Source organism: Corylus avellana, chromosome 4 (genome assembly GCF_965113065.1).
Source record: "Corylus avellana chromosome 4, dhCorAvel1.hap1.2, whole genome shotgun sequence".
In the NCBI taxonomy this organism is placed as follows: domain Eukaryota; kingdom Viridiplantae; phylum Streptophyta; class Magnoliopsida; order Fagales; family Betulaceae; genus Corylus; species Corylus avellana.
This window is the reverse complement of record NC_142493.1, coordinates 18,959,836-19,104,014: the sequence shown is the minus strand read 5'-3', so window position 1 is coordinate 19,104,014 and position 144,179 is coordinate 18,959,836. Positions and strand designations below refer to the sequence as shown.

The following is a 144,179-nucleotide window of genomic DNA, read 5'->3' as shown; positions in this document are numbered from 1 at the left end:
TCTTTTGAATCAACAAAGTTATTGATGCCATTACTTCTGATATTCCTTTTACGAAACAAGTTTGAAAAAATGCCTTATTCCTGAAATTCTTGTAAGAATCTAACATGTCTATAGTAGATTTGCTGCTTGTTTGTTTGATGTTTTCTTCCTATATGCTCCCAGAATCACTTGCAATACAAAATTTTCCCCCAAAAACACATTAAAACAAAAAGGGGTAAACTCAAAAAGAAAGGAAAGAAAGAAAAGATACAAAAAAATTTTAAAAAGAACGGAATTATAACTAAAGGATCCTTTACATCCTTCCAGCCAGAACTACAAATTGGCTGATTACAAATTTGGCCACCCAGCATTAGGTCATCGTGCCCATGCCTCCGGAAGGATTTGGCTTAGGTGCTGGAAAAAGAAAAACTACAGGAAATTTCCATTAGTGTTTTTTTACAGCACTGAAGCCAAATCCTCCTTGAAAAGCCACTTCAGAATCATCTTACAACCACATTGTCCAGAAACAAAAAAAAATATCCCAATTTGAGGGACCAAATGAACATCATTAAACCAGGGTTTCAAATGGGTTCGTCACAAATCAGGGTTCAAAGAATACAACAATGGTGGATGGTGGGTTTGTACAAAATCCAATAGACAACTCACCATCAAACTACTTGCCGGCTATGTATGCGTTACACCTTGCCACACCCCTTCAAATCCTCTTCCAGAGGAACAAAACTGGGTATGCTGCATTTTTTTTTAACAGATGCAAACGCGCATTTCTCGAACAAATCCAACATTTGTCCAAAAGAAAACATCGCGAACAAACGATTGCAGTTCTCAGAATAAAACTGAAGTACTCAAAAGTAAAACACCTACGATCACAGAGCTTGTGAAAGAACCACCACCATGGAAATAGAGTGAGAGGCAGCCAGAACTCGTGGAATTTGACGATGGAGCCAGTGATGTACCATTTACGACTGTGCCATTTCTTCCAGCACTACATTCACAAAACAGAGAAAATTCAGTAGGCTACATGGCCATAATATGAAACTTATTTCATAGTGTGGTTAAAATACATGTGGGAACATGCTCATTGGAGATGATATGCATCGATGGCGGATGGAGGGAGGAACAAAAATTGGAAAACCCTCTTTCCCTTCTCTAAAAAAATGAGTATGATCCCAAAAATTTGTACAAGCCAAACACTTTAATATCTTCAAAAAAAAATTAAAAAAAAAAAAAAGGGCCCCTTCACCTTCCATGGCCCTCTTTTAAAAAAATTGAAAACCCTCTGCCTTCTCTACAAATATGAAATACCCCATTTGACTCTCCCAAAAATTCAAACCCCCCCCCCCCCCCCCCCCCCCTCCCCCAAAATTATATTTTGAGTTTTTTCTCCTTCAAAACATGAATAAAATATTTAAACTTTTTTAAAACCAAAAAAAAAAAAAAATTATAATTCAAAAGATTTTTTTTTTTCTTCCCAAAAGACAGAACATGTGAGTCTCTCCATACTTCCCTCACCTCACTTTTCTCCCCTCTTTCCTTTCTTTTTTCCCACAACTTCGAAGCTTTCTCCCAAATCTCCTCCCTCCTCACAACAATATTTGGTCCCCAAGTAAAAATTCTAGACTCCGCCACTGATAAGTATGTTGAGTGATAAACAAAGTGGTCACTAGCACATACAATCATATAGTTAGATACTTCATACCTTCCTGGAAATCTACAAGAACCATGACCTGCAAGAATCGGCAACAAAACGAACATTAGTAATTCTAAGGTGCTACGAAAGGGCCAAAAACAATTTAACCAGAAGAAAAGGCTTCCTTTGATTTATAGCAAGTCAGTAAACTGCATCACACACACACACACACATTCTTTTCAGACTTTCAAGAAAAACAATTAATTTTGTGAGAACAGTTCAATAATCAAGCTACGAAAAATCTTATCAGTTGCTTGTGCCCTTTACACCAAGTAAACCAATATTTTCAACATGCCCTTTGACTGTTTCTTGTTGTGGTTAGCTTTCCTTCTTGTATACACACTCTCTACCAAGTTTATTAGCTCATATAAATGCTCGCAAATTAACCCATCTCCGCAGTAAAAGACATAATAGCAAATATAACCAAGTCATAATTCCATACTTGGATCTGTTGTAGTGACGGTAGCTACCCCTTTAAAATCACAGGTCCCAGAAGATTTAGCCATCTGCTGAAAGTATGCATTGAAAGCATATGTTGAATGTGACACCACATTATCAGGTTCATAACATGGTTGCCCCTGCAACAAAGGCGAGCAGTCCACCTTCCCTGGTCCACAAGCCCAATCCAGTGCTGCCTGTAGCATCTTTGGATCAGAACCACTCTTTGCAACACAGAAGGTTTGGTTTGTGGTGTCATTGGCCAAAACAGTCCCCGCACCAGTCAAGTGCAAGATATAAACCGGCACTCCATTAGCATTGAAAAGCCCCCAGTTCTTTTCAGAGACTGACCCAGGTCTCAAATCCTCATTATAAAGCTCATAAATGTACGTACTAACTGCAATCCCAGGATGCTTAGGTGTCCCTGTGTTGTTAAGCACGTGTTTGATCAAGTTACTGTTGTAAGTGTTAGCATTTTCAAGAGTTGCATCTGGCTCAGATGAGTCACCCTTGGAGGGCCAGCCTGACTCGGTAACTACAATGGGGACATTAGTGACATTCAGATAGGACATTGCAAAATAAGCTGCATCAACAACAGCATCAAAGACATTGGTGTAATGCAGGAGCGTATTAGCATCTACAGCTTCCTTGTTGGGAGGAAGGGGGCGGAATAGCGCATAGTCCAATGGGATCACTCCATTGGATTGCATGTAATCATAATATGGATATACATTAAGCATAAGGTATGATCCTGTAGACTGCAAAAATTTGAGCAAGGGAACCATTACTGGATCCCATGAGCGGTTAAAGAAGGCTTGTGAAGGTGGGAAGGAGTCAAGGATAATGGAAGAAGAGTGTGGAGTGGAGACTTTGATTTGGTGATCAAGATTAGAAGCAACAAGGGCAGAGTTGATGAACTTTAATGCGGAGACTAGGACTGGAGCAGCATTTGGCAGGGCTGTTAAAACTTCAGATCCAACAGCTATCGCTGTAATGTTGGTGGCAGGAACATGGGCTATGACATTGCGAGCAATCCAGTTGGCTGCTGTGGCATTGGACTGACCAATCCCAAGGAGCTGGTCATTTGGAACAGAAACAGTCACCTGAATGCCTGAATTGGCAAGTGCAAGTAGCATGGCTCGATCCGCATCATAGAGCCTAATATGTCGAATATTCTGAGCTTTAAGAAGGGCCACCACCTGAGTTGGGCTTGGCATGTCAGAGAGGTCCGTACCAATATTTACTCCAAGGAAGGCATCTGCAAAATGCAACCCACTGGTGCAGGTTTAGACCCTTACATTGTCCATGGAAAGCAGCATGTCCAATCTTCATAAGAGCATAACAGTATCAACGACAGTAAGACACTTGAAGTATGATACTCGGGCAGCAAACCATAATGAGATGTTACACACACTCTCATTTCCATACTCCCAAATACATAATTCCTGATGTGGCAATGAAAATCGCCAACGTCAAGGAGTATGCATTCAGGAGTATGAAAATGAGAGTGTGTAGCATTTCTCAACCATAATTAATGTGAACAAACAATCTTAGGCACGAGAAAAAGTCGAAGCGCAATAAACATGTATGCATTATGCAGAGAAGAGGAATAATTAACCTAATTATGAAGAAAACTTCTAATATACCAATTGGTCTTCGGATGATATAGACTTGAAACTTTAAGCCACTAACAATAATCAGATATACCAAATGATCTTCACCCATTCACAAACTACATGACCAATCAACAAGCAGATGAGTGCCAACTTTCAAGAGCAAAGATAAATTATATACCAATAGAAGATTTTCGATATTGTTCTACAATCAAACAAAAACTGTCTATAAATAACCCTGGATGACGCATAGTTAATACTTTAAAGCTACTTACAGTCCAATCAGGTTTACGTTTTCCATTTCTACTTTCATTATGTTTCCTACTTGCATTAGAATTCTAGTTCTAGGTTCTATTTCCGTGGACTTCCAGTAGTATAAACAAAGAGGTAGCTTGTTATCTCTTTTAGTACTAGTAGTTCACTTAGTAATAGGAGTTCTATTTGCCTCAGTTGTTTAATTCTAGTAGTGGACATCTTGTAAGGCTATAAAAGCCTGTGACTTGAAGAATAAAGTAATCAGAGAAGTTAATTATCAACTGTAGTAATTGTTTTGGGAGGTTTAGGGTTTCTCAAACTATCCTAATTATCCGTTACGTGTTTGAAAAATTAGGCATGTAACAGGAAACCCAAATGACCATATACCATTCACATAGATTTTAACCAATCAACAAGCAGATTTAGTCTGCTAAGTTTCAACAATAAAGACGATAATATACCAGCCAGTATATGCAAAATATATTAATTTAGATATTAAATTTGCTTTTTGATACATATATCTACCTTATGCAGGACAAATAATTACAAAATACATTGTAAAAGTAGGAGCAAGTAGGGGAAAAGAGAGGAGAAATAAGCTAAAAGAGGGGAAGAGAGAAAGAAAGCTAAAAGGGTGAGCAAAGAGAGAAAGAAGAAGCTATGGGGGAAGACAGAGGGAAGCGAGGGGAAAGAGACGGAGAGAGAATAACCAATTCATCATTTTTTTATTCAATCAAGTCTGCCTTTATTGGAGTACAAAAGACACTTAAATAGACTAATGACTAAACCCTAGGCAGCACCCATTTATTGAATTACATAAATACCTTTGACTCTTGAAAATTAAATAAAACATAAATTAAAAGTAATAGCCCAATCAACTCTTGCCTCGATCCGGATCATTTTCTCCTGATTAGAGACAACTTAATCGAGTTTTGAAATATTGAAATATGGAAAATATATCAAAACACTGTGGGTCCTTTTGTGAGAAATTTTTAAATGTGTGGTGTGTATTAGTATTTGTGGTGTGAGCATTGAGATTTTCTTGTGTGCATCAATGTGTATTGTATTAATGCGTTAGTGATTCAATTAAAGTGGTCTTTATTTTCGGTGCTCCATCTCTTATTCAACATAGTGATGCACAGATGACCAATTTTTCTCAGTAGTTTATTCTCACATAATTTGTATGAGTTGTTTAGTATTGCTCTTTGTAAGGACGCTTTGATGGCAAATAGTGTGCAGTTTTATGATGATATTCTTTATCGGAATATTTATTCTATTGGAAAAGTGTATGATTGGGAGGTGGAGTCAGTCACTTCGTTCTTTAGTCTTTTGTACTCTTCCAGGTTGAGATGAGGTGGCGGGGATAAAAGCTTTTGGATCCCTTCCAAAAGGCGGACTTTCAAGGTTGGATCTTTTTATCATACACATTAACACCCACCCCGGTTCACGGCTGCAATTTCATTTCCTTGGAAAAGCATTTGACAAAAATAAGGCTTCTTCAAGAGTGGCGTTCTTTGTGTGAACAATGGCGCATTAGAGAAAATCTTAACTTTGGATAACCCAAGGGAAAAAGGCACTTCATACTAAGGGATTGGTGCTACATGTGCTAGAAGAGCACGGAGACCATAGACCATCTTCCACTCCACTGCTTTGAGCTTTGTGGGTATTGATTTACTGTCTTTCTGGTTTAGAATGGGTCATGCCCCAAAGAGTAGTGGTGTTGTTGGAACCGAGACAAGGAAATGAAATGCTTAATTAGTCAAACTCGAAAAAAGAGTGCACCTAATTAAAATTTTCAAATTCAAATTAACTTTTATTGAGATTGATTTATTACATCACATTAAGCATCAAGGAGCCAACCTCTAGGCATCTAAATTACAATGGTTTCCACACTAAATACACTGGAAGTATACAAAAGAAACTACCTAGTTAGCAAGGGCAAAACGAACAAGGAAATCACTAAAACTAATTAACAGAGGAGACACATATGCCGCCATCCATAAATAAAAAGTTTCATAGAACAAAGGTGAAATTTCCCCCAATGTCCTCTCTCTGTTCTCAAAGAATCTATCATCCCTTTCCTTCCATACACACCTGAAGAAGTAAGCATGCACCATTTTCCACACGGCAGCACTCCAAGGCCTACTGAAGGACCACCGACAATTAAGTAGATCAACACTTCTACACATAACCCAGGACAACCCAAAACAACAACAAAAATGGCACTCTAAATGGTGGAAGCCACATCACAATGGAGAAGAAGGTAATCCACCGACTCCCCATTCCTCTTGCATATACAACATCTATCCATCACGATGATGTGCCTCCTCCTAAGATTATCAAAGGCGAGGATATTTCCTAAAGCAGCCGACCATACAAAGATTGCTAACCTCAAAGGAGCCTATATCCGCCAAACACTCCTCCAGGGGAAGTGGCTCCCTACAGGAGAAACCAACAAGCAAAAGTAGGATTTGACCTTGAACAAAACTTTCATGGAAGAACCCCACAGCAACTAACCTTCACATCCTCTTCTCACTCTAATTGAATGCAACACCCGGTTAAAAAAAGGCAAAGACATCCACCTCCCAATCTTGCGCTACTCTAGCAAAGCTCACATTCCACTAGTAGGAACCGTCCAGGAACTCCAAAAGCTATTATAGCTATTATGTTTAAATCTCTTTATGTTTGGGTGGCGGCTAACACCAATTCTCGCTTTTTTGTCTCTAGAATTTGGATTTTATGGATTCGTGTTCTTCTACTTTTCCCTAGTTATGGGTCTCTATTGTATATTTCTTGTGTACTTGAATTGGTGCTACATATGCAAGAAGAGTAGGGAGACCATAGACCATCTTTTGCTCCACTGTGAAGTGCTATAAGTTTTGTGGGTATCAATTTACCGTCTCCCTTCCTCTCCCTAAGTTTCCATTAGTGTTTCATCATCAGCAAAGGTAGTTCCTTTTAATGGGGAAGTCAAGCTTGTTGTCAGTTCAAGCCAAGTCTTCTAGGTTTGTGTTTAAGTCAGGGCGCTCCCTTTTACGGGTTCATGAGAGATGTAGGGTTTGTGCAATCTCGTTGATGGCAACTGTGGAAGCTTTGTTTTAGGCGAAGGACTCGATGGGGTTCGCAAAATCTCCTAGAGTGGGAAATACTGCATTCATAGCCCAACAAGGTTCGAATGCCCATGGTAGATTATCAGCAATTGTAGAGGGTGGAGGAGATGGCCGAAGAGGCTTTGTCGTCATCCCAAAAGGGAAAAATGGTAGGGGAAGGAGAGGTTTCATGGTTGAAATGTGAAAGTTGTTGGGATCTAGCACATAAAATGTGTAGAGGAAAGAACAATCCCAGTGATTTTTGCTTCAAGATAAACAAGGCTACATTTAAAATTAAATATACAAGTTCATGATAACTACATTCGAATTCGGCCTCTCCTAGGCATGTAGGGTTATATAACTCTGTTTGAAATTCTTCTTACATGTTGAATGATGAAGAACACGTTCTTGATGTTCTTAATTCAACCTTCAAATCTTCTCTTTATGACTGAATATGACTATGAGTGTGAACTTACAAAACTATTCTCAATTCTAGAGAATAGCTAGAAGCATAAACAAAATTTTTCTCTCTTGAATATTTCTCACAACTCTCTCAATTGTATTTTTCAATTATGCCTTTTGCTTCTATAGGGTCCCCTATTTATAAATTTGGATTTACTTGGAGAGGTGGGAAAAGAGCATTCTAGAATCCAAGTAGAACTAGGATTACTAGCCAATTATCTCCCCATGTGCCTCCTAGGCTAGCTCATGCATAGCCCTTTCCCAGATGCCTAATGCTTGGGCTTGGGTTTTATCCCATTGGCCCAATGCTTTTTTAAATCTTCTTAAACAGGTGTTGGATGTGCAAGAGGAATGAGGAGACGGTGGACCACCTTCTTCTTCATTGTGAGGTGGCCTATGCTTTGTGGTGCGCTTTTTTTGGGCGGTTTGGGTTGTCTTGGGTGATGCAGAGACGGGTTTTTGATTTGCTCGCCTGTTGGTGGACTTCGAGAAGGAGGGGGAGTGCTGCTGTTTGGAAAATGGTGCCTACTTGTTTCTTTTGGTGTCTTTGGAGGAAGAGAAACAATAGGTGTTTTGAGGATGTGAAAGGATCTTTGGAAGACTTATTATCTTATTGTTTCCACACTTTGTATCTTTGGACTGTAGCGTATGTCTTCCCGGTGTCAATTAGTTATGATGACTTCCTTGTTCGCTTTTCACTATCTAGTTAGGTGATCCTATTGTATACTCCCAATGTACTTTGAGGCGCATTTATGCTTTCAATAAATCTGGCTATTACTTATCAAAAAAAAAAAATCTTCTTAAGCCTTTAGGAATTAAATACATGAGCTCACAGCTCTTTTAATTGCTTAACCTTTGGGAATTAAATCTCTGACCCCAATGCTCTTTTAATTCCAAAACCCAATCAACTCCAACTAATAGTAAGCCACATAGGAGTTAAAATCGGCCCATGTTTTATAAAATAAAACAACCTAAATAAATAAATACATAATTGAAGCTCAAAACAAATAGTCAATTTACATCAGCTCAAAGAGAGACCTAAAGAAAAAAAAAAAAAAAAATTAGTTCCAATAGGTCTATGTCATCCATGGCTTGTCACACGACACTATTAATCACAATTGATTCCACTAAACAAATGTGATTACACTCTAATATGTATTTTTGATTTAATCAATTGATCCCCGTGACATACTTATTTATTACATATTACCCCTCCATGAAATCATTATATAGTCGAATCAAAGTTCATACACTGCCACTTTATTCACAAAGTACCTGATTTAATAACATGATTATCACTTTGAACCTTGTGAGACTCCATCTCACCTTGTACATATAAGTTTCAATAAATCTCACCGAAACACTCAAAACTGAGCTTTGGAATAATCATTCTTATTAAATCTAAAACAATGGGAATATTCCTTATCACTTTGTTCCAGACAAAGGAATTTGATTCCTTCTTGAAAATAGTGTTCCCACAATGCTACATGCGCTCACCCATTGCACGGAAATGTTGACCGTAAAAATATTTCACTCATAGATACATCAAAGTGACCTACACTTTACATTTGAGTTCATGATCTTCTCAGAATTTAGAGTAACTGTTATAAGCCATCGTGCACGTAAATCATTATTTAAGATAGTGCTAAAAGAATGATGACTCATGTGGTTTGTTCGATGCATGGCACTACTTCGCTCCTACACCAACATATCAACCCGAAAGCCCACTTACTTCTCCTAATCAAGACAAATCGTTGAGGTTGCCATATTATAGTCTAGATTGATTTCTCAGTTCCATTTACGACTACGAACAATCTTTTATATAAGTTACAAGAGCCTATGACTATGATCTTCTATGTGATAATTCATTTACTCACACCACCACAGTCAAATACAATGTAACTTAGGAACCTTACATATATATAATATGAAAATATTCAAACATATATATCCATGAAAAAACATTAATGTATATGCCCAATGTTCAATAATAATTTAGGGAATAAACAATATCATTCAACCAATTGGAGTTTTGCACACCAGAGTCCCAACAAAAGTTTCTCAAGCACTTTCAATCGTCACACGATGTTGGTCGCAAAGCGAAGATGGTCAAGTCATTACATAATGGTACCCCTCCGACTGGCATGGGTGTTTCCTCATCAATGTTAGAAGTTCAACTAGGTCCATTGGCTTGTCTTACGCAAAGGTTGTGACTGGTTCGGGGTGGGCCATGGCAAACATCTCGAGGAGCAAAGTGGTTCCCAGGACATCAAAATTGAAGGTGTGAATGGTTCAAGGACAAGATACACATGCGAATGGGAAAACGGATTTTCATGTTTTCCCATCAACAAGATCAGGGTGGTAAGTGGCTCAAAGGGTTGACATGGGTGTTTGTCTTCATCTATGCAACATTTGGAGGACGCTAGGATCAATTAGAGGGGAGATCGACCATGGCAATGCTTTGAGCGTTCCTTTTTTCAATTTACTCTTTTTTCTCGTCCTTGATTTATTGAGTGGTTTCTCTTGTATACTCCCTGACTACTTGAGTTGCACCACTTAGCCATGTATTGATCTTCCTTCACTAATAAAGAAAAAGTAATTTTGCACCTCAAAAGCCAAAAGAATTTTACATTAATATTTTAATTTTTAAATATAAAAATTTATTATATTATAATTTTAAAAATAAAAGGTTTCATTTTAGCATTTTGCCATCAACCACAATTTTCATTGAGCCACCTCGACCAACCCCTCCAACATGTTATCTTCCTAAAATGAGAATGACAATACTACCCTTTTTGAGTGAGAACAAGTCTCCAATTCGTATAATACTTGGGATGTTTTGGTCCCACAACATCTTCTAGAATGTAGTACAAATGAGCTGTCACGCAACAAGGTCGATTCGCTTTAAAGAGGGTTGAGGACAGATTGGAGATTTTCGGAAAAAAAGGGAAGATTTTCTACAGATACCCTTTGTTTTGGTCAAGAGAAAGAAACATAGCCATTTATGAGATCCGTGTACTCTCACTGTCTCCCCAACCCCTCCCCCCACGCCCGGCTCAAACACAAATACCCACTCTATTGTCTTCTTCTAATGAACAAATCAATGGCTTTTAATATTAATATCAAATAAAATAAACTAACAAAAATACTTGGTATATTGAAAAACCTCATTCAAACTACAACCTGCAAAGCTCTTTTTTTGTTCAAATCACTCACTAATTATCAATACTTGGACAAAGAATATAGTCACAGGAAAAGCGGAAAGGGGGTATTTTACATCACGAGGATTGAATCAATGTGGCATACAAAAAAAAAAGAAAAAAAAAAAAAACTATTCTACCAAAAGCATTCACAATAATTCGTTGATGATTAAAGACTATGGAACAAAAATGGTATAATATTCAAAAAAGAGGCACACCAACAAAGAATGCAACTCGAAGAAGAAAATGAAGGTTCATTAGCAGGCATTCACTCAACACGGGGAGAGACAAGAAGAAGATCTATGTAAAACAGGATTTGGGAATTAGAGGCAATCGTTTCATATCAAATATAAGTAAATAAAACGAACTAACTATAAGTGAGCAGACATTAATCAGAAACAAGAGCTCAGTTTCAGAAGAGATAAGGCACACCCAGAAGGAACACTAACAAAAAGACAAAGTAAAACATAAAGAGGACAGAAACAACCCCCCCCCCCTAAAAAAAATCCAAGCACTCAGAAGCAAATATAGGAAAAAGGAAGCTCACCTTCATCAGCAGAAACCACAGAGACTGCTAGAAGGAAAAAAAGCAACAGGGTAGCCATCGATACTCTCCAGTGTGGACTCCTCAACCCTCCAAAACCATTCAAACGACTAGAAAGAACAATCCCAAAGAAACCCACAAAAGAGACCTGGTCCCTGGACACAGCCCAAAAAACAAAAAGTATTGGAGAGAGAAGGGAAAGGGTGCTCCTTTTGAGGTATGTGTGAAAGTTGTGGAACCAAGCAGGGATTTTAGCTTAGTTTTAGTTCAGTTTTTAGTTTAGTAGATACTGGAGAGAGAGGGGCTTGAGCTTTTGACGTGGCGAGAGGTTTATCAGCCAGAGATCCGACGGCTGAGATTCAAATGCATGTGCATAGTAATACAGTGAGGAACATCGCAGAATAGAAGTGGTGCGTGGGTCAGGCACTAAACTATGTTTTACGCTGTGAGACAGGTTTTTGTAAGTGAATCCAATGCCGGTCAGAGACCGTAAGAGTCACGATCCACGAGGAGACCAGTGTGGATGACGTGGAAATGCAGCTGGATTCAACGGTCATATTCCGGACATGTTTGTTTTTTTTATTGAGCGTTTGTTTCTGTTTATTTATATGCTTGAGAAGGCTTAGCCCCGCGAGGGGGAAGGTCCAGTATTTACATGTTTTGCTGATTGGATGTCAAGAAAGAGCAAGAAAAAAAATATATGGGAAAAAGAAGAATAAATGAAAATGAATTTGCTACAATTAATGAAGAACACAAATTTCCTTCAAATTTGTTTGGAAGAAAGTTTTTTCAAATTATTTTAATAAGTGATAAGTGTCGTTCAACATTTTTTATTTTCTAAAAAATTAATGTTTGAGTTTCTAAATTAGTGAAATAACAATAAATGACTATTAAAACATTAAAAAAAATATGTGAGAAATGACATTTGGCACTTTTTATAGTAAGTTGAAGAAAATTTCCTTCAAACCAATTTGGAGGAAATTTTTGTTCATTAATGAATGGTTGATGTTTTTAGTTTTTAATTTTTTTTTTAAAAAAAAAAAATATATATATATATATATATATATATATATATATATATATATATAGGAAAAAAAATTAAAAAAGGAAAAAAATCTAATTTATAAGGATATTTTAAAAAATTTATTTATTCCAAATGTTTATATAAAGCAAATTTTTTTTTAAAGAACCAAAAAAAAAAAAACAATTTATGAGAATATTTTTAAAAAATTTTAATTTTTTTTTTTTAGATTTTAAATTTTTTTTTTTTTTACTTTTTGTATTTTTTTTCTAATTTATAAGGATATTTATCTCTTATTGAAGTTTTTTAGGGTTATTTTTGTCTTTTTGCAAACCTTAGGGGGATATTGACACAATTAATAGTTTGAGAAGGACATTGACAATTGGGTAATAATTTGAAGACGTATGTATACTTTCTCCAAATTATTCATTATTGTCAATGTCATCTTTTTGTTGTATTATTTCATTATTATTTTTTTTTAACTCTATTTAAAGATTTTCTTTTTTCTTTTTTCTTTTTTTTTTTTTTTTTTTTTTTTGTTGAATTGGGTTTCTTATTTGGCATTACTAAATAAAACATTTCTCATAAATGACAATATTTCTAATACATTCAGGAAAAGTTCCACTCTAACTGTAGTCCTCACCAAGAGATAAAGTCATGTTTGCCAAACTATGAGCCGCTCCATTACCTATTTTGTTAACATGATTTACCTTCCATTGCAGGCATCTTCTAAGCAGATCTTTTGCATCATTCCACAGTATTCCATAACTCCTCCAACAGTTTTCCTCCTTCCGCGAAGCCTGGATAACCTCCAACGAGTTGCCCTCTAAGATGACCTTCATAAGTCCCATCCGATTGCATAGATATCTTGTTCATTTATGAGTTTCTCTCCTAAATTATCATTTATATTTTGTTTATTCCTAATAACAAATTTATTTAATGATCCTTTTTAAGATTTAATTAATTTTTCTACTCTTATCTTCTTCTTCTCTTTTAAGTTTTTCGTATCCAAATGCATATTTTCTAGTAGATATGTATAATTAAAAATATTTACAAATTAAATCAGCATGATTTATAATAAAACAAATTATATTATGACTAGAATAAAATTAATTTTAAAAATATAATAAAAAAACCTGATTTGTCAAATGAACTATTTATAATAAGATTATCTAACACTTTTAATCTGCACAAGAAAAGACAAATTAATGTAAAAAAAAGAATAATTAATTAATTAATTAATGCAAGTGATTGATTGAGTTTTTGGTAACTAACCTTTTTTTTATTACTAATTAGATATAGAATGGTTTTAAGGACTTGAATAATAAGTTGTTGGAAAATAATGAAATTGAAGAAGAAGAGAAAAATAACAATTTGAATAAGACTTGAATAGAGGGGAAAAAAAATGAGAACTTATAAAGAGGAGTTTATAATTGAATAAAATATTTAGAGACTTTTAATCTTCTTAACATTTAAAGTTTTAAACATTGGACTCTGATCATAAACTCATATTTTTGAACGTTGGGTGTGGACAAAAGCAACCCAGTTATCTATTTACTTGAGATGTTTATCATGTACACTCTAACGGTCTATAAATTGAATATCAATACAACGAATCAATATTTCACCAAATTCAAACTTAATTTATTTTCTTTCACATAAGACTAATTTGCATGTTATTGAATTTACAAAATTTTCATTAATGATTGATTCCCTATGTGTAATACACTGAAAAATCCCTGATTTTAAAAGACCAACGATTTACTTAAATGCAACAAAACATTTTCATAAAACACTCTATCCAAAGGTTTTATAAACCAAAAACTTAAACTCCTTATGAGCAACTCCAATCCCTTGAAGTTTTTCAAACAAACCAAGACTTTTACTCTCTGACCGAATGTTCGCTAGGGGGATCACCCGAACGTTTGCCTTAACCTTAGTACATGTGTTTGCTTGGGGGACCACTACAAGCTTTCGTTGACCAGTCTTTGGGCCATTGGGTAATACCAAAACGTACATCCGAACCCTTTGATCAATTGTGTAATAGTACCTGAATGTTCACCCCCAAAGTACTTGAATATTCGTTGACGCTCTGAAAAGTAATTTTAACCTATTATTCACCTTTTCAAAGAAGAGCACATCCCAACCCCTTATATAAACCTCTCTCTTCAACCTTTAGCCCCTCCTCACACCAAAAAACCCTAACCCTAGAGTGATGAGTAATTTTGAAGGAGAAGGAGGAGGCCTTGGTGGATTTTGCCATCATCAAGGTATTTTCTTGTCAATTCCCATAGTCTTCATGTTGTTCTTATTGTTTTCTTAAGTATTACAAATTTTAAAGATGCCTTGACAAGTTCTTGTACCTATTTTCTTACAAAGACCAATAATGTTTTTAAAGAGCTTTAAACTTGCATTTGATTTCTTAAAGTTTGCATGTTAGCATGTTTTGTTACGTTACATGTGTCCATTAGAAGCCTAGCACTAGATGTACCACACCCTAGAAGCATTGAGCCATATTTAGGCTTTTGGCCGAGAGTTTTTATTCTCTAGTCGAATGTAATACCCCGATAAAACACCAATTTTAAAAGGCAAATAATTTACTACAAGGCAACAAAACATTTTCATAAAACATAGTTTTATAACCCAAGGACCTAAACCCCTTATGATTAGCCCAACTCCTTGAGCTCTTTTAAGCAAAACCCAAGACACCCACTCTCTGACCAAACGTATGCTAGGGACCACCCGAACGTATGCTAGGGACCACCCGAACGTACGCTCTTGACCTAAGTGCGAGCGTACACTAGGGGGACCACGAACATTCGTTGACCACTCTTTGGACCATTAAGTAATACTCAAACGTACGCCTGAAGCCTTTTATCTATTGTGTAATAGTACGTAAACATTCACCCCCATAGTACCCGAACATTCGCTGACAACTCTGAAAAGTAATATTAACCCATTCTCCACCTTTTCATAATAGAGCACACCCTAAGCCCATATATAAACCCTTCCCTTCGACCCTCAGCCCCTCCTCACACCAAGAAACCCTAACCTTAGAGTTATGAGTGATTTTGAAGAGAAGGTGGAAGCCTTGGTGGAGTTTTGCTATTATCAAGTTAATTTTTTGACCATTTCCTTTGCCTTCATGTTATTATTACTGCTTTCTTAGTATTACAAGTTTTAAAGATGCTTTGACAAATTCTTATGCTCATTTTCTTACAAGACCAAGAATGATTTTGAAGAGCTCTAAACTCGTATTTGATCTCTTTAAGTTTGCATATTAACAAGTTTTGTGTATTTCATGTGTCCATTAGAAGCCTATGATGAGATTTACCACACCCTAGAAGCATAAAACCATGTTTGGAGCTTCTGGCCGTGAGTTTCCACTCTCTGGCCGAACATATGCCCATAGGATCGAGCGTTTGACCAGAGAGCAGGACGTACGCCCAGTAACCCAAATATGTGAGCTTAAGGTTTCAACTGCCCCTTTCGTTAGATATAACTTATTGTGTTACTCTGAAAGTTCTCTAATACGGCATATAACGATGTGTCGTATTTCGTTATAGTAGGGATTTGTGATGTCAGAGGACTCAAGCAAGCACACGAGGTAAGTAAACATTTACGACTGTTTTCCTTAAAAACGTGCGATATGTGAACTGACTGAGCACATGTATAATATGAGCATGTTTACATTTTTGTATAACTTGGTAATTATCTTAATAACTGGTTGATAAGATGCATCGTATGACATGGTATATCGGTACGTGCGGTATAATGACCATGGGCTTACTATATAGACTTGACTATATGGTCAAACATGTGTATGAGTGTAATATAAGGGCCTTAGATCTAATGGTTATTTCGTAACTAGCGCAACCTTAATTGGCGGGTCACTACATGATGTCTATCATTAGTAGCGTGGGCTACCCGAGATTGGGCTACTAGTGTTATGAACAGTAACGTACAATGGTTGGAGCACGAACATTGTATTACAGGTTACTCAAGACATCTCCAACCCTGCTTAGAATGGGTAATATCTTGGGTAGACTATAAATGATAGTTATGAACTAATAAAGCATTAGTTTACTACATCAAAACTCTTAAGTGATTGCTGTTGGAAGTACATCCATTTCTTTCAACAAAACAATATTTTTCTGGTGTATTAACAGAGATAACATCTCTTTCAAATCTTTGTCAAATTGCACGTTTATTTCTGCTCAATAATAACAGACTCATGTCATACACAACTTACTAAGTCTATAGACTTACGCAGATATTACATCTTGTAGGAAACCTCTTTTAGGAAGAGGAGAGAGGCGAGGTTGCCACTACGAATTTGTTTAAGACAGAAACTTCATGTCGATACTAGGTTTGATTAGGTTATTATTTAGGAAAATTATTTATAAACTCTTTAGGTCAACGCGCCTTTATTAAAAACTCCATAGGTGTATTTTTTTCGGAAATTGACTCATTTGGTCAATCGAAACTACAATAAACTCCCTACCGTCAAAAATTTTTAATAGCCGTTAGGGCCACTCAAAACTCCCCGTTTTACCTGATTAAAATATTAAATTTTTATTAATTTAATTTAAAAAATTAAATCTTAAAAAAAAAAAAAAATTGAAGGGCGGCCAGAGGTGGCGGTGCCACCCTTGGCCACCCCCCAACCCCTATGGGGTGGCCGTAAGCCACCCCAAGAGTGGTTTGCCCACCCCTGAGGTGGCTTGCGGCCACCCCCAAGGGAGTGGGTGGAGGGGTGGCCACCCCTTTCCACCCATGGGGTGGCCGCGAGCCACCCCAAACCACCCAAGGGGTGGCTCGAGCCACCCCATGGGTTGTTTGGAGTGGCCCGCAGGCCACCCCAAACCACTAAGGGGTGGCCGCAAGCCACCCCAGGGGTGGGCACACCACCCCTGGGGTGGCTTACGGCCCCCCTATAGGGGTTGGGGGGGTGGCCAGGGGTTGGCCACCCTTCAATTTTTTTTTTTTTTTTTTAGATTTAATTTTTTTAAAATTAAATTAATAAAAAATTAATATTTTAATTAGATAAAACAGGGAGTTTTGAGTAGCCCTAACGGCTGTTAAAAAATTTTTACGGTAAGGAGTTTATTGTAGTTTTGATTGACTCAAGGAGTTAATTTCCGAAAAAAAACACCTAAGGAGTTTTTAATAAAGGCGCATTGACCTAAGGAGTTTATATATAATTTCCCTATTATTTATAGTAGTTGCTTCGCGTCTATATTTCGAGGATAATATATATTTCTTTTATGGTTATTAGACTTCTCAGATTTATTTCACCTTCCTATGCATTAAGTTTGATTATGCTTAGATGGGTGGTTCCCCAAATAGCTACTAGTTAGTTATATTGTGGTAATTGTCAGCAACTCTACCAGACTGGTCAAGACCATATTTAGGGGCGTTATGGGCGGTCTCATTCGAACATGCTTTGAACGAGACTTCCAACAAGACACTCTATTCTATGCTCATTCGAATGAAAACATATTGTCACGTTTTCTTCAACATGAAAATCATCTAAACTACGAATTTCATCCTCATCATATTCTGCTTCAAATATCTTAATACACATTATCAACAAAAATAGAACCTCAAACAACTTTTAAAACCCTAAAAATATCATATTTTTCAACAAATACACAATTTTCATATTTCTCATATTTCTCCAATTCACAACACAACAAGTAAAACACCATTACAATCACTTAAACAACACTATAAAAAATTCGACTTTATAAACCTAACACAAAAATCACAAACTTTTACACAACACAAAACCCTAAACGTAAACACCACAATCATCAAACGCCCACTTTAAAATATTATAATAAAACTTTAAAACACAACAATAATCGCATAAAACTTTCATAAAACATTAATGATCATCCTTTAACAAAATCCTTAATCACAAATACTCCAAAAAACTAAACAATCAAATGGAACAATCGGTTAGAACTTTACCTCTTGAAGTTTTCCCCTCTCCAAGCTTGCTCCAAGCCTTCCTCTCTCTCCCAATTGAAGAAAAACAAAGGAAATGATTTTTTTTTTTTTATTGGAAGTGTATGTTCATAGAGCTCTAGCAGCAAATACCCTATAACTCATTCTCTTCCCTATGTTTAGGAAAATTTTCAAAAAAACACAAAAACACACCCACATCAGAATCTCCAAATTTAACCTACACCAAGGAGTAGCTACAGTGTTTTCCAATGCATTGGAAAACACTGTAACCACCCAATGCTTCATTAAATTATAAAAAAAAATCATTATCTCTCCTCTCTCTTTCACGCATCCCCATCTCAACTTTCATTTTCCCTCCATATGAAAATTCTTCAAACAGAAAGAGTCATACCATATGAAAGTTATTCAGACAAAAAATTACGACTCATCTTTAGTCTTCATTTTGCAAGGCGGGAGCAAGAGAGAGGGGTAGAAGATCTCGATTCGTCATCTCATTCATCGTTGACGGTGAGCAATGGCTGGCGCAACAGAGAACCCCCAGAGTATAGGTACGCTCTCTCTCTCTCTCATCACATCTCTCTCTTTCTCTCATCACGTCTCGCTCTTATGAAATTTTTTTCCTTTGATTTTCTGATTTTGTCACTCATGATTATTGAAGGAATACTTAAAAGCACATTTTCCATATTTGCTGTTTGTGAGTTGGGTCTCTCTCTCTCTCTTATATGAAATTTTCTCTCCCTTTGATTTTTGATTCTCTATCTTTGTCACTCATGATAATTGAAGGAATATTTAAAAGAACATTTTTTAGATTTGTTGTTTGTGGGTTGGGTCTCTCTCTCTCTCTCTCACATGAAATTTTGTATCCCTTTGATTATCTGAAGTTATGGGTTAGAAATTTTGAGATTTTGATTTTATAAAGTTAAGGGTTAGAAATTTTGAGATTTTGATTCTCTGATTTTGTTACTATGATTATTGAATGAATACATCCAGATTTATTGTTGTGGGTTGGGGCTTTACTATTTTGAAAGCCCTCATATTTGAATATTAAACCAAGAACTTTTATTTTTTGGGGAAACTTCACTGAAGACCACTAAACTTCTACCCGATTTGATAAACCCCCCATAAACTTCAAAATCTCTCAATTTAGTTCCCTGAACTTTTAATTGCTCTCAATTTGGACCCCTCCGTCAGATTTTAAATGTTACATGACGTTTATACCCCTGACTTTTGTATAAAATTCAAACTTTCAAAACGTTTTTTTATTTAAAAGAAAAAAAAAACAAAAATCAGGGATATTTTAGATTTTTTTTTTGTATTTTTAACTTCAAAAATAGACGGAGGGGTCCAAATTGAGAGCAATTGAAAGTTTAGGAGACTAAATTGAGATATTTTAAAGTTTAGGGAGGGTATTTCAAAACAGGTGGAAGTTCGAGGGTCTTCAGTGAAGTTTCCCTTTTTTTTTTTTTTTTTTTAAGTAAACATAATAGATTGGGTATTTGCTACTCTGGCGGTTTTGGTTGGAGTTTTGATGTTTTAATTCTATGCCATGAAATTGTCTTTATTCAATTTAAACATATTGGTTGTCTTGAGATAGCTCAATTGGCACCTCCCCTTCCTCCATAATCGCAATTTAAGAACACAATATTAATTCATAATTCAGTTTATTCTCCACTTCTCCTTTGTACCCTTTGAAGGGTAATTTGTGATGACAAAATATTGATAGAAAATGGTTAGAAATGTTTTATTTATTTATTTGCAATTTCATGCCAAAGCATTGTGCCATTGTCATTTTTCTTTGTATTCTTGTGGAAAACGTGTCATTTTAATCTTAATTGTCGGGACAAATATGTTTTCACTTGATGAAAAGCATGAAAACATTAGACAATGAATTTACTAGTTAAAAGTGTTTTAGCATGCAATCTTGTAATTCATTTGGTTGTTATCAAATTGATTAACAAAATAATTCATGTGTCAATCTATTCTTTGTTTTCCATGTCACATTTTTGCTTTTTTAGCTTCTTATAATTTGATTTGACGTACGTTGTATTTCGTATGTATTATTTGTTGATGCACAGTTTACAGAGATGGTGACGTGGCACACCTTGTAGGGAGTGTTAAGAACTTCGAGGATACGTTAGGCTACACACACAAAGAAAAATAGGATTAGAGCCCCTGGTGGTGTCTTAGAGGGGAAGCTCCGATGCCTAAGTCAGAATGTGAGGAAGGAGTATATAAACAATCAAAGTTTCTGAGCCAAGATTGCGCTTACCTTTGATTGAAGTTGAGACTTGTATTTATAGGCACGGAGTAGAATTTGTTTCCCTTACGTCTCAGGATTCCTATCCCTCAATATATGCTTTGCAGTTATTTGATAAAGGTAGGAATTTTTAACCACTTCGTGATCTTAGTAACCGAAGATCCCGGGACAAGTGATAAGGTTTTTATTTGAGTTAGATAACCTTTTGAATTTGAATGATTACTTATCCCGTTTATGTAGGGGTAATTTGTATGTTGACAGCTATCTATGCTGTAGAGATCTTTTTTAAATGTGAGATAATGATCATTTGCTTTAGATTGAATATGTGCATATCCTTAGTTGTGAAATGACTAGTTTACCCTCGGCTCTTGACTATTTTCCTCCCATGGAGTTGAGTCTCGGGATCGACGACTGATACCTACCGAGGAGTAGTCTCGGACTCTTGTCCAAAACTTCCTCGATTTTTGAAACCTCCTCGGGTTAAGTTGTTCGAGGCCTTGTCAGATGTGCTGTCTTACTGAGGTCGAGCATGGAGCCCGTTGGGCTTTAAGAGCTGATCCATAACCTAACAGTTACCCCTCAATTTTCTGGTCTGAAAGACTATAAAAATTTTGTGTTTATAAATGGATCGGCCTTCCGAGATCAGACTCTCATTAAGTGAAAATCCGAGTCCTCCGAAGCGGGAAATTTGAATTTTGAATTTCAAATTTTGGCGAAAAATTTCCCTCCAATTTTTTGCCGAGACGGTTGACATGATCGAGGGCACGTCAGCTTTCCACATGTCAGTGCCGGGATAAACATGTTTTCGATTGTCGATTGTCGATTGTCAACTGCCACGCGGGATTTGTAAAGGCGCGCTTTTCTCGCCATACTTATTGCGCACATTTTTCGAGACACCCCTTGGTGCCTCATATTCTTATCTTCATCCGTTTCGGACCTTTCGTTTGGCCTTCTCAAGCTTTATAAAAGCTTTTTCCTCTATTTTTTCACCATTCTCATTCATGCCAAGCTTTCTGCAAACTTTCTTGCTCTGTTTTCTTCTTGGCAAACTCTGGAATTCGGCTATGTTTAGTGAAGAAGGATCAGAATCAGACTGTGGTTTGGGTAAAACCTACCCAGCCTTATGGAGGTCAGATCCGACTCGAGACTGATAAGCTGTTTCAAAGCTTTATTAGAAACTGGGATGGTCTCAGGCTTCCCGGTGTCAAGGTCCACTGTGCGAGCAAGGTCCTTGGCCCAAGACAGAAAGATCTCGAAACCAAGGATAATCCCATCTACCCAAGCATTATCCCGAGTCTATGAAGCAAACTACACCTGCTGCAGATAGTTGGCAAGTCGGGCCTTGGCTTCTTCCAGTGGCAGCTTCTTCTCATCATGCTTGCCTCGGAAGAATCTAAGCCGCTCCTCAGCAACTGTCTGACCCTCGTCAGCCTCCTTGAGTTTAGCCTTTGGCTGGCAGCCTCGGCTTGAGAAACCTTCAGCTGCTCTAGAACTTCTGCATGCTTCTCTTTGAGTTGAAGTAAATCCTCTTTAATGATGGAGTGGTCCTCCAGAAGCTTCGAGTGTTCAGCACGAAGGATCTGCAACTCGGAAGATAAATTCAAGACTCTGGACTTGGCATGTGCAGCCTCAGCTTGGGTCACTGACTGTTGCTGGCCTAGAAGAATAAGCTCTTTATCCTACTGAGCTAGCGTATCCTTCAATTTGGAGTTCTCGGCCTCCGAAGCCGCAAGCCTATTTTGAAGGCTCTTGGATTCTGAGGCCGACTCCTGGCAGAACTTCTTGAAGTAGCAGTATAGAACTATTGAGTTCATGGCACCCTGCGATAAACAAATTTGGTTATAAAAGGACAATGACTTTACAAAATAAAAAGTATGCATGAAGAAGGATACTTACACACAGTTGGTTGAACAACATTGACTTCGCCATACCCTTGGTAGAGATGTCATGCTCGCTCATCAAACTGTCTAGGGGAACCAGTTGTACCAAAGCTTGAAATGGGTTCTCTAGCAATTGACCACCAAATCTAGACAGAGGCTTGCCCACAGTCCAGTCAACGTTCTAAGGCTTCACCAGAGAGTAACTTGAGGAGGCCTCAGACTTAGATGTAGCTTCAGCCTCAGCAGCAGGTGTAAGAGCCCGAGACAAAGCCTTGGCTGCTAGTGCCTGGGCCCGAGACCTCTCCTTGGCAATCGGAGACAAGACTCGAGGTCTTCTCCGTTCTTCCTCTTCCTTACTGTGCACCATATTCTCCTCAAGCTCCATTCCGACTGAGCTGTCCGAGTCCAAAAATTGATATGCATCCTTTAAGAGTTGCTGAATGTTGGGACCAGAGTGCACAAGGGATACCGACTCCATTGGGATGACGGTAGTAGGAGCAGCACCAGAAGGATCCATCGGAGTTGTGGCCAAGGGAGTGGCGGCAATGGGATTATGGGCAAGGATGGCCTCGTAGGCCATTATTGGAGCCACTTCGGGGTAACTATTGGGGTAATTGTTCGGTCATGGATGAGCTCTTAAAGCCCAATGGGTCCCAAGCCTAACCTCAACAAGACAACACACCCAACAAGGCCTCAAATAGCTTAACCCAAGGAGGTTGCGAAAACCGAGGAAGTCTCGGACAATTGTCCGAGACTTCTCCTCGGTAGTTATCGGTCGCTAAACCCGAGACTCAACTCCACAGGAGCAAAATAGTCAAGAGCCGAGGGTAAACCAGTCATTTCACAACTAAGGATATGCACGTATTCAATCTAAAGCAAGCGATCATTATCTTACATTTAAAAAAGCTCTCTACAACATAGATAGCTGTAAACATACAAATTACCCCTACATAAATGGGATAGGTAACCATTCAAATTCAAAAGGTTATCTAACTCAAACAAAAACCTTATTACTTGCCCCGAGATCTTAGGTCACTAAGATCACGAAGTGGTTAAGAATCCTAAACCTTATCAAATAACTGCGAAACATATATTGAGGGATAGGAATCTCGAGATGTGCAGGAAACAAATTCTACTCCATGCCTATAAATACAAGTCTCAACTTCAGTCAAAGGTAAGCGCAATCTTGGCTCATAAACTTTGATTGTTTATACACTCCTTCCTCACATTCTGACTTAGACATCGGAGCTTTTCCGTCGGGACACCACCAGGGGCTTTAATCCTGTTTTTCTTTGTGTGTGTAGCTTGATGTATCCTCGAAGTTCTCAACACCACCTATAAGGCGTGCCACGTCACCATCTCGGAAAACTATGCATCAACATTATTTGTTTTCCAGTTCATATATAATATGCATTTGTAATAGTGTTGTTTGGTAGTATACTCTCATGGATTCACTAGGTGAAAACCAAAGTTTTTGTACGCTCTTACAATCGGGGTTGCAAGACTTTAAGGAGACTCCATCTCAACCTAAAATGAAATCTAGTAATCTACTAAAAAATCAAACTTCTCTATAGAAGAAGACATTCTACTAGTAATGGCTTGGCTCAGTACTAGCAGGAATCCAATTCAAGGGAATGATAAAAAAGGCAACAAATTTTGGAATAGAATTTGGGAGAGCTACCATGAGAGCAAGAATGAAAACACGGTGCAACGTACGGCTCACTCTTTGTCAAATCGGTGGTCATCCGACTTGGCTCAGTGGATTCTTGAGAGGAATTTGAATTTGGAAGAGATTGGTTGTTGGTGCTAATGTCTTGTTCAGAAGTACTAGCACTATCTCTAGAAAATTCAGAAAGGAATTTGTCAATTTTCTCAAGGTTTTCTTGGGAAGTCTTTTGATAAGAAAGTTTTGACAAATCTGGGAGAGAGGTCAGAGAGTTTTCAAATTGCTCGATGATGACCACCGATTTGACAAAGAGTGAGCCGTACGTTGCACCGTGTTTTCATTCTTGCTCTCATTATATATATATATATATATATATATATATATATAATATTAAAATATATTATTTTATATATATATATATGCACCCGGTTCCAGTTCCGGTTCCCCTTGACACCCCTAATTGTTGGAACTTGTTGAAGATGGTGCCGAAATGGAAGCTATTGAAGACAATGTCGAGGAGGAATTCCATTGCTACGAGTTATTCTCCTCGAGTTGTGATACATCTAGAGGAAGACAATGATGATGAAAATGTTATTGTAAACTTGGAAAGCCCTATAGGCAAGCAAGCTGTGAAAGAGAGAGAGAGAGAGAGATAAAGAGTAGAGATTGTGGAGAGAAAGAGATTGTGACGGACGTTTTGACTGAATTAACAGAAGTGAAGAAAATATCGTATGAGGAAAGAAAGAAAAATATTGATATGACAAAGGAAGAGATAATTCGTATTAAGAAACAAAAGCTTGAAATTGAACTTAGGAAAGAGGCAAAAAAGAAAGAAGAAGGGAAAATTATGATGATGGATACAAGTCACTTGTCATCAATTTAGCATGAATATGTTCAATGTCTCCAAATGGACATTATGTAGAAGCGTAGGACTAACTAGTCATTGGACAATTTGCCTACATATTTCTTGGTTAGTGAACTAATCATGATATCTAATTTTATTGTATTTTCTGATTGAAAATTTGGAGCTTTAGTATATTTTGTTGACTCGACTAAATTGCATTATGGTTGAAATTTTGGAGTCTTGAGTATTTGTTTGAGTTGTGTAATGTAAAGTGTAGATATGGATAAACAAAAGTGCTAATGTTTTGTATCTTAAGCTTCTATATGCTTTACCTACTCTCATGTTCATAGGAATCAGCAAGCCTCTGTTGTCACTCTTGAATCAATGTAAAATGTATTGTTGAAATATTAAGACTATTAATAGATATATTATCGATCATAGATTTTTTTTTCCTAGCTGAGTTCCTTTCTTGATAATATGCTTTTGAACCATACATATTTCAATAATGTATTTAGATTTATATTTTGAAAATTTAGAATTCAAAACTAAATTAGATTTGCAGTGTCAGTCCTTGTAGCCATAGATATGTTGTTAATTATAGAAATTTGGATAATAATTTGATCATGAAATTGAGCTTGTGGTTTTGGTTCAGAATTGGAAATCACTGTTGTGATAAATTTTAATTAACTTCTTATTACTAGCCGATAAATACCATGGATATACATTCTCAGCTTGTATAGTTATCATTTCCTTGCATGCTTGATTGCTTGAATACTGAAGTTTTGAAAAATATTTCTTATCATTACTGACTTGCAACTCGTTTCTAGTGTAATGGAGAAAATAAAAGTTTCATAACAAAGAAAAGCTTAGACACAATGTGATCATATCAAATTTAGAGATTACAACTTCTTACGATTGGCTATGAATTTGCATAAATATTCGCTGAGGTCTGATTGGAATTGAGAATGTGTTTCTCAGCCTCTAATACGATGATGATTTTGTATGAAGTTCACAAGTTCAATTGTATGCTCGTGTGACAGGGGTTCAAGTGGAATATCATTTATTTGCTCATAATCAAATTCATCTGCTTTAAGATATAAATCTCACTCATTCTCAGCGATCATGTTATGCAATATTATGCATGTCATCATAATCTCTTTAAGCGTTTATGGTTGGTATAATCGTGCAGGTCCACACACAATTGCAAATCGTGCTTGAAGCACTCCAAATGCCCGTTCTACATCCTTTCTTGTTGACTCTTGAGCTGCAGCAATTTTTTTTTTCTTTATTAATTTCTTGTGGAGCATAAATTGTTTTACGAATGTCAGCCACGAAGGATGTATATCATCGTCGAGATAGTATCTAATTGTATAATCGTGACCATTGACTGAGTAGTTGATTGGAGGAGCACGCCTTTCAGCGAGATTGGAAAATATATCAAACCGTCCTAGCACATTAATATTATTATGAGACCCTGATAACCCAAAAAATGCATGCCATATCCAAAGATCGTTGGACCCCACAACTTCCAAAATAATGGTCGGTTTATGAATATGACTAGAATACATACATTTCCAAGCATTTGGACAATTTTTTCACTTCCAGCGCATGAAATCAATGCTTCCCAGCATCCGTGGAAATCCACGGCTTTCATCAACTGCTAGCAATCTAACAACATTATCTGAATTTGATGACCTCAAGTACTGGACAAAAAAAAATTCAAAACTACTGCTTTAATAAAGTGTAAAAAACTATCCATTGCGGTTCTTTCTCCAATCCACGAGTTTTCATCCATAAAATCTACCGTTACTCCATAAGCGAGCATCCTAATTGCTGCAGTGATCTTTTGTAAGGAAGATAGTTCAAGCCTTCCAACAGCATTTCTTCTTTGGATAAAATACGTGTCATGAGCTATTATTGCGTCATGAATGTGGATAAAAGGTCATGGCGCATACGAAACCTCCTTTGAAATTTTTTTAGAAGATATATTAGCGATTCAGCAAAATAATCGTGAAAGAGGTTTTGTTCACCTTGCAAAGAATTACGCCAAATAGTATTGCGACATTGACCAGAATCATGGTGTGATCTTAATCCTCATTCACTATCCAATCGTTTTTTTATCGTAACAAAAGCTGAAATTATTTCTAACTCATCATCAGAGGAAGAATCATAAACAAAGCTATCGAGTTTAAGAATATGATCCATAAAGGAAAATGGTGTTGAAATAGATAAAAATCAATGAGGCAATGAGTCTTGAAAAAACACAAAATATTTGTGAAATTGGTGAAAATCAGTGAGCAAAGACGCAAGTTTGGAAAAATATAAGCTTTGTAAAAGACACGAAAGTTTTTTTCTTTTTGGAAATGCTGGGCGTTGGGACCGTTGGTAGCTATTAAATAAATGTTGTTCATTTAAGATTGTAAATGTTGGGCGTTGGAACCGATTGCCAGGTATAAAATAAATGTATTCATTAAATATAAATACATACCCGTTGCCAACAATAAAATAAATGTTGAACGATTTTGTTCATAAATTGTGGGTGCTGGCCATTAATACATACTGGCTGCCCACTAAAATAAATGCTGGGTGATTTTGTTCATAAATGGTGGGTGTTGGGCATTAATACATGTTAAATATATTGGAGAGATATATTGAAGAAGAGAGAGAGACGAGAGCGGAAGCATATAATGGACTACATTGTAGCAAGACTATATTATATGAAGGATTATAGAAGTCTCTATTTATAGATATGCTATGAATGATAGGCAAGTAACCTAGTAGATTAAGGAAACCTTAGAATACATAAGAAAGTAAATAACCTTAGAATAATATCTAATATATATATTCTTAACATATCCCCTAAAACTCAAGCTGTAAAGGTAAAAGAAGGGGAAATAAAGATGAATTTGTCGAAAAAGTTACTTGTGTCGAAAGAGTTGATGGAATGACCCCATAAAAGTTATTAGTTTGCAATAGTGGATTCTGCTGCTATGATTGGCATTGACTGGATTGAGCCATGCATTTAAGCTGGAGCTTGATTGACTTGGTGGTAGTTTGACTTGAAATCCATATACTAGTAATGGATTAGCTGGCCTGGTTGGCTGAGTGGAGAGAAAGTGGTCGTATGTGGCCCGAAAGCCTTAGACTGTCTCGCCTGGTTGGCTGAGCTGAGAGAAAAGGGCCGGTTGAAGGGGTAATCATGCCTGAAACCCTTAGACCGTCTCGCATGGTCGGCTGAGCTAATTAGGGTCGGTTGAAGGGGCTAATCATGCTTGAAACTCTTGGACCGTCTTGCTTGGTCGACTGCACTAAGTAGAGAGAAAAATGGCCGGTTGAAGGGTCTAATCACGTCTAAAAACCCGTGGATCATTGAAAGGTCTGACCTGAAAATTCTGAGCTAGTCATGGATCGATGGCCTGGGGAGAGGCAGCAATGACTGGTGATGATAGCGGTTGACAAGACATAAGTGGGCTAGTTGTAATGGGCTTGTTTGGCCTGAACCCTTGGATTGAATGAAATGATCGGTCTGACTCGAGAGTGCCCACCACAAGAAGAATGAACCGAGTTGAACTGCGCCGAAAAGGCTTTGGAACCAAACTAAACAATGCATGAACCAACTTGAATTGGATAAAACAAACACCTTAACTTGGTGAATAATTTCATTTTGTGCCATGTAGAGATTTCAAAAGTAAAAACAAACCACAAATATGAAATCAAGAAGAAAAATTGAATAGGAAACACCTGGTCAACTCTAACAGTGGTCAAAGTCAACGGTCAACCATATGAGAAGTAAAAGAGTCAAACAAGAGGTCAAAGTCAAGCATGACAAGATGATGACGTGGTAGACATGCTGATGTGCCAATGTATGATGAAGTGGCACGACACTGAGTGAAGTGGCAAATGAGGTGTTTACGTAGGACTAGGGCTAACATGTTAGTAGGGCTGAGGTGGCACTCTGTCTGGGTGACACGTGGTTGCAAGAAGGAGTAGAGAGAGTCTAGCACGTGTGATACATATGCTCCATTGGCGGCTGCTCGTTGGCGTGTCACACCCACGCTCAAGATACTTTGACAACACGTTGAGGGGCGTTTAAGGTCCATTGGTGGCATTCTTGACGGATTTGTGACGGCCAGTAGCAGATCTATGGAATGGTCGGGCAACGATGCTGATTGATCGAAAGAGGCAGCGCGTGGCGGAACGGCAACACTTTCGGACGGTACGTGTGAGCACATGGATGATCCGATAAGGCTGATATTGCACAGATCCATCGATCTGGGGCCAAAACACCACTTTTGGTGGTTGTTTGGCTAAAAAGACTCATGGTAGCGGCACGTTTGCCATGTGGAGAATTGGCTGGTGGCGTGTGGAGGAGCGTGTTAACACTATTGGAGGCGGATCTTCCACAGATCAACAGATTTGTACCTCGCAAGCTTAATTCTAGGATTGCTTTCCAGATTGCGCTGTAGTGAAGGCGCGGAAGAGACTGAAGGTGTAGGCAGAGAGCATGATGGCGCTTGGACGATCGGAATAGAAAGATCACAGGAAAACGTCAAGGAAGTTGAAGGCTACAAGAAAGTAGCTATGATACCATGTTAAATATATTGGAGAAATATATTGAAGAAAAGAGAGAAGTGAGAGCGGAAGCATATAATGGACTACATTGTAGCAAGATTATATTATACAGAGGCCCCGATTTATAGAGATGCTATAAGTGATAGGCAAACCTAGTAGACTAAGGAAACCCTATAATACATAATGAAGTAAATAAACATAGAATAATATCTAATATATATTATTAACAATACATATCAATTGCCAGCTAAAATAAATGTTAATAATAAATTAGATATTTATTGTCATTTACTATATAAATGCAATTAAAACGCTAGAGTGCATATTTGTTCTCAATTCATGAGTTAATTTAAGGAATAGGGTAAAATGCACTACCCCCGGAAGTTTGACATCTTTCTCAATTTGAACACCAATGTTTAAAAATTTGCAATGTACCCTAGTAAAGTTTCAAATAGTTGTAATTAAAATCCTCCATTACTCCGTCTGAATAGATGAAAATTCCACCACATAAGACGCACGTGACATTTTTGGTTTTATTCTCCCCAAATTGCCCTTAAATTTTTTTTTAAGAATATATTAAATTTTTTTTTTAAAAAAAAAATGGGGGTGGCTCGAATGGTCTTTTTGGGGGTGGTGAGCCACCCCCTCGGCCGGATGGGGGGTGGCCTAGCTACCCCCAAATGGCCCTAACCACCCTAATTGTTTTCTTTTAATAAATTTATTATTATTATTTTAAAATATATATTTTTATTTTTAATTTTTAATTTTTTTTAGGGGCAATTTGGGGAGAATAACACTAAAAATGTCACATGCGTCTCACGTGGTGGAATTTCTGTCTACTTAGACGACGATGAGTAACGGATAGTTCGAATTAAAAGTTTTTGAAACTTCAAGAGGGTACATTGCAAATTTTTAAACATTAGAGTTCAAATTGAAAAAGAGGTCAAACTTCAAGAAAGTAAAATGCATTTTCCCCAAAGGAATACAATAAATATGTCATCATTATCATAAATGCAATTAATATTAATTGTCATTTACTTGTATTTTTAATGTCAACAATCAAAGAAATATGTAGCCTATTAAGGCTTTGATGTGTAGATATAGACTATATGTCGAACCATCTTAATCTCTGTGTTTATTCTATTTCCTTTCATTATTATTATTCCACTTTTATATTTATCATATACTGTGTTTCTATACATTTCAAAAAGTATTGGGTGACCTCCCATTCAAAAACACCCTAGCTTTTCTCTAGAACGCCACACAGGTAAGGTAAACTCAGGTTTGGGGAGGAGGGATGGCCGTTGGCTGCCTTCCTCCTCCGCTCTCCCCCTCCGCGTGGTGAGCTAACCTATTTACTTGATGCCCTTAGCTCCGTTGCCTCCTCCCTCCCCCTTCTCCACCATGCCATCTTTTTCCACCTCCATCTGTCTCTGTCCCACCTTCTTGCTCTTCGGATCCGTCAGTGTCCATCCCACTTTTTGCACTGAATTTGTCACTCCGGTTGTGGTTTGTTTCTGTTATGTTTTTGTGGCTTTTTTCCCATCCTGATTTTGCCTGTTATTTGCTATTTGCTTCTCGTGGTGTTTGTATTTGTTTATTGTTGTTTTTGCTTGTTTGTCACACTTTGTGGGTGCCGCTCTTGGGGGATTTACTTTCCTGTTTTATTTTCTTGTACGTTTTTTTTTTTCTTCCTGTTTTTTGTTTGTAATAAGGCTCTGTCCTCCCTCTATGATTTTCCCGTTTGCTTTTGGTCTAGACTTTTGGGTTGTGGATGTAAACGTTATCCTGGCTTTCGAGTCATGGAGGATGAGTTTTGGCATGTGGTTCTTTGCTCTCAGGGCCGAGAAATAAGCACTACCAACAAAAAAGATAAGAGTAAAAAAGAGTACTTAATTGGTGTAGTGAAAATAATGGAATTTATTGTGAAGTTTTTGTTTTGTTTTGTTTTAATTTTAATTTTTTTTTTTAATTTTTATTTTATTTTTTTTATAGGAAAGTAAAAAGTAGTTTTATTCTTTAAATTTAAGAAAAATGGTTAGAAAGCTGCTATTAGTACTCTTACGCATGAATTTTAATCTCATTTAAAAGAAATTATGCCTCCTTCAAATGACATATGGCACCAACATGAATTAAACGTCACATCTCACCTAACCTGCACGTGTGATGATCCGAACCCTTGATCTTCACCTACGCCTCTATTAGAGGGATGACACATGTACATGCCATTCTTGTTCAAACGAACACGTGGCATGTTCAAAGAAGATTCTTCAAGATTTAATTTTAATCATTAGTTTTCTTCGGCGTGTGTGCACCGCTAACAGTTGGAGATTCCTTGTAGTTCAAACAAGCTCCAATCTTATTCAAATGAGATGTCTCATATTCAAAAGAGGTGTAATACATTCACAATTTAAACTCAACTTTGGGCCAACTTCTAGACCAAACTTTTTTCTCTCTCTCTAGTTTAAGGCTCCCTCTCTCCTCCACAAACATTTTTTTTTTAAAACTTAAGAGAAAAGTTAGGCCAAAGTTGAGTTTAAGTTGTGCCTTTATCATTTTCCTATTTTAAATTTTAAAGATATAAAGTCTAACATCTTGACGTTCTTTCAATCAAATGCCAATGAGCCCCACTGTGCTCTATCTAATTGATCTTACTTTTATTATTTATCTCTAATTTATAATTTTTTATTATGCAGTTGCTGCAACCACGAGTGCTCTATCTATTTATACTATAATTGATTCTTACTTTTATTATTTATCTCTAATTTATAATTTTTTATTATGTAGTTGCTATAACCACAATTTCACATTTCGTTATTAGGATTGTTTAATTCAGTGCCACTCGATTTTTGAAATCAGTTTGCATTAGAAGCCTTGGTTTTTGCGTGCATGTTTCTCACAATTGATTTTTGAACACAAAATCGAGTTAAGTGAATTGGGTTGGAGTGATAACAAATATTATGTTTGGAAAAAGTATACATACCTTCCCTTAAATTAATAGACAATTTGCAATGCCACCGACTTGCCATGGGACTTAATAAGACCCACAACACGACATTGCAAGTCACAAGACCCATGGCCATTGTGGGTAGGCCTGAGTATTGGTCAAAACGGTCCGGTTTTGGCTTTTATCGGTTATTAACCGATAATTTTTGGTTAAATGGTTTATTAACCGATACCGGACCAATAAGAATTTTAACCAAAATTATTGGTTATAATGGTACACAGTTAAACCAATTAACTGTGGGTTTTATATTGATTTATTTTGTTGGGCCAAAAATGAGTTTTTTTGACTTTTGAGAGCTCAAATACTTTTTGTTGGGTTAAAATAACTTAATAAAAATGAGTTGTTTTAGGGCCCAAATACTTTTTTTTGGGACCTAAATAATTGTTTTTTGGGCTAAAAATTGAAGCGTTTTTATATTGATCCACCACAACTTTTTTTTTTTTTTTTTTTAAAATACATTTTTCCAAAGCAAATTGACTAATTAACATAATGAATGCTAATTAGACTAAAAAAACTAGTTAATAAAAAATGCTTTCACCAAAGGCAAAGAAATCCCATCCAATGCCATCACTAAAAAAAAAAAAATCAAACCTACCCAAACCCAAATTAAGATAAGGTTACATAGGTATATATATAATCCCAAAACTGCGTCGTTTTGACATCCCTACTTAACAGTTTATATCGGTTAAACGGTTAACCGATATGAAATTTCTAATTGGACAGATAAGCATACTGGTATAAAAAATTTAACCGATAAGGATATCGATATATCGATTACGGTTAATATCGATTCGGTCGAAACTAGTATACGGCCGGTAATCGGTAACTGGTTAATCTGCTCACCCTTAATTGTGGGTCTTCACTGCTGTGTTTGGCAATGGAATGGAAAAAAAGGGAGTGAAACGGTACTATAGCAGATTTGATTGATATGAGAGAAAAAAGTAAGAATGTTTTGTATAAAAAAGTGAAAAAATTTGTTTTGTAGTAATTTTTTTATTTGAATAGTAATAAAAAGTGATTGATGTGATGTAAAAAGTAAGAATGTTGATGATGATTTTGAGAAGAATTTTTTGAATTTTTGGGTCTAGTCCGGTTTGGCCCTTTGCCAAACACAGCCCACCAGACCTATGGTTGTGGGTTGCTTCTTTTATTTTTTATGGAAGTTTATAGGAGTATTTATGTCTTTTTCAAAATTTTTGGGGACATTATTTTATTTTTTCCATATGAAAGAGGTACATTGCAATGAAGAACATTACTACAATTAAAAGTTTGAAATCCATTGCAAATTGCATTGTAGTCGGACAAAGTTATGTGTACTTTTCTCGTTAAGTTTTGAGTTTACAGTGTTCACCATTGAAACAGTAATTAAAAAAAAAAAAAAAAAAGAGAGAAAAAAAGGTTGGGTTGAAGGGTATCCAAACAACTCGGAGCCCCGAAGCTCAACCCGATTCTCCCTTGGTCCCCAAATTCAATGCAAACCAGAGTACAGTCTTCTCGTTTCACATTTCTTTTTGTCGCTCTCCCAGCCTCCGAGGCTGAGCCCCGACCCCCTCCATGAGAAAATGGATCAAACCCAAACACAGCGATCAGCTTCGGCTTCATCTTCTCGGGCCTTCCAGTTCCACCCTGCCCGTGTCGCCATTTTCGATCTCTTCAACCTCTACTTAGGAGTAATCACTCTCTCCCATTCTCCCTTGAGCTTTGAGTTCATTTTTTGGTTTTATTTTCAATAATTAAAATGATTTTGTGCGCTATTTTGCAGAGAAGTAGCCGCCAGAAACCCGAAGATTCTGCCCGAGAACCTCCGTAAGTACATATGTATGTATATATGTATATGTATTGAAGGTGTCTCGAAGAGCTGAGTTGCTTATGGCAGTGTTAAATATTTTTATTTTAATGAACTTGTATATAATCCGATGTATATAATTCTGGTGAATGAGAACGTTTTTTCCTTACGGAATCTCTCTGTGATTTTTCTGAGTTGGGAAAAGCCAATTTGTGGTTAGTCGCCTACTGAAGAATATTCGTTTAATGGCGATGCTCTTGATATGAATTGAAACTGGTTACACGAAAGTGTTTTTGCCAGAAGTTCCTAATCAAAATGTTTTTTTCTTATTTCAAGATTTTAAGGTCAGCTATACAAACTTTTGTTTCATTTCAGATGTAGAAGAGCTGAAGGTTATCTGGAAATAACATGTTTAACATGTTTAGATACATAATGCATAGCATAATGGGGGAAAAAAGTTTAAGGCATGCATGTCTCAAAAGACATACCATATGCATAATTGTGGTGTCAGTATATACACTTGACTGTTATTAGGCATCATATGAATCACTAAATTTTAAAGGTGCTAGGATCCTTTGATTAGTTGGTATCTCGTCCACTGTTTTAATCTTTATTGAAATAACCAATCTTCAGGAACAAGACACAGAAGCGTGTGGTTGCGCTAAACAGAGAGCTTCCTCCTCGAAATGAGCAGTTTCTCTTGGATTTTGAGCAACTTCAGAGCCAGTTTTCCGTGCGTTCCAGAATTTAAATTCTCCGTTTAGCATCATCACATGTCTTCTTTCCTTGTTTTTGCTTCCTCTTTTGTTTCAATGAACTTAGTCATGGCATTGTGCTTTATTTGTGTTGATAGTAGTCATATTTTTTCAGGACCAAGATCAATTGCGTGCTGTAACAGAATCTGTTCTTATATCTCTGGTTGTGAACTGTAGTGGTCATGCACCACGGGCTGAATTTCTTCTCTTTGCTTTGCGAAGCTTGTGCAGTATAGGTTACATTAACTGGGATACTCTTTTGCCAGCCCTTCTTTCTTCAGTTTCCTCGGCGGAAATGGCAGTGGGTCAGGGGAGTCAAGCAATGGCAGCTGTCTCTTCTACAAGTTTATCTCAGTCTGGGATGCTGCCACCTTCAAGCTCAATTCCCAATTCTGCTACTTTTCAGTCTTCAAATCCAGCATCTCCTCTACCCTCAGTTCATGGTATTGGGTCCCCTGCTCAATCCGCTATTGAACCCTCATCTTGTGCAACTTTGTCACCAGTCAAATCATCTGATATTTCCTGTACTGGACAGCAACCTACAGCAAGGGTAAATTCATCTATAAGAGATAATGCAATAAGCAGTCTACGTCAGCTGTGTTGCAAGATTATTTTAACTGGTCTTGAATTTAATTTAAAACCAGTGACTCATGCTGAAATTTTCTACCATATGCTGAATTGGTTGGTTAATTGGGATCAAAGGCAACAGGGGATTGATGAATCTGATGGAGCTAAATCTTGGAGACCTGACAAGGCTCTTATTGAATGGCTGCACAGTTGTTTGGATGTGATTTGGCTTTTGGTTGAAGAGGATAAATGCCGAGTACCCTTTTATGAATTGCTGCGCAGTGGCTTGCAGTTTATTGAAAACATACCTGATGACGAAGCCTTATTTACACTTATCTTGGAGATCCATAGGAGGCGAGATATGATGGCTATGCACATGCAAATGTTAGATCAACACCTTCATTGCCCTACATTTGGTACTCATCGGGTTCTTTCTCAGACAACTCCTAGTATTTCAGGTGAAGCAGTAACGAACTTGCGATATTCGCCAATCACATATCCGAGTGTTCTTGGGGAGCCATTGCATGGAGAGGTGATACTTTTCCTAGCTATCATTTTCAGGATATGACAATGCTACATTTCATCTAAATAAAATTGTATACTGTCTTTGGAATAACACATGTTATTGGTGGTATGATTATTGGGATTAATGGCCTTTGTAACAATCTAGTGTAAATTCTTGGGAGTTTTTGTGTGGATGGCGCTCAACTTTGATTACCCACCATCATAACCTCTAATTTAAGGGCCTGCTAGAAATCACAATATTCGTGTTGTTTCAGCATTTCTTTCTTCAAGATAATGACATCATTATCTTGTTGTTATTATTACTTGTAACAATAATTATTATTTCTATTATTTGCTTGGTTCTCTATTTACTGACAAGCATTGACAAGTATAATGGGCTCTTGGTTAAGCAAAGCCTTAGTTGAGTGAAATTTTTGTGATTGGATTAGGTTGGCATTATTTCAAATTAGCATTCCATCGTTCTTCTAGGTTCTCTCTGGTTCCTTGCTAGCTTTCTTTGCGTGGATAGCTTGTAGAGGGCACCTTGCTCCCTGTTATGACAGTTTCTCTGTGAAACTTCGTTTCAAAAGAGAAACAAATTCGAACCCTTCATATGGATTTCACTTTAGTCTGATCTTGGTTTTACATTGCTAATGTTATAATTCTGCCCTTTGCTTCTCTTTCTTTCTTTTTTTTTTTTTTTTTTTTGATAAATAAGTAATTCATTGAAAAGCACAAAGGGGTGCAACCCTAATATATACAAAGAAAGGCCTTGCTAAAGGCGAAAAGAAGAACAAAAAGCCTCAAATTGAGGCATAGTAGAAAACTAAGGCACATCAAAAGCGCCCGCCCAATGGAATGGAGTCATGATAAACAACTTTTTGAGCTCGTCCAACGTCTTTTCTTGATCTTCAAAATATCTTGCATTCTGCTCTCTCCAAATAGTCCACATTAGACACAATGAGGCTATTCTCCACACCTCCTTTACTGAATGATTACCTCTTTGACCTTTCCAATAGGCTAACAAATCCGCCACCCTTCCTTGCATGAACCATGTGACATAAAAAAGAGTAAATAGCACACACCAGAAGGCTTGTGCCACTTCACAATGAAGGAGGGATGATTGATAGACTTGCCACTCCTCTTACACATACAACACCAATCCACCACAATGATTCATCTCTTACGCAAGTTATCCAAAGTTAGAATCTTACTGTGAGTTGCCGTCCACACAAAGAAACTTACTCGCATTGGAACTTTAACTTTCCATATACTCCTACACAGAAAAGATGAAGCCTCCACCATATCCGTCCCCGAATAGGAAAGCAAATAGAGTTGTAGCTCTTTGACAATTCTATTTGCTTCTCTTTCTTCTTCTGGTTAGGTGTATATTTTGTATACTTCCTGAGTACTTGGGTTGTCTCTTTGTATATATATATATATATATATATATATTATATTTTGTTCCACTTGGTCAGATGGCACGAGGTTTGTTCTCCGATTTCTGAGGGTGGCCTAGGGATTCAGAGTCTGCGTCTCTTTAATCAAGCTCTTTTGGGGAAATAGTTGTGGAGATTTGCTAATGAAGAAGAAGCTTGGTAGAGAAGTATCTTGGTGGCAAAGTATGGGGTGTATTGGGGTGGTTGGCGCTCTAAAGTTCCTCGTGGAACGCATGGGGTGGGGTTATGGAAACATATTTGTAGGGGGTGGAGGTCGTTCTAGTGCCACTTTAGATTTGATCTTGGCTTGGGGGTGAAAGTCAAATTTTGGGAGGATATTTGGTATGGCGAGATGTCCCTCAAGGATGCTTTTCCTGGCCTTTTCAATATTGCTAGTAATAAGGATGCTTCCATTGCGGATATCAGGGAGTGTTTAAATGGTATGGTTCACTGGAATGTTACCTTTGCTCGTAGAATTCATGATTGGGAGGAGATGGACTTAGCCTCCCTTTTCTCGCTCTTGTATTTGCTTTCGATGCGTGGGGAAGGGGAGGCAGATGTGGTGGATCTCGTCAAGAAAAGGGAAGTTTGAGGTTCGCTCTTTTTATAGGATGCTTGTCTTTAAAGAGTCTAACCATTTCCCTTGGGAAAGTATTTGGCGCACCAAGGCTCCTTCGAGAGTGGCGCTTTTTGCTTGGTCGGCCGCCCTTGGGAAATCTCTCACCTTGGATAATGTTCAGAAGAGAGGTATTGTTGTGATTAATCGATGTTGTATGTGTGAATCGGATGGGGAGTCGGCGGATCATCTCTTTCTTCATTGTGGGGTTGTGTGCAAGTTGTGGGATGTTATCTTCTCTCGTTTCAAGATGTGTTGGGTTATGCCTAGAAGCGTCAAGGAGATGTTCGCTAGTTGGTAGTCGGGCGGTAAATCCCGTAGTGTCGTGGTGTGGAAGATGGCTCCCCTTTGTCTTTTGTGGTGCCTTTGGAAGGAAAGGAATGCGAGATGCTTCGAGGATTTGTCGAGGAACCTTGAGGACCTTGTTCATTTCTTTTTGTACATGCTTTTCACTTGGACTGCAGGCTGGCTTGCTCCTTTAGTGATCAATTTTCCTGATTTTCTCTTTATGTTCTCTTCTTCTTTCTCCCTAGCTTAGTCACTCTCTTGTATACTTCCTGTGTACTTGGGTTGCGCTTCTCTGCGCTCTTTCAATGCATCATTACTTATCAAAAAAAATTATATTATGTTTTAGTTCATTGAAAACATAATTAATGATTGAGCAGTTTTTTTCACATTGTTTTTATGTGATTGTGTGTGTGTTTCAATATATATTCTCTTGTCCCAAGTATCATGCTCTAGGAAGAGTGAAATTGAGTAAATTTTTTGAAAATAGTAAAAATCTTACCCTTTTTATTTTTTATTTTATTTTATTTATTTATTTTTTAAAGTCTTTCAAAGTTGCCCAGCTTTAGGTGTATTTTTCTTCATTGAACATCGTGCTACTTCAAACCACGACTGTGGATTTGGGACAGATGAAGTATATATATGTAATCCCCACTCCTATTGCATGTATAAGTAAATGTATGTATGTATTTAACGCCCTTATTTTTTGGCATGAGTGTTAGAGCTTCATTTGGATTAGGATCTGCTATGGTTGGTTAAATTAGTTTCTTTTCATTGGTATAGGATCTTGCAATGTCTATTCAGAGGGGTAGTTTGGACTGGGAGAGAGCTTTACGTTGTATAAGGCATGCTCTCCGCAGTACTCCTTCACCAGACTGGTGGAAGCGCGTGCTTCTTGTTGCTCCATCCTATAGGTCTCCTCCTCAAGTGCCTACTCCGGGTGCTGTATTTACTTCTGAAATGATTTGTGAGGCAACAATTGATAGAATTATTGAACTATTGAAGCTTACGAATTCAGGCAATGATCTCTCCTTATTTATCTGTTTATTGAAATGTATTCCTGGATAAAATGCCAGTGTACTTTCCTTAAAAAATATTTTGCTAACTGAGTATGTTATTCTCTTTCTATATTTGAAATGCATTCCTTTGACATTACGTCTATAGATATTTTTTTTTTCTTTTCCTTTTTAATCTTTTTAAGAGTGCTAGTGTTAGTATTTCATAATTTAAATAGAATTTCAGTGATCTAATATACACCTGGGATGTTCAGGGGTATGCAATTGCTCAAGTCATATGAGACTAGTTACATTCAAGCAATGTAAAAAATAACTAGTCATGTTATTCATTATAACCTCTCTTTTGCAAGTGATGTTTTCATATCTTATTTTTATTTTTATTTGCATAATTTTGTTTATTGTGGCTGCTTGTGTGATGACTAATCAGGGGACTATTTCTGGAGTACTATACTTTAGTAGGCTAATATCTGATACAATTTTTTTTAATTGATTTTGGCAGAGATAAATTGCTGGCAGGACTGGCTTGTCTTTTCAGATATCTTCTTTTTTCTTATGAAAAGTGGGTGTATTGACTTTGTTGATTTTGTGGACAAGCTAGTTGCTCGGGTTACGGAGGGTGATCAGCACATTCTTAGGACGAATCACGTAACTTGGTTGCTTGCACAAATTATGAGGGTTGAGCTTGTGATGAATGCTTTGAATTCAGATGCTAGAAAGGTTGTTTCTTAAATGTAAAAATGCATTCCCTTTCTACTGTGCTGTTATTCTTCCCACTTGTGCACTGTCTCAAAATCATTAAAACATAGTTAATTCTTATGTTGTCTTTTCTAAGGTGTTTATTTCAGCTAAACCAATCTTTTGGGGGTTTAGTCCATAATCCACACAAGAAACTTATATGTTTCAGGAATTTTGGTTTCTCAGTTTTTTTTTTTTAAACAATTCTTTTGGTGATTGAGCGCATTAATCGAGTTGAAATCCTGTACCTGAGACATTGTATTTCTGCTGGTAGGTGGAAACCACCAGAAAACTGGTATCATTTCATAGAGAAGATAGAAGCTCTGATCCTAATAATCCTCAAAGTATCCTGCTTGATTTCATAAGCAGTTGTCAGAATTTGCGTATTTGGTCATTGAACACATCAACAAGGGAATATTTGAATAATGAGCAGCTTCAGAAGGGAAAGCAAATCGATGAATGGTGGAGGCAAGTGAGCAAAGGTACATTTTTTTTTTCTTATATGTTTCTTTGATCATGTGGTTACTGCGGGTGATGAAATCAAGAATTGCTGTCCTTAATTGTGCTGTGCATTTATATGTTTAAAATAGGTGCTACTTTGGATAGGTAGGACACTTCCACAGCGGCCACCCAACTCAATTCTTTATAGTTCTAGAAAGAACAAATAAAATACATTCTGATCTTGACATCAAAGTAGTGAGGTTTTAATAAGATGTTTCTTGTTCAGTTTGTCAAATAGTTTCTTGTTCAATTTCTGAAATTCTAATTCCTTCTATTCAATCAAGGAATACGTGTTGGTAACCAAAGAGGGAAGCTTAGAGAGAAAGAGAGAGGGTGGCAGCTTTTGTTTTTTTTTTTTTGTTTTTAGCAATCTCTGTTGCCTTTTTCATAGATCTCTTAGTTCATCAACCGTTTCTTTGAAATCAATGTGTTTTCGTTTGCCTTTGTCATCCTTAACTTCTCCATCAAAGGCTTGCTCTTGTGCAACATCCATAATATCCTCTAAGATTACTTTTTTGGTTGAAAAAGTGGAGCCAATTCTTGATTTGCAATTTCTTGATTGAAATCCTCTATAACAGGAGAACCTCCTGTCATGTTTATTATTGCTTTTATCTCATGGCAGTTGTATTCATAGTTTAAACACCATAATTGAACTTTTTCATGAATCCAATTAATATTGACTTTAATAACCTTCAAATCTACTAAGGGCACAATCCTAAGTACACAAGAAGTATACAAAAGTTAGTTCGCCCTTTCGCTCAACCCTCTCTCCTAAACACTCTACCCTCTCTCGTCTCAACTCTCTTCTTCCCCCTTCTCTCTCCACCCTAGTGGAGGCATGTGAAGGCGCGTCACGCTAGGATTCTGTCGTTTTGTTGGGATTCTGCTGGGTTGCTCGACTCTGCCTGTTTCGAGTTCGCAGGGTGTGTGGCTATGTCTCCAAGCTCTTGGAGGTTGGTCCAGTGAGGTTGTAATGGAATGATGCTTCTCTGTTGAAGCAAAAGCCTTATGCTTTTTGGCGAAGGAAGGGTTTTTCGACTTTTGGTTGGAGGAAAGGAGGAAGGGTTTCGTATGGGTCATTTTTGCGGGTCATCAATGTTTTGCTTGGTTGGTGGATACGGTGGAAGAGGCGGTTCAGTCTCTAGTGAAAGAAGATATTGTCAAGTCATACCGCGAGGATGCAAAGGTGTTGATGGTTTGTGGGGGTGGTAACAAGGCAGGAAGGTTTTTGGAGGTGGCTGTCTACGCTGAGGGTGGATGGAAAGGGATCATCTGGCTCCTAGGAAAAGTTTGGGTCTTCTGTTTATGAGATCCCCACTTCAGTGAGGAATCTGACTAAGGTTGATTTGAGAGCTTCTTCTGGGCATTCCTTCGTGTAAGTGCTACGATCGGCGTCATGTTTCGAGGTGAAATCTGTTGGGTTGAAGCGTCTGTCTTCTCGTCTTCTCGACTTGTTCTCGGTGTTAGCTTGTTTTGAGCCGGAGAACGGTGGAGATGAGCTGCATAAAGCGGTGGATTGCCATGAAATGGAGAAGCCGACTTCTTTGGTCCAACATATTTTGCCGAAGAAGAAGAAAGTTGCTTCTTTAGTGGCAGCTAATTCAATGTTATGAATAAGGCGAATGGCATTCTCATCAATCGTTGGGTGAAGAAGCTTCTAGGGCAATATCGTGTTGAGCTGGACTGGGTCCTAGTCGGGCTGGTCAAAGGCCCTTTCGCTGGGCTGGACTTGAAGCCCAAAGGTAAGTGGAACGGGGTTTGTTTTGATGGGTCATGCGGTATTGGATTTGGATCTAGGTTCGTTTTCAGTTTGGGTTTCGGTTCACAATTTTGGTTCCAGTTCAGAGGCTGGCCCGGATTCAGTTTCTAAACCAATGTCGGTTCCCAGCTCTAAGGACAATCCTCAAGTGGGCATTTTGGTGCTGGAGTCTTCGATGGCTAATGGGTCTGTCCAGATGAGTTTTGCTGAATCCTTCGGCTCGACCCCGTCTTCTTCTATATCTATCTTTGGGCCGGATTCTTTTGTGCCAGATAACTTTGCTGTCTATTCATCAGGGGCTGTAGCTCTGTTCACTTCTGGGGATGTTGGAGAATGGGACTCCCTTAGTCCGGCCAGTGTACAAGCATACTTGAAATATTACTGAAGAGTTAAGGAAGCCAGAGGAACTCCGGTGAAAGATTCTCTTCTTCTTGAGGCGGTGGAGTCTCTCAATGCTCCGTTGGTGCGATATCAATCCATGCGAATTTTTGGGTTTGTTGCATAGATTTCGTCTGAGGCTGCACACGGCTAGGTGTCTGCTTGTTTCGTTGGTCGGAAGAAAACTTCGTCAAAGCAAGTGGTGTAGAGAAAGTTGAGAAAGTCACTTCTTTCGGTGCTGCACAACATTCTACTCCGGCGAGGGGCTTTCTACGGCGGGGGTTTCTTAATCCAAGTCCGACTGTGAAAGGTAGTTCTCCTCCCTTGCCCAAGTTGCCGGTCGCTTTGTCGTCGACTGTGGTTGTTAAGGATGATTGGATGAAAGGAGCTCCCCCTCCCTTGGGTGGCTGCACCTCTGACACCATAATTGCTGAAAAAGGTGAGGACTTCAAGTCGACTAAATTGACCCAATCTCAAAAGTGATCAATAGGCTTCGGTCCGTTTGGCGCGATTGTTGCGTGGGATCAGGGTGGTGAGATTTGGGATGGGGAGGATGGTGGTTCCCTTTTCCCCCTGTATGCTTACCTCCCATACACGTCATTAGATTGATTGATGGATGGTGAAGAGGACGAGGATCCGTCTTTGGTGATCTTGGAGGACATTAAAGAGGATAATCATCGGGTTGTTAAGGTAGCACACCCTAAGTCTAAGGATGAGAGGGACCTGTTAAATTTAAAAAGCTCCATTAACCATGGAGATGCTAGCTCTTCCTCTCGGCGCAGGAAATGAATGGCTCATGTCATGTAGTGTCGTGTTTTCTTTGTGGGTTTTAGGTTTAAGAGCCTTTGGTGGGTTGGGTGGGTTTCTTTTATGGGCTAGCTTTGGTTATCTTGTGTATACTTCTTGTGCACTTAGGGGTGGCTCACGCTTTTTTAATAAAATCTTCTATTACTTATCAAAAAAAAAAAAAAACCTTCAAATCTACTAAGCTAACATCAAAATTCAATGAGATATCAATGTTTTTTTTTTTGATAAGTAATAATGCATTAAGAGCGCAGAGGGGCGCAACCCTAGTACACAGGAAGTATACAAGAGAGCAAATGAGATATCAATGTTGCTTGCCATTGTAATTAAATATACAATTTCATGTTTCCAACAAAAGATAGGATCTTTTGCTTTGATACCAAACTGATCTAGGACAGATTTAGGGACAACCTATGTGTGCTTCTGGCGGAGGGTTAGGAGAATTGTGGTGGGTTTTAGAGTTTTCGAAGAAAGGGTTAGGGTTCAAAGATTGATTTGGGTTGTTGGAAAATTTTGAACAGTAGTTGTGTTCATAAATCTAAGGTTAATTTGGTAGGTTATTTGATTGGAGAGAGAGAGAGAGAGAGAGAGAGAGGCAAATGTGGCTCAATACTAAAATGCTCAATATTCCATTAATCAAAGTCTAAATTATTTGAATATTAAAACACTCAATTTGGCCCCAAGGCTGCCTCTGTTGGGGTAGAAAAAGCCCAGGCTTTTAAAATGAACTTTATGGAATTTCTCCCTGCTTTTAATTCAGAATGGGCTTTGGTTGTTAAAGGTGGGTAGACTTCTTTCCTCCCTTTGGTCTTTTTTTTTTTTGATAAGTAATGATGATATAAAAAAGAGCGCAGAGGGGCGCAACCCATATACACGGGAAGTATAAACAGAGAGCGCCTAGGAGGGAGAGAAATGAGAAAGAAAATCAGAGAAACTAATCACTAAAGGAGCTAGCCAAGCGGCCGTCCAGGAGTAAAGAGTAAAGAAGAAAAAATGAGTCAATTCTTTTTTTTTTTTTTTGATAAGTAATGTAGTATATATCAAAAAAAGCGCAAAGCGCCTCTAAGTACACAATAATGTATACAAAGAAACCCAACCAAACCAAATCAAACCAAACCCAATCCCAGAAAAACCCAATCAAACCAAACACCCAACCAAAAAGGTATACAAGAGACCCAACCAAACCCCAAGACAAGCCCTAGTGCATCTCAGGTGGAACCCTAGTGCACCTCAGGGGGAAATGAAAAAGCATTTTTCGATCCCAAAAATCCCCGCCGACGCTGGCCCTTCACCGGAGAGATGGAGCAATCTAGATTATTGAGCTCCCTCAACCCCTTAACCTTAGAAGCAGAAACTTCAACCTTAGGAGTAGAAACTTCAACCTCAGCAAGCAGGTCCTTGTTCTTATGCAGCTGCTTTGCGACTTTTTCCTTCACCCTCCGGGTATAAAACAGTTGAAACGAGGATATAGAGGAGTAAATGGGAGTACCACTCTCTGTCATGCGAGGAAAAGGACGGCTAAGACTCCTCCCCATCTCAGCTGCCCCATCGAGATGGGAAGTAGTCGAGAGAGAAGTGCATCCCTGCAACGAGAACAAGGAGGTAGTAGCAGGGGAATGAAGACCCAGCTTAGCCACCCCAAAGGTAGGCGAGACAGTATAGCCTACTTGAACCTCCACCGGCATAGAGGGAATCGGAACAGGGTCCTTTCCCTTAGAAGACAAGGAAGAATCCTTCAACACCACCGGAGAGGGAGAGACAGCTCTCGGACCAAAGAACCCACGACGAAACAAACCTTTCGCCGAAGAAGAAGGACGAACATCCAGTTCCTCCTCCCTCGAAAAAGGAACCTCCCTATCCCTGCAAAGAGGGCTCGCCGGAGAGTCCACCTCCCAAGGAACAGAGAAGGCCTCCTTGAGAATAGAAAGACGAGCCGAATCAGAAATCTCCGAAGACACAGTCGCACCTAGGCAGGCTTTAGGCATCGAGGAAAGAGAACCCTCCCAGTCCCTGCGCAACGTGCTCGCCGGTAAATCCTCCACAGAATGGAAAGAAGTAGCCCCCTGAGAGGACCCGTCACCGGCAGACCCATCAATCTCGCCCAAAACTCGCACCGAAGAGAGAGAGAACTCTGCCGGGGAAGACCCATCGCCGGAATCCAAACCGGTAACCTGCAAACTCAAAGAAGACCTAGCCAACGGCTCCAAAACCTCTTTAGAGACCAGAGGAATCCCAGCAGAAACAGAAGGCAATGAAAACGAGACTAAATTATGAATCGAGCCCAGCTCCGAACCCGGAACCGAGTTATGGACTGGATCCGAGTAATCTGGATCCAAGTAATGAACCGGATCCAAATTTTGACCCAAACCCACTTCAGAGACCGACCCGGAATCACAACCCAAAACAGAATTTGATAGGCCCAAAAAACGAACCCTTTTACTCCTGCGTTTGGGCTTCGAGACAACCCCAGCACGGACCCGGTCCAACTTATGTTGGATTTGCCCTAGAAGCCTCAACAACCCACTAATACCGATCTTGCCCTTCTTCTTCTTCCTCAAGCTCACTGACCCAGCCGCCTCCGCCAGAGGATAAGGCAAGCTCTCCAACGCAGAGCAATCAACGGCAGAACGCAACCCCATACCGTCATACTCCGAATCCCAACAAAATGACCCCGGAAGCAAATCGAGAGACCTCGGGTACTCAACTGCTCTCGCCTCGACGCCCGGAGAAGATCGAAGGACATCCACGAAAGACCTCCCGGAGTCAACCCCCAAAGAAGGAACATCCATGAGAAACCCCGCCGAAGATGGAACCCCAAACTCCGCCGTACCATCCAACTTGATCTGTGCCGCCAACAGTTGCCGAAGCTCTCCCGCAAAACGACGCCAGTCCCTCCCAAAGCGTCCCTCCGGAAGCCAAATGACTCCCTTACGACCACCCTCAGCCAACACCGATACCTCCAAGAACCTACCGGCCTTATTACCTCCCCCGTGGACCATCGTGGCCTTATCACCCTCACGGTAAGATTTGGCAATTTCTTCCTTCACCTGAACCTGAATCGTCGCTTCCACCGTTTCCACCAACCACGACGAACACCGAATGCTCGCGAAAATGTACCCCACGAATCCTTTTCTCCTTTCCTCCAGACGAAGGTTAGGACACCCAACCTTTGCCGAAAGGCAGAAGGTTTTAGCTTCAAAAGAGAAGCTGCGTTCCATAACTAGTGCACCGAACCCTAACGCGCAGCACCAGCCGCGCCACCGCTCGCAGAAAGAAGCTTCAAAAATTCAAATTTTGAAATTCATCCGAATCTAGAGAGAGAGAGAGAGACATTCTAGAGAATTTTGGACAAAGTAACGTGTATATTGAGTCAATTCCTCTATGGTCCTAGTGGAATTTTCAAAACATCTAGCATTTCTTTCCTTCCAAATACACCACATAAGACACAGAGGGATCATCTTCCAAACAACCGCGCTTCGAGAACGACCTCCCGACCACCAGCTAGCAAACAAGGCCCTCGCCCGGCAAGGCATGACCCAATGCAACCCAAATCGCTGAAAAATCGTGTGCCAAAGAGCACTTGCAAGCTCACAGTGGAGAAGAAGATGATCGGCTGACTCTCCGGTCTTCTTGCACATACAACACCACTCCACTACCACTATGTTCCTCTTATGCAGCGTATCATGAGTCAAAATTTTGCCTAAGGCCGCAGTCCATCCGAAAAAGCCCACCCGCTGAGGCGCCTTAGTACGCCAGATGCTCTTCCAAGGAAACTCCTCTTGATTAGAAATGGACAAGGCCTTATAGAACGACTTAACCTCGAACTTGCCCTTCTTGGACGGAGACCAGCAAATACGATCTACATTGCCTAGGGAAACCTTGCAAGAATACAACCGATCAAAAAAAGGAGAAACCAAATCCATCTCCTAATCTTGGATTGATCGTACGAAAATGACATTTCACTCAACAACCCCATTCCTCCCAATAAAATTATCCTTCACCCAAGCTTCTTTGTGTCTGGCAATACTGTATAAGGACGGGAAAGCTTGCTTCAAAGAATTGTCCCCACATCAAATATCATGTCAGAATCGGACTTTCGAACCCTCCCCCACCTCAAAATGAATACCTTTGGCAAAGAAATTCCACCCTTTCCAAATATGCTTCCATAGACCCACACCATGAGAGCACAAAACCTCCTTCGTGCACCACCCACCTTCTTGGTCTTCATACTTAGCTTTGATCAACTTACACCAAAGAGCTCCGTTCTCATTTGCGTATCTCCAAAGCCATTTCCCCAAAAGAGCTTGGTTAAACTGATGCAACTTCCGAATGCCAAGACCACCATATCGTAGAGGGCTACAAACTTGGTTCCAACTTACAAGATGCAACTTGGGCTCATCCCCCAATCCTCCCCACAAGAAATCTCTTTGGACTTTCTCAATCCTTTTAGCTACACTTACAGGAATCGGAAACAGAGACAAAAAGTAAGTTGGAAGATTAGCCAAAGTGCTCTTAATGAGGGTTAAGTGACCTCATTTAGAAAGATATATGCTTTTCCAACTTGCCATCTGACGCTCCATCTTTTCGATCACTTCATTCCACATAACCGTATCCTTGTACGATGCCCCAAGAGGGAGGCCCAAATACGTCATAGGCAATTCGGCAACACTACACTCAAGGATGTTAGCTAAGCCCCCAATGTTCTCCACCTCACCAATGGCCACAATTGTTGACTTTCCAAGATTCACTCTCAAACCCGAAACAGCTTCAAAACATAAGAGAATGAGACGAACATACTGGATTTGCTCGATAGAATCTTCACAAAAAATCAAAGTATCATCCGCAAATAAGGAGTGTGAGATCATCAACTCCGACAAGACCCTATTTCCCACCGAGAAACCAGTCAAAAGGCCTTGGTCAATCGTCGCATTCACCATCTTACTCAAAGCCTCCATAACAAGCACAAACAATAACGGTGAGAGAGGATCCCCTTGCCTGATTCCCCTCGAACTGTTAAAGAACCCTTCTGGAGAACCATTCACAAGAATGGAGAATCTTACCGTCTTAATACACCATTCTATCCAAGCCCTCCACCTCTCGCCAAAACCACATCTATGCAGCAAATACAAAAAAGTCCCAATTTACATGGTCATAGGCCTTTTCCAAATCCAATTTACAAAGAACACCTGGCACCCCTGATTTCATGCGACTATCCACACATTCATTTGCAATAAGAACGGAATCAAGGATTTGCTGACCCCCAATAAAAGCATTTTGAGAATAGGAAACAACCTTACCCAAAACAGTTCTCATCCTATTGGCAAGAACTTTAGACACAATTTTATACACCCCTCCCACCAGGCTAATGGGCCGAAAGTCCTTCATCTCCACCGCATCCGCCTTCTTTGGAATCAAGGAAATAAAGGTTGCATTCAAGCTCTTCACCAATTGACGTCTACGATGGAACTCTGCAAAAACCGCCATAACATCTTGTTTAATAACACCCCAGCAAGCTTGAAAAAAAGCCATGGAAAAGCCATCTGGACCCGGAGCCTTATCACCATCCATACCTTTTACCACCTCCCAAACCTCCTTTTCCTCAAAATCTCTTTCTAACCACCCATTATCCTCCTCATCGATGGACAAAAAGGGCTGGTTATCCATTCTAGGGCGCCAAGAGCTTTGTTCCGAATAAAGACTTTGGTAATACTGCACTATGTGATCTTTTACTTCAACTTGATCACCGGATAAGACGCCATTAATACGAAGCACTTCCACATGGTTGTACCTTCGGTGAGAATTAGCCATCTTATGGAAAAAGCGAGTATTCCGATCCCCCTCCTTGAGCCACAAAGCTCTCGATTTTTGGTGCCAATGAATTTCTTCACACAACAATGTATTCTCCAAATCTTTCAACTTGTCCGCCTTCCGGATTTTCTCCTCTTGATCTAAGCTTCTCGATTCTGCCAGCTCATCCAACTCTTGGATACCTCCCAATAACTCCTTTTTCCTCCCAATATCCCCAAAGACCTCCTCATTCCACTTTTTCAAGTCCACTTTAAGGGATTTTAATTTACTAGCAAGCACAAAACTAGGCAAACCCTCAAACGAATACGACCCCCACCAAGAAGCAACCTTATCAACAAAACCCTCTACCTTAAGCCACATATTTTCAAATTTAAAACCCTTCTTACCTCCACAAGGAGTCCCACAGTCCAGTAATAAAGGGAAGTGATCCGAAAGCAGGCGTTGAAAGTCTCCTTTGTGATACTGCTGGGTAGTGATCTTCCCAATCTGAAGAAAGCAAGAACCGGTCAATCCTCGACCAACTCTCATTTTCTTGATTATTGGACCAAGTAAATTGACCCCCCATCATCGGAATATCCACCAGATTATTTTCTGAAATGAAGTCCGAGAAATCCATCATGCCCGAAGAATAATAAGAACCATTGGAGCGCTCACTGGGAAAGCGTACAATGTTGAAATCCCCGCCCAAACACCAAGGGACCTCCCACACCCTCATCAAACCAGCCAACTCTTTCCAAAGTGCCCTTTCCTCCACTTCCTCACTCGGCCCGTACACTCCCCCAAACGCCCACACCCATCTATCCTCTACATTTTGAAAAGAGCAAGCCAAAGAGAAATGTCCCACACACTCCACCTTACACTCCACTACCCTCCTATCCCACATCATTAACATCCCCCCCGACAAACCATTAGAGCCTTTATACTTCCACCCCACATGTTGACCTCCCCAAAGACCATGTATCACCTCTCTGGAGATAGTCTCTATCTTCGTCTTAATCAAACACACTACATCTACTTTCCATTCTTTCAAAAGACCCCTAATGCGCAACCTTTTTTTGAGGGCATTCAACCCTCTCACATTCCGTACTACTATATTAAGCTTCATGATCCACCAAAGCGACCCTCTCACTTTCCTCAATCTCTTCAAATCCTTTGAGTGCAGGAACACATGCAGGAACACCTCCCAAGTCCGAATCGTACTGCCTTCTAGAAGCTTCAATAGCATTGAATAGAGCCTCCAAGTCCTCCTTTTTCCCCTCATCAGAAACTCCAACCTTTGGGCAAAATTTGAGGCAGTTTTCAACTACCCAGCTGGATGATATCGTGTCTGACCCTGAATCCTCCAAACCTACTGTTTTAGCAATTTTATCCCCATCCAAGCTTGAATCAGACCCAAACAACTTCAATTCCGATGTTGGATCCATCCTTTCCTGCCCAAATTGAATCAACGGACCCAATCTCCTATCCTCCCCCCGACGAGCCTGCTGAGCCCACTCCCCCACGGCCAAACCAACCTTCCGGCGAGAGGGACTCCCCCTCAGAAATTGACGTGTGGCCAGAAACGACCCCTACCCAGCCTCGCCGGTCTCCATAGGCCTCTCCGGCGCCATCTGTTGCTCCTTCGACGACAGAAACGTCTCCGACACCCTCTGAGACTTTTCTTGCGTTGGTCCCAGTAGCCCTTTCAACTGCTCAGACGCCGACGTTGAGGCTTCTAGCGAACCCACCCATGTTTCGTCCCTTCTTTGCGGCCCAGCCTTCCTCCTCCTATAGGTCAGTAGAGTTATCCCTTTACCAGTGGGCTGAAGCTCCTCCACCTGGCTTGTGGGAGTTTTTAGAATTGAATTCTCTCTGGCCAAGAAAGCGCAAGCATCCCCCGCAGAAGTGTCAACAGACACCTTGGGAATCCCTTCTGCCGTTGACCCAACTCCCCCTACCCCTGTTAGCTCTCTGTCGGCCAACAACGAACGCGCCGGTGAAGGCGTGAGAACTCGCGACCCAGTCGCGACTTTCTCAGAGGCTGCCGATATAGCCAGCCCAACTTGAGAATGAAGACAATCTTGAGATGGGCTAAAACTATAGCCCACACCTGAGCCCATGACAGCTTTTGGCTTAAACATCACCTTCTTCTTCAACTTCAGCTTGCTATTGGCCTTTTTTATTTTTCCTCCCGGCCCAATTTTCTCCTTCTCTTTCCATACAGCCTTCCACTGACCTGCAGCTTCCTCCTCTCCTGGCCCAAGCCCACTAAGCTTCATTTGATTAATCACCTTGTCAATCTTATACATCCTCACGTCACATTCTCTCTTCAAATTTCTCAACGACTCCTTCACGTTGAGGAGCTCAATACCTACCTCAGAGTAGGTCTGCCCAGCATGGTACCCCTTCCCTTCCTGTCCCTTCACGCGATCAGAGACTTTCAACTGCACAAACTGCGCTGCCGGCTTTGCTGACCAACTCGTCGGAGCTCTTTTCACAAACTCTACGCAACCTCCAGTTTTCGTATCATTCACGCGAAGCTCTGCCGGACCTCGAGCAGATTTCGCCGGCCAGAAGGATTTCATCGGAGCCGTAACAGGCTCCTTTGGAAACCCCCCCGAAACTCCCTGAGCCATCGTTGGACCCTGGAACTTCTTCGGACCTAAACTCTTGTCAATCGTATAGCTTCGCTGACCTGGTTCTTGCCAGACTTCACAGACTTTTTGGGTTGCCTTCGACGACAGTCTCACTATTTCCGCGTAACTTTTCTGCTTCTTCACCACCTTTTCTCCCCTAAACTCTCTACACTCACTGATCACTCCGTGATCACGGAGAGAGCAGTTAGCTGCTTGCATCTCTTTAATGAAACGATCCCGCCCAAATCCATGACGTCCTTTAAGGATGATGATCAAGCCGCATCTTCTTCTTCCATCGAATTCCTCCACTGTCAGGAAGTATCCATGCATATTAGAACATTTTTGAGCAATAATTCTGGGGTATCCAGCTCTGGATTGATCCCAGAATACTTCAAAACTATCCACTGCCACCAAATCATCCACTATTCTCACCATCCAGGCTAGTTCATCTTGTTTCAGAAAGATGGACCTTTTGATTCTATTGCTCCTCTAAAAAATCCTCACTCTTGATGCCCCTTCCTTGATCAACACCTCAAACTCCTTGGACTCCACCTTCCACCTCCTCGGTCCAGCCATGACACAATCTAAAACTAGCACCAACCACCTAACACGCGCCGACACAGCTCTCACACGGCGAACACACAGCTCCCAATGAGAACATAGAAAGAAAACTGTGTTATCTACTGAGACGAATGGGTGTTTTGAGGGTGATTTGGTGAGGAGTAATTTTGTTGGGGATGGAACTTCTCCTTGTCTAGATTTGGAAGTGTTCACAGGGGTGGGGGAGCTCATCCTGTTGAACTTTTGTCCTCCTTTGGAGTATGAGAAAAGCTCGAGGATTAATTCATCAAATTGGGTATTGCAGAAAGTAAAAGAAATCAGGTACCTTGTGGGAATGTCATGTGAGGGATTCGAAGGGGAGTTTATGGCTCTTCTCATAGCCATTGAAGCAGGCCATTACATGAATGAAACGACTTCTAGTTCCAAAATGGCAATAGAGAAATATTTTTTTTTGATAAGTAATAAAATGTTTTATTAAAAGCGTAAAGGCGCCCCAAAGTACACTAGGAGTATACAACGGAATCATCTAACGAGAAGAGGAAAAGCGAAAAAGAAAATCATCATAAGTAATCGACACCGGAAAGACATGTGCCACAGTCCAGAGATACAAAGTATGAAAACAAGAGGCTAAGATGCCTTCCAAGGTCCCCTCTAAATCCTCAAAACACCTACTATTCCTTTCTCTCCATAAACACCAAAAAAAGCAAGTGGGCACCATCTTCCAAACCGCGGCACTCCCCCTCCTCCCCGAGGACCACCAACAGGCGAGTAAATTCGAAACCCGTCTAGGCATCACCCAAGACAACCCAAACCGACCAAAAAAAGTACACCATAGGGCATAGGCAACCTCGCAATGAAGGAGAAGATGATCCACCGTCTCCTCATTCCTTTTGCACATATAACATCTGTTCGTTACAATCACCTGTCGCTTCCTGAGGTTATCTAGGGTGAGAATTTTGCCCAAAGCCGCCGACCAAAGAAAGAAACTCGCCCTCGGTGGTGCTTGTGTTCGCCACACACTCTTCCAAGGAAAACCCTTCCCTTCGATGCAAGCCAATGAGGTGTAAAAGAGCTTGACCTTAAAACAGCCTCTTTTGGAAGAGTTCCACCACAACCTATCTTCACACCCTCGACTCACTCTAGCAGAATGTAACACCTAAAAAAAAGAGGCCAAAACATCCACCTCTCAATCGTGAGCCTCTCTAGAAAAACTAACATTCCACTGATTAGAGCCACCCAGCACCTCCAAATGATCCGCAACTAAGGCGTCCTTGGCACAGGCAATGCTGAATAAGCTTGGGAAAGCTATCTTGAGAGCCGTATTACCACACCACACCACAAATTATGCTAGAATCGAACCCTAGTCCCAACCCCCACCTCAAACCGAGTAAACCCTTTGAAGGTGTCCCATCCTTTCCAAATGTTCTTCCATAACCCCACCCCAAAAGATCCACCCGGCTCCAATGAGCACCACCCACCCCAAACACTTCCAAACTTCGCATCCACCATAGTCCTCCACCAAGAATCTCTCTCAACTCCATAGCGCCACAACCATTTTCCTAACAGGGCGTGATTGAACACCAATAAGTTTCTGATACCCAAGCCTCCCTCCTTAATCGGAGTACAAACCTTCGACCACTTCACCAGATGGTACTTAAACTCTTCGTTTAGACCTCCCCATAGGAAATCCTGCTGCAACTTCTCAATTCGCTTAGTAACGCTAACCGGAATGGGAAAAAGAGACAAAAAGTAAGTAGGCAAATTGGCGAGAGTGCTCTTGATCATCGTGACTCTTCCACCCTTCAACAAATACAACTTTTTCCACCCGGCCAACCGACGTTCTATTTTATCGATAACTCCATCCCAAATATGCTTAGCCTTACAAGAGGCCCCCAGCAGCAACCCAAGATACTTTATTGGCAAAGAAGCAACCCCACACCCTAAAATACCGGCTAACCTATCCACTTGCTCCACGTTCCCCACTGGAATTAACACCGACTTGGCCAAGTTAACCTTCAACCCGGATGTAGCTTCAAAGAGCGAGAATAAACTCTGCAAATAACGAAGCTCTGTGGGCAATGCCTTTTAAAAAATCAAGGTATCATCTGCAAACAAAAGATGAGAGAGCGTAAAATTGCCGACCTAGAAACCTTCTATAAGCCCCCCATTAACTGCCGCTGAAATCATCGTACTTAAAGCTTTCATCACAAAAACAAACAGCAGAGGAGACAGGGGGTCCCCTTGTCTCAAGCCCCTGAAACTGCTAAAGAAGCCATTAAGAGACCCATTGATCAAAATCGAGAACCTCACCGAAGAAATGCAATGTTCTATCCCAGAGCACCAAATCCCGCCAAATCCACACCTCTTAAGCATGTATAACAAGAAGTCCCAATTCACATGGTCATAAGCTTTTTCCAGATCCATTTTGCAGATAACCCCTGGCTCCCCAGATCTCAACCCACTATCAAGGCACTCATTAGAAATCAAGATAGGATGTAGAATCTGCTTACCCTTGATAAAAGCACTTTGGGACTGAGAAATAATCTTATCCAGAACTACCTTCAATCTATTCGCTAATACCTTGGCTATGATTTTGTAGATACTTCCCACAAGGCTAATTGACCGAAAGTCTTTGAGATTGATAGCGCCGGGAACCTTTGGAATAAGCAAGATGAAAGAAGCATTGAGGCTCTTCTCAAACAACCCTCCTGCATGAAAAGCACTAAAAACCTTCATAACGTCCTCCCTCACAACCTCCCAGCAAGATTGGAAGAAAGCCATAGAAAACCCATCGGGGCTTGACGCCTTGTTGCCATTCATTTTAAATACTACCTTTCTAACCTCATCCTCTTTGAAATCTCTCTCCAACCAACTAGCCTCCACCTCCGAAATGGAATCAAAGGAGATGCCGTCAACCATAGGCCTCCAACGGCTTTGCTCCGAGAAAAGTTTCTGATAGAACTCAACAATGTGCTCATTAATCTCTGAGGGATCGGACAAGATGTTGTCCCCAATCATAAGAGTATCCAAAGCATTATGTCTTCTATTAGAGTTGGCTATGGAATGAAAGAATTTGGTACACTTGTCACCTTCTTTCAACCACATCACCCTGGACTTCTGCCTCCAACTCACCTCCTCCATAAGAGTGCAATTCTCTAACTCTCGAACCACTTCCGCCTTCCTCAAAACCTCCCCCGCATCCAATGCCCTAGTTTCTTCGTTCACATCCAACAACCGAAGCTTTTCAAGAAGCTTCCTCTTATTCCTATCAATGTTGCCGAACACCTCCTCATTCCATGTCTTCAAATTCAACTTCAAAGCCTTGAGCTTACAAGCAAGAACAAAGCTCGGCGTACCTTGGAACACATAGGAGTCCCACCATTGTTTCACTAGGGCCACAAAACCTTCCGCTTTAAGCCACATATTTTCGTATTTAAACGGCCTCTTCCCCCTTGACACCTCCCACAACTCAAGAATGATTGGGAAATGATCCGAGCACAGACGGGAAAGCCTCTTCTACCTAACCCCTGGAAACCGGGCCTCCAACTCCGGGGAAATCAGAAACCGATCAATCCTTGACCACATAGGGGGATCATTAGAAATTGACCATGTAAACGAACCCCTAATCAGGGGAAGATCCATCAGCCCTTGTTCAGAAATGAAGTCTGAAAATTCCATCATGGCCGAATCCAGATGGACCTCACCTGATCTTTCACTGGGGAACCGAGTTACATTAAAATCACCCCCAATACGCAACGGCATATTCCATCAGCTTATAACACCAGCTAATTCCTCCCAAAGGAGCCTTCTATCCCTATTAAGGTTCGGACCATAGACTCCAGTAAAAGCACAAACAGAACGATCCCCAATATTCCTAAAAGACACTGCCAGGGTGTAGGTCCCCACACAGACATCGACCTTCTCCACCACCCTGTTATCCCATATTATCAAAATACCACCCAAAGCCCCGCTAGAATCCAAGCAACACCACTCCACATGACTCCTCCCTCATAAGCTACGAACTATATTGCGAGACATACTTTGAACCTTGGTTTCCTGAAAACAAACAATGTCTGCCTTCCAATCTCTGAGCAAATTACTCACCCTCAAACGTTTGTCCTTCTTGTTTAGCCCCCTCACATTCCAAGAAAGAATGTTTAGCTTCATGAGGCCACTCTATGCCCCCTCCCCTTTCTATTGCCCCGGCTAGAACATGCAACCCTAGTGTCATAATTCACCGAGCACTCCAAATTCCTATCCTCCCTTTTGCCCTTCGTGCCGCTGCTCGAATTAATAATCATCGCATTATTCCTCCGTTCTTCTTCCAAAAAAGTCGAAAGCGCTAACAATTGAAGCTTGTGACCCGTATACGAAATCCCCACAATCGGATAAATCTCATTCGCACATTGAATGACCCAATCCGAATAGCCCGTCTCACCCCTAGCAGTAGGACCATACGTATTCAGAGGAGAAGGCCCATTAACATCAAAAGGAACCGGAATTACCTCTCTTGTCTCAACCCCCCTGCCACCCTTTCCAACAGATTGGTCATTTTCACACAATTCCCCCACTTCTGAGCACCCAGTTACCATACTCAAATGAGCCCCATTGAGCAGGGGATCGTGCCCAGTAGACCCAGCACAGTCTTCTAGATTCTGAGAAAAACCCAGTCCTTCACAAGCCTAAACCCCTCCCAGAAACCCCTCACCGTGCGACGAAGGCACCAAAACCTTAGCCTCGATCCCTGGAAAAGACAACGCCGAAGTCTTCGGTGATCGACACAGTCTCCAGCGACCAGTATCTTCCTCCCCACTAACCATCGACTCTGTCATCGGCGTAACCAGAGGATCGCAGGCCTTCAATAGCGTCCCCTCACCACTAGAAATCTTTCCCGGCACAGCCTGCTCTGGGTCGGCGGTTTGGGCTACAGGAGAAAGCTGCCCCATCGCTACCCGTGTCGAGTCTGCCGATTCTGTGACCACCAGAAGCTTCGCCAACCCACTCTGAGGAGCTCCGGTTGCTCCTCTCACGATCTCACCGTTGGGAATAACTCCCGAAACCTCCAAGTGAACTACTGGAACGTCGGCAGGGATAACTGCTACTGCCGGCGACCTCAACTCCAAGCTCGTGTCTCCTCCCGATGACGACGCCCCATCATCTCCGGTCGAGCCCATTTTCCGATCCATCAATGCGTCGCTTATACTCGACGGATGAGAACCAAGCGATCTCTCACCCTTGGACCCAACATAACCCTGGCCCTCCTAGCCCATATCGGAGCCCATTCCAGATTTACGCTTATACACAATAACCTTCCTCTTAGCCTTAAATCCTCTCGTGGGCCGTATGCCATTTCTGTCAGCCCACACCTTTCCTTTAGGTGCACTACCCTCACTCCCGGATTGAGTTACACCTAATCCTCTCTCGGGCCTTGGACCGTATCCATCAATCCAATTCTTCCCCTCTAGCTTGCCACTATGTCTGGCAGATTGGGCTAAAACACCACCCCCATCAACCTGCTAAAGCCCACTTTCCTCCACCCTTAAAAGAGCCATTTCTAACCTGTGAAGTCCCACGTCAATTTCCCCTTTCAGCCACTTCAATGTCTCTCTGCATTCCCGGCGCCCAAGACTTACACCAGCATGGATCTGCTTTTGACACTCACCAACCTCCCGTCCCGTTAGCGCTTGCACAGTGTCATCACTCGACACAGGCGCTTTCTCCCGCGCTTGAAAGCTACTCGCCGGAACCGTAACTTCTTGAACTTCTTTTCCCCTGCTTTTCCTCCCCTCCGTCAGTCGAGTAACTTTATCCTCCTGACCCCTTGGTGTCCTCGCCGGAATCAAGGTCCCCTTCCTTGGCAACGAAATTGTTACCGTTGTACCTAAAACCTGTTTCTCCATTGCCAATGAGGACTCCTTCAACCATCTGGACACTCGTGCCACAGGCCCTGAATATGGACCAAAATGCTCCTCCGCCGAGGATGTTGACAGACCCACAACCTCTGCGTAACTCCTCCTTTCCTTCCCTTCATGCTTCTTCTCTTCATGCTTCCTCTTTTCTTCCTTAGCACCTCAAAGGGACGATCTTGCTATACGCACTTCCGAAATAAAACGTTTCCAGCCTTGCCCGAATCGCCCTTCTAGAATGAGGACAGAACCGCATCTCCGCCTACCATCAAATTCCTCCAACGTCAGGAAATACCCATGCCCATCGGAACGACGTTGCGCAATTAACCGTGGGTAACCCGCTCTAGACTGATCCCAAAATACCTCTGAATTGTCCACTGCCACCAGAACCTCCAAATTACGCTCTAACCACTCTAACTCATCCCTCTTGATGAAAATAGACCTTTGCTTCCCTTTGCTCCTCTCGAAAATCCTCACCCCCGAAGCCCCTGCCTTCACCACCAGTTCAAAATCTTTCACCTCTACTTACCATCTTCTCCCTCCCGCCATGCTGCTACCACCCTTAATAAAGAATCGAACCTCACGCGCCACCACGCTCCAACACACCAGTGGGGTAGAGAGGAGAGAGAAGAGAGAATTTTAGTGCCTATATTGTGAAGTACATAAGAGAATATTTGCAATAGAGAAATATAGAATTGAAAAGATTATCTCGCTTTGTTGTGGAAGAAATATGACTCAAGAGGTGGTAGCTATAGTTGTGGAAGAAATAAGGATAGGGAAATGCTTTGTTTTAATGAAGCCTAAATTGTTATTGTGGAATGTGAGAGGGTTAAATGGATAAGGTTTGGTAGAGCATTCTAGAGGATTTGGAGAAGGGTTGGGCTTTGGTTTTTGGGCCGACCCACAAGACCTAGGGTTTTAGACAGCACTTTAAGGAGAAGGGTTGGGCTTCTAAGTTTAAGGTATGAATAGAGATAAGGCTCTTGGTCCTGATGGATTCTCCATGGCTTTCTTCCAAGACTGCTGGGATGTGATCAAGACAAACATCATGGGGGTGTTCCTTGACTTTCATGCTTGTAGGAAGTTTGAAAGAAGCCTTAATGCCACATTTATCGCTCTCATCCTAAAGGAATCTAGGGTGATTGATCTTAAGGACTTCCGGCCTATTAGTCTTGTGAGTTGAGTTTACAAGACCATTGCCAATAGATTGAGAAGGGTCGTGGAGAAGGTTATTTCAAAGCCCCATAATGCTTTTGCTAAAGTTGGCAAATCTTTTATTTGGTTCTTATAGCAAACAAATGTTTGGATAGTTGAATCAAATTTGGTGAACTAGGGGTACTTTGCAGGTTGGATGTTTAGAAGGCCTATGATCATGTCAACTAGGAGTTCTTATTGTATATGTTGAGAGCGTGCGGTTTTAGGGAGAAATGGTGTTCTTGGATAGCGCATTGCATCTCTTTGGTGTGCTTCTCTGTTTTGGTAAATGGCACTTTGTCTAGCTTCTTTGGTAGCTCTTGCGGTTTGAGATTGGGAGACCCTTTTTCTCCTATTTTGTTTGTTGTTGTTGTCATTGAGGCATTAAGTAAAATGCTTAATGCTACTGTTGACAGGGGTCTTCTCTCAGGCTTCTTTATGGGAGTTAGGCTCTTTGAGATGGTAAATATTTCGCACCTGTTGTTAGCGGATGATACTTTGGTATTTTGTGGCGCTAATCTTTATCATCTTTTCTATTTGCATGTTTTATTCTTATGTTTTGAAGCTGTCTCGGGTTTGAAGGTGAGTCTGGCTAGTTAGTTTTGGTTCTTGTGGGTAATGCGGATGGGCTGGTTGGCATTTTGAGTTGTGGGGTTTCCTCGTTTCTCTTTAAGTATCTTGGTCTTCCGTTGGGGCTTGTTACAAGGCCAAGTCTATTTGGGATGGTGTTGTTGAAAATATTGAGCGTTGATTGGCTAGTTGGGAAATGATGCATCTCTCTAGGGTTCCCTTTATAAAGAGCACTCTCTCTAACTTACCTACGTACTTCTTGTCTCTTGTAGCCCTTCTTGCTCGTGTGACAAATCGAATAGAGCTCCCTTGAGATTTCTTATGGGCTTGGATAGGTGAAGCATTCAAATATCACCTGCTTAATTGGTCTAAGGTTTGCTCTCTTATTTTTGAGGGACGTTTGGGGATTCAGAACTTGAGGATGTTTAATTGGGCCCTTTTAAGGAAGTGGTTGTGGAGCTATGTGCATGAGAGAGATGTGTGGTGGAAAGTTGTTGTGGACTCTAAATTTGGTAGTGCTTGAGATGGGTGGTGTTCTATTGATCTACTTGGGCTGCATGGGGTGGGGCTATAGAAGAGTATATTGAGGGGGTGAAGGTTGTTTTATAGCCATACCAGATTTTAGCTAGGAGATGGGAAAAAGATCAGATTTTGGGATGATGTGTAGTGAGGAGAGATGACCCTTAAGGAAGCATTCCCGGTTTTATATAGCATTGCTTGTGTGAAGGATGCTTTGTTGTAGTTCATTTGGACTTTTCCAGTGGTTGGTTCCCTTCAGTGGAATGTTAGCTTTATTAGAGTGGCTCACGATTGAGAGATGGATGTCTTGGCTTCCTTATTTACTTTGTCATATTCGCATAGATCGAGATGAGAAGGGGAAGACAAGCTTTGGTGGGCCCGTCACACAAAAGGATGTTTAATGTTAGCTCCTTTTATAGGGTTCGTGCCTGTAAAGATGGCGGACCAAATTTCCTTTGAGAGTGACTTTTTTCGCTTGGTTGTCAGTCCTAGGTTCTTACCATGGATAATCTTAGGAAGCAACATGTCATTGTGTTTGATAGGTGTTGCATGTGCAAAAGGAATGGGGAGTCCGTGGACCATCTTTTTCTCTGTTGTGAGGTTGTTTGCGCCTTATGGAATGCTATATTCAGTCGCTTTGGATTGTCTTGGGTTATGCTTAGTTGGGTGGTTGATTTGCTTGCTTGCTTGTTAGTGGTCAAGTGGATGATCTTAGAGTGTTGTCGTGTGGAAGATGGTGCCTTTTTACTTTTTGTGGTGCCTATGGAGGAAAAAAAAATGATAAAAATTTCGAGGACCGAGAGAGGATGTTGGAGGAGCTCAAGTTCTTTTATTCTCTTTTTACTTGGACGTGTTTTTAGCTCCCTTGGTGATTAGTTTTAATGATTTTCTTGTGCTTTTTTCTACTCTTATTTTGGCACTTTTTTTTATACTTCTTGTGTACTTTGATTGCACTTTGCACTTTCGATTACTTATATAAAAAGATATATTTATTATTATTTTTTCATAACGCAAACATGATATTCTTTTTATTTTTTATTTTTTTATTTTTTATTTTTATAAGTAATGATGCATTAAAGAGCGCAGAGGGGTGTAACCAAAAAGAGGTGCGAAAGCTTCTTTGAAAAAAAACATGGTATTCTTATTTTTGGAACATCTTGAATAAAGAACTGTAAAACTGTACTTGGGCTTGTCTTCCGGATAAGGTTTTGTACCGAAATATCTTCATTGTTGGTGCATTCTTAATGTGCATTGGTTTTCGTTTCAGGGGACCGCATAATGGATTATATGAAAATGGATGATAGATCAATTGGGATGTTTTGGGTTGTGTCTTACACCATGGCACAACCTGCTTGTGAAACAGTAATTACTTGGTTATCATCTGCTGGAGTTACAGAAATCTTACCAGGACAAAATCTACAGTCCACAGAGAGGTTAACGCTTATGCGGGAAGTAAGCCCATTGCCAATGTCATTATTATCTGGCTTTTCCATGAACCTATCTTTGAAGCTGGCCTATCAAATGGAAGAATCTTTATTTGTTTTACAGGTACTCTAGTTTAGTAGTTTATATAGGTTTTAATAGATTTTATTGAATGATTACTAGAAAATCTTCTTATCTATGTGTTAGAACCAATCATGCAGTATGCATTGAGACTAATTTTCTTAACTATATATTTATAGGCTTACTACAAATTTTACATAACTTAACTGACTGAAAATGTACTGATACAGTTGAAAAAAGTGATTTAAAGAAGAACTACTGATCTGGAAAACATAGAGAGCCGAATCTAGGCTCAGTTATTAGCATTGAAATTTCTACTACAACTGTCAAAAACTGATTACAAAAGGCTGGTAATCTGTTATTTATACTCTCTAACAACTAATATAGGCTATGCTACCCTTACATTGTGGTTACTTTAGCAAAATGACAGCCACAACAATTAACAAGCAACAACACTAACAAAAAAAGAAAAAAAAAAGAAAATGACAAAAAATGCTCTGCGTCAGAGAGTTCCCCTAAAAAAAAAAACAATTGTCCTCAAGTTGGAACAGTAGCAGAAACATCTTCTTTAGCTGCATATTAAGGCAATAAGTGCTTCACATTCAAGACATTAGAAAATGTTGAAGTGGGGTGGAAGCTGCACTTGATAAGCATTATCATTGATTTTGATTAAGTTTGCAAGGACCTACTTTTTAATCATTCAGCCTCATATAAGATCTAGCAGGTTGTCTTTCTTTACTCAAAACCACGCATTCAAGGTCTCCTTCCTTGCAAAGATGTTTCTTTCGATGAACATTAGCTGCTGACTTATATTTTGCATTGGATTCTTCAATCTTAGACTTCACTTGAGCGTGAACATTCTCCACAGCCTTGTTGTTTGTCTTCTTAGAAAGTGGTAAAGGAGCCAAATCCATGACACTTGAAGGCTTCAAACCATATTCTACTTCAAAAGGGGAAGTATTGACAGTCCGATTGATAGAAGAGTTATAGGCAAACTCTGCCAAGGGAAGAATACTTTCCCAGCTTCTAGGATTCTCCCCAACTAGACATCTCAACACATTTCCAAGACTTAAGTTGACGACTCCAGTTCGACCATCGGTATGAGGATGAAAATAAGTACCAAAACTCAATCCAGTCCCTGCTTTCCTCCATAGAGTTCTCCAAAAGTGAGCAAGGAAAGTGGCATCTTTATCAAACACAATAGAAGTAGGCATTCCATGTAACTTGTAGACCTTTTTTAAAAAAACATTTGTAACTTTTGAAGCTTCCATGTTTTGTTGACAAGGAATAAAATGAGCCATCTTGGAAATCGATCATCCACTGCCATGATTGAATCATTCTTCCTTTGGGTAGGTGGAAGACCAAGCACAAAATCCATGCGAATGCACACCTTTGCTAATGATAATGCTTATGCATGCGGATAGGTTGCAGGGTTTCTTCCTTGCCTTTGAAATATCTTGGTCTTCTGTTTGGGGCCTCCTTTAAGGCCAAGTCTATTTGGGACGGAGTTATTGAAAAGATAGAACGTCGCTTGGCTAGTTAGAAAATTGTTTACTTATCTAAGGGTGGTAGGGTTATCCTTATAAAGAGCACACTTTCCAATTTGCCTACATAATTTTTGTCCCTCTTCTCTCTCCTATGAGTGTTGCAAACTACTTAGAGAAGCTTCATTGTGATTTCTTATGGGGTGGGCTTGGTGAAGAGTTCGAATATCACTTAGTTTGCTAGTCCAAGGTATGCTCTCCGATCCTTGAGTGTGGGTTGGGCATTCGGAACTTGTTGAAGTTCAACCATGCTCTTTTGGGAAAATGGTTTTGGTGCTATGTGCATGAGAGAGAGGCGTGGTGGAGAGTTGTGGTGGACTCTAAATTTGGTAGCTCATGCGATGGGTGGTGTTCTAAATGAGCCTTTTGGTTCATATTGGGTGGGGGTTTGGAAGAATATCAAGAGGGGTTGGGGGATGTTTTCAAGTCATATTAGGTTTGAAGTTAGAGATGGTGCCAATGTTAGATTTTGGCATGATTTGTTGTAACACTCCGTCCTAAATGATATGATATTGTCTGGTTTGGGCCAAGCCCGCACGGTTTTATTATTGGGTTTACCTCAAAAGGCCTCATACCATTTAGAGAGACCATATTCAATATAAACACCTTCTCTTTTCTAAACTCAGGCAATGTGAGACGTCACAATCACCGCCTTTTAGGACTTAGTGTTCTCGCTGGCGACCCTCATGGGCTTGTGCACACTCCTCAATCTCAGGCTAGGCTATAGCTCTGATACTATATGTAACACCACGTCCTAAATGATATGATATTGTCCGCTTTGGGCCAAACCCGCACAGTTTTATTATTGGGTTTACCCCAAAAGCCCCCATACCATTTAGAGAGAGCATATTCCATATCAACACATTATCTTTTCCAAACCTAGGCAACGTGGGACGTCACAATCATGCAACACCTCGCCCTAAATGATATGATATTGTCCGCTTTGGGCCAAGCCCACACGGTTTTATTATTGGGTTTACCTCCAAAAGGCCTCATACTATTTAGAGAGAACATGCTTTATATAAACACTTTCCCTTTCTCACACCCGGGCAATGTGGGATGCTACAATCACCCTCTTGGGACCCAGCATCCTCGCTGGCAACCCTCATGGGCTTGTGCATATTCCTCCCATCTCAGGCTGTGCTTCGTCTCTAATACCATATATAACACTCCACCCTAAATGATATGATATTATCCGCTTTGGGCGAAGCCCGCACAATTTTATTATTGGGTTTACCCTCAAAAGGCCTCATACCATTTAGAGGCACATCCCATTTCTCATACTCAGGCAATGTAGGACGCTTCATTTATGCTGCGGGGACAAGGCCTTAAAAGAGAAGCCTTTCTAGATTTATATGGTATTGCCTGTGTACAAGATGCTTCAATAGCGGCTCGCTTGGAGTTTTCTAGTGATTCCATTTAGTTCGAATATAAACGCTAAATTATTTCATTGTGTGGCAAATTTGTATCAAATAATATTTATGTGGATTCTTTAGTTATTAATGAGGCTATGTCTTCTGATTCTATAGTAATAAACAAACATATTGTGCAATTCTACAAGTAGTTATTCCTCTTATCCTCAACCTTATCCTCGCATGACGAAGAGTGGTGCTCCTATTTATTCCTCTGTCTCAAGTCTCAACTGGGGTATTCTTGGAGAGTGAATGATAAGATAGCTAAGCAGCTGTATAAGACTAAGAACAAGGAGTTGCTAGCCAAGGTTGTGGAGGAAACTCCGGTGGAGGGCTATTCCAAGGTGGTGCTCGATGCGGTGAAGTTCGCTTTAGAGTAATTAATGGAGTTGAAAAACTTACGAGGAATTTCCCGTGGGGTGAAATTGGTGATGAGTTTAAGTTTCATTTAGTAAATTAGTCGAGAATTTGTACTCCAATAAAATCAAGTGGCTTGGGGGTAAAAAACCTGATTTAGTTTAACCGTGCTTTTCTATGTAAATGGTTATGTGTTATGCTACAGAGAGGGAGGGTTTGTGGAGATTGGTGGTGGAAACTAAGTATGATAGTTTAAGGGGAGCTTGAAGTTCTGAGATGGTAGCGAGTCCCTTTAGTGTGGGAGTATACATAAGGAGGGGGTGGGAAGTTTTCTTTACATTTGTTATATATGAGGTAGGAGATGGGTTTGGTTTTGGTATGAGTTGTGGTGTGAGAATCAACCATTGAAGATTTCTTATGTGGACTTGTTGAGTATTGCATATTGTAAGGATGTGTGGGTGGCCGATCATATGTTGTTCTGAAATGGTTATCTTCAATGGAATATATTTTTTATCAGACCAATGCATGATTGGGATTTGAATTTGGGTTCTTCTTTCTTTGAGCTGTTTTATTCTTTAAGAATAAGAATAAGGCAAGGAAGTTAGGATAGAATAAGTTGAATCCCTTCCAAAAGGAGTCTGTTTGAAGTGAAGTCCTATTATTATGTGTTATCCATTCCCGCTAATTCCCTTTTTCCTTGGAAGAGTATTTGGAAAGTTCAGGCTCCTTTGAGAGTGGCGTTCTTTGTGTGGATGGAGATAATAGGGAAAATTTTGAGGCTGGATGACTTGAGGAAGATGAACGTCATTGTGGTAGATTGGTGTTGTATGTTCAAGAAGAGTGGAGAGTCGAAGATCACTTTCTTCTTCATTGTGGGGTAGCTAGAGATTTATGGAGTTTGCTTTTCCATTTGTTTGCTGTTGATTAGGTTCTGCCTAGAAGGGTGAGATAGTTGTTTGTTTTTTTGGAGCTATGAGGTCGGAAATCATAACTTTTTGGAAGTTTGGAGGTTGGCTCCTTTGTGTTTAATGTGGTGTATTTGGAGAGAGTGGAATGCAAGAAGCGGGACTCTGAATCTTTTAGGGGTGATGAGAAAAGACTTTTGAATATTTTTTCAGACATTGAAGAGAACCGGGACCGTGAAGAGGGGGTCTGGGTTTCAAATTCTAAAGGGCAGAGGGAGCTCAAAAATTTGAATGCTCCATTAATTTTGAGGCTAGAGGCTATGGCTCTAGTAGGGTCAAAGGCAAGGTGATTTAGAGGATTTGGGATGGGTTTCTTTTGGGTTATAGGGTCTGTATATGGTTTTTTTTTGGGTTTGCAGGTTTTACCATTGTGTACTTTTTGTGTACCTAGAGGCGCTTTGCACTTTTTTTGATATATACAGTACTTATCAAAAAAAAAAAAAAAAAAAAAAAAAAAAAAGAGAATGGAATGCAAGAAGCTTTGAAAATCGAGACTTAGGTGGTAGAGCTGAAAAATATTTTGTTCAAATCTCTTTACAAATGGATAGCAGTGCATATTAGTCTACCTTTTTTGAGTTTTTATTTTTTATTTTTTGTTCTTTTTCTCCTTAACAGGGGGTTTTACTTGTTTACTTCTTATGTACTAGGGTTACGCCTCTTTGCGCTATTCTAACGAGATTGTTTTACTCATAAAAAAAAAAAAACTACTAAATACAGAAAACAGGAAATGCTCTGCATCATAGAAAACTTTTTTTTTTTTTTTGTTTTTTGATAAGTAATGATGCATTAAAGAGCGCAGAGGGGCGCAATCCAAGTACACAGGAAGTATACAAGAGAGCGACTAAGTAGAAGAGAAAGAAGAAGAGAAAATCAGGGAAATTGATCTCTATGGGAGCAAGCCATCCTGCAGTCCGCATATATAGCGTATACAAAAAGAAATGTACAAGGTCCTCAAGGTTTCTCGACAAATCCTCAAAGCATCTAGCATTCCTTTCCTTCCATAAGCACCACAGGAGACAGGAGAACCATCTTCCACACCACTGCGCTTCGGGATTTACCACCTGACCACCAACTAGCTAACATCTTCTTGACGCTACTAGGCATAACCCAACACATGTTGAACCGAGAGAAGACAACATTCCACAAAAAGTGCGCAACCCCACAGTGAAGAAAAAGATGATCCACAGACTCCCCTTCCGAATCACACATGCAACATCGATTAATCACCACAATGCCCGTCTTCCTAACATTGTCTAAAGTAAGGGATTTCTCAAGGGCGGCTGACCAAGCAAAAAAAGCCACTCTCGAAGGAACCTTAGTGCGTCAAATACTTTTTCAAGGGAAATGGTTGGGCTCTTTAAGAACGATCTTCCTGTAAAAGGAGCGAACCTCAAATTGTCCTTTTCTAGAAGAAATCCACCACATACGATCCTCCCCTTCCCCCCGCAAGAAAACTAATTTAAATTGGTTAGAGATTGTTAATGTTAATCTTTGTAAGTAGTATTATATTTTTCTTTTAGAAGTATAGTATTTGTTTATAGTTTAGAAAATATGACTTGAAGTTGATCTTACACTCCTATTTGTTCTGGAGTAAGAAGTGCCCCAATGGGGTGGATACCTTGTACTTGTATAAGCGAGACCAAAGCAAAGTAATTAACTCTGGAAATCTATGCCATTCAAAAATCTACAAGGGGAGCCATCATTATATAAATAGTTATAGGATTGCTGTAACTTAGTGCTTTGTCTGATATCATGTCTAATAAATTATTATGTAGAAAGTACAGATTAGATATAACTTATCAAAAAAATATATTACTTTCATTGTGCTGGTTTCCTCTTATATAACTGATTGCAGGATTTATGGCTGACACATTTATTTCGGGTATATGGTTCCATGAGATATCTCTAGAAATTTGAAACTATCTTTAGACATTAATATTTAATATCTTAATGCAGACTGTGCCCAGCATTGCAATGGTTGAGACATATACTAGATTGCTGCTCCTTGCACCTCACTCATTATTTCGTTCACACTTCAGCGTAACTTCCTTTTCCTCCTAATTCTTTTTTTGCTCTTGCTTATGCTATTATTTTTGTTCCTCATAATGTCTAGAGAGGGGATTATTCTCCCATGTTTTTCTGGTCCAAAGGCTACAGTGGGCTACATATATAATTGTGGGCAGTCCTCAAGGCTGGAATTCACCCCAATACCCATAGAGAGTTCACCTGGTGCCTGCTGACACCCCATGTTTGAATTTTTCTTGTGCCAAAAGCAAAATATGTAATGCATAAAGCAATGTCTTTGAAGATCTTTGGCATGTATTGGCTCTTAATCTAAAGAAACTCTACAATTCTTCTGTCCTGCCCCACTACCAACTTTGGGAGTCTTTACAAGTAGTCAGCCAACCTAAAATAGATCTTGATTTTAACATGCCTAGTGTTATTTAGTTAACTCAGACACCTACGAGATTGAACATGTGGCCTCTGCGTCCACCATTGTTTATAGGGAAAGGAGATGTCATTTGGTCATAATAGATGAGTGGCCTATACTTCTTTTGGTGCCATACTATTAGCTTTGGAACTTTATCCACAGCTCGTATATTGTTTTGCCCTTACAATTCTTGGGACCATGGCTGTGTAGCTGCTCACAATTGAAAAAATATAATCTGCTGTACTGGGTTTGCTTTAAAACTTTGCTAATGGGTTTAGTTACGTTTCTTTTGCTTCCTTTTTTTTTTCACCCTTAAAGATATTACAACCCTATAATGCTTGACATGAGTGGTGACTATTATTTTTAAATTCATTTTTCTTGTCTTCTTTCTCTCTTTTTTTTTTGGAGGGGGGAGGGGAGAAGGATTAACTTCCAAATGTTTGTTCTAGTAAGATAACATTTCTTATGATTGCTACTTACTGCAGCATTTGGCTCAAAGGAATGCATCTTTATTGAGCAAGCATGGGGTAACTCTTTTGGTGCTTGAAATTTTGAACTACCGTTTGCTTCCACTATACAGGTGATTACTTGCTGGTTCATATTGTGAAATCAATATACCTTGTGCTTGTTTAAACTCTGGATTTCGAAATTTGCCTTTTTTAGAGTCCCTGGACTTCAGATCCTTTGGATACAATCTGAATTTACTGCAACTTAATTTTGTCAGTTTTGACATTTTCTCTTTATTGTAGGTACCAAGGAAAAAGCAAAGCTTTGATGTATGATGTCACAAAAATAATATCTACACTAAAAGCAAAACGTGGAGATCATCGTGTATTTAGGTTGGCTGAAAACTTGTGCATGAATCTTATTTTGTCACTAAGGGACTTTTTCTCGGTGAAAAGGGAAGGGAAGGTGGATACTGTGGTCTCCAATCTCTCTCTCCAGGTTTTTTTTCCCCTGCTGAATTAAACTAAAAAGTGATTACTTTTTTTTTCTGTTCTGTTTTTTTTTGAAGGGTCCAACTGATTTCACGGAAACTTTGAATCGAATAACCATAATAACTCTTGCCATCACCATTAAAACACGTGGAATTGCTGATGCGGATCACCTGCTTTATCTTCCAACTATGGTAGAACAGATTCTGGCAACTAGCGATCATACGTGGTCAGAAAAAACACTGCGGTACTTTCCTGCAGTTCTCCGTGATTCCTTAATAACACGAATGGATAAAAGGAGCCTGGCGATTCAAACATGGCAGCAGGTTCATTGTTGTCCCTTTTTTTCTTTTAATTTCTTGACCTGCATTTGTTTAAAAATAATTTCTTGTGCTGCTTGTCAAAATTTCCTTTCTATTGGTTGTGGTTAAAATTGTCTAGACTCAACTTATCTTGTTATAAGTTTCATGACTTAGCATATCAAGATTTATGGGATTTAGTGGGGGGAAAAGAGAGTGAAGAGAATCTGGGACACATGTATAAAATTAGGACTATGGTTGTTATTTGCTACTCTCATTATGCTTTTTCTGATATAAACATTGTAAGTTTCTTATTAAACAATCGGTTGTATTTCGAACAGTTTAGTTGACGACCAAAATTGGATGGCCTTTCGTTCTTTCCCTTTGATGTAGATGATAGAAATTGGTTGGATAGAGCTTTTGAGAAGAGTGAAGTGTTGGAGGTGGTGCAAGATCTGAATGGTGACAAGGCTCAAGCCTTGGTGGATTCTCTATGCTCTTTTTTTTTAGAAGTGTTGGGAGGTTTTGAAAGAGGACATCATTGAAGTTTTCAATGACTTTCATAGCCGAGGGAAGTTTGAGAAGAAAGTTAATGCTACTTTTGTTTCACTTAATCCTAAGAAAGCCGATGTTGTGGACATTAAGGGCTTTCGTCCTATTAGTATAGTGGGTGGTGTTTATTAAATTATTTCCAAGGTCCTAGCAAACAGGCTGAAAATGGTATTGGGTAGGATTATTTCAAGTTCACAGAATGTGTATATCAGAGGTAGACAAATTCTAGATTCCGTAGTGGTAGCTAATGAATGTTTGGATAGTCATGACCTCCGCAGACCCATCCAATCTCACACCCTAAATCCCTCTTACTCTCTCGTGGCTTCTATTCTCGACGAATCTTCATTGCCAAAGCCCCCATAAGTAATTGAGATAGGTTTAATCTCAGCTTTCTTTCTTCTTTGCCCTTAGTGGTGGCGTGATAAGTGCTGCGTGCTAGGGTCCGGCGAGTTTTCCATGGAACGCAGCTTCTCTTTTGAAGCTAAAATCTTCTGCCTTTCGGCAAAGGATGGGTGTCCTAACCTTTGTCTGGAGGAATGGAGAAAAGGCTTCATTGGGTATATTTTCGCGAGCAACCTATGTTCGTCGTGGTTGGTGGATATGGTGGGGGTGGCGATTCAGTCTCAGGCAAAGGAAGAAATCGCCAAACCTTACCGTGAGGGAGAGAAGGTTACAATGGTCCACAAGGGAGGTAATAAGGCTGGTAGGTTTTTGGAGGTGTCGGTTTTCGCTGAGGGTGGTCGCAAGGGAGTCATTTGGCTTCTGGAGGGTCGTTATGGGAGGGGTTGGTGGCGATTTGCGGGAGAGCTTCGGCAACTATTGGCGGGTTAGATTAAGAAGACTGGGTTGGTGGATCTTGGGGTTCCATCTACGGTGGGGAGTCTATTGGATGCTCCTTCTTCGGATGTTAATTCCGAGAGATCGTTCGTGGATGTCCTTCGATCTGCCTCTGGCGTCGAAGCGAAAGTTTGTTGGAGTGAAGGTTATTTCTTCTAGCTTTCTCGATTTGTTTCTGGTGTCGTCTTGTTTTGAGATGTGTTCTGATGGTGAGCTGCGATTTGCCGTGGATTGCTCTGCATTGGAGACTACGCCTTGGTCTTAGGCGGCGGCGGATGCTTTTTTAAGTTCGAAGAAGAGGAAGGGTAATTTCGGTATTATTGGGTTAATGAGGAATCTAGGGCAAGTTCATTCTAAATTGGATTGGGTTTTGGCTGGATTAGCCTTGAAGCCCAATTGCAGAAGGAAAAGGTTTGGTTCTTTGGGCCTCGCAAAAACTGCCTTTGGTCGAGAATCCGGGTCTGTCCTTGAGGCTAGTTCGGGTCAATTGTCAGATCCGGGTTTGGATCCGGTTTCGGATCTGGATTTGGATTCGGGTTTGAATTTGTGTACGGAACCGGGTTTGGGCTTCTCCTCAAAATCATCTTTTTTGGTGCTTGATTCTGTTCTTGCGCTGACTCCGGTGTTTCCCTCCGGTGCTTACTCTGGCCTCTGAAGCAGATGTGGAGACGCCGGCTAGGTTTCCTTTAGGCCTGCAGGTTGTGTCAAAATCGGTGAGTTTTACTGATTTGGTTTCTCAGTCGGAGGCTGTTGTGTTATTGGTACCTTCTCAGGTTCGGCAGTTTTTGGTGGGTATTCCCGATTCTCCGGTGGGGGATTATGCCTCCCCGGCGAGTTCTCTGTGCAAGTAAAGGAATGGTTCCCTTTCTGAGGTGGCGGATTCTTCTTAGGCTACTGTCGAAGCTCATGATAAGACTGCTTGGATCCCTTCTCTGGTGAAGGGGTTGATCAGACGGGATTTTTTTGGTTCGAGAGTTGCTTCTCCTTCTCTGTCTGTGGTGAAGGACGGTAAGGTTTCTCTAGTTAAGGCAGATGAGAACCCTGCTCCGGCGAATGGGTTGATCCGTTGGGGGTTTATAGGGTCGAGTTCTGCTTCTCCCTCTATGCCGGTGGTGTGCTCTACTCTCTCGAATACTTCCCATTCCTATGGGGCGGCTGAGTTGAGAAGGAGTCTTAGCCAACCTTTTCCTCGCATGATGGAGGGTGGTGCTCCCATTTATTCCTGTGTTTCCGAGTCTTAACTGGGGTATTTCAGGAGGGTGAAGGAAAAGGTTGCTAAGCAGTTGCAGAAGAACAAGGAGCTGCTTGCCGAGGTTGTGGCGGAAACTGAGGAGAAGGGGGTGGAGAACTATTCGGAGGTGATACAAGAGGTAGTGAAATTCGCCTCCATTATGGGATTGTCTTGTGGTGAAGGAGGTGACGAGAAAAGTCTTTTGAATCTTTTTATGAATATTGAAGAGGAGCGGGAGCCTTATAACCCAAAGGTAAAAGGGAAGAGGGAACTCAAGAATTTAGAATGCTCTATTAATTATGAGGCTAGAGGGAGACTTTCTTTGGAGAGGTGCCAGCACCGGCAGGGTTGTGTTGGGACCAAAAATGCATTTTACTTTCCTCCAGAGGTGCATTAGGGGCTTTGGGTTTTTAGAGCTGGGTTTGGGCTAGTGTGGGCTTTAGTCTTTGGGTGTTTCTCTTTGGTTTTACCAATTGGTTGTGGCTACTTGTTGGGTTTTTTGGGTTTTGTGTTTGGGTTTTAAGTTGGGCTACCTATGTATACTTTCTTGTGTACCTAGAGGTGCATTGCATTTTTTTTGATATATACAATATTACTTATTAAAAAAGAAAAAGAAAAATGAATGTCTGGATAGTTAGATGAGATTTGGAGAACTTGGTGTGTTGGGTAAATTGGGCTTTGAGAAGGCTTATGATCATTTTAATTGGGAGTTTTTGCTATACTTGTTGAAGAGATGTGGCTTTGGGTAGACATGGTGAGTTTGTATTTCTATGGTTGGTTTCTCCATTCTTATTGATGGTTCTCCTTCTGGATTCTTTAGCAGTTCTCCGAGATTGAGACTGGGATTTGTTATCGCCGTTATTGTTTGTGGTTGTTATGGAGACACTGAGTAGGATGATGTTTGCTACAGTGGATGGGGGACTTTTATCAGTTTTTTTGGTGGGGTCGAGGAATAATGAAGAGCTTATAGTGTCTCATTTGTTGTTTGTGAGGAAAATTGTCAGCAACTTTGTCTTCTGCAATGTCTATCTCTATGTTTTGTAGGAGTTTCGGGGCTGAAGATTAATTTGGATAAATTAGAGCTAGTTCCCGTCGGATATGTGGGTGATGTAGAATGTAGAAGGTTTTACTCATATTCTTGGTTGTAAAGTAGCATATTTGTTGATGAAGTATTTGGGTCTTATATTTGGAGCTTCTTATAAGGCTACATCTATTTGGAATGATATTATTGAAAAAATGGAATGTCGTTTGCCTGGTTGGAAGAGGCTTTATCTATCTAAGGTAGGTAAGTTGACTTTGATAAAGAGCACTCTTTCCAATTTGCCTACTTATTAATTTCTCTCTTCCCTATTTTTGTAGGTGTAGCTAACTTGAAAAACTATAAAGGGATTTTTTATGGGGTGGAATTGGTGATGAGTTTAGGTTTCATTTAGTTAAATAGTCTAGAATTTGCACTCGGATGAAATCATGTAGGGGGTAAGAAACCTGAATTGGATTAATCGAGCTCTTTATGAGAAAATGGTTATTGCGTTACGCTACGGAGAGAGAGAGGTTTTGTTGATATTGGTGGTGGAAACTAAATATGATAGTTTAAGAGGAGGATGGTGTTCCAAGGAGGTAGCGGGGGCCCTTTTGTGTAGGAGTGTGGAAATATGTAAGGAGGGGGTGGGGAGATTTCTAAAGATTTGTTAGATATGAGATGCGAGATGGGTCCAAGGTCAAGTTTTGGCATGATATGTGGTGTGGGGAACAACGCTTGAAGATTTCTTTTCCGGACATGTTTTGTATTGCATGTTGTGGGGAGATTTCTCAAGATTTGTTAGATATGAGATGTGAGATAGGTCCAAGGTCAGGTTTTGCCAGGATCTGTGGTGTGGGGAACAATGCTTGAAGATTTTTTTTCCGGACATGTTTTGTATTGCATGTTGCAAAGATGTGAGGGTGGCGAATCATATGCAGTTTTGAAATAAGAATCTTCAATGGAATATATTTTTCAACAGATTAGTGGATGATTAGGAGTAGGAATTGGTCTCTTCTTTCTTTGAGTTGTTGTATTCTATTTAGATTGAGGCTATGATAGAATATGTTGGATCCCTTCCAAAAGGAGAAACTTTGAAGTGAGGTCCTATTATTATGTGTTATCCATTCTTATAGTTCCCCTTTTTCTTTGAGAATAGCGTTCTTTGTGTGGACCGCGGCATTATGGAAAATCTTGACTTTGGATAACTTGAGGAAAAGGAGTGTTACAGTGGTGGATTATTGTTGTGTGTACAAAAAGAGTGAAGAGTCCATTGATCACCTTCTTCACTGTAAAGTGGCCAAAGAGTTATGGAGTTTGCTTCTCCATTTGTTTTGTGTTGAGTTGGTTATGCCTAGAAGGGTGAGAGAGTTGTTAGTGAGTTGAATGGGTCAGGTGAGAAGCTGTAACATTTTGGAACTTTGGAGATTGGGAGACTTTGGTAGAGCTGAAAAATATTATATTCAGATCCCAGTGCACATCGATAGCGGCGTATAATAGTTTGCATTTTTCTAGTTTTTTTCTTATTTTTTGGACTTTTGATCATCTTTTATCCCTAATAGGGTTTTTTTTTTTGGTATACTTCCAATATATTAGGGTTGTGTCCCTCTGCGCCTGTCTAATGAGATTAAATTAATTATTTTTTTTAAAAAATTACCTCAAAATTAGAAAGGAAGCTCCCCTGAGAGAAACTTTTCCTGACCTGATTAGGCTATTACAATATAAGTTCAGTGCTTCCAATCCAGTTGTGGTGACTGGCAAGATTGGCCACGTCTAACTTATAAACATGATGTCGCTTCTCAGATCATAAGTGATGACATCACCTGTTGTATGATATAACAACCCTTCTTAACCTAATGAATGATGATGCAACAGTATATATAGTATTAGCCCGTTCACTATTTGTGGTTCTTTAAACGGATATTTCCCCATAAGTGCTCACATGGCATTGTATATATAATTTTTGTTAATTGATCTTTTAAATTACCTTTCTGCTGACAAATTTCAGTTGTCTTTCTTTTGTTATTTGTGGGTCACTCAATTCAAAGATATTCAGGTCACTGACCTATGTCCAATAAAAATTGTTTGTCTTGCATATCCCTACTGTGTTTTGCCAAATTAATCCCTTGGATACCTATAATTTATAAGAAAATGTGGGTGATTCATATACTGCATTTCCATACTGTAATGGTTCTTCTATATGATATACTTTTGCAACTTGACTTGCTGCATATAAAGGCATATAGTCGTATGATTTCTTTCTGATACAGTTTGTGAAGGTTGTGGATGATAGCATTTATAATCTTTATGAATTTTTTTGCTGTTATGCATCTTTTTCCTTCAACTTTCGAAGGCAACAGAAAGTGTGCTACCTGAGTACATGAGATATATTCACAAGAAGCAACCCCTTAACAAGTAAGCATTTTAGTCGTATGAATGGACAAGCAAAAAACTGAGCTCCTTGAAAAAGAAAGCATTTCTCAGTGTTTATTCATTGCATTGAGAAATTCTGTTTACTTTTTGAGAGCAAAAAAATCATATTAATAGGTTTAGCAAAACCTGAACATCCTCTCCATGCAACAGTCAGTACGGAAGGCAGGTTATTAAATAAAAGTCTTTCAGTTTTTATGTGTTATTTTTCTTACTAAAAAGTATCAAAACAACTCTATCTGATATAATATGCTGATACCTGAAATCAATTGCATTGGTATAACATTCTACAGTTATATAGAAGAGAAACCATCCCCTCCAATTACTATTAATTAATTGGATGTTGAAGGAACAAGTAGTGAAGAAAAACAAAAGATTCGAGTAAAATTTTAAATTAAGATTAACATTCTAAAAATCAAAGCACAAAGGCTTTTTTAACAAAAAGAAGAAACTTGGTACAAAATTAAGATTAACATTGTAAAGATCAAACACAAGCTTTTTTAATTTTTTTAATTTTTTTTTTAAAGAAAAAAGCTTGGTACAATAAATAAAGGGGCTCCTAATAGACGACGGCATTTTAAGAAATCAGGAAGTGTTTTCACAACATCAACCATCATCAACTCATCCCGACTTTCACATTTTATTCCCCTTGACAAGAGGTGGAGGGTGCTTGATGAAGAAGAGTTTGATAATTAAGGTGGCAAAATATGATTTAAATGAGGATAGAAGAAGGAAAGGATACATGTGGCCGACCTCGATTAGTTGAAAAGGATCTATAAAACCAACCTCAATTATCGGGAGTAAGGCATAGTTGAATTGAGAATATTTTACACCTTTTAAACTTTGTTTCCTTGTGTCAATTACTCACCTGAACTTTCCACTTAACAATGTTTTAGGAATTTATCAATTGCCCCTCTATTAATGAATTTCATCAAGTTTGATGGAGGAGTATCACATGACTTATGTAAAAGCTCACTTGACTTGTATATATGTATATATTTATTCATTTTATGAAGAGAAAAGCCTGTCAGGTAAACCATGGATCCGTGCAAAGTGTCCCCTCCACACGGATCGGGTGAGACTCCGGCTTCGCCAGTGGACGTGGCCCCAAAGAATTGTTGCACTCAAGGGGGTTTGAACCTTAGACCTAATGGGGATGCCACCAAGACCAAGGCCCTTACCACTTGAGCCAACCTCTTGGGGTTAAGCTCACTTGACTTGTATGAGACTATTATATGCATAATAGGATTTATATCATCCTTACAAAGGAACAATTAATGCCTTAAAACTACAGTAAAATTGTCAGTTATTTATTAAACAAAAATTAATTTATCAAAGAGATGAATTAACGGTCTCTTGAAAAAAGTTAAGGTAAAAATTGTTTGAATTGGAAGTTGAAGGGGTAAGGAGTAAAAATATTAAATAATTAATTAAAAGTTGCAACGCATCTTTTGCTAGCTATGCACTAGAAGAGGTGTATCACCATTTAGTGATGTGTTAGGCGCATCCGCATGGTATCTCAAAAGAAATAGTCATGATTTAGGCTGACTACCACACTTACATAGTTGAGATTGACCTAGTATGCCACCAATGTGGGACTCAAACAGATGTCCATGTGATTCCTCCACAATTTAGGTGATTTATTTATTTTATATAAGTAAATTCAATCTCATTTACAAAGGATGTATATAGGATAGTTCCTTATAAGTGAGAAAAAGAAGAACAAAACTCCAAAAATTCAGTATAACTAGAAAAGTGAGGACTATTATACATAATTTAGGTTATTGTGTCAACAAATAAGTAATTGTAGAAGTGAATTTTAATATGACTCAAAAATGCGAAAGCAAGAAATCCAAGGAAATAAACTAAAAAAAAATATGTTTTGTTATTGGACTAAACAAAGGGATTTTGCAAATAAAAGTGTCAAGGCTATGACTAGTCCATAAATTGTTAAAGCTTCCATAAAAGCCAGTCTAAGCAATAAAGTACCTCATATTTTTCCCCGCCTATAAGTGATTATGAGGAATCTCAGTTGTGACTAGTATTTTTAGGACATTGCAGGTGTGGGTAATGTGTTTTTGAGTGGTAAATAAATGATATTATAGTCAGTGATGTACAATATGGCTCAAGGGTAATGCATTGGTATGTGGATTTCAATGAGGATGTCAGGGATTTAAGTAGGGATTTAAGTAGAGTAGGTTGGGATACCTGAAATTAGATTATAAATACATTGTATGGCATGTGCTGAGCCGATCATTGGTTGTACTAAGTTAGACTGAGCTATAAAAGAAATTATATGGTGTTTCAATTGTGACTAATATTTTTGGATTATCATACAGATGTGGCTAGTGTATTCGCTGTGCATCTATGTTCTTCTTATCATTGTATTCTGACATGCAAGTCTTCGTCTTTCTTCTATCCAACTTCCTCATGTTTATAGCTTTTGACTCTCTCTCTCTCTCTCTCTCAATGCATTCAATTCCTCTTTATCATTCATATTTGCAGAAATTCCTGCTGTATTAACTCTTTGATTATGACTGAAAATGCGTGGATTTTAATGGGAACATGGCTTTATGTAGTTTGATTGTTGTCTAATGCTCCTTACGAAGGTTTTCCAAACTAGAAAACTTTTATAAATTGGTTATCAGTAAACAGAAAAATAGGTATGCATGTACTATTAACTATAACTTGCCCAAAAAGAACTTGTAACTGTCATTTGAGTTGCTCTAAACTGCCAATTCAAAGTTTGATGTTTTGGTGTTGGTGGTAGTAGACAGGGCAATGATAAGCTTTATCAATTGATGTTATTGTTTTCCTTGACTTTTTATTGTGAAACACTGCTTCAGTAAATTCATCCCAGGTTCCCATCATTTATTTATGTGAACACTAGTGACACCAGAGAAAAATGTCAAACTAACCTCCTTGGAGTTCCATTTGAAATCTCGAGTATAGACATTTCAGTGAATCATTATGACCTTAAACTATTGTAGATGCAAATTGCTATACTTATAAAGCATCGTAACTCCTAAACTTGCTGGACAAATTTGAAGAATCTATTCGGTTTTGTATTTTAAATTTATGTACTTCTTAATAGTTTGAGAATCCTGCCGGTATCATAATGTACACTTATTGTGCAGGCAGAAACCACTGTGATTAACCAATGCACACAGCTCCTTTCACCATCAGCTGATCCTACGTATGCTACAACGTACATCAGTCATAGTTTTCCCCAACACCGAAATTATCTTTGCGCTGGTGCTTGGATACTGATGAATGGGCACCCAGAGAACATAAACAGTGCAAACTTGGTACATTATCCCATTATCCCATTATCCTTAAAAGTTATTTGAATAGTATTTATGCCATTGCTACTTCATTTCTTGGCAGCCTTCTTTCTCCCCTCTGCAAAAAATTGTTGTACAACATCTTAAACAATAATAATTTCTTCTCCTGATGGAGATCAGGCCCGTGTCTTGAGGGAATTTTCCCCGGAAGCAGTTACATCTAATATTTACACAATGGTGGATGTGCTACTTCATCATATTCAGATGGAACTTCAGCATGGACATTCAATACAGGTTTACAGCTTCTGCTGAGGTTTTCTTTTAAATTTCTATCTATAGTAATGCGTACTAAGCTGTTCTGTTCATTCAATTCATGTAGCTTTTCATTTTCAGGACCTTTTGTTAAACGCTTGTGCAAACCTTGCATTCTTTGTTTGGACCCATGAATTGCTTCCCCTGGATATTTTGCTCCTAGCCCTTATTGACCGTGATGATGATCCCCATGCCTTGCGCATAGTGGTATGAACTGTTTAACTTTATTTCTTTATTGTGTTGTGAATGATCCCTTTAATGTCATGTGCATGAGTTGATTTATGTTCAGTATTGAAAGAAGTGGAAAGGTGAGGATGAGGATGAAAGAGAGAGAAAGTGGCAATCATGAGGAGAAAACCTAGAAATTAAGATTCTTTCTCCATAATTGTATTATTTATGCTAGCTTTGGAAAAATTCATTATAGAAGCACCCTCTAGCATGATAAAGTGACAGCCATATCTTGTGTAAGGCCCCAATTGCACAACAGTACATAAAGCATATATTTTTCTTTTCAACACTTCCGTAAGTATCTGTCTTTAAAAATTCTCACAGTATAACCAGGGCATCTATATTCTTTTATATGTTCTATAAATCATCAAATAGCCATTCAACAATTCTTGTATCAACCAGATTAATTGTAAACAAGACATTTAACCTAGTACTACAAATTCTAAGTAGGCCACTACAATTCACCATAATTACAACAGTCACTTCTTAATGATCACATTATTAATGTACCTCCAAAAAAGTTAACAAAAATATAAATTCAGTCTATACATCATAATTAAACCACATACAATTTTTACCAAAACTAACATTTCATCAAAATACTTAAACTGGTAAGCAATATCTCGCTAGCCTTTGTTATCTCTGAAAAAGGAGTATAAATATAGTCTAATGAGCAACCTTAGTAAGTATAAATAATAAATTACGGGAGTGATGTCGAGCCATTTACCATTTAGAATTATGCACATAACTTAATAGAACAATTCTTAAATTTTCAAAACAATAAGATATGAAATATTACATTTTGTAGCATTCAATAACCATGAAAATGAATTCTAAACACGAGTATCCATTCTTACTGTGAGCAATAAAAATAATGCAATGATTCAGAATATATTAAAAACTATCTCCCAATGTCATACACTTGATGTCAAATGTTTTCACTCCGTCTAACTGGGTTGTGCTGTCGCCGTATTGAGATTGAAACCTCTTCTTGGGTAAGAAAACACGGCACTCTTTGGAGCCTCTAGCCATGGGTTCACTGCTTGTATAATAGTGAGGGACTTACCCATGACTGATTGCCATGTTGCTTCCGAAGAATTTGTGATCAAGCTCTCGATGTTCACATACCAAGATAGCTTTCGTACTAAACTTATAATTCTCACTATGCTACATGGAGTTGTCATGTCATAATCAAAGTGCTCACAGATAAACTTTATCATTCAGAAGATTATGCATAAGTGCCAATTTCCACTTTCTGAAACACTCCTTATTTCATCATAAAGTTATCATTTGTCATATTGATAAACCAATGCCTTTCCAGATCAATATATGCAATTCACATTTCTAAAATTTCACATAAATTTTAGAATGGCACCATTATATCTATTAGAAGAGTTAGGGTTTGAGTCATTAGGGTTTTGGAGGTAGTTTAGTCTTTATGGTATTTCCCTAATAATAGGATGCTTGTATTAGGTTAACATAAGTTGAATAAGTTGAATAATATAATAGCCTCCACCTTTTGTGTCTAAGCCGTTCATACAAACTATAACATGGTATCAGAGCATTAGGGTTTTAGATCCTTGGTTCTTTTGTTTGTAGTTTTTTTTTTTCTTCCACTCTTTTTGTTTTGGTTGAATCTCTCGTTCTGTTGTTAGTGAGTGTTCTTCTGGTGGCCGCACCGCCCATGTGGGCGTAGTGCCCACACGGGCAGTGCCTGAAAGAAGCTGTCCATGGTCGTTTGTAGAAAAAAAAAAAAAAAAAGAGTTGCTGTGAAAGCTGTGCTTTGTACTAGTTTTATAAGTTTTGTATTTTCTGTGGCTCTCGGTGGTTTTCCAGTAAGATCTGGAAATTTTTGGCAATTTCTAAGTCTCCGGCAGCCGTTTGTGGTGTTTTCCGGCATTGTCCGATCATTTCCAGCTTGTTTCCGGCGTATTCGTGGCATTTAATTGTGTTTTTTGAGTTCTTCGACAATCTCTGTGGTGTTTTGAGGTGTTTCCGCCAGTTGTGGTGATTCCCGGCGGTTTTCCGAAGTTTCTGGTCGTCACCGGTAGGTTTCTAGCGTGTTTGTTGGAGAAGACGACACTGTTTGGTTACTGGTGTTCCCTATCGCCTATCCGGAATAAGGATATCCCAGTCTCAAAACCAGAATAAGGCTGCCTGCATTACTGTTCAAACCTGTTCAGGCCTGGTTTAGTGGTTTTCAAACCGGTTCAAGAAATTCCAGGCCCAGTTCAGTGTTGTTTCAAGCCGGTTCATGGGTTTCCAGTCTGGTTCTTGCTGTTTTAGACCGGTTCAGCCTCGTTTACAGCCGGTTCAGTGTGTTTCTATACCGGTTCAGCAAGTTTCATGTTTGGTTCACTTTGTTTTGAGGCTTGTAAGTGTCATTATAGCCTGGTTCATGTTGTTTTGCGGTGAAACTCGTTGGTTGTTCATGTGAAATGTGGTTGATGGTTGTTGGCGATTGATGTATCCGACCGGCCTTGGTGTTTTACGGCGAGACCCGATCAAGTGATTGTTGTATCCGACCGGCCTTGGTGTTTTGCGGGGAGATCCGATCAAAGCTTGGTTGTTGAACTTTCCGATGAGTTTTCGACCGGCCTTGAAGTTTCATTAAATTATCTTGTTATTTGTATGAATTTTAGTATTGTGTACTCCAAGCTGTTCCACCTTGAGGGGGAGTGTTAGAGTATGTTTTTCTAGTTGTTTTTCGTTTGCTTGTATCTTTCAAGCTGGATTCATATGATGTATCTGCTCCAGCTTGAGGGGGAGTGTTAGAAGAGTTAGGGTTTGAGTCATTAGGGTTTTGGGGGTAGTTTAGTCTTTATGGTATTTTCCTAATCCTATATAATAGGATGCTTGTATTAGGTTAACATAAGTTGAATAAGTTGAATAATATAATAGCCTCCACCTTTTGTGTCTAAGCCATTCATACAAACTATAACAATATCAAATATCACGTTATGCATCATCGTTATCAAAATATAGCTTGACTAACTATTTGCATGATTTATTCAGAAGTTCTTTCTTTTAGAAATTCATACTAATATAACATATGCACACGTATATACACCCAAATACATTTTTATTTAAAAATTCATATTTTATTTTAAAAAATCTTTGCAGTTTGGCGTGTTATGGTTTATAAAAACATTCTACTTACCATAAACTCCTGCACCACTACCACTAGGATTTACCATGCCTTAGCATGTCTCACATGTTCCTAAAAGCAAATAACTAAATATCAATACCTAAATAGTATATATATATATATATATATATATATATATATATATATTCTTTTTTTTTTTTATGAGTAATGATGCATTAAAGAGAACAGAGGGGCGCAACCCAAGTACACAGGAAGTATACAAGAGAGCGACTAAGAAGAGGAGAAAGAAGAAGAAAATATAAAAAGAAAATCAGGAAAATTGATCACTAAGGGAGCAAGCCAACTTGCAGTTCAAGTGAAAAGCATGTACAAAAAGAAATGAACTAGGCCTCTAGATTCCTCGACAAATCCTCAAAACATCTAGCATTCCTTTCCTTCTAAAGGCACCATAAAAGACATAGAGGAACCATCTTCCACACCACAACGCTACGGGATTTTCCGCTCGACCACCAGCTAGCGAACATCTTCTTGACGCTTCTAGGCATAACCCAATACAAGTTGAAGCGAGAGAAGATAACAGCCCACAAAGTGCGCGCAACCCCACAATGAAGAAAAAGATGATCCATCGACTCCCCTTCCGATTCACACATATAACATCAATTAATTACAACAATACCTCTCTTCCAGACATTATCCAAGGTAAGAGATTTCCCAAGGGCGGCCGACCAAGCAAAAAACGCCACTCTCGAAGGAGTCTTGGTGCGCCAAATACTTTTCCAAGGAAAGAGGTTGGGCTCTTTAAGGACAAGCTTCTTGTAAAAAGAGCGAACCTCAAACTTCTCTTTTCTAGAAGGAATGCACCACATCCGATCGTCCCCTTCCCCACTCATCGAGAGCGAATACAAGAGCGAGAAAAGAGAGTAAAGGTAACATTCCAAAAAACCATACCATTTAAACTCTCCCTGATATCTGCAATGGAAGCATCCTTGTTGCTAGCAATATTGAAGAGACCGGGAAAAGCATCCTTGAGGGGCATCTCACCACACCAAACATCATCCCAAAATTTGACTTTCGACCCCGACCCAGGATCAAATATAATGTGATAGTGAAATGACCTCCAACCCCTACAAATGTATCTCCATAACCCCACCCCATGCGTTCCACGAGGAACTTTAGAACTCCAACCTCCCCAAAACACCCCATACTTTGCCACCACGATTCTTCTCCACCAAGCTTCTTCCTCATTTGCAAATCTCCACAACCATTTCCCCAAAAGAGCTTGATTGAATAGCTGCAAACTCCGAATCCCTAGACCACCCTCAGAAATCGGATAGCATACCTCATGCCAACTGACCAAGTGGAACTTAGGCTCATCATTAAGCCCACCCCATAAAAAGTCCCGTTGAATCTTCTCAATGCTATCCGTCACAGAAGCAGAGATAGGAAAAAGAGACAGGAGATAGGTAGGTAGATTGGATAAGGTACTCTTGATGAGAGTGAGCCTAGCCCCCTTAGACAAATACGAATGTTTCCAAGGAGCCAACCTTCTAACAATCTTCTCCAACATGTCTTCCCATATAGCCAAAAGCTTGAACGAAGCCCCTAACGGAAGACCCAGATACTTCAAAGGTAGAGAACTAGTGCCACAATCCAAAATACTAGCCAACTCACCCGCCTTAACCACATCTCCAACCGGGACCAAAACAGATTTGGCCCGATTTACTTTTAACCCAGAGACATCTTCGAATCCAAAGAGAAGGGCTTTAATAAATCTAATTTGATCAGGAGCAGCCCCACAAAAAACTAGCGTATCATCAGCAAAAAGGAGGTGAGAAACATTTACCCGATCAAACTCTCTGGCGCCCACATAGAAATCATTGATGAAACCCCTATTAATAGAAGTATTAATCATCCTGCTGAAAGCCTCCATGATCAAGATGAACAAAAAAGGCGAGAGAGGATCGCCTTGTCTCATCCCACGCGAGCTCTCGAAAAAGCCGAAGGAAGAACCGTTGATCAAACCCGAGAACCGCACAGACGAGATACAATGCTCAAACCATAAGCACTATTTCTCACCAAACCTGCACCTTCTTAACAAGTAAAGTAAAAACTTCCAGTTCATATGATCATAAGCCTTTTCCATATCCAACCTACACAATAAGCTGGGATTCCTAGATCTGATTCGGCTGTCCAAGCATTCATTGGCAATAAGAACCGAATCCAAAATATGTCTTACTTTGACGAAGGCATTCTGCAGATTGGAGATGACCCGATCCATAACTCTCCTCATTCTGTTGGCTAACACCTTGGCAATAATCTTCCTTGTATGTTTTTCCCTTTCTAGTTAGGTGATCCTCCTTGTATACTTCTAGTGTACTTAGGGGTGCCTTACGCTTTTAATAAAATCAGCTACTTACTTATCAAAAAAACACCTTGGCAATAATCTTATAGGTCCCCCCCACAATACTGATTGGACGAAAGTCCTTCAGATCGGAAGCCCCATGAGACTTCGGAATAATAGAAATAAACGTAGCATTAAGACTTTTTTCAAATTTACCTCGATCGTAGAACTCCGCAAAAACATACGTAATGTCCAGTTTGATCACATCCCAATAGTCCTGGAAAAATGCCATGGAAAAACCATCTGGACCTGGAGCCTTGTCCCTATCCATTTTTTTAACCACCTCTCACACCTCCCTTTCCTCGAAAGGAGCTTCCAGACTAGAAGACTCATCAACATCCAACATGTCAAAGTGAAGATTATCCAACCTCGGTTTCCAACTTAGAGTCTCCGAGAAGAGCGACTCATAAAAGTGGGTGATATGATTACTAATAGCCTCTTGATCAGAAGTAGTAGTGCCATCAATGTTCAAAGACTCAATAAAATTCTGCCTTCGATTGGCATTAGCAATCCGATAGAAGAATTTCGTGCACTTATCACCCTCTTTCAACCAACGGATCCTAGATTTTTGCCTCCAACTAATTTCTTCTAGGAGAAGGGAGGATTTTAACTCTCTAGCAAGCACCCTTTTCCTCTCAATCTCTTCAGTGGATAACCCTCTCTCTTCCTCCACCCTATTAAGAGCTTTAAGATCATCCATACGAGCCTTAATACAAGCCCCCACGTTGCCAAACTCTTGAGCATTCCATCTCTTGATGTACCATTTAAGAGCTTGCACCTTTTTAGAAAGGATAAAGCTCGGAGTACCTTGAAGTTGCGCACTTTATCAACAAAACTAGGCCTGGGTATCGGTCAAAACGGTCCGGTTAAGGACCTTATCGGTTATTAACCGATAATTTTCGGTTAAATGGTTTATTAACCGATACCGAACCAATAAGAATTTTAACCGATAATTTCGGTTAAAACGGTACACGGTTAAACGGTCCGGTTAAACCGGTTAACCGATTTAATCGATAGCTTTATATTGATTTATTTTGTTGGGCCAAAAACCAAAAATGAGTTTTTTTGACTTTTGAGAGCCCAAATACTTTTTGTTGGGCTAAAACAATTTATTAAAAATGAGTTGTTTTAGGGACCAAATACTTTTTGTTGGGACCCAAATATTTTGTTTTTGGGGCTAAAAATTGAAGCTTTTTTATATTGATCCACTTCAACTTTTTTTTTTTTTTTAAAAAAAATATTATAAAATACATTTTTCCAAAGCAAATGGACTAATTAACATAATGAATGCTAATTATACTAGCAAAACTAGTTAATGAAAAATGTTTTTACCAAATGCAAAGAAATCTCATCAAATGCCATCACTTAAAAAAAAAACATCAAACCTACCCAAACTCAAATTAAAATAAAATTCATTAATGAATAATAAACAAAGTATTAACTAATTAAAGTCACTTAGCAAAAGGAAAATAAGTCATGGGCAACACCATTACACAAATTCGGAAACTGTGTCACTTGTGGGAATTTGGAAACCTCTCTAAAAGACTAAACGGCACCGTTTTGGGACTAAACCTCTCTAAAAAAAAAAAAAAAAAATTTCCGGTTTCTTATCGGTTAACCGGTTAACCGATAAGAACCGCTTAACCGGACCGGACCGGACCAAATTCCGGTATACTTTTTTTAACCGATAAGGATATCGGCATATCGGCTACGGTTTATATCGGTTCGGTCGAAGCCGGTAGACGGCCGGTTAAACGGTAACGGTTAATTTGCCCACCCCTACACAAAACCCTCCACTTTGATCCACATATTCTCAAATTGGAAAGGTCTTTTACCTCCCGGAGAAGAATTGCAATCCAAAATAATAGGAGCATGATCTAAGCAAACCCGAAGCATCCTCTTTTGACGCAAGTCCGGATGACGAACTTCCCAATCCGGAGAAACTAGAAAACGGTCAAGCCTAGACCAAGACCAAGACCCTGCTCCGAAATGAACTCTTCAAAATCCCTCATTGCAGACCGAGAATAAGCGCCCCTCGACCTTTCACTTGGATAAAGAGTGACATTAAAATCCCCACCAATACACCACGGCATGTCCCAACAGCTCAAAACCCTTGCCAGCTCCTCCCAAAGGAGACGCCTGGAAGTGACTCTATTAGGCCCATAAACCCCTGCGAACGCCCAAGTAAGACCATCCTCAACATTTTTGAAAGAACTGGCCGCCACATAACGCCCCAAAACAACATCTACCTTCTCAACAACCCTCTTATCCCACATGAGCAAAATGCCACCTGAAGCCCCAATAGAAGGGACATAGCACCACTCCACATACGGGCAACCCCATAAACTCCTCGCTAAACTAAACGAAATAAAATCCATCTTCGTCTCTTGAAAACAAACTAAATCAGCCTTCCAACTTCTTAACAAGTTTCTAACCTTCAACCTCTTATCCCTCTCGTTCAAACCTCTCACATTCCAAGAAAGAATCTTGAGTTTCATGATTTAACTCGATTGGCCCTCCCCTTGTTCCTGTACCTCGCAGAAAACTCCAGAAGATTAACAGAAGACTGTAGATTATTAAGCTCTCTCTTACCTTTTTTAACTGCAGGAGTAATCTCTTCCCTTTCCATTTCATTGCCCTTGTTGTCAGCGATAAGAACCCCAATGGTCTCCTCAAGCTTCTTATCTTCTCCATCGCAAGAGAGGCCAACTTCTTTACAAGCCTTGATTATGTAAGCCCTCTCTTGCACCTCCAACTTCTCCTCATCTAGAGAATTCGGGACGAAAGACTCCTGAGAAGAAGGATTCACTTCTACAGTGAGGTCTCCACCCAAATTTACTGTCGGCATTGTGCAAAGGCCCGACTCCTTTCCCAGCGTACCTAACTCAGAGCCACCCAGAGATTGATCCACCGGACCACACCCCAGGGATTCTACCCTCCCAGACTCCACATAACCTCCGACAACAGACCCTGAGATGACCGGAGACACCCAACTGCCAGGCTGCTTACCCAGAATCCCCATGGCAGATAATCTCGGCCCACTCGTTGGAGGGCACTAATCCGCGATACCGACTACTGGAGTAGGAGAAACTTCAGAAACAAGAGGGCCAACCTGCGACTTTACCGAAGAATCCGAGACAAAATCACAAACACCCATTGTCAGATTTACCTGGACAGTGAAACCCCTTGTCGAAACCTCTCCTGGACCACCAACCCTCAGCGGAAACTTCCTCGTCGGCCCCTTTCCAGACAAAACTATCTTCGTCGGCGTCTCTGCCATAGCCGCAACATCGCCCGACGGTGGAAGGACTGCGAGATCATCCCTGGCGCAAGGTAGCAACCTAGTCACAGCGACGCCCACTTGAGCAATGGGACCGGGACCATCTGCCGGAAGGTCCAACGCACCGACCGGCCCTGCACACGACCCTTCCCCTTTCTCCAAAGGCCTTGCCCCAAACTCCTCGTCAGAATAATCTTGCACCTTGCTGCCAGGATCATTAACGAATCCAACATCCTGGGTGGGCCGTGCGTACTTCTTTCTGAAATAAGTCTTTATCGGTTGACTGGGCTTACCACAATCCCACTTGGGCCGCCCCACATAAGACTGCTTGGGCTGGCCCCCACCGACCTTCATTTTATCCCCTTTTGCCGCTCTACATTCGCAAGCCCCACCAATATAAGATCTAAAGCTCTGACACTCAGCAAATATAATAGCTTTATCCAACTTTTCCAATCCCACGTCGACTTCTCCTTTTAACTTGCGAAGCATCTCCCTCACATTAATGAGCTCCATTTTAACACGCAAGAAAGACTGCTCATCGTGGGAGCCATCCCCTAACCATCCCTTCACGTGATCAGCACCAAAATTCGACACTGACCACCTCGCCGGGGGAAACAGTCTACTCGCCTGAAGTTGGGAGCAGTTCGCCGGAACCCAGCCGACATCCCCCACAATCCCCCCTTCCTTGGGGTTGCTCGTTCCCACCACGACAGAATGATGGGTCATCTGAGAACCCTCCACACGGCCACTGCCTGTCCTCACCTGAACATCAGTCTTCTGCGCACCCACCGCTTGCAAGACTGAAGCTTGGGTTTGCTTGTCCTTCTCTGCAGAGGCCATTTTCAACCACCTTGGCACCCTGGCAATCGGCTCAGAATAAGAATTGAAGCATTCCTCTGCCGGTTACAACGACAACCCCAAAACCCCCGCGTAACTCCTCCTTCCCGCCCCCTCCTCCTCCTTATTTCCCTCCTTGGCCTTTCTGGTTTCACAAAGAGCAGACTTTGCCAGACGCACTTCCACGATAAAACGATCCCAACCTTGACCATGGCGACCTTCTGGGATAATAATCGATCCACATCTTTGCCTTCCATCAAATTCTTCTACCGTCAAAAAACGCCCATGTCTATTGGAGCATTTCTGCGCAATTATCCGTGGGTACCCTGCTCTAGATTGATCCTAGAAGACCTCAGAAGTTTCCACTGCCACCAGGTCCTCCACAATGCGCACCAGCCACACTATCTCATCCTTGTGCAAAAAAATGGATTTTTGCTTCCTATTACTTCTTTCAAAAAACCTCACCCCTGCTGCCCCTCCCTTAATCAGCAAATCAAAAACTTTGGATTCCACTGACCACCTTCTCGAACCCGCCATGACACTAACCAAACTGCTAAAAACTAAACACCAACCCAGTGCTCACGCGCCACCCACTCTCCTACTCTCAGGCGGAAGTGGATGAGAGAGAAGAGAGAAACAAACATTTGAAGTTAAAGGGGTACCCAATATATATATATATATATATATATATATATATATATATATATATATATATATTCTTTAAGCTATAAAATTTCTAAAAGTCAATTTTCTGCATTTGTCTTTCTCTTTTTATCTCACATCTAACCTAAATTTTAGCTTTTTCCCAAATTATTCTTTTCTAACTTACACGTACCCAATGAAGACATTTATCTCTCTCTTTCACTTTGCACCTGCTATCTTCCTTCTTTCTTTTCTCTTTTGATTTTCTTCTTATTCCTCATTTCTTATTGGCTATTGGCATTATTTGTCTTTCCTCTTAATTAAAATTTTCAACACCCAGTTGAGACAACACAATAGCCTTTTATATAACATGTGAAAATCCCTTCTTTGTTTACAATACAATCCTCTCCACAACACTATCCAACAGATTTTCCTTTCACATGAAAATCCAAGCCCAACATCTATACAATCAAACTCAAAATCTCTAAGAATCTCAAGGATGCTTTTCTTGGACTTTTCAATATTGCCACCAACAAGGATGTGTCTATTGCGGATAACAGGGAGTGTACTAATGGCTCGGTGCAGTGAAATGTTTCCTTTACTCGCAGGCTTCATGATTGGGAAGTGGGGGTCTTGGCCTCCTTTTACACTCTTGTATTTGCACTTGATGCGTGGGGTAGGGGAGGATAGGATGTGGTGGATCTCTTCACGAAAAGGAAAATTTGAGGTTAGATCTTTTTATAGGATCCTTGCTTCTAAAGATCCCTCCCCTTTCCCTTGGAAGAGTATATGGCGCACCAAGGTTCCTTCAAAAGTGGCTTTTTTTGCTTGGATGACCACGCTTGGGAAGACTCTAACCTTGGATAATGTTCGGAAGAGAGGTATTGTTGTGATAAACCGTTGTTGCATGTGTGAATCGGATGGGGAGTCAGTTGACCATCTCTTTCTTCATTGTGGGGTTGTGCGTATCTTGTGGAATGCCGTTTTCTCTCGGTTTGGTTTGTGTTGGGTGATGCCTGGTAGCGTTAGGGGGTTGTATGCTTCTTGGTGGGCGGGTGGCAAATCTAGTAGTGCTGTTGTGTGGAAGATAGTTCCTCTTTGCCTTATGTGGTGCGTCTAGATTGAGAGAAATGTTAGATGCTTCGAGGACTCATCTAGGAATATTGAGGACCTTCTACACTTTTTATTGTACACCCTTTTCACTTGAACTGCTGGTTGGCTAGCACCCTTAGTGATCAGCTTCTCTGACTTTCTTTTTATGTTATTTTCTTCTTTTTCTCCCTCTTAATCGCTCTCTTGTATACTCCCTGTGTACTAGGATTGCTCCCCTCTGCGCTTTGATTAATATATTTTTATTTATCAAAAAAAAAAAATCTCTAAGAAATTAAACACCCACAACTCCAAATTCTTAGCACCCAAGACCAACTCGGTCCATACCCATTCAGTGCCTTACTTTGCAAAACAAAGGAAAACCAAAATCTTCACAAGAAATTCCAAAAGAAGACAACCCAAAACATAAACAATTGAAAATCTCCACAATCCAACAAAATCCCAAAGAATTTTAAACACCCATTAACATGATGATCCAAAAGTGAGCTAAAAAAATTTCCAACCACAAAACCTTCTATATGCAAGAATCTAATAGAAGAAATAAAATTGGAAGGCTTTATGTGTATAACTTTTGTAAGGTCTTGGCACAAACTAAACCTTTTGTGCACTCCAATGAAAAGTTGACACTTCAGCCTAGAATAAGAAAAAAAAATGTTACTAAAACACCAGATCTGTCCCTTCTATCACTTATCTATGAAAAAAAAATAGGGGTGTAAATCCGGCTGGTTATGACTGGCCACCAACCGGTATCCGGCCCTATTGTTTTTTGCATTTATATATACCCGGTTATAACCGGTAACCGGGTGTGTACATATATATATAATGTAAAACGACGTCATTTACTTTAGGGGTTTTTTTTTTTTTTTTTTTTTTAACAACCACAACAATGCCTAGCTTATTGGGCCAAAAAATTTCTAATTATTTTTTTAAAAAAGGTCAAAAAGGGCTAAATTAAGCCCAAAAAGTAGGCCCAATACCCAAAATAGGCCCAAAATACCCAATTTTTTAAAGACACTGTTACCGGTCCGGATAACCGGCGGTTATTACATCACCGAGTAACTGGTAGCCGGTTGCTGGTTTCCGTTTTTAAAATTGACCAACTGGCTACCCCGGTTCCGGTTAGCGGTAGGCCCAATACCCAAAATAGGCCCAAAATACTAAATTTTTTAAAGACCCGGTTACCGGTCCAGATAACCGGCGGTTATTACATAACTGAGTAATTGGTAGCCGGTTACTGGTTTCCATTTTTAAAATTGACCAACCGGCTACCCCAGATCCAGTTTGCGGTTTTAGCCAATAGCCGCTAATCGGAACTAGATTTACACCCCTAAAAAAAAAACCTTCCCATTTACTCAATTTGGTGTTTTGGTAACATTTTTTTTTTTTTTTTGTTTCAAGTTGAGGTGTCAACCTCTAATTGGAGGGCTCAAAATACTTGGTTTGTGCCAAGACCGTATAGAGGTTTTCTCTCAGTCTTTATGCCTTCTAGTTCCAGTGCTAGAAGCTAGGAGAGGGGGGTAGTCAACCTAAGAAAGCCCGGAAATTAGGGTTCTCTCTCCTCTAACATATTAGTTATACTACTAGTAGAAAGGCACAATTACAAAAGTAGTCAAATTTTGGGAGGATTTATGGTGTGGCGAGATGTCCCTCAAGGATGCCTTTCTGGGCCTTTTTCATATTGCTAGCAACAAGGATGCTTCCATTGCGAATATCCGGGAGCGTGTAAATGGGATGGTTCACTGGAATGTTACTTTTACTCGTAGAATTCATGATTGGGAGGAGATGGTCTTAGCCTCTTTCTTCTCACTCTTGTATTTGTTATCGATTCGTGGGGAAGGGGAGGACCGGATGTGGTGGATCCCTTCAAGAAAAGGGAAGTTTGAGGTACGCTCTTTCTATAGGATGCTTGCCTTTAAAGAGTCTAACCACTTCCCGTAGAAAAGTATTTGGCACACCAAGGCTCCTTCGAGAGTGGCGTTTTTTGCGTGGTCGGGCGCCCTTGGAAAATCTCTCACGTTGGATAATGTTCGGAAGAGAGGTATTGTTGTGATTAATCGATGCTGTATGTGTGAATCGGATGGGGAGTCTGTAGATCATCTCTTTCTTCATTGTGGGGTTGCGCGCAAGTTGTGGGATGTTATCTTCTCTCGTTTCAACATGAGTTAAGCGTCAAAGAGATGTTTGCTAGTTGGTGGTCGGGCGGTAGAACCCGTAGTGTTGTGGTATGGAAGATGGCTCCCCTTTATCTTTTATGGTGCCTTTGGAAGGAAAGGAATGCGAGATGCTTCGAGGATTTGTCGAGGAACCTTGAGAACCTTGTTCATTTCTTTTTGTACACGCTTTTCACATGGACTGTAGGCTGGCTTGCTCCTTTAGTGATCAATTTTCCTGATTTTCTCTTTATGTTCTTTTCTTCCTTCTCCCCTACTTAGTCGCTCTCTTGTATACTCCCTGTGTACTTGGGTTGCGCCCCTTTGCGCTCTTTAATGCATTATTACTTATCAAAACAAAAGTATCCTCTAGCATAATAAATTCTATTACTAAAGCTAAAATACAGTACAACCCATGAATTTTTGTTTTGGTTGTGATGTGACATAAATGTGAAAGTAGTTTCTAGTGTTTTGAGTTTGTTAATGCTTTTGCTTATTTGTTAAAAAGCAAAAAGCTTCCTTAAAAAGTGTTACCAAACGAGCCCCATCTTGTTGTTTATCACTGTCTCATATGTGTATCTTACTGATTGATGCTCGGATGTATTGACTTGTGCTAACTTTTGGATTTTTGTTTTAGTGTTGTTGTGGAGGTAGGCTTGATTTGTATTATGTCTCGACTTCTCCTAGAAATGCTTTAACTTGAAGCAACTTTTCATTGATGATTGTATGAAAAGATTTTTATCCTTTGCAAACTAAAGCACATGTATTTTGCTGATATTAGTTGTGTTTGTATTGATTTATCTTCTTATTGTTTACAATTTGTGTTGCAGATTAATCTACTTGAGAGGCAAGAGCTTCCACAAAGAATGAAATTATATTGTATGAATCGTGGACCACCCGAGCATTGGCTTTTCTCTGGAATGTTCAAGAGAGTTGAGTTGCAGAAGGCTCTTGGAAATCATCTCTCATGGAAGGACAGGTGACATCTATTAATTTTAAGAGGCATAGTTGAAGTCTAAATAAGATGAGATCATGGCTATAAAATGTAATTATAAATTTGGTAATTAAATTAAGGGAAAACTTCAATTACCACCCCTGATGTTTCATCATTTCTGTAATCATATTCTTAAACTTTAAAAAAAGTCAATTTATGGTTACCATCTTTCAAAAGTTTTCAATGTCAATCTTCCTATCAAAATTCAGCGTTAAATCAAAGGGTTGATGAGTGAAATTCCCAAAATATCCTTAAGATGTCTATAAAATTACAAAAATACATTGAACTTGGACGGGAGTATTTTGGGGATTTCACTTCCTCCATTAGGATTTAACATTGAATTTGGACGGAATGGTTGATATTGCAAACTTCCGAAAGATGGTAACTTTAAATTGACACTTTTTTAAGTTTAAAGATATGATTGCGAAAATGATAAATGATTAGGGGTGGTAAGTGAAGTATTCCCTTAAATTAAAACTTTTTGTAAATGAACTAATTTGGCCCAAATTGATAGTGTTGTTTGACAACTGCAGCACTCTTGTTTCAATAGTCAATTGCTTCAGATATTATTAAGGGTTTGTTTTTTGAGAAAGAGTGGTTGGGAAATAGCTTTAGACAGTGTCAATTCCATGATTTTTTTTCCTGTGATTTCATAGATGTTATGAATATTGTAATTGTTTAGGAGTTGCTTTAGTACACCCCTTTGTATTTGATAGTTAGTGACCAAATGCTCATGATGATTTAATCTTAAAAGGAATGGACATTTAGTAGGGGTTTACTATTATTTAAAAGAGGGTTTGAACTGTAACAGTATAGGATTTTATGTAATGCTGCAGTGTTTCTATATATAGTTAACATTGAGTTACATATAATGTCTAACTTAAACTCTACACTAACAATACAAGTTAAACACCATGGATAAACACTAGTCTTTTATTGACACTTTTTTTTTTTTGATAAGTAATATGTATATTATCAAATACGTAGAGGGGTGCAACCCATGTATACAAGAAGTATATAGGGAAACCCTTACTGATTAGAAAAAAGATTTATAAAGCTCTAAGAAATCAGAAAAGTGGATTCATGCTAGTTCGGCCAAGTCCTGCTCCAAGAGAACAAAGTATGTGACGCCAACTTCTTCAACTCAATCATGCCGCTCTCATTATCCTCAAAGCTGCATGCATTCTATTCTCTTCATAAACACCACATCATACATAATGGGACGAGCCTCCATATACGCAAAGCATGCCTATTACCCAATTGATCCCTCCAACTTTCCAAGATATCACTCACCTTTCGCGGCATAACCCAACTCACTCCAAAGAGTTGAAAGAATACATTCCATACCTCAATTGCAACCTCACAATGTAGGAGTAGATGGTCAATGGACTCTTCACAGTGTTTACACATATAACACCACTCCATTACCATAACATTCATTTTCCGTAAATTGTCCAAAGTGAGGATTTTTCCTACCACCTCCATCCACACAAAGAAAATCACTCTCGAGGGAGCCTTCACCTTCCAAATACTCTTCCATGGAGCAAACACCTGTGTCGGTGTAGAGAGAGACTAATAATAGGATTTCACTTCAAAGGTATTTCTTTTAGACGGAATCCAACAAATTTTATCCTCACCTCCACATCTGATTTTTTGGGAGTACAACAATGCAAAGAAGTGTGTTACCTCCCCCAATTCCCAATCATGCACGAGCCTAAAAAGTTGGACATTCCAATGAAGAATATCATTTGGTCTCTGCATATACTCCTTCACCCATGCATCCTTATTACATGCAATATTGAACAAAGCTGGATCCATTAGTTTTAGAGGGCGTTCCCCACACCACACATCATGCCAAAAAGGTACTTTTGTACCGTCTCCAATATTATACCGTACATGTTACACAAAGCCTTCCCACCCCCTTCGAATACATTTCCACACTCCCACTCCATACGTTCCCCCTACCTCCTTGGAGCACCAATCACCCGTATGACTCATATTTAATTTGCACTAATTTCCTTCATAATGCCTCCCGTTCTGTCGCATACCTCCACAGCCATTCACCCATCAAAGCTTGATTAAATTTAATCAAGTTTCGCACCCCTAACCCCCCAAGCTTCATTGGTGTATACACCTGTGACCAGTTCACCAAATGATATTTAAATTCATCCCTAATTCCACCCCACAAGAAGTCTTTCTGTTGTTTTTCGAGACGATTTGCCACTCCCACTGGAATAGGGAATAGAGATAGAAAGTATGTTGGTAAGTTTAAGAGGGTGCTTTTGATCAATGTTAACCTACCTCCTTTGATAAGTACATCCTCTTCCAACCCGCCAACTTATTCTCTATTTTTGCAATTATGGAAGACCAAATATGGGATGCCTTATAATGTGCGCCCAATGGCAGCCCCAAGTATGTAATTGGCAACGAGGCCACCCCGCACCCAAGTATTCTAGCCAGCCCTTCCACATCATCTATCTCTCTCACTGGAATAATATCAGATTTAGACAAGTTGATCTTCAATCCCGAGACTGCTTCAAAACAGAGCAGCAAACATCTCAGATTTCGGACTTGTTCTACATTAGGTTCACAAAATATTATTGTGTCATCTGCAAACAGCAAGTGAGAGACCGGCATTTCCTCTTGATCTCGCAAGCCCACCGAAAATCCAGACATGAGCCCTTTTTCCACCGACGTGGTCATCATTCTATTAAATGCCTCCATCACCACTACAAATAAGAATGGAGATAGAGGATCCCCTTGTCTCACTCCTCAAGAGCTACTAAAAAACCCCCAGGCGAGCCATTTTTTTTTTATAAGTAATAAGGAGTTTTATTGAAGAAGGAAAAAGAAGAAAAAACTGTACAAGAAGAAACCCCAAAGCTCACCCACAAAAGGAACCCCACAAACCCACCCAAGAACCCTAAAAAACACCCAAAAAACCCACTTAGATCACTACATCACATTGGCCTTGCCCCTCCTTGTCTGGGATGGCCTGCGAGCAATGCCGTAATTAATAGAGCATTCTAAATTTAACAGCTCTCTCTTGCCCTTAGACCTAGGCTGCTCAACCAATTTTCCACCTAGAAATTTCTCTATCTGCTCAAAGTGAAACGCCAAAATAAATTCCTCCTCCTCAGCGGACAGCACCCCATCACGTGCTCCTTTATTCACCCGAAGAAAAATCTCCCCTGTTGGACCAGATTTCGGCTGTGAAGTGTGCTGGGGGTTTGCCGGGGTCTCTTCTTCCTCCAGTCACATATGGGTCGCATGTGAAGCCGCTAGATGGAGGCCTGTTGGGGGCCACAGGTTTGGATTCGGTGGTGGTTGCGATGGATTCTGTCTCGCTGGTGGTGGAGCAGGATCCTGGAATGGCTGTTCGTCATTCTTTCCCAGTGAAGGGCTTGATCTGGTGGGATTTTTTTGGGACGAAAACTGCTCCTTCACCGGCCTCGTCTTCTGCTTTGGGCTATTGTATGGGTAAGGTACAGGTGATGGCTCAGTCTAAGGAGTTTGTTGTGGTCTCCGGCTGCACCTCCGAGGTGCCCGAAGAAGCGAGCTCCATCGTGGAGGCCTGCCGAAAAACCTTTCTTTATCCAAGAGTGTTCTGATGCAGTGCACACGCAGCACACCAAAGCCTTTTGTCCTAATCGGTGGAGGAGAGAGTGAAAACCTTCGCGTCACCGGAGAGAGCAGCGAGATCCTTCGCCGGTGTGAGAGAGACAGGAGCGAGAGAGGGAGAGGGTATCATTAAGATAGAATTAAGTATTTGTCGTCCCTTGATATAGGCATTTTGGGAATATGAGATTAGTTCCCCAACATTGTTTTCAGGCGATTAGCTAGAGCCTGCGAAATAATTTTGTACACCCCACCTACTAAGCTTTTTTTTTGATAGGTAAATATGTATATATCAAAAACCCAACAGGGCGCAACACAATTACACAGGGAGTATAAAAGAGTGCGGCTAAACACCCAATAAAAACCCTAAGCTCCCAAGGAGCACCCCCAAGGAACCCAAAAAGAACCACCCAAGAACCCCCGAAATCAAAACACCCTACACAAGAAACACCCTACACAAAGGCTAACCCTACACATGATCACCCCACATCCCTAACCCTACTCGAGCCACCCCACCTACTAAGCTAATAGGGCGAAAATCCTTAATCTCCAATGCCCTTGCTTTCTTTGGTATAAGTGACATAAACGTAGCATTCAAACTCTTCTCAAACTTGCCATAGGTATGAAACTCCTTAAAAATTGCCAGGATACCATCCTTTAACACCGCCCAACACTTTTGGAAGAACCCCATAGAAAAACCATCAAGTCTTGGTGCCTTGTCGCCTTTTAGATTTCTCACCTCTTCCCATACTTCACCTTCCTCAAACTCTCTTTCCATCCATTGTTTCTCCTCTTCATCAATAGAATTGAAGGACTGCTCATTCATCTTTGGTCGCCATTGATACTCTTCACCATATTGTGAAGAAATTCCTCGTCCACTAAAGATCTCGTTTCTATGACCTGATCCAGCTCACCAATACCCCCCCTCCAACTCCTTCTTCCACTTTCTAACATCCCCAAAGACCTCCTCATTCTATTTTTTCAAATATGCTTTTAAAGCCTTCAATTTTCGAGCCAATACATGGCTCGGATTGCCCTCATACATATAGGAACCCCACCTCATCTTGACCTGCTCCTCAAAACCCTCTGCATGCAACTACATATTTTTCAAACCTAAAAGGCTTTCTACCTCTTCTCACCACTCCACAATCCAGCATCAAAGGAAAGTGATTAGATAATTCTCGAGGCATCCTTCTCTGTGAGACATTAGGAAACAGCTCCTCCCAATCTGAAGAAAGCAAGAATCTATCAATTCTTGACCAAGTCCGACGATTGGACCATGTGAAACTCCCTCCTACCATCGTAATGTCCATGAGACCCTGCTCAAAAACAAAATCAGAAAAATCTACCATTGCTTGAGAATGTCTGGTTTCGCCCATTCTTTCACTTGGATGCCGTACAACATTAACGTCCACCACCACCCCCCCCCAAAAAAAAACACCATGGCATCTCCCATATGGAGATCAAACCAGCCAACTCAGCCCACAAGTCTCTACGTTCCACATCATCATTAGGTTCATACACGCCCACAAATGCCCACTCTACATTCGCTATAACATTTTTGAAACTACAAGCTCCCACATAGCTCCCCACACACTCCTCTATCTTCTCCACCACTCGCCTATCCCACATTGACAACATACCTCTTGACGCCCCTTTTGACCCCAAATACAACAAATTAGCATGCCTACACCCCCACACACTACCAACCACTTCCCTACTAATCACCTCCATTTTTGTCTCTTGCAAACATACACTATCAGCTTTCCACTCCCTTAATCGCCTCCTAATTTGCATTCTTTTTTCGACCTCATTCATCCCTCGCACATTCCAGGTGATTATTTTTGGGTTCACAAAAAACCTTACCATCCCTCCTTTTTCCTGACATCCGAGATGACTGATCTCCTTTCACATCATAATTGATTGAACACTCCAATCACTTTAACTTGCGACTTCCTCTAATGCCAGACTTTTCACTCACATCAATCACCGCCTCCGCCCTTCTCCCATCTCTTTTAGCTTCAATATCAGAGAAGAGAGCCGTCATTTCTTCTTCATGACCATCACAGGATAGTCCCAAAGCATAGCAAAGGTCTCTCACTCTCTCAAACACCCACTCTGTAGGCATTGGTGAATTCTTTTCCTGTTCCCCCACTGTTGCCAGAGGTTCAATTTCCCACATCGCAGGTTCTTCCCTTTCAACTCCAGTAAATACAACCACTGCCTTGTCCTTCTCACCCTCACCCAGATTTTCTTCCCCCCAGTGACGTTTTCACCTTCACCCTCAACCAGATTTTCTTCCTCCCCAGTGACCTTTTCGCCCTTACCCTCACCCAGATTTTCTTCCCCCCAATGACCTTTTCACCTTCACCCTCAACCAGATTTTCTTCCTCCCAGTGACTACTAATTCCCATCCTCCATCCACACTTCCTATATTCATCATTCGACCCTCCCTATATAGCCCATGATCCAGCCCTCTTCCTTCTACTACCGCCGGTGATCGCTGCCCTTACCAGTCCATTGCGAGTCTCCAGCCGTCAGCTGAGCGTCGCTGACAATGTCTGTGTGTAGTAGTTTCTGCGTTTCCTGACCTAGAGGCTGTCCCATACCTCCTACGTTGGCGCCAATGGGTTCTGCTCTGATTCCGGCCTGCCCAGATGCATTCGCAATCTCCCCTCCTCCTGTTGCCGCCTCTACTGCCTTAGAGTTCCATCATTGGGTTGGTCAATGCCCTTATCGGCATGTTCTGTGGCATTTTTGCTTATTATCATCTCTGGCACTTAATGTTTATCTTCCTTATCTTCATCCTCTACGTTATCTCTAGTAGGTAGATTTTGATTTGGTCTAATATACCCTTGCAATCTTGACGGTGGAGATCTAACGTTTAGATTGGACTTGAGTTGTGTGACTAGAGGCTTTGTGAGAATATCACCCCCCCGGAGATGAACCAAACATCAAGACTTTTGGATGCTGCTGTTCACATAAGAAGTGATAGTCAATAGTGATGTGCTTTGTTCGAGCATGAAACATAGGGTTGGAAGTAAGATACGTTGCTCCAATATTATCACAATCTAGAATTGGAACATTAGGTAAAGAGATTCCAAGTTCACCCAAGAGAGATTTAATTCAAGTTAATTCAGTAGAGGAATTGGCTAAAGCCTTATATTCTGATTCAGTGTTGGACCTAGAAACTGTAGGTTGCTTTTTGGAGCTCCGTGATGGTAGGTTACTGCCAAGGAAGGTGCTGGAGCTAGATGTTGAGTGGCGATCATCAGGGCTTCCAACCCAATATGAATCCGAGAATGCTACTAGTTGACGTGAAGATGACCTGGATATGAAGAAAGTGTCATCACTTGTGGCTTTGAGATAACGTAGTATGCATTTGACAGCAACCCAGTGCGGTTCCTGGGGGTCTTGCATGAACTGTGACACCTTGTTAACGGCGAAGGAGAGGTTCGGTCTTGTGGTTGAGAGGTATTGTAGAGAGCCCACTCTGCTACGGTATAGTGTTGGATCCGTAATTGTAGAACCTTCAAACTTACTTAATGTAGATGATGCTGACATTGGAGAAGAGATAGGTTTTGCTAGCAACATATTGGTCTTTGACAGTGGATCATGAATGTAACGTTGCTGTGAGAGATGAAGACCATTGGCAGTCCATGTTGCTTCAACACCTAGGAAAAAGTGTAGTTGGCCGAGATCCTTGATTGTAAAGGAGTGTTGGAGGTCGGTGATGAGCTTGGATATGGCATCCTCATGAGAACTAGTTATGATGATGTCATCAACATAGATTAGTACATAGATTTTTGCTCCATTTTTCTTGTAAAGAAACAAAGATGAGTCAGATTTTGAAGAGGTAAAGTTGAGTTCCACTAGCTGGTTGCTGAGACGAGAGAACTAGGCCTTTGGGGCTTGTTTGAGTCCGTATAGGGCCTTATGTAGCTTGCAAACTGCATGGGGTGAGGTTGGATGAATGTAACCCAGGGGTTGTGCCATGTACACATCTTCATTAATAAATCTATGTAGAAACGCATTGCTGACATCAATTTGATGAACTTTCCAGTTCTCCACGAGGGCAATGGTGAGGATAGTTCGTATAGTGATAGGTTTCACAACAGGGCTATAAGTTTAAGCATAATCAATACCTCACTGTTGATGAAAGCCTTTAGCAACAAATCTAGCTTTGTATCTTTCTATACTGGCATCAGTTCTACGCTTGATTCTGAATACCCACTTGGAACCAACAATATTCATAGAGGGAGAGGAGTTGACGATATACCAAGTATCGTTTTTTAGGAGAGCGTCAAACTCCTCATTCATGGCTTGCCGCCACTTAAGATCTTTGAATGCAATAGTATAGCAAGTAGGTTCACTTTCCTCATATTGTAAGCTTGTAGTGAGAGCTCGTGGTGGATATTTAATTCTCCCATCAATGAGTTGCCATGGCTGGAAGATACCATGCTGAGAACAAGTTGCCATCCCGTGTGTATGTGGGGGAGGTCCTTGTTCAGCAGAATCAATGGAGGAATTAGATGAGGCTTGCGTGGAGATTGCACTAGGACTGCTGCTTGAGGAAGGGGTAATGGAGACAGCGGTGGGGGATGAGTTGGTGGAAGTAATGGAGGACAATGGGGAGGTTTGAATTGGCTGAGATGGTAGGTTGAATGTGGCTGGAATGGATGGAGGGACATTGGGAGGAATAGAGGACATCTTTTTGCTATTGGAGAATAGGAAGGATGACTCGTTGAACACAACATGACGAGTAATATACAGCTTCCCAGTGGGAAGATGTAGGCATTTGTAGCCTTGGTGCTCTTTACTGTAGCCAGTGAAAACACATGACTTGGAACAGAAATCTAACTTATGTTGGTTATAAGGTCTAAGGAAGGGCCAGCATTCACAACCAAATGTTTTGAGGAATTTGTAGTCGGGGGTGAGATTGAAGAGAAGTTGAAAGGGAGACTTATGTTGGGTGACCTTTGAAGGGAGACGGTTGATAAGGTATGTTGCTCTTTCGGAAGCAAAGTCCAATGTTAGAGGTGCTCTAACCATGGCAAGGAGAGTGAGTCTTGTCGCTACAATGTGTCTATGGTGGCGCTCAACATAACCCATTTGATGATGAGTGTGAGGACAACTCGATCTATTAGTGATGCCCATTGATGGTAGGGTAGATTGGAGAGGAAAAAACTCCCCTTCATTGTCGCTTTGAACGGCTTGGATGTTTATGCCAAAATAGTTTTCAACTATTCTTTTAAACGAAGAAAAATAGCAGAAACTTCGGATTTGTGTGTGATGGGGAATAACCAGAGATATATTTGGTGAAGTCACCAACAATGCAAAAATAAAACTTATTATTGATTGAGAATAACGGAGCAAGGCCCCATACATCAAGATAGAGTTGTTGTAAAGGGTTGCTAGACACAAACATAGACACTGGAAAATGTAGACGGTGGCTTTTGCCTTGTTGACACAATGAACAAATTGAACTAGTGCGAGATGAGGAAGATACTGGAAGTCTATTTGAGCGAAGAACACAACGAACAATGGGAGGGAGCAGGGTGGCCTAACCAACGGTGCCAATCATCCATGGGAACTTTCTGTCCAATATGGGCAGCAAAGCCATTGTCACGAGTAAATTGATTTACAGATATAAGATTTTTGTTTACCATATAGGATTTTATGTAATGCTGCCTACCTCAACCGGTATGGTAGTGTTTGTATATATAGTCAACATTGAGTTACATATAAACATCTAACTTAACTCTATACTAACAATACAAGTTAAATACTATAGAATATAGATAACACTAGAGTCCTATCACAAGTATTCTTCTATTGACACTTGATGTTTATCTTCCTTATCTTCATCCTCTACTTATCTCTAGTAGGTAGAGTTTGATTTGGTCTGATAAACAGTGGCTTATTTGACCCATTATAGGCATTTAATAATTTATAAATTGAGATGACTAAATTACCCTTGATTGAGTAAAACTTAAAAGGACTAACTTTTAACTTGAGCATCGTTGTTATTTGAGTAATGTGATTAGAACTATAAAAGTATGTTGATTTGGATTAGTGGAGATATTTAATATTTCATAATTAATAGGAAAATTACTTTTTATATTAAATAAGAATGAAATGTAGATCTAATTTGCTGATTATATATTATCTTTTGCTCCCAATTCTACACCAAGAGGGAGGGTCTCTCTACCTCTGGCTTACTAGATCTAATATGCCTTTGACTCAAATATTTCTAGTTTTTATGTTTTTCTTGAGCTTTTTTCTTCCTTTAGCTAGGTGTTTCTTTCATACACTTTATATCTATGTGGGTTGCGTCTTTTGCGTTTTTTAATAAATTGCTTTACTTACTAAAATAGTATTATATTTGCTAAAATATTATGTCAAAGAATTTGATCAAACAATGTTATTTATATGTAGGCTAAAACAAAGAATTGATTAATTAAATTTACTAATCTACTAGATAATTTATCACCTTAAAAGAACCATGTGCATCGCTGGTGCTCCAAACAAGTCTTACAAATTATTCATGAATGAAGTCACTTTCTTGTTGTTTTGGCTTTGGGTAGTTGCAGTTTGTTCCATATAAATGCTCGATACTTGTTTCCATGGCTACAAATCAAGGTCTATTTGCTCTGTTTTGTGATGAAGAAATATCATAACCAGGGAGAGGAATGTTGTAGTCTATGCATTTTTTTTTTTTTTTCCTTTCTGAACTGCATAAATGATCCAAAGTCCACACATAATGGCCCAAACTAAGATGTCCAGAAAATTATTAGTTTATATTATTTAGCCAATTACAGTAACGTTTATTTGTATGTGTTTGAGATGCCTTCACGGGATAAGTGCTTTAGGACATGTAAGTCAAAGGGAAGGATGTGAAGATTTTAAATAGTTTTTCTGTCTGCCTAGCACTACCCAGGACTTGTGCTCCAGGTCATGCACAAGTTCTGCAATATAGTTGGGTATACTCGCAATTATACACTTGCATAGTACTTTTCTTTTTGATGAATAAATAAACTTGCATATTTCTAAATCACACTGTTATGTTTTTTCTTGTTTTCTGCTGCGTTTGCCTGTGTAGTTCCTTCAACTTGTACTTATTCTGTCAAATTTGTTTTCTTTGTCAACCTTTGTGCAAGATCACTTCCAATCAGGCTAAGGGTTTTGAAGTTTTCTGATTACAGTACCGCGTCTTGTAGTATTAAAATAACAAGTCCTTCAACTCGTCCTCATTCCGTCAAATTTGTTTTCTTTGTCAATCTTTATGCAAGATCACAGGCAATCAGACTAAGCGTTTTGAAGTTTTCTAATTACAGTAACTCTTCTTGTAGTATTAAAACAAGTCTTTATTCCTTCAAAGATCGTGGTCATCATACAAAGGCCTCTGAGTAAAACAGATAACCACAATGGTTTCTTTTATTGCCCATCTTTCTGGCAGTCAAGTTAGTAACCTGAAATTGTATATGCTTTCTGAAATCTCTTTCTTTGGGTAAGAGATATACATCAGCATCGAAGACTTCTCTCCAAAGCATCATCATGATCTACTTCTCTTCAGAGAATCATCATGGTCCTTGATGCAACCTGTTTGTGTGACGTTGAGTACCTATTCATTTTCCTATGTTTTATGTAGAATAATTATGATACTCAAGCTATTGGTGTCATCTATTTTGTATTGTTTAATGTCTGATCATCTGTGGTAGTGTTATTTTAAGTGTATCTTACAGGGTTTTGTTATTGATATATTTGCTAGAGTCTTATATGTCTTGAGGGTTGCATAGTGATTGAGATTCCTTGAATATGCTTCACAGGTATCCCACGTTCTTTGATGATGTTGCAGCACGATTGCTTCCAGTGATCCCCTTAATTGTTTATAGACTTATTGAGAATGATGCCATAGATCCAGCTGACAGAATTCTTGCCATGTATTCTCCACTTCTTGCTTACCACCCTCTAAGATTTACATTTGTTCGTGATATACTTGCGTATTTCTATGGTCATCTTCCTGGAAAGCTCATAGTCGATGTATTGAATATACTAGATCTCAGCAAGGTAATGATAGTTCTTTGTTACTTTTGTGGTCCTTTGGAATGTAAGTTCTCCTCCAACATCTTATTGGCCTCCAAATTTGTTTCAGATACCTTTTTCAGAGTCATTTCCACAGCACATTAGTTCATCAAATCCTGTCATGTGCCCACCTATGGACTATTTCGCCACTCTCTTATTGGGACTTGTGAATAATGTTATACCTCCATTACATAACAACTCAAAATTGGGATCATTGGGAGATCCTTCATGTAATACAGTGCGTGCTCCTCATAATAAGACTGCAATAACATCTCAATCTGGGCTGGCGAATGCTTCTGAGGGCCAAAAAGCATTTTACCAAATTCAGGATCCTGGCACCTACACTCAACTGGTACTTGAAACTGCTGTCATAGAATTACTCTCTCTCCCTGTGTCCGCATCCAAGATTGTTTCTTCACTGGTCCAGATAGTTGTCAATATACAACCAACACTAATTCAATCCAGCAATGGTCTGAATGGGGCTCCAAATGGTGTTGGGCAAACTTCTGTTTTGCCAACATCACCTTCAGGGGGAAGCACAGATTCCTTGGGTGCAGGCAGATCAACTTCTTCAGTTTCAGGAATAAATACCTCTAACATTGTTTCTCGAAGTGGTTATACATGCCAACAACTGTCGTGCTTATTGATCCAAGCTTGTGGTCTCCTACTGGCTCAGCTCCCTCCTGATTTTCATGCACAACTTTATGTGGAGGCATCCCGTATAATAAAAGAGAGTTGGTGGCTCACTGATGGGAAAAGGTCACCGGGTGAACTAGATTCTGCTGTTGGCTATGCTTTGTTGGATCCAACATGGGCTGCTCAAGACAATACCTCGACAGCCATCGGTATGCTAATATATGGTGGCTATTACTGCTAGACCACTCATTTTTTTGCATAAGATTCTAAGATTATTCCAATATGAATTTCATTTACACTTAATTGATCATTAGAGAATGCGGCTCAAGTGATTTCCATTCTGCAAAAGGTAAAAATATTAAAGCCTGGTATCCATTTTATGACAATTCTCAATAACTTACCCTCTATTATGATGCCTTTGGAGGGCGTAACATTTCCAGAAATTGAGATTCTTTTATTTATTCATGTTCAAGAAAACAATATTTTTTAGATATAGATGTGATGGGGCCAAATCTCATCTATTTGTTTTTTTTTTCTTAAAAGACTTGGACTTAGACAATTATACAGATATTTATTTATTTGGATATAAATATGTGATGTAGTTTCCAAAGTCTTGCTTTTCAAGAAAAGATTGTGCATTTGGCCAGCAAATTGTCTTGGTCAACCCCAGGTGCAAAAGCCCTGTGTGAAGCACTTGTTAGAATATAGGATAAGCTTCCATTTTAGGTTTGACATACTTTCCTTATTAAGTATCTACCATAGATGTCTGATTGTCATCAAATGCTAGAGATTTGATTACCTTTCTTGAATTCACTCTACATATCCCATTTCCCTAATAGGGTCATTTGTATTAGAAATATAATCAATTCAATATAAACAAGATGTAGCCATTTCTTGTCTCTCTCGTTTCCCTCGCTCTTGCCTCCATTCTCTTTTCATATATTTGATTTTATTATAAAATTCTACATGATATTATAGCATTCATTCTAATCATAAAAGGCGTCAACACGATCCGAAGGTCGTTGTTGAATGACAAAGGCATGTTGACATCAGCATCCGTACGCTGATGTCAGCACCCGAGCTCTGGCAATCACATGGTTTGAGTTGCGGAGCCTCTTGGTAATTATGGTGATTTTTCTGGAAATTTTTTAAGCCAGCTGATATAGGTTTTCTATTTTTCAATATTTTCTGGAATTTCAACCTTTTTTTGTTTTTTTGTTTTTTGTTTTTCATCTGTAATTCTGGAGCTGTCTGGGTGTTTTGGCTGCATGGGTCTCCTTCCACTGGGGCCAAATAGTGTAGGAAGGCTGGTTTTTGGTTGGTTTGTGGAATTTATTTTTGTGTTTCTAGCTGTTGGTTTTTGGTCGGATTGGCCTTGCACTGGGGGCTGTTTTGTTGAAGTTTTGGTCCAAGTTTGACTCTTTTGTTGGTTTGTGGAGTTATTTTTGTGGTTCTAGTTGAATCGGATCTGGTTGATTTGCTGTTGGTTGGTTGAATTTTGTTATTGTTGTAGTTTGGCTTATTTGTGTTTGGTATGCTGAAGAAAAATTTAGTGATAAGGCTAAGGATTGGATGAGTGAGGATTCTGTTGTTAAGGGACGGCTGTGGCATAGTATGAAACTCCAGTTTGCTACCACGGTTGAATTTGTGATTGTTCTAAAAAGATTTGGGAATCTATTGCAGAAGCTTTTTTTGATCAGAGTAATGTTTTCTCAGGTATATGAGATATATGAGAAGATTTTCACTATTGGGCTGTCTGGCAGACCATTATCAATGATTTTTCTTTCCAAATTCAAGTTTCCCCCTTGAGTTTGAGGGGGAGATATTAGAATATAGGATAATCTTCCATATGGGGTTTGATATATTTTCCTTATTATGTAATCGAAATCTAGAGATTTTATTACCTTTCTTGTATTCACTCCACCTACCCCATTTTTCCTATAAATAGGGTTATATGTATTGCATGTATAATCAATTCAATACACTAATAAAAAAATTTAATCTATTCAATACAAACAAGATGTAGCCCTTTCTTGTGCATCTCTCTTTCTCTCTCTCTCTTTCTTGCACTGTCCTTTCACATTTTTTATTTTATTATAAAATTCTACAGCACTGATGGTAGGAAAGAACAAGCTTATTCAAAAGGAATTTTAGGATTCTTAAACACGTATATACAGTATCCAACTAAATGACTTGGGGACAAGAAAATTGTCTGAGAAGATGCATGACATAAGTTAAACCCTGATGTGTGCAAATGATAAATCACTTTCTTTTCTGGTTTGGAAAATTATTGTTTAAGTGAAGAAAGTCCTACATGGGTTCCTTTATAGAAGCCGAAGCTTTTAACCTTTACGGAAGGGAATGCTTACTTGAATGTAAGCTAATTAATCAGTTTGTGGCAATCTAGATAATTCATGTGCATGTTGATTTTGTATTCAAGGTAATTTTTGCTCTCAAGCCTTTTCTATTGTTGTTAATTTTGTGCATCTACTTATATGGTCCTGACTCGAAGTCTGATCCTGCTATTCCTTTTCCAGGTAATATAGTTGCCCTTCTTCATTCTTTTTTCAGTAACCTCCCACAGGAATGGCTAGAAGGGACCCATGCAATTATTAAACATCTCAGGCCGGTGACATCAGTTGCAATGTTGAGAATAGCATTTCGTATAATGGGTCCATTGCTTCCAAGACTTGCCAATGCTCACACTCTCTTCAATAAGGTACAGAGATGCTAAATTCGTTCCTGCTGTTTGTTTGAAAGCCTTCTTGGTAAACAGACTGTAATGAACTTAATATCTGAATGCTGCATTGGATAATCCCTTTTAACTTTTTGTTCTGTTTATTTCTTTTTCTTAACCAAAGATAATGAACCCATCTCAAATTCTTCCACCAGTCTTCTTTAGTTGTTAAAACAATGATATCAGAGATACTAGGACAGGCCTGAATTTCCAGGGATTTGGTATCCTGGCACCTGCATCCACTTGACCAAAGTTTCTGGGTGTATCACTATTTGTAAGTAACATGTAGTGGAATCTAGGTGGCACCCAAGTGTAATTCCTAGTTACCTATATCACTATTTGTTAACATATTAACATGGGGGTGTTTTTAGACATCTATGCCCGTGGCAAGTTTGAAAAAAGCCTTAATGCCACGTTTATTGCTCTAACTCCGAAGGCGTCTGGGGCTTCTAACCTCAAGAACTTCCGTCCTATTAGTCTTGTGAGCGGGGTTTAGAAGATCATTGCCAAAGTTCTTGCCAATAGGATGAAAAGGATCATGGACAAGATTATCTCTAAGCCCCATAATGCTTTTGTCAAAGGTAGGCAAATTCTGGATTCAGTTCTTATTGCTAACCAATGCTTGGACAGCCACATCAAATACGGCGAACCTGGGTTGCTTTGTAAGCTTGATATGGAAGGCCGTTGACCATATCAATTGGAAGTTCTTATTGTATCTTCTAAGGAGATGCGGCTTTGAGGAGAAATGGTGCTCATGGATGGAGCACTGCATTTCGTCAGTGCGTTTCTCAGTTTTTATTAACGGCACTCCTTCCGGTTTCTTCAACAATTCTCTTGAGAGTGAGGCAGGGTGATCCTATATCCCCTTTTCTATTTGTTATTGTCATGGAGGCCTTAAGCAGAATGATCTCTGCTTCTATTGACAATGGTTTCCTCTCGGGTTTCTTTGTGAGATTGCCCGAGCTGGTTAACATCTCTTATCTATTGTTTGCAGATGATACTTTGGTTTTTTGTGGGGCTAATTCTGATCATGTTCGTTCCCTACGTGCGTTATTCTTTTGCTACGAAGTTGTTTCAGGTTTGAAAATGAATATGGCCAAGTCAATTTTGGTTCCAGTGGGCACCATGATTAATGTGGGTGATCTAGCTGGCATCCTGGGTTTGGGACATCCTCTTTACCCTTGAAGTATCTCGGCCTCCCTTTGGGGGCTTACTTCAAGGCTAAGTCCATTTGAGATGGTATTGTGGAAAAGATCGAACGTAGGTTGGCTAGCTGGAAAATGATGTATCTATCCAAGGGTGGTAGGGTCACTCTTATTAAGTGCACTCTCTCCAACCTACTTACATATTTTCTGTCTCTTTTTCCCATTCCTGCTACTATGGCAAAGCGCACAAAGAAGCTCCAACAAGATTTCTTCGCCGAGGCCACCCCAACAAGATTTCTATGGATTCGGAATTTGAGTGTGTTTAACCAAACTCTGTTAGGGAAGTGGATGTAGTGTTATGCGCATGAGAGAGAGGTCTGGTGGAGAATTGTAATGGACGCTAAATTCGGTTCTATGTGGGGCGGATGGCGCTCGAATGACCCTTTAGGCCCGCATGGGGTGGGGCTCTAGAAGTACATTAGTAGGGGGTGGAGGCTGTTTTCTAGCCATACCATATTCGATCCAGGAGATGTGTCCAAGATTAGATTTTGGGATGATTTGTGGTGTGGAGACTCGAGTCTCAATGAAGCTTTTCCAGGTTTATACAATATGGTCAGTTCGAAGTATGCATCTATTGCGGCTAACATGGATTATTTGAGTGATTCCCTTCAGTGGAATGTTAGCTTTATTCGTTTGGCTCATGATTGGGAAGTGGGTGTTTTGTCTTCCTTCTATACCTTGTATTTCCGCAGAATGAGAAGGGAAGGAGAGGACAAGCTTTGGTGGGTTCCGTCTCGCCTAAGGAAGTTTGATGTTAGATCTTTCTATAAGATCCTTGCTTGTAAAGAGGCTATCTCTTTCCCTTGGAAGAGTATTTGGCGGACTAAGGTTCCCCTGAGAATGGCCGCCTTTGCATGGTCGGCGATTCTAGGAAAAATTCTCACTATGGACAATCTTAGAAAGAGGCATCTCACTGTGGGCAATAGATGCTGCTTATGCAAATTGGATGGGGAGACTGTCGATCATCTTCTTCTCCACTACAAGGTTGCAAGTGCTTTATGGCCGTTTTGGGCATTCTTGGGTTATGCCTAATATAGCGTGGCGGATTTGTTTGCTTGTTGGCGGACGGGTGGTGATTCTCGAAGCGCTATCGTGTGGAAGATGGTTCCCCTTTGCATTATTTGGTGATTGTGGAGGGAAATAGATGAGAGAAATTTCGAAGATCAAGAACGGACTTTGGAGGAGCTCAAGTCCTTTGTCTAGCTCCTTTAGTGATTAGTTATTCTGACTTTCTTATTCTATTTTTCTCTCCTCCTTGGGCGTTCTCTTGTATACTTCCCGTGTACTAGGGTTGCGCCCTTCTGCGCTTTTTGATATATTCAACTTTATTTATAAAAAAATATATATATATTAACATATTAATTTACAATTAATATAGTTAATATATACTAACATGTACATTAACAAATTGACATTTAGTATGCTAACTAGTTATGTACATATGTTATAATTAGTTGATGTAATTACATATATTAGTAATACACTACTATATTAATATGTTAACTAGGGGTTTTGGGTTTAGGGATGGTGCTGGGCGTTTGTGGTTTTAGTTCTGGCTGTGGTTCCTTGTAGGGTCTTTTGGGTTTGGGTCTTCTTGGGTTGTTTTGTTGGGCTTTGTGGTGGGTTACCTATGTATATTTTCTTATGTACTTAGAGGCGCTTTGCGCTTTATTTGATATATACAATCTTTACTTATCAAAAGAATTACTATGTTAACCATACAATACCCTGAAGAACGAGGCAAAGACATCCACCTCCCAATTATGAGCCGCTTTAGTAAAGCTCACGTTCCACTTAATGGGAACCACCAGAAAGGTCCAAGTGAGCTGCTACAAAAGCAACTTTGCACAAACCATACCATATAAATTTTGAAAGGCTGCTTTAAGGGTCATATCTCCACACTACAGATCATGCCAGAATCCAACATTAGAGTCATCTCCCAGCTTAAATTTGGTATGACTTGAAAACTTCCCCCAACCCCTCCTAATATCCTTCCATTACCCCACCCCATGAATTGCCAAATTTTATAGTTCATCACAACTCTCCACCAAGCCTCTCTCTCAAGCCTATAGTGCTAAAGCCATTTTTCTAATAGAGTACGATTGAACATCGACAAGTTCCCGACCCCTAACCCTACCTTAGAGATCATCAAACAAACTTTGGACTAGCTTACCAGGTGATATTTGAACTATTCACCAAGCCCCCACCCCATAAGAAATCACATTGAAGCTTTTTAATATGGTTTGCAACAGTCGTAAGGAGAAGAAAGAGGGACATGAAGTACGTAGGTGAATTGGAAAAGTATGCTCTTGATAAGGGTAAACCTACCACCCTTAAACAAATACATCATTTTCCAACTAGCCAATCGATGCTCTATATTCTCAATAACATTGTCCTAATATAGGAGGCCCCAACAGTAGACCAAGATACTTCAAACGAAGGGAAGAAACCTCACAACCTAGAATACCAATCAACTCATCCACATTATCAATATTTCCGATAGGAACGAATTCCGACATAGTCAAGTTTATCTTCAAACCCAAAACAACTTCAAAACATAACAATACGCACCGCATATAAGGTAGATGATTTGGGCCAGCCCCATAGAAAATTAAAGTTTTATCAGCAAATAGAAGGTGAGAGATATCAATCCACCAACATTCCTTGTCCCCACAGAGAAGCCAGACAACAAGCCCCTAGTCACTGCAACAGAAATCATCTTACCCAACACCTCCATCACAAGGACAAACAACAAAAGAGATAGAGGGTCTCATTGTCTCAAGTAACGGGAGCTACCAAAAAAACTTGTGGAAGTGCCGTTCACCAAAACAAGAAACACGCCGAGTAAATACAATGAGCTATCTAAGAGCACTAACAGCTGTTTCCCTTTGATTTTTCCTAAGTTTAGGGTACAAAACTACTTTTTGCTTTCCTATGAAAATATATTTTACAATAGCTTCCCTTATATTTCTCTATACCATTAAAATATTATTTTTTTACAAAATACAAGTTCTCTACCTACCTTCTCCTTTTTCACAAAATTCCAACACAATTCCCAATTAAAGACAAAAAGATGAAAGAGGAGAGAGAAAAGTGAAATATTTATATTAAATTAATGTAAAGGGAACCACTTTTGGTTCCCTACACATTGGAAAACACTGTAGCAACCCTTGAGGTTATTTTGGTTCCCTACACATTAGAGAACACTATAGCAACCCTTCAGGGTTATTTTGGTTCCCTACACATTAGAGAACACTATAGCAACCCTTCAGGATTAGTTAAATGTAGGGAATCTGATGTGAGTAGGTTTTTGTGATTTTTTTGAAATTTTCCCTAAATGTGGGTTTTAAGCTCACAGCACGCACAACTTACTGATTAAAAAAAAAAAAAAGGAGTTGAATATTCCCTCGACCATACAACTTAAGTGCTAAGACAATATCTGCTTCGACCTAAGACAATCTCAACTTGAGGTGCAGTTTTTGGGGGAAATGATGCTCTTAGAGCACTAGCAGCAGATGCCTATGGACTTCTCTTGTTACAATGAATCAACCTTTGGTATTACCCGTACAACATAATTAAGCCAACAGATCAATAGATTGTTACCTAAATAAGAACAAAATCAAGACAGCAAAAGAGGTGGTCTTAGTTTATATTGACTTCCATACACAAGTGCTGAAGTGAACTGTTTCTTATATTTCTTTTCATGAAGTATTCTGTCAGTTGGGCATGCCTGTCAATGTGATTGTTATTTGTTTGTAACATGAAAAACAACGTAGAGTTGTAGAGAATCTGCCACTCAAAGAGGCTGACTCCTCCTAATGCATCATCAGTTTAAAAGTACAAGATTGCCCTTCATCATGCCATGTTGGATAACCAATTATCCAATAGGCGTAACTGATAGGAACAAGCCTCCAGTGTACAAGTCAACACGCCCAGTAACACTTCCCCATGTTAAGACGTGGACCCTGAAACAGAGAACTGAAAGAACCAAAATACTGAACAAAAACTGTCACAGCAGGGGTTGCAAGGATTCAAATGAAGATTTCAGGACATCTAGTTTCCATATTTATTTAGCCTAGTAGTTATTGTCCTCCACTGATTACAGCCCATAAAAGTCATATGAATCCGGTTTTTTTTATTTCTTACGAGGATGTCCAAGCAGTAGATCCACCTTTCTTCCACTAAATATTTTCTATCATTCCTGGAGTTACTGTGTTGTTTTTCTTTGGATGGGCGTGTTAGAAGATCTTATTGCAATCAATGGATGTGTATTTGAGTTTGAGGAGTGTTTTGATTTGCAATATTTAATCTTATGACACATCTTTTTCAGACCCTCTCACTACTCTTAAGTATAATAGTCGATGTCTTCGGAAGGAATTCACAGCCATCAAATCCTGTTGACGCATCGGAAATAGCAGATCTCATTGACTTCCTGTAAGTATTGGGGGGTTTTTATGCATCAAACGTTACCTGCAGAACAATGTTGATATTACATTGCTTCTATTGCCTCAAGAATACTTACATGTTGCATAACCAATGTATTTCGCAGTCATCATGTTATCCATTATGAAGGGCAGGGAGGGCCTGTGCAGGCTAATAGCAAGCCTCGTCCTGAGGTATTGGCCCTCTGTGGTAGAGCATCAGAAAGTTTACGTCCAGATGTACAGCATCTTCTGTCCCACCTAAAACCTGACGTAAATTCTTCAATTTATGCTGCTTCTCATCCAAAGGTGGTCCAGAATCCATCTTAACGGTTGGGTTTAATTGGTATTTCTTGTATGCTGATAAAATGATAATTTGAAGGCAGAGCTTCACTCATGTACAGAAAGGGCAGGAATGTGGAATGATGTTCTAATACACTTTTGAAACCATAAAAAATGTCATCTATTTGCATATCTAGACAAAGTGGCTGCATGGGGGATAGATTTGTATTTTTCCCTTGTCATAAGAATATTTCACAAAATAGGTGCTTAACTTTTATAGATGTAAGAGTTAACTTATTATTTAAAAAAATTAAAAGAAAAATATTAGGGGGGCGTGTGGACACCCTAACTATGGATGTATATGTTGCAGTGGTTGCATTACCATCATTAGAAATGTACTTTTCATTGTAATTGATTAAACGGGCTTCCTTTTCCCTTTTTCCCGGTTGGAAAAAATAAAATAAAATAAAAATAAAAAGTCAATTACACATATTTAAGGTGAAACAACAATTAGTTGCATATAGTGCTTGCCTGATTCACTTGGACTAATTCCAACACCCAAGGAACTTCGTTGCTATTGAGAGATCTTTTGCAGAGAGGGTGTTGCCTACCATATTCATAGGAGAGATGAAGTCAAGTACCCTGAATCCCTCAACTGTTGAGAATAGAGGGTTTTGCCTACAAATCATATGAGAGATTATCTCGAGTCCTAGAAACACGTGGACTTCGTAATAAAAGCTCTAGAAACCTATCAACTTCATTTCCTTCGTTCAGCCAGCAACAAAGAGAGAGAAAGTGAGAGAAAGAGGGAGAGAGGGGAGGAAATGTGCCATTTTTATGGTACTTCGAGGCTAAAGCTTGTAGAGCTTGTCCTAAAAGCCAATTCATTAGGTATCACGTTTTAGTTTATTTGCTAAATTATTTCAAGAACATTGGATATATTATGGTTTACATGTGCATATTATTTTTTATATGCATATAACTGTATAAGTCTTAAAACTTATATTGAATATAGCTTAGGTGTGTTAATGATAGATTATGACACTGAAGATCTAAGTCATAAACCATGTAACTTATAAATTGTTGTTTGTTTTTAGTAATGGAGTTGGGCATTCCATTTTATAAGATTATAACATATCAATTATGATGATCTATCTTTGATCATGTAAAGTGAGACTTTTTGATTGATATGTTGGGAGCTACTTACTGAACAACGATGAAAGAGAAGAATATAGGAAATGTGGTTGCCTTGGTCAAGTAGTCGAAGGAGGGACAACCTCTTTTTTAGCAATAGAAACAAGATAGAAGATTCAAGAATAAAGACGCAAGAAACAATGGGGAAGGCACGGGAGGCAATGAGTGGGAAGGAGAGCAGATCTCAACACCTCCCTACCCTCTAGAGACCTCCATCCAACTTTGAAGCCACTTAGATGGGAATACCATAAAAACTATGTAATAGGACTTGCAGGCACAAACAGGAGGGTAACGAGAGAGGCGAACGTAATTGTAAGAATGAAAGTTCAATCCTAGGGTGTGCTGAGTCAATATCGAGGTGCCAAAAGAGCCCTTTCCTCCAACTCAAAACAGAAGCAATGGATTAAGCGAGTTAGCGCATCCGTTTCTTGCTTGTAACGTATCGCATGTTTTTCAAGAGGAAGAGGAGTGAATCACCAAGTGTGGTTGGCTTCAAATGCTTTGATTTTGGTAGCCATAGCCTCGTGTCATTGAGAGAACAAGCAAAAGACGAAGGTGCTAACGCGAAAGCAATTACACTAAACGGACCACATGACAGTTTATCTAAGACTTTAATTGGAACTATAGATCATTTCATTTAGAAGTCAAATGCAAATTATAAGTAGTCATTGAGAGTATTTAATAATTAAAATAAATCCTTCAAAAAAAAATTAAAATAAATACGAGAATGCATTTATAATTATGTAGTGGAACTAATTTTAATTAATAGTAACCTAGGACAAGTGTCTTAGGCCTATTGGAACTAGTTTTAATTTTTCCTTTCGGTTCCTCCTCGAGTTGATTATTACCCTTATTCGGCTTGACCTAATTGCACAAGCATTCTTCCCCTTGTGGTTGTGTATTTGGGAGTGGTGATTACGATTTTCGGAGTCCTACTTTGACTTGAAAACCTAATACTACTTCAATTACGAAATATGTGTGTATTTGAAATTAGCTTATGTAGGTATTAGAGTACACACTCTTGAACTCTTAATCAAAATTGAGAAGAAGGTTTAGAGGTCTCAAAACCATACCCTACACATTTTTTGAATGGAGTAAGAGAATCAAATCAGCCCCTTTGTTCTTATGGTAGCCGATTTGTTACATGAGTATAATGATCTTTTGCCATGTTTTCTTGATAGTATCCATAGAATTTTTCTACTGAGTTTTTGACATATAATCAATACAATCTCGCCCTCATGCTCACCGGAGTTACCTCCTTAAAATTTCCCTCTTTCCACCCCTTCTTTCGTCTATCTAGATGTTTGTGGTCATCGCTGGCTTTTAAGTCCAAGAAGCTAAGATGCATTTCACATTCATTTCTCGCCAGAGTCAAAATTCATTGCATGGGTGGTTTCTGGTGAAGAAGCGTCATGGATTCAAAAAAGAAATTGTTGATGTAAAGTTGTATGATTTATTAATAGTAAATTAATAAATAAAAAATTCAGTTTATTTAACTTTTATTTTGATTAAAAAAAAAAAAACCAATCAAGCTCAAGCTGCAAGCTCGAGCTGATCAAGTACTTGATCAATTGAAAACACGGCTCAAAAGTCAAAGAGTCCTATTATCAGGCTGTCAAGAGTTAGACAAGTGTCTGCCAAAGTTTGATGTAGCTTTATTTAAAAAAAAAAAAAAAATTGTAGAAAAATCTCTCTCTTCCTAGTCCTGCTAGATTTTGTTTTTTTTTTAAAAAAAAAAAATTATAAATTAATATCTAATTTCTAATTCCTTAAAATTTATTTTTTGATTTAAAACTAAAACATATGGATGAAAGGTTAACCCTTTAAGGACGGTATCACTTAAAAGAAATTTTATCATGTTAAATTTAGTGCTAATGCCTCAAATTTAGTGCTAATATCTTAAATTTGAATTTTTCTTTAATATTTTTCTTCTCCAATTAAAAATAAAAAATAAAAAGAAAAAAAGAAAAAAAAGGTTGACGCTTGAGGCAGCTGAAAATTTCACACTCAAAGTTAAAACCCTAGCCGAGTTGGAACAAATATCCGAGTTAAAAATTCGACTCAGGCCGACTCGAACAATACCCGTAGTTTCACTTCACATGTAGGCACGTCATATGGTGGTGACACGAGAAAAGAACGTCCTCGCTGATTGGTTGCAAGGTTGACGAAACTACACGCTACATTAACACAAGTGGACCCACACCGCACTCCCTCCCCCAAAAAGCATTCAATTAAAAAAACGTGAGAGACTTGGAGTTGGAGTTAGATTTTTTCATTTTTTTTAATTTTTTTAAAGATTTTCTGGTGCTTGATAGTTGAGAGACAGAAATATAATATAATAATAATAAATAATAAAAAAAAACAGAGGAAAAGGAAAAGGTGTAGGAGGATTTATTTATTAGAAGCTCGTCTAGTTGTTGTCATATCATAATTCATATCATATAAATCGTACAATGCGCACGTGAATGTTGCGTCTGCCCTATCCACTATATATATCTATCATCTTCCTCCATGTCTGCCATATTACCATATTACCCATTTTCCCTCTCATTTGTCTTTTGGTTTTATTTTACACCCAATTATTACATTTTGAATTTTTAATCATAATTTAGACTATACGAGTTCCAGATGTTGTCTACCATAATTACCTTCCTGATCGTGGCTAATTAGATTAATCCCATGAGACTTTATATAATTTTATATATATTTTTTAGATTAGAAGTTCTTATTTGACTGAGGTATATTAACAAAGAAAATATCTATACGATTTTTTTTTTCTATAGAAAATTTAATTTATCCACTTGCTGTTCTTCAGTGTTCACTATCTAAATTCAAAAGAAAAAAAAATATATATATATATCTATTTATAATTAATTTGTAATCCCATCAATATTGAAGGGGAGATCCCATTATAGTATACCACTTCCACTTATCTATTAAAGAAAATTCAACACAATTTTAAATTGAGCCTTCTTTTTTCCACTTATTATATATACTACAAGAATTTTTTTTTTTTTTTTTTTTTTTTTCATTTTCTTTCACATCCTCAGCAAACTCTCTATAAAGTCTATTATGTAAGTTTAAAAAATGTCCAAAAAAATCGCCAAAAAGTTCTACAGCAAACTCCTTAAATAAACTCTAAACATTAATATTATTACAGTAAAACCCAATATTTTAAATTTTGCTATTGCAATCCCTATAATTATTAAAATAAAATAAAAAATAATTCTTTATTTTCTCTCCTCTCCTCTCTCACAATTCTCTCTCATCTCTCCTCTCATATATATATATATATATATATAATATAATATAATTTTAAAAAAAAAACAAATATTTTAATGATATAAGAAATAATTAAATGAAGCTATTAAAGTATATTTTGACATAGAAAAATAAAACGTTATTTAAATTCTTAAATGTAAGAAAAATAACGAGAAAGCTGTTGAGAATGCTCTCAAAAGAGAAGAAGAAATGAATATAAGTTCTAGAAAAGTTGACAGTGCTTAAAAAGTTGATCAAATTGCAGAGAAGTGGACAGGAAAATGAAGTGGAACAAACAGTAGATATAAACTTGGATGAGAATTAGTTCCACAATGTAATAGTACACTTCAAATAGTTACACATTGTGCCAAATGTCTTCATGTCCGAAGCAACAATCTGCAACAACTACTATATAAGGGAATTATGTAAGTTTCCGAAATTTAACTGTCAGGATTACAGTTCTTGGGAAGGACAATAATATTGATTCTGCTTACATCTTTAGCTTACTACATAAATCTGCAACAATCCCTTTCTAATTTGGTCTCATACATCTTTAGCAGCCAGTGGCCGCACTAGGACTTGCAGAGAAATTGGCACCATTGCATTCTTGGGCAATGCACTCAGGAGATTTCTTGCTGAGGTTGTATGGCGCTGCACTCATTGCCCTGCATGCATCAACAAAGGCCTCTAATCAGTAACACCTTTCTCAAGCCCGTTATATTATTTTATACGCTAAACTACGAGTTATTTGCTTGTATACATCAGTTATATAGCGAGGTGTCAGTGTTAAAATATTAACTAAATGATTAAATTTACATCTTCCTATTAGTTCAAACTTTTAGAATAAATTGTGATTTAACACGGTATCAAAATAAAAATCCTAAGTTCAAACTTTTTCTCCATCGTTCACCTCCCATTTCAATTATATTACGATCTAAATGTTATCAAGGGTTAAAGTAGAACAGAAAATGCTAAAACACTTCTTTTGCACAGAGAGAGAGAGAGAGCTTGTATAATAACTAACCTCTCCTTGCGCTTCTCCAAAAATCGAGCCAAGGATGCTTTCCGTGCCTGTGGAACAGCTGCATGGAAAATCGAATGTTATTCTTATGAAGTGGTGTTGCAATTACAAATCTAATTATTATTAATATTCTTAATGATCATATATACACAAATTGAAAAGTTTCAGGATTGAGCTAAATCATGCATGCTGAAAAATGAAGCGTCCTTTGATTATAAAATAATTTTTTGGAATAAGTTAAGGACTGTTCACAGCACAATGTCCATGATTAACTGCAATATACTTCAAATATGCTTAAACAAAACGTTGCATAATTGTGGGTTTCTTCATTTCAGAGTATTATTTACACCACCCTTCAGTGACTAACTCTTACCAGATGGAAATATAGGGGTAACGGGGACAGATCCCACCACATTAGCTATTTTCTGAGGCTCCACTTTGCTAACAGGAGTACTTGGAACTCCGGCAGTTTTAGCTGCCATCAATTCATCATTGCTCGTGGACCCACTTCCTGACTGGGCACCAGTATGTGAAGAAACAGATAAAGGGCTAGAAAGACCAGAACAAGGTTGTGTGTTAATGGGCTGATTTGCAGGAACACTATCACCAGCTGCCAATTTTGAGCTAGGTGCCTGAACTTGAGCTTTTGGATGTGCTGTGTTAGAAGCTATAGCAGAGGTCCCAGCCAAAAACATAATAGCCTGAGCCTGGAAAACAAGCCCCAAAACTAAGCTCACCAAGAGGAAGTTGATAAAATGCAGAGTTTTTGTAGTATTCGTGCTCTAAGGGTGCACATCCGAGAGCGAGAGCGAGAGAGAGAGAGAGAGATACCTTCTCAGGGGTTATGTCATCATAGACATGCACGGCACCTGCGTAAAAGATGGTCAATTGAGCAGGAGACCCAGAAGCCTTGGCGCCGTTCCTACAGAAGATATTCCATATAAGACATTTTGTTCCAAATAACTATAAAGTTGCAAGTGAAAGTAGTCATTAAATAAGTTCTTAAGGATAAAAAAGAATACCATGGTTCAGTTATCCCAGCAATGGAAGCAACAGTGGGAATAATCGAGTGTGGAGCCGCAACAGGAATTCCTCCAAGTAATGGTTGTTTCACAGTGGCACCAGCCAAATTCTGACCAGTAGCAAAATGATTCTTGAAAAAGGGGTTTCCAACGGAAACTGAAATTGCTTGGTTTGAAACAGAAAACATCTTCACATTATGAGGCCGGTGCACATCATGTTGCACAGGATAAGATGTCAGGGAAAAATGAGTGCCACCTTGCCTATCTTGGTTGAAGGGCTTCTATATAGTAAAAACAAAAACCCAATGTAGGAAAGGGCAACAACATATCAGTTAAGACTTATAGAAAACAATATCATGCTGAAAACCAAGGGGGTGCTTCACCAGGTTATGAAAATTATTCAGATGTTTTTGTCTAGAACTGAAAGCAAATTCTGGGACATGCTTAAGCACTTATATCACAAACATCAAACTCCAAGGTTAAAAAAATATATGTTTCTAAAAATGATCTTTCTAATGCCCTAAGAATGACTCGATTCAAATACTGGTTAAAACATCTTAAATCTTGTTTTTTTTTTTTCTTTTTTCTTTTTTCTTTTTTCTTTTTTCTTTTTGGCAGTAGGTAAGACAAATTAAACTTGTCTAAAATCTCATCTGTGCAAAACGCTGGAAAATCCCTAAAATGCAAATAAATATATTGAATAAGAAATGGAATATTATCAAACCTGGATTTCACCCTTAGACCGGTTTTGACTAGTATCAAAAGCATCTGCAGTCGAGATATTCATAAATCCAGATGATATGAGGGGATCGGAGGCAATCTTTTGAGTCTTCTCTTGTTGAACAAGCTTGAAAGACATCAAATGAGAAAGGGCAGAGACCTTGTTTGAGAATTGCCATTGTACACCTGCACAATAAGCATATCCTATAGATCCTCAGAAAATGACCAGCGATGTTCAGCTAGATACACTATATGCCTTTCCTCCATAATAAAACAGACATGGGAACAAAGCCATGAAAAGAGAGCAAAGAAAAAAGATTGGCACATAAAAGTCAAACAAAAGCGTATGATGGTATTCCTTCTGGGTATCCACGAATTGCTTGCTATAAACAGCACGACAAGAAAAATCAACAAAACTAATAAGGATTCATATAATTACTAGTACAGAACTGGATATTTGAGAAACTTTACAGCCAGCTATATGTTAAATATACAATTTACTTCCGGCATGTTGTCATCCAAATAATTCTAAACTTAAGAGATTGAACTTTATGCCCTCCAATTAAAACAGGATTTTTTTTTTAAAGAAAAGAAGACTTCTAAATCAAAAACAAACAGGTACTTCTTTCTAGAAAATTGCATCAGCCTAGAAAATCATTTAATTTTTGTCCAAAATTCAATTTTACCAGCCATGCGCTCATAAATGACCAACTACAATGAAATAAGATATACACCCATAGCCATAGTTCATGACAAAAATTGAAGACTCGAAACTAAAAAAAAAAAAAGCCAGGATTTGCAACAAAGAACAAATAAACGAGTAGCTAAAGGTAGAGAGCTAACCCAAAAGGAAGAACTATATGACAAGAACAAACCTGGCTCTGTGCACCCATCATTGTTAACCTCCTCCTTCACCACAGCCAATGGTTCTTTCGAGCCCAAACCCAAGAAATCTCTCTCCATTTTAGACCTTCAATCACCCACAAAAACAAAATTTAAAAGCAAACCCACCTCAAATCCACAGCCTATATCCAACTTTCTTCACCCACCAAACGCTCCTTCCTCACATGAACTGAGAGAGAGAGGCAAAGTAAAAGGTTTTCAACTACAGAAAAGGCAGAGACAGAGAGAGAAATTATCTATTCATGTAGGAGTACTGTTTGTGTAAGATCCAAACCGTTCATTTGTTTTTCTAAACAACATACTCCATTTGCAGGTGGTTGAGTTACCGATATATCCGGTCTCGTGACCGGCTGGTCCGGTATCGTACCACGTGCGTGGGTTTATATTTTTTAATTCACACATTACCGTATTGGTTCCCACCTGTCGGTGGTACAGCAGCTTTGTACTGCAAAATACTGACATCCTGACACGTGTACGTAACACGTGAAGAGTATTGCTCGTGAATTTAATGTAGGCTATGATTGGATTGGGGTAGCAGTTACCTCCGCCGATTAATTGGTACCACTCGCCGGTCTATTTAAATATTTAATAATGACAACTTAATTCACACAATACCTGATTGGTAGAAAATGCTGCGTACACCTAAAAAGTAAAATAACAAAATTGCCCTCTTAAAAACAAGTAACTAATTTTTTAACATTTCATTTGAAATAGAAAGAATCCAATCCACCGACAGATGAGTGCGTATTTCATGCCGTCTTTGCCAAGATCAGACATAGCCGCAGTGGTACGAAATTTGAGGCACATTTCATTTGAAATAGAAAGAATTCAATTCAGGTGCGTATTTCATGTTGTCTCTGCCAAGATCAGACATAGCCGCAGTGGTACGAAATTTGAGGCACATTTCATTTGAAATAGAAAGAATTCAATTCAGGTGCGTATTTCATGTTGTCTCTGCCAAGATCAGACATAGCCGCAGTGGTACGAAATTTGAGACACATTTCATTTGAAATAGAAAGAATTCAATTCAGGTGCGTATTTCATGTTGTCTCTGCCAGGATTAGACATAGCCGCGGTGGTACAAAATTTGAGGCACATATATAGCTCAAGATGGAGATTTAAATGTAATATAAAAATTTGAGTAAATACTTTTTTTCTTTTATCTCTTTTTTTATATCTAAAGTTTGACGTCATTTTTAATAAAATTATTGAATTAAAATTTAATAATTATTCATCACAAATTTAATGGTGGAAGACAGCTTCTACGTGACTATGAGGCCGAACAAATCTTGGATTGTCTGTCATGTTTGGGCTAATATCATTAAACAAAATCAGCTGTTAAATAATGTAACTATTGGGAAGGCTAAATTAGGTATATTAGTTATCTTTGGTGGCTTTTTGTGTATTTTTTAAAACGTTATGTATCAAATTATCAGACTTGAATTTGTGATTAATGGATTGATTGGGATTTTGCTATAATTCCACTAGCATAAGGGAGATAAATAATTCTATTTTGTGTGGTATTCCCAAAATAAAAGTAACAAATATTTCATAAAAATTAATTCATAGTATTTCTTCATATGTTCTTCATATTAAAAATAAATAAATAAATAAATAATAATAATAATAAAAAGAGAGAGAGAATTGAAAAGGGCAATGAAAGAAAAGCTTAAAAAGAAAAAAAGAAAAGAAACGTCCTTCATTTCCCATCACCCACCTTTCTTTCATTCATTTTTCTCCAAGATTTCCTTTTCTTTCTTTTTTCTCACTCTAATTGAATAGAGGTAAAAGAAACGATCAGATGTGGAAATCATTTTTTCTGGCCCAAAAAAGAGAAGGATTTGGCTTCAGTGCTTTAAAAAAAAAAAAAAAAAATTACAATAGTTTAGTTTTTGGGGAAAAGAAAGATAATAAAATTAGATCTAAACCGTTAAAAAAATTATATAATTTTTTTTACGGCACTTGAAGCCAAATATCAAAGAAAAATGGTTCTAGAGGTACTGAAAAGGGGTTGAGAGGGAGGAAATGATATTATTGTGCTATATATACTGATATTATTGTGTTGGTTGAGCTTAATAAAGAAAAATAACAATAAACAAGAACTTCAACGGAAGAAGTTTGAACCGTGAGGTGGGCGTCAATTAATTTAGGCAGGAAAACCACTTGACAGACATCTAAGGACTATAATAGTTTAATTACCAAAACAAATTCTTTTTTTTTAAAAAAAAAAAAACAAACATATAGCTTTCTTATTTGTATTTTATTTCCATTTTTTTTTTCTCGAGAATAGAAAATTATATCAGAGAATTCTCATATTATAGTCTATTAATTAATGTTCTAAAATGCGCGAACATATACTTTGAGCATGCAAGAAAATTAAATTGGCCATACATTGTTCAATGTGCGAAAACGCAAATAACAAAGTAGATAAAATAGTAACACCATGCCGTTTTCATAAACAAAATAATTGGATCTTTATTTAAAAACTAGAATATAACCCGCGCTATGCGCGGAATTCTTCATTATAATTTAATTTCAAAAACCTAAATGCATCCCCTCTTACTTTTTATTATAAGTTAAAATAGGTGTGTGCAAAAATCTATAACGCCTCTTTTAATGAAAATACATAGTAAATGTTATACACATATACATTACTGAATATGTACTCTCTTTTTTTGAACTGTACCAAACATGTACTTAATGAAAAGTATAAAAGAAAAAAACTTGAATTCTTATTATCAAAATGTTAATAGAAAAATAGTAAGAAATTCTGATATTGTTGATGTGATACTTATTATATTTTAATACAAATAAAACCCATAAAGTTTTAACCATTTTAAAAAAATACAGAGTAAAATAAACAAAATTTTCTCTCGTCTTTTTAATACAAAATAAAGCACATATTTCACTCAATATTTGATGCAATCAAATAAATCGCTTTCAACACTTTCAAAAAATGCTAGAAAATTCGAGTAAATCACAAAAACGAAAAAAAATCCAATAAAATATTCAAATGAATTAAAACATAAATCTTATTGGTGTGATACTTATTATATTTCAATACAAAAAAATTTTCTAGAGAAACAAACATAAAAATATTCAATTTACAATAGTGAAAAATTTATACATAGATACACAAAGATAAATCAAAGCAACAAAATTTTCAATTAAATAGAAACCCTAGACAGAATCAAATATAGTGCAAAATAAACAAAATCTTTTTGTTTTAGAAGTACCTAATAAAACAAAATATTGCACTCATAATTTAACGCGATCAGATAAATCCTCTCAGGCTCAATGTTTAATTATCTCTTTAGTGTTTCGAAAGAGTTTCTATTAATTTTTTTTTTTTACAAAAAAAATCAAATAAGCGCACTATAATCTTCCATTAGCCCACTAAAAATCCAAACAATTTATTATCTTAATTCAAAAGTTGTAATTTTTATCAAAGAACAAACTAAAAAAAAAAAAACCCTACAAATACTGTTAATACTCAATTACAATTGTTTGGAGAGGGTTGTGTTATTCTCATTGAGGGTTTGTTTGAAATTGCAGTTTTAATAAGTGCGATTTTAATTTTTTTTTTTTTTTAAAAAAAAAAATTGCGTTTTTGAAAGTTTAAGAATGAGAATTACTTTGGGATTGAATTTTTAGGTTATTATTGTTGAAGAGTGGAGAAAAAAAAAAGTTAATTCTTGAAATTGTAGTTTTTCTCAAATAAAAAACATTCACATGGAAGATTAAGAAGAATAATTACTTCACGTTGATTTTTTAGGTTGTTATATTTGAAGGGGATAAATGCAAAATTGGTCAATGTGGTTGGCCTAATTTACAAATCACTCCCTGTAATTTAAAAAATAATTTATAGGTCCCTAGGGTGGACCAAAATAACATTTTACTCTCTAAAGTCATTTTCCGTTAAATGACTTAATACAAACTGTTTCATTGCCACCTCACACCCAATAAAAATAAGACACGTATTTTTTTTTATTTATGCTTTAAAAAAATAACAAATAAGCTTTTTCACGTCATTTTGAGGCTCTAGCACACACTGCACGTCAAATTAAATAAACATAATCCCGCTATATCCCCCGGTACCGCAGTTGTCTTCATCTTCCCCACCGATTCACTATCCATGTTGTCATCTTCATTTTTCCCACCGATTCTTGCGTCCATCTCCAGGTGAGCTAGTGGGTTTTGTAGCACAACTGAAATCACCGCCAAAAAATCACCGGAAAGGTCACGACGGTAATTAAGCCAACTTGCTTTGGAGCTTTTTTACTTCCGCTTTTAAGATTTTGGACATCTACGTTTTTGGGCAGTCTTTCTATGGAAATTCGGATTTGTTTTTGGGCATTGAAGCATTTTCGAAAATTGTTTCTAGGTATCGGAAACAATCTATCCCTCTGTCTCTCTCTCTCTCTCTTTTTCGTTCTATTGCAAGCACAATTGTGCTGTTTACTGGTAGGCACAATGATGAACATTAGATATCATTTTGGAGTAATATCTTGATTTTGGAGTAACATCAGGCACAAAGTACGAATGATGGATACCACAAAAGAGTGTCTTAGGAAAGGAAAAAAAAAAAATAATAATAAAGAAGAAAAAATTGGGTGATGGCTGGTAGTCAATTTTTTGTTTTGGTTTTTTGGCGGATTTTCAACTCTGAGAATCTGACATGAAGACAATAGCATGGGTAGTAAATGGGTGAGGTAGATGAAGACGAAGGCGGCACAAAGGGGGATATAGAGGGATTATGTTTATTTAATTTGACATGGAGTGTGTGCTGGAACCTTAAAATGACGTGAAAAAGCTTATTTGTTATTTTTTTAAAGCATAAAAAAAAAAAAATACGTGTCTTCTTTTTATTGGGTGTGACGTGGCAATGATACGGTTTGTGTTAAGTCATTTAACGGAAAATGAGTTCATGGAGAAAAATGTTATTTTGGCCTACCCTAGGGACCTATAAATTATTTTTTAAACCATAAGGAGTGATTTGTAAATTAGGCCAACCACATGGATCGATTTTGCATTTATCCCTATTTGAAGAGTGGAGAGAGAGTCGTGGAAAGAGAAGAGAAGAAACAAGAAATCCGAAATAATTAGGAGATCTTTATTTTGTAGGCCTTATTATTTTGTAGATAATTTATTATTGATCAAATTGTTTTTCAATGGCTTATTATTTAGAAAAAAAAAATCTTATTTTATAAATTATCTATTATTACATGCGCAAAGTATATGTTCTCTAACCTTTTCTAAATTTGAATTGAAAATATTAAAGTGACTAAAAGTATTAATACATAATAATTTGATTTGTATTATTTGTTTCCTTATTTGATTTGGACATTAATAATACTTAATATTGTGCATTAAATTTTTGAACTTAATGAAATCACATAGAAGGAAAATTATTGAAATATAATTAAATATCTTTAATTAAGCTAATTTAATGACCGGTTCACTACTGAAAAATCGGTTCACACTTAAAAAAACTGGTTCAAAAATTATGCTTTAAAAAACCAGTTTATTCTTAAAATAAAGGGTTTACGCCACATGTAGCAATATTAAGGCACTTCTGAGAGTGATTCACCTATATATATATGATACTATCCCCAATTGAAAATTACAAAATTTCAAAATTACAAAAATCCCAAAATCTCAACTTAGGTCCAACCATAATATCTTTAAGTTTTAATTAAGGTACTCTTAACTCTAATTAAGGTGTTACACATGTATACCTCTAGTTACATTGAATATTACTTAGGTGTGGGTAATGAGATTATCACACAGAAAATCTAAGTCATAAGTTCTTGTAGCTCATAAATTATTTTTCCTGGTAAAAAATGCAATTGGCTTTTCCATTGGCTAATACTATAATACATCAACTATAATGATCTATCTTGATCATGTGAAGTAGAAACTTTGGGTTTATGTGTTAATATAGAAGTAGAGGGATGCAATGTACTAAACAGACCATGTTAGTCATCATTCTTTATTAACATTATCATAGAATGATGTGCACTCACGACTACTTATAGCAGTTATTCTAAATCCTAAAAACCTCGTGAACTCAAATATCAAATGTAGGTCGCTTTGATGCATTTAGGAGTAAGACCTTTACTGTGGTCAAAATCTCAATGCATTGGGTGATTATATGTAGCATTGTGGGAACATAATCTTCAAGAAGGAATCATATCCTTTGTGTCAATCAAAGTGATAAGGACCCTTGATGTAAATTTAATAAGAATGTTTATCTTGAATCTTGGGACTGAGTGTTTTTAGTAAGAGTTATTGAAAATTTTATATGTATAGTAAAATGAGAATTTACAAAGTACAAAGAATAATCATATCAGTAAATTAGGAGCACAAGGATAAGAGGTAATGAATTAAAATGACAATCTTAATCGACTTTAATTCAACTATGGAATATTTCATGAAAAGAACATAAAATATGATAATATAGTAATAAAATTTATAAAGACAATATATTTAAAAATATTAATACCATGCCATTTTCATAAATAAAATAATTGCATCTTTATTTCGTGAGATTGTGCCTTAGCCATTTGCAAGATGACAACGAAAATTACAAGGGCCACTTTACTGCAGATAGTTTTTTTCAAGTATGTAATCACATATTTACATTAATTTATTTTTCAATTTACTGTTGAGTAATAAAATTATATAGATAAATTTTTATATTTAGATTGTTGTGTTATAAATATGGATTTTAGGGCACTATCCCCAATAGTCTCTCACTTGCTCTCAATTCAAATTAGGCATATACTTGATTCCCAAAGTAACATTCAAAAATATTTTGTGGCAAAGTCTTAAAGAAGGGGTTTGCCAAATTCTCAGCCAATGAAATCTTTATTACAATTGTATTTCTCTGAGATGCTATCTTTCTAATAAGATGATACTTACATTCGATGTGTTTTCCCTCTTTTATCATTCCTTGAATTGTGCAAATGTTCCACTGTTGTCGCAAAAAAAACATAATGGGAGACTATTGTATCCTTATATCACCAAGATCCATTAGAAACTTCTTGAACCTTACTGCTTCTTTTGCCGCTTCACAAGTCGCAACTTATTCATACTCCATAGTGAAGTCAGCAATGCAAGACTACTTAACACTTCTCTAACTAATGGCTCCTCCACCTAGGGCAAAAACATACCCTAAGGTATCCTCACACTGGTAGACAAACATATTGTAACGCCCTAGAGATTAATTAACTGATAATTAACTCCACGGTTCGTCTCCCAGCCTTATTCCGCGAGGAACAAGACTCATAAATCTCTACTCCTTGAAACTAGAGGATACTAAGCAGTGGAAACATTAAGATTCTATAAACATTAATTGTTACAACCAGAGCATCTACTAAGGAACATCAAAGTAGCTGAAATCATACTATACAAGTCATCTTTACAAGGGATCCATGCTATACCTTAATATGCAAGCATGCATAAAAACTCTTAAGTCTACAACATAACCCAAAAGTACTAGTTACCATAAGCATTCACCTAATCTTGCAATAAGTCTCAAGTGTCACCCAGATCAAGTCCTCCAAAATAACCGGATGCTTCGTGGTATCCATCTTCTGCTAACTATCTATAACAACATAGTTGTACATATGTAGAAAAAAGGGGAAAGAATATAAGGGTAAGTCCAACGACTTAGTGAGTATAAATGCACATGATGTACCCATCATTAACTGGTGAATTCAGTTGTTTATAAAGCACATGCAACAGTATGAGATGATAATTTATCAAGAATGCAATATAGATATAATATATGCTGTAATATGAAAATCATATCATAGTTCAACATTATGGTATACCCGAGATATTACCCTTTTCTTAGCAGGGTTGGCGCTATCCCGAGGGACTTATAATACAATGCCGGTGCCCCGACCATTGTATGATACCATCCACCACTAGCAGGCCAACCAAGTTCGACCTCGGGTGGCCCACGCTACTAGTGATGTACGTCATGTAATGACTAACCATTTGAAAATGGTTGCGCCAGTCATGAAAACCACTGGATCCAAGGCCCACAGACACACACACTGGACCATAATGTTAACTTGTATAGTAAGTTCATAGTCATTATCCCGCACGTACCGGTATACTATCATACAATACAATTAATCTTATCCGTTTTTTACATGCATAGTTTTACGAGCCTCATCATTATCTTATTAATCAACATACATTTTCATAAAAGAGAGTTCACAGTAGTTCAAAAATGTATTTTATGAGAGTTGCAAAATATGCATGTTTGATATATATATATATATATATATAAAATAATCATGCAATGCGGGAAAAGTTACAACAAGTATCCATGTGATTTTGTATTCACCCAGATTGTAAGGCTCCTTCATAAAATCCCATTGAGGCTCTATAACTTTGAATACTGATAAAAGACCTATCATTAGTTATAAATCCAACTAAAACAAACATAGAATATGAAAACAAAGGCTATCGAAAGACTGGTCAAAGTAGCATTCACTAGAACACTTCTGGCCGTACGTCCGGGCTCGTGACTGTACGTCCGCCCACAAGGTTTAGGTAGAACCTGATTTGTTCCAAACGTCCTCCTATCCTCCCAAACTGGTTCTAAAGCTACCTAAAGGATTTCTAGGACTTCTAATCTCAAAACAAAGCCTCCATGCATAAGAAAACATGTTCAACAAAAATGAAATGCTAAACCAACTTAAACTAAAATTAAAGAGAAACAACATAACTGTAAGCTCTACAAACTAAGCTAACTATGAAAAACACTAAACAACATAACAACTAAGCAAGGAACAAGCTAAGCTTATAAGATTATCTCTTTGAAGCAAAACCTCCAAGAAATCTCTCTTTCTCTTCCAAGAACTCTCACAACTCACAAAATCACTCAAGCAGGGGTTCTAGAGGGCAACAGGGGTAAAATGAGGCTTAAGGGTTGAGTGGGGTGGGGTATTTATAGGGCTGAAAAGCCTGTAGGCGCTGTTGGAACTATCATGAAAAGTAGAGTACGTTCAGTACTATAGGGGTGTACGTCCACGTACTATTCACTCAGCATACCAAAGGCTGCATCATATGTATGGGTATTAACCAGTGGTTAACCAAAAGTCAGTGTACGTCCGATGGTCCCCATGCGTATGTCTGCGTACTATTTGTAAAGTACGTGCGGTGGTCCCCCTGTGTACGTCCGGTCAAAAAGTCTAAAATTTCCAAAATGTCCCTATAACTGTACCTAGTGACCCAAAACCCAATTTAACCCTCTAACTAAGATACTTAAGCTTAGTTAATTATTTGGGTCCCTCACTCTCCTAAGATACTTAAGTATATGCTTAACTGTTACTCAATATGGCGGTCTAGGATTTGATTGACATCTGCTAAACATGACAACTGCAAAACATGTCTAGTCTACTACATAGTATAGCATATATGAGGCTTCATATAACTCAAGCATAAGGAACAGTCTTCATTTGTTCTTCCTCTTGAGGTGTCTTAGGACACTACTCTTTGGTAAGAGGTGCTCCATGCCTAAAAGAAAGTAATCCCTTCTTGGAGTCAAGCATGCTAAACCTAGTTAAGACCTTACCTATGCATGCAGTCCGGGATAAGCCTATTGTTATTCTCGTGCACAATAATTGATGAAAAATATATAATCCAAAAAGAGAGAGAGAGAGTCGAGACACAGATTTAATGTGGTTCGACAATTTGGCTACGTCCACAGAGAGGCGGCTATATTTTCTTCTTAATGATCCATGGTTACAACATAACATATATATAACAAAAACTCTAAACCCTACTTATACGAACATATTAAGAAAATCCTCAAATTACCCCGTACCATCCTACTCCGTGAACATCGCTATCGCTACATTCACTCTGCTCCCGTCTACTTGGGGCCTTCCACTAGTATTGATATGAGCCACTAGTTCTAACAATCTCCACCTTGGAGAGTATTAACATCTTCGAAGATAATGATTTGATCCACCTCCAACTGATAGTTTTGGGGATACTGCGGCCTCTCTCTTCTCCTCTCTAGCACCTGGAGACATTTGTCAAGTCCAAGCAATGCTTGAACTTATCTGCAGTAACATGCTTCGTCAACATGTCTGCTGCATTCTCAAATGTGTGAATCTTCTCAAGTAACAATTCACCTGTAGCAACCAATTCTCTGATCTTGTGAAACCTCACATCAATGTGCTTAGTTCTCGCATGATACACCTGGTTCTTTACCAAATAAATGGCGCTCTAACTGTCACAATGCAACAGAACTCCACCTCGATGAATACCCAGCTCCTTGACTGACCCTGTGAGCCACAAAGATTCCTTTGCAGCTTCAGCCGCCACCATGTACTCTACATTAGTCATGAACATTGCAACCATGGACTGGATCATAGACTTCCAACATATGGGTCCTCCTATAGGAGTGAACACTTAACCCGTGGTCGATCTCCTATCATCCAAGTCCTTTTTATAATCTGCATCTATATATCCTATAACTAACAAATCACTCTTCTGTTTTACAAAAGTGATGCTGTAATCTGTAGTACCTTTCAAGTATCTGAAAATCCATTTAATTGCATCCCATTGCTGTCTCTCCGGATTTGCCATGTACTTGCTCACCACACTCATTGCATGAGCAAAATCTGGCCTGGTACATACCATAACATACATCACACACCACATTGCACTAGCATGTGGAACCTTAGACATACATTGTGAGTTAGACAAACGGAAATGATTCGCCAAAGGTGTACTCACTGGTTTCGCATTCTTCATGCTAAACCTCTCCAACACCTTATTCACATAGCCGGCTTGAGACAGCCACAATCTCTTGGTATCCCTGTCCCTGCGAATCTCCATCCCAAGAATCTTCTTGGCTACGCCCAAATCCTTCATTTCAAATTCTCTACTCAACAAAACCTTCAATTTGTTGATCTCCACTATACTCTTTGCTGCAATAAACATATCATCCACGTACAATAACAGAAAAATAAATGAGTCATCATCAAGGCTCCTCACATAAACACAATAATCATACTCACATCTCCTGTAGCCAATTCTGATCATGTAAGAGTCAAACCGCTTATACCACTGCCTTGGAGATTACTTCAGCCCATAAAGTGACTTCTTTAATTTACAAACCAAGTGCACCTATTCAGGTTAACTAAACCCCTCTAGCTGCTCCATGTAAATCTGCTCCTCCAAATCACCATGGAGAAAAGCTGTATTCACATCCATCTGCTCTAATGCCATGTCATAATAAGCTACTAAGGCCAATACCGCTCTGATAGAAACATGTCTGACCACTGGGGAAAATATTTTCTCTTAATCAACCCATTTATGTTGCGCATAACCCTATGCTACAAGGCGAGCCTTGAACTTTTCTCCCCCTTTTTCTGATATTGGTTCCTTTTTCTTGTACACCCATTTACACCCTATCGCCCTCTTCCTCTCTAGAAGCTCCACCAAATCCCACGTTTGGTTCTTATGGAGGGATTCCATCTCCTCCGCCATAGCACTCACCCATCCGCTCTTCTCTTGGCTATTGACAGCCTCTTGAAAAGTATTAGGGTCTCCGATGATGATGACTAGAGCATAAGAAACCATATCTTCATAACCGTACCTGACTGGTGGCCTGCTAGTGCGTTTAGGTATGTTTGTAGCTATACTGTAATGCTGCTTAATTCTTGGAGTAAAGGTCTCTGTACCCTGAGAAGTGTTCTTCTGCATGGGAGTCTCTAACTCCATCTGCACCACCTGCTTATCACTGTTACTGTTTTCTGGATCCTGCTACATTTCATCCTGAGTACTCTTCAACATGGATTTTTCTTCAAATATCAAGTCTCTACTGATCACCACCTTGTTTACCTTTGAATCCCAAAACTTGTAACCCTTGACCCCTTTCCCGTATCCGAGAAAGAAACATTGTTTAGACTTTGGATCAAGCTTCGATCTTTCTTCACTAGGTATGTGCACATAGGCTGGACAACCAAATACTCTCAATCCAGAGTAATCCACCTCATTACTTGTCCACACCTCCTCTACAACTTTCCCATATAGTGCTACCCTTGGTGACCTATTGATCAAGTAGCATGCCATACTTACTGAATCTGCCTAGAAAACCTTTGCAAGTACAGCATTCAACTTGAGGCATCCTGCTCTCTCTGCAATAGACCTATTTATCCTTTCCACCACACTATTTTGTTGTGGTGTCTTGCGTACTGTGAAATGTCTCTTTATACCATGTTGCTCATAGAAATCTCTAAACGTGTCGTTTGTGTACTCAATGCCATTATCTATCCTGAGGCACTTAACCTTATTTCCAATTTGGTTCTCCACTTTAACTTTCCACAACTTGAACTTGGCAAACGTCTTTGATTTGTGCTGCATGAAGTACACCTAAACCTTTCTGGAGAAATCATCAATAACGATTATGAAGTACATATGTCCTCCTCGTGACGATGTCCTCACAGGTCCCCAAACATCAGAATGAACATAGTCCAGAATGCCCTCTGTCTTGTGTGTGGCTGTCTTGAATTGTACCCGATTTTATTTCTCCAGAACACAGAACTTACAGAAATCAAGTTTGCATGTTTTGACACCCTTCAACAGGTTTCTCTTATAAAGCTCCAACATGCTCCGCTCATTCATATGACCCAAACGCATATGCCACAAAACAGTACAATCAAACTCTGACTCCACAAAGGCAATTCCACCTACAACTGTATTTCCCAACTGTTTATAAATATTTTGTGAACTTTTATGCCCTTCATCACTACCATCGCACCCTTAGTCACCTTCATTACCCACCTTCAGACTTATAACCATAACCGTTTGAGTCTAAGGTGCCTAATAAAATTAGATTCTTTTCCACATTTGGTACATGTCTAACATCACAGAACGTTCTAACTACACCATCAAACATTTTAATTCTAATATTACCTATGCTAGTAATTTTGCAATGTGCACTATTACCCATAGTAACTATACCAGAATTAATTGACCTGTAGGTGTCAAACCAATCTCTGTTGGACGTCACGTGAAACGAACATGCAGAGTCCAGAATCCAAGAATCCACAGGATGCTCTAAATTAGATGTAACAGACAGCATGTCACCATCAGCATCGTCTGAATTGTCTTCCACTACATTCGCAGATTTTGAGGAACCTTCATTCTCGTCGTCCTTCTTCTTCTTTCAATCTGGACAGTCCTGTTTTATGTGCCATTTCTTTCCGTACTTATAACAGTTAGTGTCCTTCCTCCTCCTGGACTTTAACCGAGAATTCTTGCCTTTTGAATCACCCTTGTTACTACTTCTTCCACGCTCATAGTTACCCTTTACAACTAGCCATTTCCCTTGAGAATTATCATCAATGTTTTTCTTCCTTTGATGAAAAGCCAACAGGGCTCCTATAACGTCATCTAACTCCAAGGACTCCTTCCCTCATATTAGAGTTGTAACCATATTCACATACGTAGGAGAAATTGTGAGTGAATTTAATAGCATCAACGCCAGGGGCGGACGAACGTCCCCCCAAATTTTTTGAAATTCTTCTTTAAATATATATATTTTATAAATCTGTCTCTCAAATTAAAAAATTTGTCCCCCCAAATTTATAAATTCGTCCCCCCAAAATAATATTTTTATCCTCTTTAATTTTTTTTTTTTTAATTTCACCCCAACTAAAATTGGATCATTCTATTTGCCCCTAAACGACTAGACAGTCTTTCTCTAGTTCGTTTCTAACTAGCAGAACTAAAAGTGATTTGGAGTTTGAGCTTTTGTGTAGCATCACATCAAACTTACCTCTGCTGGCAGCCTGGCATTAGAACAAAAAGCACATCATGTCTCTTGAAAACACAATCAACCTTTCCAGCTTCTCTCATCTCTCTTCACCTTTCAAAACTACTCTACTGTCTCTAGAATGGAAGTGTGCACTGTGAGTCTATGATTGAGCTGCGGATCTCTCTTACAATCTTAGATCCATCATCTATTTGACAAAAAATTAAAGCTTGGAAGTTAGAAGATTGAAGATGCTTGTAAGTTGTAAGCTTGTTTATTTTTTTTCGCCAGTGTATATCTGCAAGACTGCAACTCAGCAACTCTTTATCTCTACTCTGAAATCTGAATATAATTTTTTGGTAAATTGAAGCGGTGAAGGCATGAAGCCCAAAGACCAAAGCCGTGTGTCGGTGTGTGGTGACTAGTGAGTGGCGTGACTGTGAGCCACTGAGCCTGGCCTATGCAAAACTCTCATTTTCTCTCTCAAACATTTGAAAAGGCTTAAAGGTATAAACAAAACTGCAAAAGACTCAAAAGTCTGCCTCACCACTATCGCCAGCACTAGGTTAGTGCAATTTTTTTTATTTTAATAGGAAGTTTCAAGTTTGTCTTCGACTCTTTGCTAATTGTTGCCTTGTTGGTGAATGGTGAGTGACATGCCACTTGACCCACTTTGTTGTTTGGTAATGGTGAGTGTCTGAGTGATCACGTGAAGTTTCTTTGTTTTGTCTTTGTCCTTGTCTTTTTTCTTTCTTTTTTTTTTTTTTTTTTTTTGTTGTTGTTTGGTGAGTACATGTTGTTTTTATTATTTTATTATTTTATTTTTAAAATTTTGTTGTAGGTGAGTCACTGCCTTTATTTCCCTTAGATTTTTGTGAATTTTGGTAGCAACTCAAAAGATAGTCAACTTGGAGAATGCTAAATGCAGATCATTACTACATCCAGTAAAGAATGTGATCTTGAAAAGAAAAGAAAAGAAAAATGGAATTGTTGTGTGAGCTTAAAAAATTTCTACTGTCTGAGCTTAGCCTTCAATTGGAATTTTCAGCTTACATGTTTTATAATAAAGTGTAAATTGTAATGATCTTATAATATTCAATTGGTAGCTAAGAGTGGATTTGAGTCACATGACTATGGTCTATGGATGAGAATGAGATGCCAAAAGTATGTGATATATGATTAGGCTCTAACAATTTTTTATTTTTATTTTTTTTGGATAAATAGGTTTTAACAAATTTAGGTTGCATTGTGGTAATACACAACCAGTTTCAGGATTTCACAGGCAAGAACAAGGTATCACGCTGAAAGGTTTTTTTTTTTTTTTTTTTTTGACCCTAGATATCATAATTAGTTTATTTTGCTAGTAGTTTGTACTATTGAATATTTATGATGCCATGAGATTTCGAATCGAATAAGTATTTTGATATAGAAAAATTATACAATTTTTTTATTTTAGTTTTCATTGTTAGATTTTGTGGGTTAATTTGATAGGCTTGAATTTATTAATTTATTTGGCATTCCTTCACTTGTTAGTGATAATAAGAAATATAATGAAATTCTAAACAAAAATCTTATACTTCTAGATATTTTCAGGTTAATTCTTGATCCATAATTTTTCTTAAAGTTAAGAGAAATATGGGAAAGCCAAAAACACTTGATTCATTCTTTAAGAAAAAAGATGCGAGTCAATCAGAAGTTAGTACTTGTACACATTTAGAGAGACCTTTAGCAACGGATCTCGAGGCTTTAGTGACTGATGAGCGTCCCTCCAAATGTCCAAGAATTCAACCTGAAGAATTGAATGCTACCTTTTTGCTACGTGATCCAGGATTACGTCCGCAAATATGGGAATTTCTTATTAACTTATAAGATGACATTCGACATGCATATATTAGAGCCAAACCATGTCAACCCAAGCTTTCGGAATATCCATATTCAGGAACGGGTAATAATCGTCGCCGATTTCAAGCCTCTTGGTTTGAGACATACTCAACCTGGTTGGAGTATTCAGAATCAAAGGATGCTATATTTTATCTTCAATGCTATATTTTTGCTAAGAAACCAACAGGTCGTCCAGGATCAGATGCATTTACAGGTAAAGGTTTTAACAATTGGAAAAAGGCAAGCGATGGGATGAATAGTTCTTTAATGAGACACGAGGGGAAAGATCCAAATTCACCACATAATATTGCCGTGAAATGTTCTATGGATCTAATGAATCAAGCAGGGCATATTGACAAGATAGTTGAAAAGCAAAAATTACAAGAAACAAAGAATAATCGGTTGCGGCTCAAAACCTCTATAGATAGTGTTCAATGGCTTGCATTCCAAGCATGTCCCTTTAGAGGTCACGATGAAAGCTTTGGCTCAAAAAATCAATGTAACTTCATTGAATTGGTAAAGCTCCTAGCAAGCTATAATGACGATGTTGCTGGACTAAAAATGCTCCAAAAAATGCCAAATATACATCACCCAAAATTCAATAGGAAATCCTACATATCATTGCAAAGAAAGTGAGGGATGGGATTAGAAAAGAAATTGGGGATGCCAAATTTTGCATTCTCGTTGATGAAGCTTGGGATGAATCAAAAAGGGAGCAAATGGCTATTATTTTGAGGTTTGTTGATAAAGATGGTTTTATTAGGGAGCGATTCTTTCATATTGTGCATGTTAAAGATACTTCTGCATCAACTTTGAAAAAAGAGATATCTGTTATTCTTTCTCGTTACAACCTCCAAATCGAAAATATTCGAGGCCAAGGATATGATGGAGCTAGTAATATGTATGGTGAATGGAATAGGTTACAAGCTTTATTTGTTAGGGATTGTCCCTATGCATATTATGTGCATTGCATGGCTCATAAACTATAATTAGCTTTAGCTGCAGCATCTAGAGAAGGCAAGCACATTCATCAATTCTTTATCCAGTTGGCTTCAATTATTAATATTGTTGGGGGTTCTTCTAAATGTCATGATGACTTGCAATCTATTCATGCTGTTGAAATTGAAAATTTGGTTGCTTCTAATGCAATTGAGATTGGAAGGGGGGTAAACCAAATTGGCACTTCGCAACGACCTGGAGATACTTGATGGTCATCTCATTATCAATCTGTTTGTAACATGATAAGAATGTTTGGTGCAACTTGTTCAGTTATCAACAAGATCTCAAATGAGGGAGCTAATTATTCTCAACATGGTGATGCTGAAGTTGCTTACATGATATTAACATCATTTGAATTTATTTTGATATTGCATTTGATGAAATAAATTATGGGACTCACAATATGCTTTGCCAAACTTTGCAACAAAAGTCACTAGACATTTTAAATGCCATGAGTCAAGTTTTAACTACACAATCACTCTTTCAAAAGATGAGAGATGATGGGTGGGAGCCTTTGCTTGCTATTGCTAAATCATTTTGTGAAGAAAGTGATATTGATATTCTTGATATGAATGCTCATTACACTAGAGCTCGAGGTAGATCTCGTCGTCAAGATGAAGGGTCTTCGAGAACAATGGAGCATCATTTTAGAGCTGATATATTTACTGCTGCAATAGACTTCCAGTTACAAGAATTGAAAAATAGATTTAATGAGCAAGCTGTGGAACTCCTCATTCTTAGCGTCGCTTTAAGCCCTAAAGATGCATACAAATCATTTAAGATTGATGATATATGTAAGTTAGCTGAGAAGTTTTATCCTCGAGATTTCACCGAGCAAGGAAAAATTTGTTTGAAATTTCAGTTGCAGCATTATAAGCTTGATGTGCCAAAGCATCAAGATTTTCAAAATATGTCTACATTATCTGAGTTATGCAGAGGATTGGCAGTTTCAGAAAAATCAAAGATCTATCCTTTGATTGACAGATTGGTTCGCCTAGTGTTGACTCTCCCTATTTCTACTGCGACTACAGAACGAGCTTTTTCTGCCATGAAACTTATAAAGACTAGATTGCGTACTAGAATGAAAGATGAGTTTCTTGTAGACCATTTGATAGTTTATATTGAGAAAGAAATTGCTAAGAATTTCACTTTAGAGATGATAATGGATGAATTTTATTCTATTAGCGATCGTCGTCGAGCATAATTTGAAGGAGAAACTATGTTCTTTTTTTTTTTACATGTCTATAGCAAAAGAAAGTTCTCTTGATCTTTCTCCGATGATTCTATAGACATGCAACTTTTGCAATGTCGTACAATTTAATATGAAATTAAATTTAAGAGTTCTCAGTTTTTATTTAGCATAAATACACACCTATAAAGAAAGACTATATATATCTATATATTTATGTATTCTATAAGTCTGTCCCCCCAATCCAAAAATCCTAGTTCCACCCTTGATCAACGCCTTGTCTTCGTCTTCAAACTTCACATCAAACCTCTTCAGATCTCTGTTTATTTGATTGAACACGTTGATGTGTTGGCTCAGATTCGAGCCCTCTGCCATCTTCAAGCCATACAACTACTGCTTTAGATAGAACTTGTTTGACAATGACTTTGACATATATCGGCTTTCCAGTTTCGCCCAAACTGCCGCCAGAGATTCTTCGTCCATGACGTGATACATCACATCATCTCCCATACAAAGCCGAATAGTAGCCACTGCTTTAGCTTCAAGTTCCTTCCAATCTATGTCCACCATACCTTCTAGTTTCATCCCATACAACGCTTTCATCATCCCTTATTGCACCAACAAATCCTTGATACTTTTCTATAATAACCCAAAATTATCGGATCCATCGAACTTCACAGAAGATGTACAAACCCCAGCCATTGTAGGATTAGGCTTTAATACCAATTGTTGTTACCGTGCACAATAATTGATTAATAATATAGAATCGAAAAGAGAGAGATTAAGAGAGAGAGAGAGAGAGTCGAGACAGCCTACATCCACAGAGTGGCGGCTATATTTTTCTCTTAATGATCTAAGGTTACAACATAACATATATATAGGAAAAATCTTAAACCTTACTTATACAGACGTATTAAGGAAATCTCCAAAATACCCCGTACCGTCCCGCTCCGTGAACGTCGCTATCGCGACCTTTACTCCGCTCCCGTCTACTTGGCCTTCCACTGATATTAATATGAGCCACTAGTTCTAACACCTATCATCCTATTCTTGCGATCTCGCAAGAGCTTGATCCCTAGTATATAACTTATTTCTCCCAATTTTTTCATATTAAATTGATTAGACAAACAAATCCTTATTGTTGATAATGTCTTTATATAATTTCTAATGTGTAGGTTATCATCAATACCAAAATAGTACTACTTTATCTTGACACTTCTTTTACACACATGGTTCAGTGTGGTTTTGTTCAAAATCGAACTATTTGATTGTCTCATTAAACTTGATATTCCATGATCTGGATGCTTGAAGTGTATAAATGGACTTTTGCAACTTGCGTATCATACCTTTTTTGGCTCTTAGCTACTAAGCCATTAGGTTGCATCATATAATGTCCCCATAAAGTTGCCCATTTAGAAAGGCTGTCTTGAACCCCATTTGCCAAATCTCATAATCGAGACACGTGACAATGGCTAAGAATATCCTGATTGACTTAAGCATAGCTACCAATGTGAATATTTCCTCATAGTTTATCACTTCTTTCCGAGTAAAACCTTTTGCTACCAACCTTTCCTAGAAGGTCTTTACCTTCTTATCTACCACTCTCTTTCTCTTGTATAGTCATTTACAACCAATAAGTTTAATGTAGTTAGGCACCTCTACAAGAGTCAAGACGTAATTGGAGTACATAAATTCCACTCGGTTTCCTTAGCTTTGATCAAATGGTTTGCATCCACATCATTTTCTACTTCGTCGAATATTCTTGGGTCTGATTCAAGTTACTTAGGTATAGCTTCATAAGGTTCCCCTACGAACATGAATTTGTCAGGTATCTTGACAATCCTCCCGCTACTATGCAATATGATAGTATTAGGTATCTCATTAGTAATAACATGTATGTATTCCAATAACGTCTTGACTCTTTGACGCCGGGCAGAACTAGGATTGTTCTGACAGCGTATAAAAGCAGCAGAAACTAAGATTTGAAGATAGAAAAGGGAATTCAGGAAGAGAGAAAATAACAAGTAGGGAAGAGAAAATCCCTAAGTGCCCCAAATAAACAAACAGAGAAATAACTCTGAAAGACTTAAATTTAATTGATAGTATAAACTGGATTGAAAAACAACAAAGACTAGATACCTTTATATAGGCTAGGCACCTCCTAAACTAACAAGGAAAAGGAAAAGCAAACCTAATTGGAAAAGGAAAACAAATCCTAATAGGAAAAGGAAAACAAATCCTAATAGAAAAGGAAAAACCCAATCCTTATTGAAAAAGGAAAACTAAAACACACATGCATAATTAAAATAACAATTTTCTAAAATTCCTCCTGCATCAGTCTCTCCAGGTTGGAAAGAACTCGCCCTCGAGTTCAAATCATCTTTTCCTCTATCTTTTGGATGTCCAATTAATCCCTTCTATCCTGTACTTCTCAACATCAATGCAACTTGATACCGGAAGAGAAACAATTTACAACCCATCACAACATGACTGCGAATGGTAGTTTGAAAATTCTTCATATCATAT

At 38.8% G+C, this 144,179-nt stretch overlaps 5 protein-coding genes and 1 pseudogene across 8 annotated transcripts in view; 3 read left to right on the top strand and 3 right to left on the bottom strand.

Moving 5' to 3' along the window:
- Positions 1-33, top strand: part of MEE11 (RNI-like superfamily protein) — a 2,747-nt gene extending 2,714 nt beyond the window's left edge. Inside the window, exon 2 of the mRNA XM_059589560.2 lies at positions 1-33. This exon is cut by the window's left edge and continues 714 nt beyond it. The gene's annotated coding sequence lies outside the window, so the exon portion shown is untranslated.
- Positions 34-509: 476 nt separating this feature from the next.
- Positions 510-11,575, bottom strand: LOC132177297 (O-Glycosyl hydrolases family 17 protein). Of its 2 annotated transcripts, none has more exons than XM_059589559.2 (4): positions 11,292-11,575; positions 2,130-3,400; positions 1,697-1,724; positions 510-982 (listed from the first exon to the last, which is right to left on the bottom strand). In XM_059589559.2, the coding sequence occupies exons 2-4, from the start codon at positions 3,340-3,342 to the stop codon at positions 823-825; spliced, it is 1,401 nt and encodes a 466-aa protein (XP_059445542.1). In that variant the 5' UTR covers positions 3,343-3,400; positions 11,292-11,575; the 3' UTR covers positions 510-822. The 2 variants fall into 2 exon arrangements, with proteins under 2 accessions (XP_059445542.1, XP_059445540.1); XM_059589557.2 differs by having other exon boundaries at positions 2,130-3,383.
- Positions 11,576-26,032: 14,457 nt separating this feature from the next.
- On the bottom strand, positions 26,033-26,969 carry LOC148586412 (uncharacterized; annotated as a pseudogene).
- A 7,026-nt stretch (positions 26,970-33,995) lies between these two features.
- Positions 33,996-116,027, top strand: LOC132177254 (mediator of RNA polymerase II transcription subunit). 2 transcript variants are annotated; one of them, XM_059589503.2, is made up of 21 exons: positions 33,996-34,178; positions 34,271-34,314; positions 34,928-35,027; positions 35,165-36,148; positions 39,244-39,478; positions 40,075-40,193; positions 40,486-40,693; positions 62,094-62,374; positions 68,564-68,647; positions 69,524-69,618; positions 69,788-69,950; positions 70,054-70,299; positions 79,478-79,648; positions 79,805-79,918; positions 80,018-80,143; positions 94,524-94,672; positions 106,135-106,375; positions 106,461-107,235; positions 109,564-109,745; positions 115,299-115,402; positions 115,518-116,027. In XM_059589503.2, exons 1-21 carry the CDS (start codon positions 34,071-34,073, stop codon positions 115,717-115,719), a joined length of 4,731 nt encoding a protein of 1,576 aa, XP_059445486.2. In that variant the 5' UTR covers positions 33,996-34,070; the 3' UTR covers positions 115,720-116,027. The 2 variants fall into 2 exon arrangements, with proteins under 2 accessions (XP_059445486.2, XP_059445485.2); XM_059589502.2 differs by having other exon boundaries at positions 39,976-40,193.
- A 4,381-nt stretch (positions 116,028-120,408) lies between these two features.
- Positions 120,409-124,068, bottom strand: LOC132178756 (protein TIFY 6B). 2 transcript variants are annotated; one of them, XM_059591288.2, is made up of 7 exons: positions 123,765-124,068; positions 122,894-123,075; positions 122,170-122,447; positions 121,979-122,069; positions 121,521-121,854; positions 121,151-121,208; positions 120,409-120,791 (listed from the first exon to the last, which is right to left on the bottom strand). In XM_059591288.2, the coding sequence occupies exons 1-7, from the start codon at positions 123,850-123,852 to the stop codon at positions 120,680-120,682; spliced, it is 1,143 nt and encodes a 380-aa protein (XP_059447271.2). In that variant the 5' UTR covers positions 123,853-124,068; the 3' UTR covers positions 120,409-120,679. The 2 variants fall into 2 exon arrangements, with proteins under 2 accessions (XP_059447271.2, XP_059447270.2); XM_059591287.2 differs by having other exon boundaries at positions 122,170-122,450; positions 123,765-124,067.
- Positions 124,069-140,954: 16,886 nt separating this feature from the next.
- Positions 140,955-141,668, top strand: LOC132178172 (uncharacterized). The gene has a single exon (XM_059590624.2). The coding sequence runs from the start codon at positions 140,955-140,957 to the stop codon at positions 141,666-141,668; it is 714 nt and encodes a 237-aa protein (XP_059446607.2).
- The last annotated feature ends 2,511 nt before the right edge of the window (positions 141,669-144,179 follow it).

Coding starts and splice junctions, on each gene's coding strand:
- LOC132177297 (XM_059589557.2), bottom strand. CDS start 11,349: ATGGCTACCCTGTTGCTTTTTTTCCTTCTAGCAGTCTCTGTGGTTTCT. Junction 1,725..2,129: donor CGTCACTACAACAGATCCAA/GTATGGAATTAT, acceptor CGATTCTTGCAG/GTCATGGTTCTTGTAGATTT. Junction 983..1,696: donor TCTTGTAGATTTCCAGGAAG/GTATGAAGTATC, acceptor TTGTGAATGTAG/TGCTGGAAGAAATGGCACAG.
- LOC132177254 (XM_059589502.2), top strand. CDS start 34,071: ATGGATCAAACCCAAACACAGCGATCAGCTTCGGCTTCATCTTCTCGG. Junction 39,479..39,975: donor ATTGAAGCTTACGAATTCAG/GCAATGATCTCT, acceptor TGATTTTGGCAG/AGATAAATTGCTGGCAGGAC. Junction 40,194..40,485: donor TGAATTCAGATGCTAGAAAG/GTTGTTTCTTAA, acceptor TTCTGCTGGTAG/GTGGAAACCACCAGAAAACT.
- LOC132178756 (XM_059591287.2), bottom strand. CDS start 123,852: ATGGAGAGAGATTTCTTGGGTTTGGGCTCGAAAGAACCATTGGCTGTG. Junction 121,855..121,978: donor ATGACATAACCCCTGAGAAG/GTATCTCTCTCT, acceptor CTTGTTTTCCAG/GCTCAGGCTATTATGTTTTT. Junction 120,792..121,150: donor TTGGAGAAGCGCAAGGAGAG/GTTAGTTATTAT, acceptor TGATGCATGCAG/GGCAATGAGTGCAGCGCCAT.
- LOC132178172 (XM_059590624.2), top strand. CDS start 140,955: ATGAGAGATGATGGGTGGGAGCCTTTGCTTGCTATTGCTAAATCATTT.